General features: G+C 43.4%; 1 protein-coding gene across 1 annotated transcript; it reads right to left on the minus strand.

Moving 5' to 3' along the window:
- Positions 1 to 18921: 18921 nt before the first annotated feature.
- On the minus strand, positions 18922 to 65847 carry LOC128684123 (uncharacterized). Its single transcript, XM_070093555.1, has 7 exons — positions 65784 to 65847; positions 51284 to 51434; positions 46980 to 47182; positions 41626 to 41820; positions 35464 to 35562; positions 25314 to 25472; positions 18922 to 19267 (listed from the first exon to the last, which is right to left on the minus strand). Exons 2-7 carry the CDS (start codon positions 51429 to 51431, stop codon positions 19124 to 19126), a joined length of 948 nt encoding a protein of 315 aa, XP_069949656.1. The 5' UTR covers positions 51432 to 51434; positions 65784 to 65847; the 3' UTR covers positions 18922 to 19123.
- Between the last annotated feature and the right edge of the window lie 59561 nt (positions 65848 to 125408).

Raw genomic sequence — 125408 nt, forward strand, 5'->3', positions numbered from 1 at the left:
TAGACTACCTGTCAAGACTGTGTTACCTGTAGACTACCTGTCAAGACTGTGTTACCTGTAGACTACCTGTCAAGACTGTGTTACCTGTTGTGTCAAGACTGTGTTACCTGTAGACTACCTGTCAAGACTGTGTTACCTGTAGACTACCTGTCAAGACTGTGTTACCTGTAGACTATCTGTCAAGACTGTGTTACCTGTAGACTACCTGTCAAGAGTAGACTACCTGTCAAGACTGTGTTACCTGTAGACTACCTGTCAAGACTGTGTTACCTGTAGACTATCTGTCAAGACTGTGTTACCTGTAGACTACCTGTCAAGACTGTGTTACCTGTAGACTACCTGTCAAGACTGTGTTACCTGTAGACTACCAGTCAAGACTGTGTTACCTGTAGACCACCAGTCAAGACTGTGTGTTACCTGTAGACTACCAGTCAAGACTGTGTGTTACCTGTACACCACCAGTCAAGACTATGTGTTACCTGTAGACCACCAGTCAAGACTGTGTGTTACCTGTAGACCACCAGTCAAGACTATGTGTTACCTGTAGACCACCAGTCAAGACTGTGTGTTACCTGTAGACCACCAGTCAAGACTATGTGTTACCTGTAGACCACCAGTCAAGACTGTGTGTTACCTGTAGACCACCAGTCAAGACTGTGTGTATAGACAAGATACCTCAATAAATGTGGCGAAATTAAGAAGGAAGTTTTTTGCCAAGTGGTTGGAACTGGTGATATAAACAGTGGTTGGAACTAGTGATGTAAACAGTGGTTGGAGCTGGTGATATAAACAGTGGTTGGAACTAGTGATGTAAACAGTGGTTGGAACTAGTGATGTAAACAGTGGTTGGAGCTGGTGATATAAAGAGTGGTTGGAACTGGTGATATAAACAGTGGTTGGAGCTGGTGATGTAAAGAGTGTCTAGAACTGGTGATGTAAACAGTGGTTGGAATTGATGTAAACAGTGGTTGGAACTGGTGATATAAACAGTGATTGGAACTGGTGATATAAACAGTGGATGGAGCTGGTGATGTAAAGAGTGTCTAGAACTGGTGATGTAAACAGTGGTTGGAATTGATGTAAACAGTGGTTGGAACTGGTGATGTAAACAGTGGTTGGAACTGGTGATGTAAACAGTGGTTGGAGCTGGTGATGTAAACAGTGGTTGGAACTGGTGATGTAAACAGTGGTTGGAGCTGGTGATGTAAACAGTGGTTGGAACTGGTGATGTAAACAGTGGCTGGTGGTGATTTAAACAGTGGTTGGTGGTGGTGATGTAAACAGTGGTTGGAGCTGGTGATGTAAACAGTGGTTGGAACTGGTGATGTAAAGGGTGGTTGGAACTAGTAATGTAAACAGTGGTTGGAGCTGGTGACGTAAACAGTGATTGGAACTGGTGATGTAAACAGTGGCTGGAACTGGTGATGTAAAGGGTGGTTGGAACTAGTGATGTAAACAGTGGTTGGAGCTGGTGATGTAAACAGTGGTTGGAACTGGTGATGTAAACAGTGATTGGAACTGGTGATGTAAATAGTGGTTGGAACTGGTGATGTAAACAGTAGTTGGAACTGGTGATGTAAACGGTGATTGGAACTGGTGATGTAAACAGTGATTCATTGGTGGTGGTGATGTAAACAGTGATTGGAACTGGTGATGTAAACAGTGGTTAGAGCTGGTGCTGTAAACAATGGTTGGAACTGGTGATGTAAACAGTGATTGGAACTGGTGATGTAAACAGTAGTTAGAGTTGGTGATGTAAACAGTGGTTGGAACTGGTGATGTAAACAGTGATTGGAACTGGTGATGTAAACAGTGGTTAGAGCTGGTGCTGTAAACAATGGTTGGAACTGGTGATTTAAACAGTGGTTGGAACTGGTGATGTAAACAGTAGTTGGTGGTGGTGATGTAAACAGTGGCTGGAACTGGTGATGTAAACAAAACAGTGGTTGGAACTGATGTAAACAGTAGTTGGAACTGGTGATGTAAACAGTGGTTGGAACTTGTGATATAAACAGTGGCTGGTGGTGATGTAAACAGTGGTTGGAACTGGTGATGGAAACGGTGGTTGGAACTGGTGATGTAAACAGTGGTTGGATCTGGTGATGTAAACAGTGGTTGGAACTGGTGATGTAAACAGTGGTTGGAACCGATGATGTAAACAGTGGTTGGAACTGGTGATGTAAACAGTAGTTGGAACTGGTGATGTAAACAGTGGTTGGAACTGGTGATGTAAACAGTGGTTGGAACTGGTAATGTAAACAGTGGTTGGAGCTGGTGATGTAAACAGTGGTTGGAACTGGTGATGTAAACAGTGATTGGAACTGGTGATGTAAACAGTAGTTGGAACCGGTGATGTAAACAGTGGTTGGTGGTGGTGATGTAAACAGTAGTTGGAACTGGTGATGTAAACAGTAGTTGGAACTGGTGATGTAAACAGTGATTGGAACTGGTGATGTAAACAGTGATTGGTGGTGGTGATGTAAACAGTGGTTAGAGTTGGTGATGTAAACAGTAGTTGGAACTGGTGGTGTAAACAGTAGTTGGTGGTGGTGATGTAAACAGTGGTTGGTGGTGGTGATGTAAACAGTGGTTGGTGGTGGTGATGTAAACAGTAGTTGGAACTGGTGGTGTAAACAGTAGTTGGAACTGGTGATGTAAACGGTGGTTAGAGTTGGTGATGTAAACAGTGGTTGGGACTGGTGATGTAAACAGTGATTTTAACTGGTGATGTAAACAGTGATTGGAACTGGTGATGTAAACAGTGGTTAGAGCTGGTGCTGTAAACAGTGGTTGGAACTGGTGATGTAAACAGTGATTGGAACTGGTGATGTAAACAGTGGTTAGAGTTGGTGATGTAAACAGTGGTTGGAACTGGTGATGTAAACAGTGATTGGAACTGGTGATGTAAACAGTGGTTAGAGCTGGTGCTGTAAACAATGGTTGGAACTGGTGATGTAAACAGTGATTGGAACTGGTGATGTAAACAGTGGTTAGAGCTGGTAATGTAAACAGTGGTTGGAACTGGTGATGCAAACAGTGGTTGGAACTGGTGATGTAAACAGTGGTTAGAGTTGGTGATGTAAACAGTGGTTGGAACTGGTGAACTGGTGATCTGGTGATGTAAACTGTGGTTGGAACTGGTGAACTGGTGATGTAAACAGTGGCTGGATCTGGTGATGTAAACAGTGGTTGAAACTGGTGAATTGGTGATGTAAACAGTGGTTACAGCTGGTGATGTAAACAGTGATTGGAATTGGTGATGTAAACAGTGGCTGGAACTGGTGATGTAAACATTATTTGGAACTTGTGATGTAAACAGTGGCTTGAACTGATGATGTAAACAGTGGCTGGAACTGGTGATGTAAACATTGTTTGGAACTGGTGATGTAAACAGTAGCTGGAACTGATGATGTAAACATTGTTTGGAACTGGTGATGTAAACAGTGGTTGGAACTGGTGATGTAAACAGTAGCTGGAACTGGTGATGTAAACAGTAGCTGGAACTGGTGATGTAAACAGTAGCTGGAACTGGTGATGTAAACAGTAGCTGGAACTGGTGATGTAAACAGTTGCAAGATTCTGCTATACAGTCCAATACGTTACAAAAAAAAAATTCCTACAGTTTGCTAAATTATCCTACGTATTCTCTAGTGATACCATAGAGTACGAATTTATCTAAATACGAAAATCTAGGAGTTTAACAATAAGTAATCATGGGGTCGCCGGTGAAACTTGTGGAAATAAGAGGAGCGGAGTTACGTAACTCCGTAATATTGTAGAGCTGGCAGAGATCACAATATACTCAACAGAAAACCAATACTTCTCCAGTAAACTTTCTACCCCAGTCGCTATACCTAAGGTAATCAGTGATACCATAAAAATTAGTGTGGTGGAGTTAGAAACAAAGTGAGAAAAATTAATTAGACTGTTATAGGAAGGACCATCTCAGGCCCTTCGTCATCAGTAGGAGCTGCCAGAAGTCATTGCTTTCTCCAACATGCAAGTTATACTTTTTGTATCAAACTGAACACATATTAGGCGTTATATAATATTTCAGTAGTCCCAAATCACCGACCAGATTCGCTCAAAAAATATGTGATGCAATGACTGGATACAAAAGCTGAAAGAGTCTCGTTCATAAGCTGAAGGGGTTTTGGGCGCCCTTATGAAACACCCGAATAACAGTTACTGCTAGCAGCTGTAAGATTATTTCATACACATACAAATAGATACACATATAAATAGATAGATCTACACTTTAAGGAGGTTATTAGTAGAATGTACAGTAGAGCAACCAAAAACTACGTCATGAAACTCTGTGTATTCTGCACCCGCAGCAACAAGCGGATTTCTTCCTGGATTATGTGCAACTTCAATGAGAAATGGTCTCATGCATCATGTGGAGACATTCAGGAATCGTCCACTAGAGATATTAAACCAAGGAAGTGTTTTTGGGTATGCCCATATGAGAACCAACTGCAGAAAAAATCATATCTGTATTAAAAGACAGAAATATCAAAACGGCCTTCAAAGAAAACCTGATAGCATTATATAACAGATGGGGAAATAAAAGGACTGGGCCACATGGTGCAGGTGTTTCCTGGTAGACAGTACTTGTAAAAATACAGGAATGAAAGTTGGTAGCTCAGAGGAAGACAGGAGCTCTAGTGCTGGGAAAACAGGTGTAGACAATGACATGCAAACCCCAAAGTTACAAACTAGCAATACCACTGGATATAGTAAACAAGGAGATGCCCCAAGGAACAGTGAAGATAAAATACAAGAAAATACTGGTGAGGGAACCATTGCTAGTACAAGTGCTCAAGATAGTAAGGAGACAGAAAGAAACACACCAGTAGGGAATGCAGCCACGAAAAACCAAGGCAAACAGGAATCAAACCTATGCAAATTCTATGCCTTAGATATATGCAGGCATGGGATATCTGGAAAAATAGATGAGATGTACAACTTTGACCACCCCAGAATGCAACCTTTCTTCCTGTAAGTTTTTCCACCCTGAAATGTGTCGCTCTTCAGTTCAGGAAAGACAATACTGTAACTTATATTGTCAGACACACCAACTATAGGGATCAAGATGATACAGAACATCCAGACCAAGGGAAAACCTTTGTAGCCACAACCACTCCAGAGAAAGTTTTGTAGCACCAGGAAGGAAAAACAAACTGGCAGAAACTGACAAAAATCGTACACCAACTCAAATCACTTTAGGAATGGAGTCAGTCAGTGCCCTCCACTCCAAAAAAAAAAAGAAAAAAAAAACAGATATTAGTGCCAGGAAAAAAAAAGTCTCCCCACATACCATCAATATGACAACATTCATTTTTGCATATATACAGGGTCTAAAGCTAGCAATAAACAACAAAATACCTTTCATCCACGGACTGCTTACAAAGTCAAACGTAATGTTCGCGGTTTTTACAGAGACCCACATAAAGGATCACCTTGACAATGAAATATGGATCCCAGGTTATAACTTACACAGATGCGACAGAGTTAACAGGCAAAAGGAGAGTGGGGGTGGGTTGGCCTGTACGTCACAGAGTCACTAATATGCTCAGAACTACTAAAAACCTCAAATGATGTTGTTGATGTTTTGGCAGTAAAGATCGAGAACCAAAACCTTGTCATTGTGGTTGTATACAAGTGTGTGCATGCGACTTCTCAACAATTCCAGGAACAGCTTTTGAAAATCGACCATTGACTGGAAAATCTTCCAACTCCTGCTCCAAACTTCTTGGTACTGGGCGATTTCAACCTAAGGCACCTAAAATGGAGGAATGTAGCAAATAATGCTGTAGCAGAGATAACCCCAGGAGGTAACTCAGATGAAAATTCGCACACACACGAGCTTTTAAATCTCTGCGTCAAATTCACCTTAAACCAGTAAATAATAGAGCCAACAAGATTGGAGAATACACCGGACCTCACCTTCACTTTCAATGATGATCTGATACGAAATATTACTATATCATAAAGAATATTCTCAGATCACAGCATAACAGAGGTTCAGACTTGTAAGCGCAGGGCCCCAAACCAACAAAATGTCATTAGTCACGAGGGAGCCTTCACCAAATTCAGCTTCAATAACAAAAACATATGGTGTGACCAAGTCAACCAGGTCCTAAATGAAATAAGCTGGAATGATATCCTAAGTAATACGGATCCAAACCTATGTCTAGAAAAAAAAATGAACTCTGTTGCACTCGAGGTATACTCAAGGCATATTCCTTTAAGGAAAAGGAAGAGAAGATGCAAACTAAAAAAAGAGAGGTGTTCCCTATACAGGCAAAGGCGAAGAATAACAGAGTGGCTAAAAGAGGCCAATATATCTGTAATATGAAGGGAGGCACTGCTCAAAGAAATAGCAAACATCGAATTTAAGGTAAAGGAATCTTAGAAGAGACAAGACACGTAGGAAAAACTAAAAGCCATACATGAAATTGAAACACGAGACGGGTCCTACACAGATGACAGTAACGAAATGAGTGAGCTACTAAAGTCCCAGTATGACTCAGATTTTAGGGAGCCGCTAACCAGACTAAGAGTCGAAGACCTAAATGAATTTTTTATGACCACGACTCAGAATTTGGTAGATTCAAACTTATCTGATCTCATCCTAACACCACATGACTTCGAAAAGGCGATAAATGACAGGGCCATGCACTCTGCCCCAGGCCCAGACTCGTGGAACTCTGTGTTCATTAAGAACTCCAAGAAGCCCTTATCACGTGCTGTTAGCATTCTGTGGAGAGGAAGCATGGGCACAGGGGTCATCCCACAGTTGCTAAAAACAACAGACATAGCCCCACTCCATAAAGGGGGTACTAAAGCAATAGCAAAAACTACAAAATGATAGCACTAACATCTCAAATTATAAAAATCTTTGAAAGAGGTCTAAGAAGCAAGATCGCCACTCATCTAGATTCCCATCAGTTACACAACCCAGGGCAGCATGGGTTTAGAGCAGGTCGCTCCTGCCTGTCCCAACTACTGGACCATTAGGACAAGGTCCTGGATGCTCTAGAAGACAAGCAAAACACTGATGTAGTATACACAGACTTTACGAAAGCCTTTGACTAGTGTGACAATGGTGTAACAGCGCACAAAATGCGCGATAAAGGAATAACAGCAAAAGTTGGTAGATGGATTTATAATTTCCTAATAGAACACAAAGAGTAGTAGTAGTGGATAAATTAGACACATGTGCAACTCTTGGGTATCTTTATTGAGGAAACGTTTCGCCACACAGTGGCTTCATCAGTCCATACAAAGGAGAATCTTGAAGAACAGGAGTAGAATGAGGTAATCAGTCCCTCAACCTTGAGTCGATGTGGTCAGTCCATCAATCTTGAATAGAATACGGCATACGTGCGGAGAAGGAGCTTATAAACCGTTGGTAGGAGAGGTGCAGCAGTCATAGGCGGTGTCACATTTGTTCAATGTGGAAGTAGGTTGTGCCCAAGAATTAGGCAAGCGAAGAATTCCCAAGTATTAAGATCCCAAGAAGATGCAGTGTCTGACAGGTTTGTAGATGAATGGTTCAGAGAACCGACATGTTCGTAGATGAATGGTTCAGAGAACCGACATGTTGATAAATTAGACACATGTGGAACTCTTGGGTATCTTTATTGAGGAAACGTTTCGCCACACAGTGGCTTCATCAGTCCATACAAAGGAGAATCTTGAAGAACAGGAGTTCTTCAAGATTCTCCTTTGTATGGACTGATGAAGCCACTGTGTGGCGAAACGTTTCCTCAATAAAGATACCCAAGAGTTGCACATGTGTCTAATTTATCAACATGTCGGTTCTCTGAACCATTCATCTACAAAGCTCTTCTCCACAAGGCACAGTACTCGCCCCCATCCTGGTCCTCATCTTCATATCTGACATTGACAAGGATGTAAGCCACAGCACCGTGTCTTCCTTTGCAGATGATACAGGAATTTGCATGACAGTGTCCTTCATTAAAGACACTGCAAGACTCCAGGCGAACCTCAACTAAATCTTTAAATGGGCCGCAGAAAACAATGTGAACTTCAACGATGAGAAATTTCAATTATTCCGTATAGAAAACGTGAGGAAATTAAAACTATGTCGGAGTATAAACAAATTCCAACCATACAATAAAGCGAGAAACTAATGTAAAGGACCTGGGCATGATAATGTCAGAGGATCTCACTTTCAAAGACCATAACGTTGTATCAATTGCATCTGCTAGAAAAATGACAGGATGGATAATAAGAACCATCAAAGCTAGGGATTCTAAGCCAATGATGAAACTCTTGTCGCTTGTACTATTTAGGCTGGAACATTGCTGCATACCAACAGCGTCTCGCAAGGCAGGTGAAATTGCTGACCTTGAAAATAAACAGAGAACCTTCACGACACACATAAGTGCAATAAAACATAAACTACTGGGAACAGTTGAAGTTCCTCGACCTGTACTCCCTGAAAAGCAGGCGGGGTGGGTACTTAGGAGATATTGGAGTAAGGAATACACTCGTTGGATGGTGTGGTAACTTATACTGAGAGAATCTTGAGGGGAAACCCAGGAGCCTATGCCTTGTGCAGTCTATGTCTAGCCGGCAGCTGAGCACTCACGTGCCCGGGGCTCGTGACATCAGCTAGCCGCGGAGCCTATATGTCATCCGGACTGTAATTTGGTTTCGGTTCAGAATACAACTCATTAGGTAAATGCTTATCCACACCATACAATGCATAATGTGGAGAGTCACCCACAGAAGCACTGCAAGCAGAATTCATGGTACATTGCACACCAGGCACGACTTCATCCCAGGTTGCACTATTGGGATTAATAGTAGCTCTCAACACATCGAGTACTTTCTCATTAGTTCTTTGCGCTAACCTATTACTGGCAGGGTGGTGAGGAACAGCAGTCGACTTAGTGATCTTATACAAGGTGCACAACTTTCAAGTATCTCGTTACAGAATTCACCTCCATTATCTGTTACTAGGGACTTCGGAGTTTTATATCTGCAGATTATATGTTCCTTAAATGCTTTAGCTAATGTCTCGGCAGTCTTATCTGCAATAGGAACTAGCTCACAGTATCTGGTGAAATGGTCTACAATAGTGGTATTCACTCTGGGCCGAACACTGTGACCAGAGGTATTTATTTTATTTATTTATTTATTATTATTTGGACATGATACATAGTTGTACAAAAGAAATACAGTGGTCGAGTGTACATACCAAAAGCCCCTTGTATGCAAAGTATTATGGGCAGCTTAAAATTAACTTAAGATTAACTAAGCAATAATATATTCAGTGGTAAAAATACAGTAAACAAATTACAACATGAAGTACAAATGAGTATTTCAAATAAGAGGCTTTATAGTTGTACAAATTTGTAGCATAATTTATAATATAATCCGGCCAAATCAAATAAAATCAATGGTTTGTAGTGCAGAAACAGGTCATATGGTCATTTGATGAGCTACTGTGCATTCAAGAGAATGGAGTATTCTATTAGGTAATGTAATTACAAAAAAAAAAAAACCAGTTTGACAGGGTCACAGGTTATACATTTATGAGATACAGTTATTCAGCATTTATTTAGTTGTGGGTGAGTAAGTGGTTTTTAAGAAGAGTCTTGAATTGATAAACAGACAGTATTTCTTTTATATTCACAGGTAATGAATTCCAGATTTTGGGGTCTTTTATGTGCATTGCGTTTTTACATAGTGTGAGATAGACACGAGAAACATCAAAGAATGATCTACCTTACCTCTGCTCTCTAAAATCTTTGAAAAATTAATTCACAGGCAGATCTCTTCCTACCTCGTCTCATACAACATACTCAACCCCTGTCAATTTGGATTCAGGACTAATAAAAGCACAAATGATGTTATTATACACATGCTAGAACTAATATACACCGTTCTCAAGAAGAAAGAAGTCCCGCTGGGCACCTTCATTGATTTACGTAAAGCTTTTGATACAGTCGACCATGATTTGCTGCACATTAAATTAACACACTATGGTATAAGAGGGCACTTCCTCAACTACCTAAAGTTATACCTTAGTAACAGAAGCCAATATGTGTACACAAATGAAGTTAACTCTTCCACTCAACCAATTACAGTCGGGGTCCCACAAGGAAGTGTCTTTGGTCCACTCCTCTTTCTCATTTACATCAGTGACCTAACGAATGCACAACTACTCAAACCCATATTATTTGCAGATGACACTACATACGTCTTCTCTCACCCAAACTCAGTCATACTGGCCAACATTGTTAATGCTGAATTGCAGAAAATATCTACCTGGATGATGACAAATAAGCTTACCCTCAATACTAAGAAAACCTATTTCATTCAGTTTGGAAACAGAGCCACAAATGTGCCACCTAACATAACGCTAAACGGATCACCCATCACAAGACGCACAGAGGGAAAATTCCTAGGAATCCACCTTGACAGTAGCCTCAGATTTCCAGACCCATATACAACAAATTTCCAAGAAAATCTCTAAGACAGTATGTATACTATCAAAGATACGGTACTTTGTTCCACAATCAGCTCTCCTCGCACTGTAGTACTCACTTATATACCCTTATCTCACCTATGGAATTTTTGCATGGGGATCAACAACAATAAATCACCTAAGAGCACTAATAACCTAGCAAAAAGACTGCAGACAGAATGATAAATTCCCACTCCAGACAGCATACTCCACCAATACTCAAAATTCTAAAACTGCTCACCGTAAAGAACATCCATACTTATTCATGTGCCTACTACATACATAGAACACTACACTCAAACATAAACCCTCCACTCGAACTTCTCACCAACCTTAACGAGACACACGACCATAACACAAGACACAGATCACTTTTTGATGTACCCCGTGTCCATATCACACTGTGTAAGAACTCTATGCACATAAAGGGCCCCAAAATTTGGAATACATTACCGGTAAATACTAAAGTAACCCAGTCTGAACATCAAATTAAGACTCTTCTCAAAAGCCACCTACTCACCCTAAACTAAATACTCAGTACTTAACTTTACCAAAAAATCTCCCAGTTACCTAAATCTAAACACTTCAAAATTAGATACCCAAAGTTCATACATTACTTAATATACTACATTGTAGTATAAATACCTGCCCAAAACAATACTGCCTTACACCATATTGTAGCATTCTCATACTGTAAACTACTTTCAACAACGTTCAATATTATATTCCCATAGTATAATTTAAATATTTACTATTGATATACACAATCTACAAAATACTTTCAACTTATCCTAGTGTAATATCCCAAATTGTAATTTGAGTAAACTTACTGTCTGATATAAATAAAAACAGATGTACAACTTAAAACAACTATGATCAATTTCTCCAATCTGTAAGCCATTAATTTAGTCTGTCCATAATGCCGTGGCATGATAGTGGATCTTCGCACTGCAACTCATTATTGTAATTACATAATCTCAATGTAAACTTGAAAGGAAATAAAAAAAAGAATGTGTATTTGTATGGTGGTATATGGTGGGCCTGTGTGGTTACCTGGTAGCCCTGCCAGTGTGGTTACCTGGTAGCCCTGCCAGTGTGGTTACCTGGTAGCCCTGCCAGTGTGGTTACCTGGTAGCCCTGCCAGTGTGGTTACCTGGTAGCCCTGCCAGTGTGGTTACCTGGTAGCCCTGCCAGTGTGGTTACCTGGTAGCCCTGCCAGTGTGGTTACCTGGTAGCCCTGCCAGTGTGGTTACCTGGTAGCCCTGCCAGTGTGGTTACCTGGTAGCCCTGCCAGTGTGGTTACCTGGTAGCCCTGCCAGTGTGGTTACCTGGTAGCCCTGCCAGTGTGGTTACCTGGTAGCCCTGCCAGTGTGGTTACCTGGTAGCCCTGCCAGTGTGGTTACCTGGTAGCCCTGCCAGTGTGGTTACCTGGTAGCCCTGCCAGTGTGGTTACCTGGTAGCCCTGCCAGTGTGGTTACCTGGTAGCCCTGCCAGTGTGGTTACCTGGTAGCCCTGCCAGTGTGGTTACCTGGTAGCCCTGCCAGTGTGGTTACCTGGTAGCCCTGCCAGTGTGGTTACCTGGTAGCCCTGCCAGTGTGGTTACCTGGTAGCCCTGCCAGTGTGGTTACCTGGTAGCCCTGCCAGTGTGGTTACCTGGTAGCCCTGCCAGTGTGGTTACCTGGTAGCCCTGCCAGTGTGGTTACCTGGTAGCCCTGCCAGTGTGGTTACCTGGTAGCCCTGCCAGTGTGGTTACCTGGTAGCCCTGCCAGTGTGGTTACCTGGTAGCCCTGCCAGTGTGGTTACCTGGTAGCCCTGCCAGTGTGGTTACCTGGTAGCCCTGCCAGTGTGGTTACCTGGTAGCCCTGCCAGTGTGGTTACCTGGTAGCCCTGCCAGTGTGGTTACCTGGTAGCCCTGCCAGTGTGGTTACCTGGTAGCCCTGCCAGTGTGGTTACCTGGTAGCCCTGCCAGTGTGGTTACCTGGTAGCCCTGCCAGTGTGGTTACCTGGTAGCCCTGCCAGTGTGGTTACCTGGTAGCCCTGCCAGTGTGGTTACCTGGTAGCCCTGCCAGTGTGGTTACCTGGTAGCCCTGCCAGTGTGGTTACCTGGTAGCCCTGCCTGTGTGGTTACCTGGTAGCCCTGCCAGTGTGGTTACCTGGTAGCCCTGCCAGTGTGGTTACCTGGTAGCCCTGCCAGTGTGGTTACCTGGTAGCCCTGCCAGTGTGGTTACCTGGTAGCCCTGCCAGTGTGGTTACCTGGTAGCCCTGCCAGTGTGGTTACCTGGTAGCCCTGCCAGTGTGGTTACCTGGTAGCCCTGCCAGTGTGGTTACCTGGTAGCCCTGCCAGTGTGGTTACCTGGTAGCCCTGCCAGTGTGGTTACCTGGTAGCCCTGCCAGTGTGGTTACCTGGTAGCCCTGCCAGTGTGGTTACCTGGTAGCCCTGCCAGTGTGGTTACCTGGTAGCCCTGCCAGTGTGGTTACCTGGTAGCCCTGCCAGTGTGGTTACCTGGTAGCCCTGCCAGTGTGGTTACCTGGTAGCCCTGCCAGTGTGGTTACCTGGTAGCCCTGCCAGTGTGGTTACCTGGTAGCCCTGCCAGTGTGGTTACCTGGTAGCCCTGCCAGTGTGGTTACCTGGTAGCCCTGCCAGTGTGGTTACCTGGTAGCCCTGCCAGTGTGGTTACCTGGTAGCCCTGCCAGTGTGGTTACCTGGTAGCCCTGCCAGTATGGTTACCTGGTAGCCCTGCCTGTGTGGTTACCTAGTAGCCCTGCCAGTGTGGTTACCTGGTAGCCCTGCCAGTGTGGTTACCTGGTAGCCCTGCCAGTGTGGTTACCTGGTAGCCCTGCCAGTGTGGTTACCTGGTAGCCCTGCCAGTGTGGTTACCTGGTAGCCCTGCCAGTGTGGTTACCTGGTAGCCCTGCCAGTGTAGTTACCTGGTAGCCCTGCCAGTATGGTTACCTGGTAGCCCTGCCAGTATGGTTACCTGGTAGCCCTGCCAGTGTGGTTACCTGGTAGCCCTGCCAGTATGGTTACCTGGTAGCCCTGCCAGTGTGGTTACCTGGTAGCCCTGCCAGTGTGGTTACCTGGTAGCCCTGCCAGTGTGGTTACCTGGTAGCCCTGCCAGTATGGTTACCTGGTAGCCCTGCCAGTGTGGTTACCTGGTAGCCCTGCCAGTGTGGTTACCTGGTAGCCCTGCCAGTGTGGTTACCTGGTAGCCCTGCCAGTGTGGTTACCTGGTAGCCCTGCCAGTATGGTTACCTGGTAGCCCTGCCAGTGTGGTTACCTGGTAGCCCTGCCAGTGTGGTTACCTGGTAGCCCTGCCAGTGTGGTTACCTGGTAGCCCTGCCAGTGTGGTTACCTGGTAGCCCTGCCAGTGTGGTTACCTGGTAGCCCTGCCAGTGTGGTTACCTGGTAGCCCTGCCAGTGTGGTTACCTGGTAGCCCTGCCAGTATGGTTACCTGGTAGCCCTGCCAGTGTGGTTACCTGGTAGCCCTGCCAGTGTGGTTACCTGGTAGCCCTGCCAGTGTGGTTACCTGGTAGCCCTGCCAGTGTAGTTACCTGGTAGCCCTGCCAGTATGGTTACCTGGTAGCCCTGCCAGTATGGTTACCTGGTAGCCCTGCCAGTGTGGTTACCTGGTAGCCCTGCCAGTATGGTTACCTGGTAGCCCTGCCAGTGTGGTTACCTGGTAGCCCTGCCAGTGTGGTTACCTGGTAGCCCTGCCAGTGTGGTTACCTGGTAGCCCTGCCAGTGTGGTTACCTGGTAGCCCTGCCAGTATGGTTACCTGGTAGCCCTGCCAGTGTGGTTACCTGGTAGCCCTGCCAGTGTGGTTACCTGGTAGCCCTGCCAGTGTGGTTACCTGGTAGCCCTGCCAGTGTGGTTACCTGGTAGCCCTGCCAGTGTGGTTACCTGGTAGCCCTGCCAGTGTGGTTACCTGGTAGCCCTGCCAGTGTGGTTACCTGGTAGCCCTGCCAGTATGGTTACCTGGTAGCCCTGCCAGTGTGGTTACCTGGTAGCCCTGCCAGTGTGGTTACCTGGTAGCCCTGCCAGTGTGGTTACCTGGTAGCCCTGCCAGTGTAGTTACCTGGTAGCCCTGCCAGTATGGTTACCTGGTAGCCCTGCCAGTATGGTTACCTGGTAGCCCTGCCAGTGTGGTTACCTGGTAGCCCTGCCAGTATGGTTACCTGGTAGCCCTGCCAGTATGGTTACCTGGTAGCCCTGCCAGTGTGGTTACCTGGTAGCCCTGCCAGTATGGTTACCTGGTAGCCCTGCCAGTGTGGTTACCTGGTAGCCCTGCCAGTATGGTTACCTGGTAGCCCTGCCAGTGTGGTTACCTGGTAGCCCTGCCAGTGTGGTTACCTGGTAGCCCTGCCAGTATGGTTACCTGGTAGCCCTGCCAGTGTGGTTACCTGGTAGCCCTGCCAGTGTGGTTACCTGGTAGCCCTGCCAGTGTGGTTACCTGGTAGCCCTGCCAGTGTGGTTACCTGGTAGCCCTGCCAGTGTGGTTACCTGGTAGCCCTGCCAGTGTGGTTACCTGGTAGCCCTGCCAGTATGGTTACCTGGTAGCCCTGCCAGTGTGGTTACCTGGTAGCCCTGCCAGTGTGGTTACCTGGTAGCCCTGCCAGTGTGGTTACCTGGTAGCCCTGCCAGTGTAGCTACCTGGTAGCCCTGCCAGTGTGGTTACCTGGTAGCCCTGCCAGTATGGTTACCTGGTAGCCCTGCCAGTGTGGTTACCTGGTAGCCCTGCCAGTATGGTTACCTGGTAGCCCTGCCAGTATGGTTACCTGGTAGCCCTGCCAGTGTGGTTACCTGGTAGCCCTGCCAGTATGGTTACCTGGTAGCCCTGCCAGTGTGGTTACCTGGTAGCCCTGCCAGTATGGTTACCTGGTAGCCCTGCCAGTGTGGTTACCTGGTAGCCCTGCCAGTGTGGTTACCTGGTAGCCCTGCCAGTATGGTTACCTGGTAGCCCTGCCAGTGTGGTTACCTGGTAGCCCTGCCAGTGTGGTTACCTGGTAGCCCTGCCAGTGTGGTTACCTGGTAGCCCTGCCAGTGTGGTTACCTGGTAGCCCTGCCAGTGTGGTTACCTGGTAGCCCTGCCAATGTGGTTACCTGGTAGCCCTGCCAGTGTGGTTACCTGGTAGCCCTGCCAGTGTGGTTACCTGGTAGCCCTGCCAGTATGGTTACCTGGTAGCCCTGCCAGTGTGGTTACCTGGTAGCCCTGCCAGTGTGGTTACCTGGTAGCCCTGCCAGTGTGGTTACCTGGTAGCCCTGCCAGTGTGGTTACCTGGTAGCCCTGCCAGTGTAGATACCTGGTAGCCCTGCCAGTATGGTTACCTGGTAGCCCTGCCAGTATGGTTACCTGGTAGCCCTGCCAGTGTGGTTACCTGGTAGCCCTGCCAGTGTGGTTACCTGGTAGCCCTGCCAGTATGGTTACCTGGTAGCCCTGCCAATATGGTTACCTGGTAGCCCTGCCAGTGTGGTTACCTGGTAGCCCTGCCAGACGTCTAGCTGTAACACAACCCTCAAGGTACATGGCACTTGTCGCATGTGATGCCACATTTTAGTTGAAAAACACTTCCACTATGTTTACTCACTATCCTTGAGTCGTTCCACTGACAACTTAGGTTCACTAGGTCTTTCCTTTATGTACTGGTATCCTCGTCATGTTATTATAAGTGGTAACTAAAGCCATTGTGTGTATACTTGTCACATGTCAACACCAAGACTGGTAGACTGCCCCACACTGCCACACCAGGACGGGTAGACTGCCCCACACTGCCACACCAGGACGGGTAGACTGCCCCACACTGCCACACCAGGACGGGTAGACTGCCCCACACTGCCACACCAGGACAAGTAGACTGCCCCACACTGCCACACCAGGACGGGTAACCTGCCCCACACTGCCACACCAGGACGGGTAGACTGCCCCACACTGCCACACCAGGACGGGTAGACTGCCCCACACTGCCACACCAGGACAAGTAGACTGCCCCACACTGCCACACCAGGACGGGTAGACTGCCCCACACTGACACACCAGGACAAGTAGACTGCCCCACACTGCCACACCAGGACGGGTAACCTGCCCCACACTGCCACACCAGGACGGGTAGACTGCCCCACACTGCCACACCAGGACGGGTAGACTGCCCCACACTGCCACACCAGGACAAGTAGACTGCCCCACACTGCCACACCAGGACGGGTAGACTGCCCCACACTGCCACACCAGGACAAGTAGACTGCCCCACACTGCCACACCAGGACGGGTAACCTGCCCCACACTGCCACACCAGGACGGGTAGACTGCCCCACACTGCCACACCAGGACAAGTAGACTGCCCCACACTGCCACACCAGAACGGGTAACCTGCCCCACACTGCCACACCAGGACGGGTAGACTGCCCCACACTGCCACGCCAGGACGGGTAGACTGCCCCACACTGCCACACCAGGACAGGTAGACTGCCCCACACTGCCACACCAGGACGGGTAGACTGCCCCACACTGCACACAAGGACAGGTAGACTGCCCCACACTGCCACACCACGACGGGTAGACTGCCCCACACTGCCACACCAGGACGGGTAGACTGCCCCACACTGCCACACCAGGACGGGTAGACTACCCCACACTGCCACACCAGGACGAGTAGACTGCCCCACACTGCCACACCAGGACGGGTAGACTACCCCACACTGCCACACCAGGACGAGTAGACTGCTCCACACTGCCACACCAGGACGGGTAGACTACCCCACACTGCCACACCAGGACGGGTAAACTGCCCCACACTGCCACACCAGGACGAGTAGACTGCCCCACACTGCCACACCAGGACGGGTAGACTGCCCCACACTGCCACACCAGGACGGGTAAACTGCCCCACACTGCCACACTTCACTGAGAAATGTACCTCTCAATGTATATACACTCACAGACACCTCGTGCTCTATATACACTGAGATACAAATCTCTCGCTGTATATGCAGATACTTCCCCGGGTATATACACTGGAAAATACACACCACCCAGTTCACACTCTCCGAGGCATACACACCTCCTAGTGTATATACATTGAGCGATACTGTGTGATACATACCTTACTGTGTATATCCCGTGTGATATATACCTTACTGTGTATATCCCGTGTGATACATACCTTACAGTGTATATCCTGTGTGATACATACCTTACAGTGTATATCCTGTGTGACACATACCTTACAGTGTATATCCTGTGTGATACATACCTTACTGTGTATATCCTGTGTGACACATACCTTACTGTGTATATCCTGTGTGATACATACCTTACTGTGTATATCCTGTGTGATACATACCTTACTATGTATATCCCGTGTGATACATACCAGTGTTACTGTGTGATATTGTATATCCTGTGTGATACATACCTTACAGTGTATATCCTGTGTGATACATACCTTACAGTGTATATCCTGTGTGATACATACCTTACAGTGTATATCCTGTGTGATACATACGTTACAGTGTATAACCTGTGTGATACATACCTTACAGTGTATAACCTGTGTGATACATACCTTACAGTGTATATCCTGTGTGATACATACCTTACTGTGTATATCCCGTGTGATACATACCTTACAGTGTATATCCTGTGTGATACATACCTTACAGTGTATATCCTGTGTGATACATACCTTACAGTGTATATCCTGTGTGATACATACCTTACAGTGTATATCCTGTGTGATACATACCTTACAGTGTATATCCTGTGTGATACATACCTTACAGTGTATATCCTGTGTGATACATACCTTACAGTGTATATCCTGTGTGATACATACCTTACAGTGTATATCCTGTGTGATACATACGTTACAGTGTATAACCTGTGTGATACTGTGTATATCCTGTGTGATACATACCTTACTGTGTATATCCTGTGTGATACATACCTTACTATGTATATCCCGTGTGATACATACCTTACTGTGTATATCCCGTGTGATATATACCTTACTGTGTATATCCTGTGTGACACATACCTTACTGTGTATATCCTGTGTGACACATACCTTACTGTGTATATCCCGTGTGATACATACCTTACAGTGTATATCCTGTGTGATACATACCTTACCGTGTATATCCTGTGTGATACATACCTTACTGTGTATATTATTCTAGATACTAACAGCGAGGGTAAATACCAACCATCAGAAAAACCAGTGATAATATTCTACATTTTATTCGGCATCATAACAGATATAATAATAATAATAATAATAATAATAATAATAATAATAATAATAATAATAATAATAATAATAATAATAATAATAATAATAATAATTATTATTATTATTATTATTATTATTATTATTATTATTATTATTATGGAAACATAATAACAGTTATTAATATTAATGAACGTAGTAACACTGATAATAATAATATGAAAAATAGTTATTTTCTTATGAAAAACGTAATAATAATAATAATTAATTTGGAGCCTCGAAACTGAAAGATGTGCGAGGCGAATGTGGGAGGAGGAAGATGAAGGGCGGAAGAAGGAGAGGAGGGAAAAGACCAGGTGGAAGGCAAGAAGAAGGAATAATTCAAACTCTGCTAGACAAACTTGACTTCATTTTGAGGAAGCAGGATGTGGATGCTGTGTCGGTGGAAGACAGGAATCAAACCTCGACGCTTAGCAAGTGACTGTAGTTCGTCCACCTCCTCCTGGGTGGCCAGAGGCACCACCAGCACCACCATCTGTAGGTACACACCGCCCCCTTGTTAACAACACTCACACTTGTTATCAAGAAGCATAAAGACTGAGAATTTAAAGACTGTCTGGTTAACAATGCTCAAATATAATGAACAATGGCAAAGGTTTAGAATTTCAAGACCTCTGGGTCAACCCCATAACCTTTATTATCAACAAAGAGTAAATTCTGATACCTCTGTCTTAAATACAAAAGGCTTAGTTAGGCGTCACAAAAAGAGAACTTTTCAGTAGTTTTCTTGAACTGTTGTCTTCCCCCAACTTTTAGTTGTAATTTCGTTATGACACGAGAACGCCTCTTCCGGTCGACTTCGAATTTTGAACACTGGTGACAAAATTCTTGGAACAATTGACATGTATAGGCGCCCTATGACAAAAGTTGTAGAACCCATTCCCAGCATCCTGGAATAGCTCAGATAACTTCCAAAATCCTCTGCTGCTTAGCTTCAAATGTTGAAAAAAGTGTCTCCTAATTCGACGACGTAAGAGAGCAGAACTGAAGCGTGTAGACGCGCACCTGACAGTTTTATGTGTGAAATAATGTTAAAATTTTATTTCAGTTAAATGACGTTAAATAAATTTTGAGTCTACGTCTCGTGAAAGACTCCAGTGTTTATTGACTGGTGTATCTTACCCCCAGGATAATAGTTATTATAGTTCAGTACGTGTGCGGCCAAACTTGTCCATACACTTCATTCATTTATAAATTTTAATTGTTGGAATCCGTGTAGAGCTGGAGAATATCTCCTCTGACTGCCTTCATATTTTCCGCTCTTTTGCTCTTTCTTTTCTAGAAATTAATGACTCCGTTGTTACTGGGCTACATAAGTCCCGAGTTGCCTATTTTATTAAGTAAATAGTGACACTGATTGCCATTCAATAACTAAAGAATGCCTCATCTTATAGACTTCAAAATATTAATGGTGATGTATTCCATAAGAAGTATGACAGTACATAAGTTTAGACCAGGTAGCTGCAAATTAAAAAAAAATGTACGAAATTTTTAATAAACTTGGAGTAACTGGATTCACAACAATTACCAGAGAATGTCCCGGACCCTTCACACAGTGAGGGTCCGGGTACGATTCCCGGTGAACGGGTAGAAACATTTGACGTGTTTCCTACACCGGTTGTCCATGTTCACCCATCAGTAAAATGGGTACCTGGGTGTTAGTCGACTGGTGTGAGTCGCATCCTGGGACAAAAAACTGGCCTAATTTGCCCGAAATGCTAAGCATAACAAGCGCCTTTCTATATAGTAGTGTGTCATTGATGTCAGCTAGACCTGTATACCTTGTACATGTACTGGTAGAAATAAAGATATTATTATTATTATTATTATTATTATTATTATTATTATTATTATTATTATTATTATTATTATTATTACTACTACTACTACTACTACTACTATTATTATCAACATGTCTTTCGGATAGGTTTAAAACTTTCACTGTTGTTGAGATATGTAAATTTTAACTTGCACGCTTTGTTCAATAAAACTAAGAAGTGATATATTGAATCCGGGCGTTTTATGTGCCAATCTGTCAATTTTATAGATTTTTTAATAAAATCGGGCAGTGTTTAAAAACATAAAATCAAATATTTTTCTTAATGGATTGTGCAGAATATTAAGCAGAACACAACTATAAAATTCGCGTTTTTTATGTTTTTATTGTTCAGGAGACGATAAAAAAAATGGTTATATTTATGACCATAATTTTTAATGGGGTGGACCGGTAAGCCAGCGGAAGGCCTCGGTCAGACGACCAAAAGCTCCAACGGTGGGTCATAATCTGACTAAGACCGGTGTCAGGAAACACTTGTCCTGTTTCCTGACGAACCTCACCTAACTTACTCTTCAGGAGTTTAGTGAACTCTTAAATTTGTAGAAGTTATTAGAGAGCTGCCACAGTAGTATTATCTTCCAGTAACTGTCTCCAAGACTGTCTTTTATAACTTCAAAACAACTTATCCGATCAACTTCATAATTTAAACCAGGTTCCACTAAAACTGGAGAAAGATTCGGGGAACAATGAGTGAGTGTACTAGGTGTCCTCTGTTTAGTTTTATATAAACCATTTCCAGAACTAGTTTCCATGCAATAATTTGAGGACTCTTCTGATCGGCTTCAAAATTTCCACATTCGTGAATGCTACTTAGAAGGTTAATATTGTTAATGGATAATGTAGGCGCCATTTTACTATTTTTCATCTCAAAATGGCATAGTAATATTTTGTATTAAATAACTGGATTATGTTTCCTGAAGGAGGAAGGGGGGGGGGGGAGGGGGTGTCTTCATGCTAGTGAAGGGCTCTTAATCCAAGGAACTGAGCTTATCATCTTCTTTTATGGATTAAATCTGAATGACTCTCATTCCATAGGCCCAAGAAGACCCTTATGGGTTTAGAGCTTTCCCTCCTGTTTTAAAGTAAAACAATTCTTAACGTCATCAATCTTTAATGGCTGACGCTAAGAATGGAATGTATGAAGCCTTTCCTTGAGTACAGGTTGTGCAGGAGCAAATTATGTTAGATTCTATGCAGCAACTGGAGAATGTATCCTCAGGTCGGCTTCAAACTTTTAGTAATGATATATTTTCCTCACAACCTAAAAGCCAAACTTCGACTGGATTCTAGGTTAATGTAAGTTTAAATGTATCATTGTTATTAATCAAGTTGGCTTCTGCGAAATATCTGGAGAGTCTCTTCTGGTCAGAGAAAAAAAGTCACAGTATTTAATTTTGTAGGTTTATCCTTGGTGAAATCTACATAACGTTTTCTCATGTTCCCATAACATGTGTGTGTTCTCAAGACCATTGAATAAAAATGTTTGGTATCTGCTCAGAGCTTAATTAAACTTGAAAATTAAAATGGCGCTATATAAGGCTTCATTCTGTCCTTTCAACTCCATATTGTTTCAGACTTCGGAACAATGCTCTTCTCCAGACTGAGGGACTGACCACCTCAAATCTTTAAGGGTGATGGACTGATTACATCGTCTTCAAGTCTCTTCTGCTTCTATCAACTTTTCTGTACTCGACTGAAGAAGCCTACTGTGTAGGCGAAACGTTTCAAAATAAAGATACCTAACTGTTGCATATGTGTCTTACCTAACAACTTAATTAAACTTAAATGTTTAATCTTAGAGAGACTTTAGCAGGTATAAACTCCAGTTTCCTTTTTTTCGTGGAAGAAGAAAGAAAAAACTTTAAATAATGCTTTTCATGCAATAATTTTTGAGAGCCTCATCCGACTGATTTCACCAACTCGATAATGCATCTTCTTGCTGTAGGTGCTTCCCTGTCCTCGTGTATTGCATCCAGTGGACCTGTAGCAGCGATTCTCCCTGAATATCTTAGGGACAAGATTGGAGTCTATGACCAAAAGTCGTTGACGGAGCCATGATCTGTGATAATTTAACGGCCTCTGAAACCAGACCTGCGCCCCCCAGCAACTACAGTCACACTGGTATAGCCCAGTAGTGGAGAACATAACCTAAGCAATGTTTCAATGTGTGTCAGGTAAGGATAGAACCCGCCTCCTGGCAGTGAGAACTCCTCATGCAGGGGACTTTCTGTTGGCTGTTTCCAACTCCAGTTTTGGCATACGCCTCGACCCACAGACCATCGACTTGCCGCCCCTATTGTCTCCGAAAACAGGTAAATTTGTGGCAGTGAAGGAGCAGACCGATTCTGGTACCACGGTCATGTGTGCCGTAAATACGAGGGAAACATTGCAAGGTATGAAGAGGTTAATAACATTTTCAAGAAGGACCTCACAACAGCTGGATGCCCAGCAATTAGGAAGCTACCCCAACTATGCAGATCTGATGGCAACCAAAAGCTTTCAGATGGTATCACCCTTCAAGCCTGGACAGACGGCAAGCAGGTGGTGTGGTATTACACATGTGCATCTACCTTGGCTGATACCTATCTCCAATACACCAGGGAAGAAGGATGGGCAGCTGCCAGCTTCAGGAAGTCCCAAAAGTCTAGAAAATATGGAGAACTTGCCCATCATTATATGTTCGTTCCCATAGGCTCAGAGACCCTTGGCTCATGGAGAAAGAGTGCATCTAAGTTTCTTAAGGAGCTAGGCAAAAGATGAGATTTTCGCATTATAATCAGTGACAAACACTAGCAATATATACTAGAAATATCTCTCAAACCTCATGCACTGTATATGCCATCTTTAAACCAGCAATGTATCTCTTAAATCTTTTGTAACATATTATGTAATAAAATATACCTATTGGTAAAATATAATGAAAAGTTGGTGTGGTAAGGAAAGTAGAATATTCGAATGGCTTCAAGAAGAAATCCAAATATTCTTCCTCAAAGCCTTTTTATCCACTTCTCTGAGGCTATTGGTCCCACAATTTGCACCAGAGACGGATCCCATCATATATATATATATATATATATATATATATATATATATATATATATATATATATATATATATATATATATATATATATATATGTATGTATGTATGTATGTATTGTAAGACAAGCCACGGGGGGGGAAATCTTTAGCTCTTGTACTTTCACACTTCTCATTGCTTCATCAGGAGCTATGCAATGTTACAAGGAAGCAACTGAGGGACTGAGGGGAAGTATTTTCTCAGAGTAACACAGAGTAGGTTGACACCAGCCACAGTCTCTCTGAATGTGAGGCAGCGGTCTGTGTGCCAACCCTACTGCTGCCTCACATTCATGACCCCATGTAAAGACCGTACATGGGTGTTACAGTGCTATGCAGTGAAAGACTAAATCCACAAAATACATCGTGTAGGTATCACCAAGGCAATCATAGATAAAATCCATTTAATCCAACAATAAGCTTAGACCACAAAGCTGGGCTGATACTAAGTCCACTCAATGCTTAGTATGCAGAAGCAAGCATCTTCCTGAGACTGAGTTCACAAGACAGTACAGAATTAGAGTACAACACGTCAAACATAAGGCAAGATTAACAACAACCAACGTCAGTCCCAAGAAATATAATGTACTCCATTAAGCACATAATCTGTCTACACGGGAAGATGCGTCAAGAGACTAAGTTCTAAACTGCTCCTGGATAGTTACGTCCCAGAAGCAGTACTCAGTAGGTTAGGTAAGACATGTGCAACAGTTAGACAACTTTATTCCGAAACGTTTCGCCTACACAGTAGGCTTCTTCAGTCGAATACAGAAAGAAGGCAGGAACAGTAGAGATGTGAAGACGATGTAATCAGTCCATCACCCTTGAAGTCGTAGAATTTGAGGTTGTCAGTCCCTCGGCCTGGAGAAGTTCAGTTCCATAGTCAGGAACTATCTGAAGATCAAGCGACAGTGCGGAGACTTAAACACTGTCGGAAGGAGAGGTGCAGAGTAGTAGTAGTAGTGAGAATGTAGCCACTGAAAGGTCATGTCCCTCTCAGATCCAACACTTCTCACATGGCATCTTGGTACAGAAAACACATTGGACAAGCTTTTCAAGTGAGAAGTGTTGGATCTGAGAGTGACATGACCTTTCAGTAGCTACATTCTCACTACTACTACTACTCTGCACCTCTCCTTCCGACAGTATTTAAGTCTCCGCACTGTCGCTTGATCTTCAGATAGTTCCTGACTATGGAACTGAACTTCTCCAGGCCGAGGGACTGACAACCTCAAATTCTACGACTTCAAGGGTGATGGACTGATTACATCGTCTTCACATCTCTACTGTTCCTGCCTTCTTTCTGTATTCGACTGAAGAAGCCTACTGTGTAGGCGAAACGTTTCGGAATAAAGTTGTCTAACTGTTGCATATGTCTTACCTAACAACCTGTCGGTATTGTATACCATTTTGATGTTCAGTACTCAGTAAATTCATAAACAGTGTAGAGGTGATTCTACTCTATGACTATGTTCAAACATCACAAGGTGCATAATACAAACAACAACACCAACAACAGCAATAATAATAATAATAATAATAATAATAATAATAATAATAATAATAATAATAATAATAATAATAATAATAATAATAATGGTGCTCACTCTATAGTGGATGGTGGTGGGGATGCTGGAGAAGACGTTGAGTTCACCACCATGGGTGGATATGACCAGCAGGTCGACGAAGGCAGTTCGTAGCGCTCCCAGAGTTAGCGCCCCAGCATTGAAGCACTGCACCATCACAGTCTGACCCAGCTCCCGGTCCTGTAGTGTCATCAATGGTCATCAGTATACAGGGAACATTTAAGGTCAACACAGGGAGACCTGAGTATCTAGTAGGTTTATGTGAGTGTGTTAGACAGGAGTGAATGAAGACAAATGGTTTTTAATGACATGCTTTTGGAGTGTAAGCAAGGTAACCTTTATAAAAGGATTCAGAGTTGACGATTAACCAGACTTGAGTCCTGGAGGTGGGAAGGGCAGTGCCAGCACTCTGAGAGTGGAGATGCTGCAGTCGGAGGGTAATCTGACTGTGATGTTAGGACACTTCTGGAAAGAAGGCGATTGAGAAAATGATGGTGAGGGTGTTTTCTTCTTTGGGTCACACAGACACACACACATACACACACGCACTACACACACACACACACACTACACACACACACACACACACACACACACACACACACACACACACACACACACACACACACACACACACACACACACACATACAACAGGCCTAGTATCTAATCGACATGTGCCTAGGACAAAATAGTAACTAACAGCAGTAAGTGACTCAAGAAATCGTAATGACACGATTGCAAACAAACCATACTCCCGGCCGGGATTGAACCCGCGGTTCAGAGGGGATAAATGATGGGAGGAGGAGAGGGAGAGGCCCATCTTCATCCACGGATTTCAGGAGAGCGAAGGGAAGACGTATGATGAAATATGATGGAAAGAAGAACAAGAGATTGAAAATATCATCAAAGAGGAAGGAGGATATGTCTGAGCTAATAAATTTTTCAAAGAACAGGGGAGTATTCGAAGGAGAGAAATCCGCCAGTCAAACTGATTCTAAAGACAGAAACGGTGTGGAACAGGATCCAGCAGGAGAAACCATGGCAAAAGGAATCAACAACATACAGATGGATGTTCCTAGACCATGACAGAATGAGGACAGAATGACAAGAGCTGAGAGAGAGAACACAGAGATGAAAAGGGAAGGAAAGAGAGACAAGGCAAGAGGCAGTAAAGAACAACCAGAGTCGAGTGGAACAGAGTGCACAAACACCCACACAACCACCCACAGAATCCTGCAGCCAAACACACCCCACACTCACAACCCTCATCCCACAAATATGCAGCAGAATTCCATAGCACCCTCTCAGGACCCCCACCCCCACAAACCCCCCAGAATACAGTGTTGGAGAGAAAACTCAAGGAATGGTACACAAATGCTGATGGTATAATGAATAGGTGGGAGGAATGGCACAAAAGAATCACAGAGTGTCACCAGACATCATAGCCCTCACAGAAACCAAGCTCTCTGGAATGATAACAAATGCCATCTCTCCAACTGGATATCGGATCCTGAGGAAAGACTGGGGAAGAGGAATGGCACTGCTCATCAAAAACCAATGAGATCTTGAAGAGTTCGGGAGAGGAGACAGAGGAGAAGCAAGGGACTACATAATAGGAACACTACACTACAGACTGGAGGTCCTAAAGTGGCGATTGAAGTGGTGTATAACCCACCACATAACAGCAGGAGGCCAAGACAAAAATACAATGAAAGTAACAGAGAGATGGTTGATACATTGGCTGAAGTGGCCAGAAAGGCCCATATGGGTAGGGCAAAGCTACTGGTTGTGGGTGACTTCAATCACAAAGAAATCTACTGGGAAAACCTGGAGTCACATGGGGGGCCAGAAACATGGAGGGATAAGATGCTGGAAGTGGTACTGGAAAACCTCATGCATCAACACGTTAGGGACACTACCAGAGAGAGAGGAGAGAGGATGAACCAGCAAGACTGAACCTAGTATTCACCTTGAGCAGTGCAGATACTGAGGACATCATACATGAAAGGCCCCTTGGAGCTAGTGATCACGTGGTTCTAAGCCTCGGGTACATAGAAGAGGGAGGCAGGAAGAATGAAGCCAAGCTACAAGAGTGGGAACTACACAGGCATTAGGAATTTCCTGCACGAGGTCCAGTGGGACACAGAACTGGCAGGGAAAACAGTAAATGAGATTTGTAGATGAATGGTTCAGAGAACCGACATGTTGATAAATTAGACACATGTGCAACTCTTGGGTATCTTTATTGAGGAAACGTTTCGCCACACAGTGGCTTCATCAGTCCATACGTAGGAGAAACTTGAAGAACAGGAGGAGAATGAGGTAATCAGTCCCTCAACCTTGAGTCGATGTGTTCAGTCCATCAATCTTGAAAAGAATACGGCATATCAGCGGAGAAGCAGCTTATAAACCGTATGGCAGGAGAGGTGCAGCAGTCATAGGTCGTGTCACATTTGTTCAATGTGGAAGTAGGTCGTGCCCAACAATTAGGCAAGCGAAGAATTCCTAAGTATTAAGATCCCAAGAAGTTGCAGTGTCTGACAGATTTGTAGATGAATGGTTCAGAGAACCGACATGTTGATAAATTAGACACATGTGCAACTCTTGGGTATCTTTATTGAGGAAACGTTTCGCCACACAGTGGCTTCATCAGTCCATACGTAGGAGAAACTTGAAGAACAGGAGGAGAATGAGGTAATCAGTCCCTCAACCTTGAGTTGATGTGTTCAGTCCATCAATCTTGAATAGAATACGGCATATCAGCGGAGAAGCAGCTTATAAACCGTATGGCAGGAGAGGTGCAGCAGTCATAGGTCGTGCCACATCAAGATTGATGGACTGAACACATCGACTCAAGGTTGAGGGACTGATTACCTCATTCTCCTCCTATTCTTCAAGTTTCTCCTACGTATGGACTGATGAAGCCACTGTGTGGCGAAACGTTTCCTCAATAAAGATACCCAAGAGTTGCACATGTGTCTAATTTATCAACATGTCGGTTCTCTGAACCATTCATCTACAAATCTGTCAGACACTGCAACTTCTTGGGATCTTAATACTTAGGAATTCTTCGCTTGCCTAATTGTTGGGCACGACCTACTTCCACATTGAACAAATGTGACACGACCTATGACTGCTGCACCTCTCCTGCCATACGGTTTATAAGCTGCTTCTCCGCTGATATGCCGTATTCTATTCAAGATTGATGGACTGAACACATCGACTCAAGGTTGAGGGACTGATTACCTCATTCTCCTCCTGTTCTTCAAGTTTCTCCTACGTATGGACTGATGAAGCCACTGTGTGGCGAAACGTTTCCTCAGTAAAGATACCCAACAGTTGCACATGTGTCTAATTTATCAGTAAATGAGATGATGGAATAGGTGACAACAATATGCAAGGAAGTGGAGGAGAGGCTTGTACCAAAGAGCAACAAACATACTGAGAAGGCCAGGACGAGCCCTTGGTTCACCCAACGGTACAGAGAGGCTAAAACCAAGTGCAATATAGCATGGAAGGACCCAGGAGAACAAAGAGAGTAGTCGAAGAGCCAGAAATGAATATGTACAGGTAAAGAGGGAGGCCCAACGACAATATGAAAATGACAGCAGCAAAAGCCAAGTCTGACCCAAAGCTGCTATGCAATCAGATTAGGAAGAAAACAACGATCAAATACCAGGTAATCAAGCTGAAGAAGGAAGGAGGGGAGTTTACGAGAAAAAACCTTGAAATTTGTGAGGAGCTCAACATGAGATTCAAAAATGTATTCACAGTAGGGACAGAAAGGGCTCCAGAAAGACGGAGAGGTGTGATATACCAAGTGCTGGACATGATACATTCAACCAACGAGAGTTGAAGAGCTGCTAAGCAAACTAGATATCTCAAAGGCGATTGGGCCGGATAACATCTCTCTGTGGGTCCTCAGAGAGGGAGCAGAGGTGCTTTGTGCACCTCTAACAACAATCTTCCACACATCTATCGAAACAGAGCGATTACCAGAGGTATGGAAGACAGCAAATGTAGTCTCAGTTTTTAAAAAAGGGGACAAACATTCAGCATTAATCTACAGACCAGTGTCACTGACATATATGCAAAGTCATGGAGAACATTATCAGGAGAAGAGACGGGAAATCCTGTTACAAACCTACTAGAGCAGTAAGTGTGTGGAATTAAGGCAGTGTATGTGTGAGCACAAGTGGATAGGGTTATTGGTCCCTCATTCAGTCGCAGATTCAGTCTGAAGCCTGCCGCTCCACTCCAGGATACTTCGATTAATGTATACCAACCTTTATTTTCCACAGGAGGCAGTGTGATGATTGTCGAATCAGACAGTGGTTATGGTAGGTCTCTGGTCATGGTAGTGCCACCTCTGTGTAGGGGATACCTGAGAACTACCTATGTGTATCACATAACTACCTGCTCCAGCTAATGAGACCCTTGCTTGTGGCGATCGTATGGTGTACGAAAGTGTTCACTGTGCAAGGACACAGAGGGAAGGGTGCCCTTCTCACAGCTAAAAAGTGACTGCGGCTCCCAGCTGCAGCTCGGCCCTTACCAGGGTGCCTTTGGCGGGAAAGGAGGTGCCTAAGGCATTTATTGTTTATGGGAAATGTAACTACTGCCTTAAGCTAAACGACTATCTCTAACTTAGCTTACATATATGTAGTAGTAATGCAATATTTGTAGTGTATAATTAGCCCAGGAGCTATGAGGCTAATTTTTAGAATGAAGTATATACAGAATTGACATTTTTCTTAAGTATCTCCCTTAATCCCCCTCTCCCCTACATTCTCCCTACTGGGGGATGGGCATAACAGTTCTGGGGAATCACGAAATTTCTCACACTCGGAAGGTGGGGAGGGGGAGAGGAGTGTTTGACAGAGTCAAAGTCATGAGCTATCATTCCCCGCGGTGTCCCTGAGCTATTGAAGGCTCCGTCGCGATCGCCGGATGACTCATGGGGTCTAGATCTCACTGGGTAGTTTAGAGTATGTGGCCTGGGTCTGTTGGTAAGGGCCACACAGCGACGTTTCCCCCATTGTATACAGTAGTGAGGATGGGGAGCTTCAAAGGTGTCTTGTTAATGACGGCTTGCCCTGGGATTTGTCCCCTTGATTCAAATTGTCGCCATATTGGAATTGGACGTAACGGTTGTGGTACCAATTTAATTGACTGTATATTTGTTACTGGTAATGTAATATAGGATATATAATTCCCATAGTACAAGGTGCTCAGTTGAGTGTCTATATGTGTGTAGTGGTCAACAGCGAAGGATCAATCGCCAGGTGTAGATGTTAGTATAGTCGTAGGTGCTAACTGGACCTATTGGGTCTGTGTGAGCCTAGCTAAGTTGCCACTGGGTCTGTAGACCATAGCTAGGCTACATCCGGATTGAAGGACAAAAGGTGTGGAATTAAGGCAGTGTATGTGTGGGCAAGACTGAGTAGGGTTATTTGTCCGTGGATCAGTCGTGAATTCAGCCTGAAGCCTGCTGCTCCACTCCAGGGTACTTCAATGTATACTAACCTTTATTTTCCACAGTAGGCAGTGTGATGATTGTCATATCAGACAGTTTCTATGGTAGTGCCACCTCTATGCACGTGTGTACACCTGAATGCATTCACCAATACTCATGTGGTAGCCTTGGAGCAGGGGATACTTGAGAACTACCTGTGTGAGTCACACAACTGCCTGCTCCAGCTAACGAGAGTCTTGCTTGCGGTGATCGTATGGTGTACGAAAGTATTCACTGCGCAAGGACACGGAGGGGAGGGTGCCCTTCTCACAGCCGAAAAGTGACTGCAGCTCTCAGCCGCGGCTTGGTCCTCCCCATGGTTCCTTTGGCGGGAAAGAAGGTACCTAAGGCATTCGTTTATGGGAAGTGTAACTACTGCCTTAAGCTAAACGACTATCTTTAACTTAGCTTAAATATGTGTAGTAGTAATTGTAGTGCATTATTAGTCTACGAGTTACGAGGCTAATTCTTAGAAATAAGTATATATAATAAGTATATATAAGTATATATAAGTATATATACTCTATATACCCCCTACTGAGGGGGTGGGCATAACAGTTCTGGGGAATCATGAAATTCCCCACAGTAAGACAGGAGAGAAAGGGGGGGAGGGGGGGATTGCGTTTTCTTGAGCTGTAAGAAGGCTTTTGACACAGTTCCACACAAGAGACTAGTGCAAAAGCTGGAGGACCAGGCAGGTATAACAGGGAAGGCATGTGAATGAATCAGATAATATCCGACGGGAGGGCAGGGAGCAGCGAGTCATGGTAGGTGATGAGGGTCAGAGTGGGCACCTGTGACGAGCGGGGTTCCACAAGGGTCAGTCCTAGGATTGGTGTTGTTCCTGGTATATGTAAATGGCATGGCGAAATGGATAGACTCAGAAGTGTTCCTGTCTGATAACGATGTGAAGTTATGAGGAGAATTCAGTCGGAGGAGGATAAGGCAGGACTACGGAGGGATCTGGACAGGCTGCAGGCCTGGTCCAGAAACTGGCTCCTGGAGGTCAACCCCACTAAGTACCAAGTCACGAAGTTTGGGGAACGTCAAAGACGACTGCAAACAGAGTACAGTCTAGGGAGCCAAAGACTACAAACCTCACTCAAGGAAAACGATCTTCGAGTGAGCATAATAACGAGCACATCTCCTGAGGCACACATCAACCAAATAACTGCTGCAGCATATGGGAGACTCGCAAACCTAAAAATAGCATTCTGACATCTAAGTAAGGAGTCATTCCGGACTCTGTACAACGTGTACGTCAAACCCATATTGGAGTATGCAATTCCAGTTTGGAACCTTCACCTGACCAAGCACGCCAGGAAACTAGAGAAAGTGCAAAAGTTTGCAGCAAGACTAGTCCCGGAGTTAAGGGGCATGTCTTACGAGGAGAGGTTAGGAGAAATCGACCTAACGACACTGGAGGACAGGAAGGACAGGGAGGACATGAAAACGACGCAAAATACTGAGAGGAATGGACAAGGTGGACGGAGACAGGATGTTCCAGAGATGTGACACACCACAATTGGACGCTGAAAACTAAGATGAATCACAGGGATGTTAGGAAGTATTTCTTCAGCCATAGACCTGTCAGAAAGTGGAATAGTCTGGAAAGTGAGGCAGTGGAGGCAGGTACCATACATAGCTTTGAGAAGAGGTATGATAAAGCTCATTTAGCAGGGAGAGTGGACCTAGTGGCGACCAGTGAAGAGGCGGGTCCAGGAGCTATGAATCGACCCTGCAACCACAATTAGGTGAGTACACACACACACACACACATTATATATATATATATATATGTATATATATATATATATATATATATATATATATATATATATATATATATATATATATATATATATATATATATATATATATATATATATATATATATGTCGTGCCGAATAGGCAGAACTTGCGATCTTGGCTTAAATAGCAACGCTCATCTTGCCATAAAGGACAAGTGAAAATTTGTGTATGCAATAATTTCGTCAAAATCATTCTGAACCTAACGAAAAAAATACATTTCACTGTGTTTGTTTAGTATTAATTTATTGTAAACAAATCTAAAATATATTTAGGTGGGTTAGGCTAAAATAAATTGCTCTTGTTATAATAAGGTTAGGTAAGTTTTCTAAGTTCCTTTAGGTGCAAAATTATAAATTTTTACATTAACATTAATGAAAAAAAATATATCTTTAAACGTATAAGAGAAAATTTTAGAAAGGACTTAATTTTAAATGAGTTCTTGCTAATTGACCAGTTTTACATATTAAGCACGACATATATATATATATATATATATATATATATATATACATATATATATATATATATATATATATATATATATATATATATATATATATATATATATATATATATATCGCTAGTTTCAGGTTGTTTGTAGGATCACGACACATTGTCCTGAGGCAGGGCAATGTGTCGTGGGGTCGAATCCTGACCTGCCGCAATTTGGTAAATGTTTCAATACCACTTGTTTCGTGGTTATATTGCTACACACACACACACACACACACACACACACACACACACACACACACACACACACACACACACACACACACACACACACACACACACACATATATATATATATATATATATATATATATATATATATATATATATATATATATATATATATATATATATATATATATATATATATATATATATATATACATATATATATGTCGTGCCGAATATGTAAAACTGGTCAATTAGCAAGAACTCATTTAAAATTAAGTCCTTTCTAAAAAAAATTCTTATACATTTAAAGATATATTTTTTTCATTAATGTTAATGTAAAATTTTTAATTTTGCATCAAAAGAATCTTAGTGAACTTAACTAACCTTATTATAACAAGAACAATTTATTTTAGCCTAACCCAACTATATATTTTTTAGATTTGTTTACAGTAATTTAATACTAAACAAACACAGTGAAATATATTTTTTCGTTAGGTTCAGAATGATTTTGGCGAAATTATTGCATACACAAATTTTCACTTGTCCTATATGGCAAGATGAGCGTTGCTATTTAAGCAAAGATCGCAAGTTCTGCCTATTCGGCACGACATTCTCCTATTTTTAACTGACAAATCCATTTGTTCTCTAGGCTTTCTTAACTTGTTAATCTCACTCCAAAACTTTTTCTTATTTTCAACAAAATTTGTTGATAACATCTCACCCACTCTCTCATTTGCTCTCTTTTTACATTGCTTCACCACTCTCTTATATATACATATATATATATATATATATATATATATATATACATATATTTATATATACATATATATATATATATATATATATATATATATATATATATATATATATATATGCAAAATAACCACTGTGAAAGAGTAGTGAAATTCCAAGCGCTTTCGTGACTACTCACATTGTCAAGGAACTCTAGTTGGTTATAAATAGTTCCTTGACAATGTGAGTAGTCACGAAAGCGCTTGGAATTTCACTACTCTTTCACAGTGGTTTTTTGCATATATATATATATATATATATATATATATATATATATATATATATATATATATATATATATATATATATATATATATATATATATATATTTATATGTCGTGCCGAATAGACAGAACTTGCGATCTTGGCTTAAATATCAACGTTCATCTTGCCATATAGGACAAGCGAAAATTTGTGTATGCAATAATTTCGCCAAAATCATTCTGAACCTAACGAAAAAAATATATTTCACTGTGTTTGTTTAGTATTAAATTATTGTAAACAAATCTAAAATATATTTAGTTGGGTTAGGCTAAAATAAATTGTTCTTGTTATAATAAGGTTAGGTAAGTTTTCTACGATTCTTTTGGAGCAAAATTAAAAATTTTTACATTAACATTAATGAAAAAAATATATCTTTAATCGTATAAGAGAAGATTTTAGAAAGGACTTAATTTTAAATGAGTTATTGCCAGTTAACCAGTTTTACCTATTCAGCGGCACGACATATATATATATATATATATATATATATATATATATATATATATATATATATATATATATATATATATATATATATATATATATATATATATATATATATATATATATATATATATATATATATATATATATATATATATATATATATATATATATATATATATATATATATATATATATATATATATATATCTCAGGTGGCCCGGTGGTCTGGTGGCTAAAGCTCCCGCTTCACACACGGAGGGCCCGGGTTCGATTCCCGGCGGGTGAAAATTCCGACACGTTTCCTTACACCTATTGTCCTGTTCACCTAGCAGCAAATAGGTACCTGGGTGTTAGTCGACTGGTGTGGGTCGCATCCTGGGGGATAAGATTAAGGACCCCAATGGAAATAAGTTAGACAGTCCTCGATGACGAACTGACTTTCCTGGGTGGCTAACCCTCCGGGGTTAAAAATCCGAACGAAATCTTATCATATATATATATATTTATTGTTAGGTTCAGAATGATTTTTGCGAAATTATTGCATACACAAATTTTCGCTTGCCTTATTCGGAAAGAAGAGCGTTGCTATTTAAGCCAAAATTGCAAGTTTTACCTATTCGGCACGACATATATATAAACAAAGACTTCTCACCTCGACAGCGACATACTGTATGAGCCTGTTGCTTCCTTCCTGGACACGGTGTAGGAGAGGAGGTAAGTTGTCTGGTGTGTATCTCAGCCACAGACGGTCCTGTTTTTAAGGTCAGATTTTAATTGTTTATATATATATATATATATATATATATATATATATATATATATATATATATATATTATATATATATATATATATATATATATATATATATACATTATATATATATATATATATATATATATATATATATATATATATATATATATATATATATATATATATATATATATATATATATATATATATATATATATATATATATATATATATATATGCAGAACGTTATTATTAGAATCCTGGGGAAGCGTTAAACCTGTAGGATTACACAGAGCATGTGAGGGGGGGGATGGAAGGTTGTATGCTGAACAATCACTGTAAAAAGAATAGTGAACTTCCAAGCGCTTTCGTATTTCTTACATTATTAAGGAGGTTTAACAAAATCCTTGACAACAGAGCTAAGTGGTACAGATATGTTGATGATGATTTATGTCTAATGCCTAAGAATATAAACTATTTCCTTGTTAAATTAAATAGTCCAGCTCATTAAATAAATTTCACTGTTGAGTTTGAACAAAATAACTCAATGCCTTTTCAAGATGTTTTAATTATTAAGGAGAACCATGATTTAAATTTTACATCTATAGAAACCATCAAATAACTGTTCTTAAAAGCTCTATTATTCTTCACATCATGATAGAGTTGAAGTTTCTATTGTTTTTTCTATTGTTTTTGAGAATTTTAATATAATATAACTTTATTTCTACCAGTACATGTACAAGGTATACAGGTCTAGCTGACATCAATGACATACTACTATATAGAAATCCGCTTGTTATGCTGATCATTTCTGGCAAATTAGGTCAATTTTGTCCCAGGATGCGACTCACACCAGTCCACTAACATCCAGGTACCCATTTTACTGATGGGTGAACATGGACAACCGGTGTAAGGAAACACGTCCAATGTTTCCACCCCTTCGCCAGGAATCGAACCCAGACCCTCACCGTGTGAAGCGAGAGCTTTTGCCACCAGGCCACATAGTTTGTGTTAACCTGGGTCGTTAACTCTCTGGTGGTTATAAGTGTGTACTGAATGTTTAGTCTGTCTCACACTAAGCCCTCGGAGTATCAAGCCATCCGCCATTTATTTATTTATTTATTTATTTATTTTTAGCGCTGAATGACCCATACAGGTTATGTGCTTCAAATGAAAAGAAACGAGATATCTTTCTGTCAGTGAAGAATCCCAGAAAGGTATCACCGCGTCTCATAAGCCCGTCACCCCGTCCCCAATACTTCAGTGCAAGCAAAAACAATAGTACAGAGTGCGGTATAAGTTGCTACTGCAGCTAAATATCTGCATTAAAGAACTGAAGCCAGTCAGAAGTTATCACATGGAAACTGACATAAAAATGTCTTCAATAATAATGACAAACTGGCACCCACACAGCCACAGTTTGAATCTCTCAATAAGATATACCAATATACAAGCTTTAAAAATTTAAAGCCACTCGGGAGAAACATACCATAATTACTGCTAAGAAACTAATATCCCAAAATATACCGGCACTTCAAGTTTGAAGCAGATCGGAAGTTGCTTTCTTAACTTACCAGTATTTCAATTTGCATAATTTCTGAAAGAAAACTGTAAAATTGTGAGCGTCACTACGATGTTCTCCAGTTAATTGATATACACGATGTGCACTGTATGTTGGATCATATATTACAATGTATATTAGCACTGTGATGAATGATGTATATGGACACTATGATGAATGTACAAGTGCACTGAATGATAATGTACACTGAGTGTACACTGAGCACTATAATGCACACTATGTACACTATGTGCACTGTATAATGTACACTGAGTGTACACTATGTACACTATAATGTAGTGTACACTATGAGCACTGAATGTTAAGACACATGTGCAACATCTGGATATCTTTATTGTAGACGTTTCGCCATCCAGTGGCTTTATCAATACAGATTCTAGGACATAATAGGAAGACAGTAGAACTATATACAAAAGATGAGGTAATCAGTCCCTCGGCCTTGGAGTTAGTGTTCACAGCATCGTGGTGGAGGTGAGTCTGGAGCAAAGGCAGGAAGACTGGCGCTTTTTATAGGCGTCAGTGAAAGGGACGGGCAGCAGACGAGGGCAGTCACTGGTAGGCGGGATTCCCCAGTGGAAGTAGGTCCTTCCCAAAGAGATGGGTTAGTTGCAGCAGCCGTGAAGAAGGTCTTGTAGATGTCCTCTGAACCAAGATTCCATGATGTTGCACATGTGTCTTAACTTTCATATTGTCGGTATTTTATACCTTTCTTGCACAACTATGAGCACTGTATAATGTACACTGAGTGTACACTATGTACACTATAATGTAGTGTACACTATGAGCACTGTATAATGTACACTGAGTGTACACTATGTACACTATAATGTAGTGTACACTATGAGCACTGTATAATGTACACTGAGTGTACACTATAATATACAATGAGTGTACACTATGTGCACTGTATAATGTACACTGAGTGTATACTATGTGCACTTTATGATAATGTACAATGAGTGTTCACTATGATAATATACACTATGTGCACTGTATGATAGTGTACACTATGTGCACTGTATGATAGTGCATACTATGTGCACTGTATGATTGTACACTATGTGCACTGTATGATAGTGTACACTATGTGCACTGTATGATAGTGCATACTATGTGCACTGTATGATAGTATACACTATGTGCACTGTATGAGAGTGCATACTATGTGCACTGTATGATAGTGTACACTATGTGCACTGTATGATAGTGCATACTATGTGCACTGTATGATAGTGTACAATATGTGCACTGTATGATAGTGTACACTATGTGCGCTGCATGAGTGTACACTATGTGCACTGTATGATAGTGTACACATTGTGCACTGAATGATAGTGTATACTATGTGCACTGTATGATAATGCACACTATGTGCACTGTATGGTAATGTACACTATGTGCACTGTATGATAATGTACACAATGTGCACTGTATGATAATGTACACTATGTGCACTGTATGGTAATGTACACTATGTGCACTTTATGATAATGTACACAATTTGCACTGTATGAGTATACACTGTGCACTCTATGACAGTGTACACTATGTGCACTGTATGATAGTGTGCACTATGTACACCGTATGATAGTGTATACTATGTGCACTGAATGATAGTGTACACTATGTGTACTGGATGATAGTGTACCTTATGTGCAGTGTATGATAGTGTACACTATGTGCACTTTATGGTGGTGTACACTATGTGCACTGTATGAAAGTGTACACTATGTGCACTGTATGATAGTGTACACTATGTGAACTGGATGATAGTATATACTATGTGCACTGTATGATAGTGTACACTATGTGCACTGAATGATAGTGTACACTATGTGCACTGAATGATAGTGTACACTATGTGCGCTGCATGAGTGTATACTATGTGCACTGTATGATAGTGTACAGTATGTGCACCTTATGATAATGTACACTATGTGCACTGTATGATAGTGCACACTATGTACACCGTATGATAGTGTATACTATGTGCACTGAATGATAGTGTACACTGTGTACTGGATGATAGTTTATCTTATGTGCACTGTATGAGTATACACTGTGCACTGCATGATAGTGTACACTATGTGCACTGTATGAGTGTACACTATGTGCACTGTATGATAATGTACACTATATGCACTGTATGATAGTGTACACTATGTACACAGTATGATAGTGTATACTATGTGCACTGAATGATAGTGTACACTGTGCACTGTATGATAGTGTACACTATGTGCACTGTATGATAGTGTACACTATTTGCACTGTATGATAGTGTATACTATGTGTACTGTATGAGTGTACACTATGTGCACTGGATGATAGTATATACTATGTGCACTGTATGATAGTGTACACCATGTGCACTGGATGATAGTGTACACTATGTGCACTGTATGATAGTGTACACTATGTGCACTAGATGATAGTGTACACTATGTGCACTGAATGATAGTGTACACTATGTGCGCTGCATGAGTGCATACTATGTACACTGTATGATAGTGTACAGTATGTGCACCTTATGATAATGTACACTATGTGCACTGTATGATAGTTTACACTATGTACACCGTATGATAGTGTACACTATTTGCACTGAATGATAGTGTACACTGTGTACTGGATGATAGTTTATCCTATGTGCACTGTATGAGTATAGACTGTGCACTGCATGATAGTGTACACTATGTGCACTGTATGATAGTGTACACTATTTGCACTGTATGATAGTGTACACTATATGCACTGTATGATAGTGTACACTATGTACACCGTATGATAGTGTATACTATGTGCACTGAATGATAGTGTACACTGTGTACTGGATGATAGTTTATCCAATGTGCAGTGTATGAGTGTACACTGTGCACTGTATGATAGTGTACACTATGTCCACTGTATGATAGTGCACACTATTTGCACTGTATGATAGTGTATACTATGTGTACTGTATGAGTGTACACTGCGCACTGTATGATAGTTTATACTATATGCACTGTATGAGTGTACACTATGTGCACTGGATGATAATGTACACTATGTGCACTGTATGATAGTGTACACTATGTACTGTAGGATAATGCAGTGTACACTATGTGTACTGTACGATAATTACACTGAGTATACTACATGCCACCAGGCCCGGTGGCCTGGTGGCTAAAGCTCCCGCTTCACACACGGAGGGCCCGGGTTCGATTCCCGGCGGGTGGAAACATTTCGACACGTTTCCTTACACCTGTTGTCCTGTTCACCTAGCAGCAAATAGGTACCTGGGTGTTAGTCGACTGGTGTGGGTCGCATCCTGGGGGACAAGATTAAGGACCCCAATGGAAATAAGTTAGACAGTCCTCGATGACGCACTGACTTTCTTAGGTTATCCTGGGAGGCTAACCCTCCGGGGTTAAAAATCCGAACGAAATCTTATCTTATCATAATAGAGAACAGCTGCTGGCCTGAGTCTGGCGATAGTTATGAATGTATTAATAATAAGAAGAAGGAACTGTAATAATTTTATTTTGTGGAAGCTGACGAAAAAATATTATTGCATTTTTCATGTTAGGTTACTTTAGGTTAGTTTACGCTCGGAAACCTAACCTAACCCATCCCAACCAACTTGAACCTAACCCAACCCAACCAACCTGAACCTAACCCAACCCAACAAAACCCAAAGCAACCACCAAACTTTACCAAAACGTACCTAATCTTATTACCTAATAAATTAATACCTTATTTAACAGGGATATTCAAATCTGAAAATCCAACGTGATAGTACCAAGTTAAGTTTAATATCTTTATTATGCACCCCATACCCATCCTGTGGGCGGTAGTCAAAAGATTACAGAGGTACATAATGTGTCCAGGGACTGCCAAGGAACGAACGATTGCATGGTGGCCACTGTTTTGTTTTTGAAGCGAGTGTATTACTGGAACGCCAAGGATTGAATACTAGCCAGTGATTGGCCAGGTACTGGGCAGGCGTGCATTTTACCACATATACTCTTCCTCTCACAAAGGTATTTATGTGATTAATATCTCCTAAAATGTAAATTTCCACAAATTATATATGTGCCTGGGCTTGTATACATTACCTGTATGTTGAAAAAAATAACTAAATGACCGAGTTTACCCGAGAAGCTGTTCTCCATAATAACCAGTTGCACTGTGTATTGTATAACAATAAACGCTATTGCACCATATTATAATATACACTATGTGCACTACATGACATTATATTCTACATTAGTTGCACAAGATAAATGGCATCGCATAATAAAAGTAACATAAATAATGAAAAGTGAGAATACTGCCACTAGTATAAGTCACAAACCCACAAACTGTAAATAGAAACTGGACGATGTTTGGGTTAATGCTGGTCCAAGTCACGAGTGACTTGATAATGATTCAGGATTGACGAAAAGTCGTCCATCCTTCATTTCCTAGGTGTGAACATGCGGTAAGAATGGACCAACCTTCCTGTGGCCGCCCTCGGGAGTGGCGCAGGCGTTGATGGAGTAGGAGGACCTGCCTTTAGCTCGCAGCTTCTGGTAGTCGAAGGGATTGGGTTCCACCAGTAACCCTTGGAACCCCAGCTGCTGCTCCACGAAGAGTGTCAGGGACATAAACTCCCCGTCCTGGGCTCCGATCTCCACGAAGGTTCCTGGTGTCTGTGAGAACACCAACTAAATGAAGGCCTTCTCTGAATGATTCTGGTGTTATGTAAAAAAGAATAAACTGATTACCTATTTTTTTTCCATGAAAGTTTCTGGTGCCTGTAAGAACACCATCTGTTTCGCTTAAATGTATTATGAGCTGTGTAAGACGTTCAGATGATTCTCACGTTCTTATTGTTTGGGGGGAAAGATGTGATTGCTTTAAGAAATTGTAGCTACCCTCCCCTTCCTCGGATCAAACCTGATCACTTTAAATTCTTGAGTCACTGCTAAAGTTTTGCTGATTTAGCGACTACCATTATAATATTTTAAAGCGTAATGGGCAAGTTTTTTTTATGAGAATAGAATTAAAAAATTCTGACGCTGTTATGTTGGAAAAACTATTTATTCGAGGAGCATCGTATTGCAGTTAGTAGGAAGATAAAGTTGCGATGGATGTACTGTTCTTGAAAATACTTTGGTTCGCTATTTATTGACTAATAACTCATCTGGGTTTCTTCGTCAGATAACTATTTAATCCATTGCCCCATTTTAAGAAAAAATCAGTCGACATAAGAGAAGAAGAAGAAGAAGCGTGAATATAAAGAGCTCAATAGTTTTCAAGTTTATGTTAACTTCAACGTAACCCAAGTGAAAAGTAGGTCGCCATTAGTACACTAAAAGAAAACACAATAAGTGTCTGGGGCCCAAGATTGTTCAACAGCCTCCCACCAGCCATAAGGGGAATTACCAATAGACTCCTGTTTGTCTTTAAAAGGGAGCTGGACAGATACATAAAGTCAGTGCCGGATCAGCCGGGCTGTGGTTCGTACGTTGGACTACATGTGGCCAGCAGTAACAACCTCGTTGATCAGGTCCTGATCCACCAGGAGGCCTGGTCATGGACCGGGCCGCGGGGGCGTTGATCCCCAGAATACCCTCTAGGTAGACTGAATCAGATGGGAGTGAGTTATATGTATTTTTGTTTGCTGATATAAAGTTAATGGTAATGATAAAAAAATAAAAGGAGAGATAGGATCCAGGATGACCAGAAGTAGTTCAGTGCTCCTAAAAAATAAAAGGAAAAAGAAACTAATGAAGAAGGGACAAATATAATGATTCTTTATTTGTACAATGTTTCGCCCAGTCCTGGGATTTATCAAGTACATATCATATGACACTGACTTACATAATCAGGGAGTGACGTAGCATGTTTACGTGTGAGGAAAACTAGTGGAGTGCAGATGAAGCACTGCAGGAGGCCTACTGATCTATGCTAGGTTTAATGCGGTAAACATTGTCGAAGCGAACACTGTAAACATTGTCGAAGCGAACACTGTAAACATTGTCGAAGCGAACACTGTAAGGTTTAATGCGGTAAACATTGTCGAAGCGAACACTGTAAACATTGTCGAAGCGAACACTGTAAACATTCCGCTGTTTTGTTTGTTATTGTTGGTTAGTTTAATAACCGACACTTCCAGGTGCCTTCTTAGTTTGTCTTGTTCCTGGTAATTTCGTAGTTCAGCTTTTACTTATGTCATAAGGTGGAAATGTAAGTTATGATTCTGTACACAAGTGTTGTTGATGTTGTCATTCTAAGAGCATATCTGCGTTTCTGTAGATGGCCTCACCGATACACATCTGTACACAACCGCTACACGTAATTCTGCACAGCCCTTCATCTTGGGGCTCAGTATATAGTATCGAGGTTTATATGAAATCTCACGTAGCTTTTGTAGTGATTACCACCATGTCAATACTGAATTTCTGAAAGATGGGATATATAATGTCTGCGATGGTGCCAGTGGGTATTAGGTACTTCCGTGTGTTGTTTTATCTGTTCCTGGCGTTGTCGTTTATATCCTCTGCCCTGCACTTACTGATTAGAATCACATGTAGGGTAAACTTGAGGCTTGTGAAGGCATTCTTGATGTACGCAGCTATGTTCCTCTTCCAGGATTTCTTTATTGCACATTCTCAATATGTCCAGGAAGAATCCGATCAATACTCCTGTCCTGATTTTTAAACTATGATAATAAAAGAAATAGATAAGGTTGCCTTTGTTAGTAGGCGGACGGTATATTGGTCGTTTCAAGAGTCCATCTTGATTAATGAGTGATGCTGGGGCATGGAAAGGTATCATTTGCCTCCTCTTCCTGGGTCACTGGTACGGATGGTTAAACTTGGTCAAGATGCTCTTGGAGATGATACAAATTGAACCGCCTGGGCACGAAAACTAGAATGTCGTCTATGTACCTGAGTCAGGTTATGTCTCGTGGTACGATGTCTCAAAACTTGAGCTTTTCCAGATGTTCCAGGAAGAGGTTTGCCAGAACAGCACTTAGGAGTGATCCCATTGATAATTCATGCTTCTGCTTGTATTGACTGTTCTCGTAGGAAAAAAAAATAATAAATTGATAAAATCAGGGTTGGGCCTTGAAAAGTTCAAGATAAAGTCGTGTTTCCACGAGGACATGAATTGATCGATGGCCAACCTTGTAAATACAAAAGTCACATCCAAGCTGGCCATCTTGGAGGTGAGAGCCAGCTTGAAGGTGACTTCTCTGTTTACATTGACACCTAGTGACCAGGTCATTTAATGATTACAGAACCACAAAATATCCACTTTGAACTTCCCACTATACATCCCTAATTTTATTGATTTAATCGAAGCATGCTTCAGCTCTAATGTGTTTTCCTACGAGAACAGTCACTACAAGCACGTCTGGATTTGCAATGGAATCCCCCCCCCCTCTCTGTAAATCTCTACCTTGAGTATCTGGAGGAGGATATATTTTGTAGCATCGTACCAGGAGACATAACATGGTTGAGGTACGCAGATGACAGTTTAGCTGTATTGTGTCTAGACAGTTCAAAATTACTTCCTCTCGACGAACGTCTTCACAGAACGGAACCCCAGACAAGGAGGAAAATATCCTTCCAATCCTCAATATCAGACTCATTAATCAAGATGGACTCTTGAGATGAGCAATATACCGTCAACCTAACAACAAGGAAAACATCATCCATTGCATTTATTACAATAATTTAAAAACCAGACAAGAGTATTGATCTCACTCTTGTGGTCATTGAGAATTACTGAAAGCTAAACTTAAGCACATCATGAAAGCCTTCACAAACTTCATGTTTTTTTCAATACGTAATTCAATTCTGTAAGCACAAAGTAATATACGCAACATCGCCAGTAGCCGGGAACACAACACATAGATACTACTCACAGGTGCCATTGCAGATTGTATCCCCTATCCTTCAGTAATCCAGCATCGATATTATGGTAGTATACCTGGAGGGGGTTTCGGGGCTCAAAGTCCCCGCGGACCGGTCTGAGACCAGGCCTCGTGGTGGATCAGGGTCTGATCAACCAGGCTATTACTGTTGGCCGCACGCAAACTGACGTACGAACCACAGCCCGGTTGGGCAGGTACTGACTTCAGATGCCTGTCCAGTGCCTTCTTGAAGACAGCCGAGGGTCTATTGGTAATCCCCCTTATGTATGCTGGAAGGCAATTGAACAGTCTTGGGCCCCGGGCACTTACTGTGTTTTCTCTCAGTGTACTCGTGACACCCCTGCTTTTCATTCTGGGAATGTTGTATCTCCTGCCGAGTCTTTTGCTTTCATAGGGAATGATTTTCGTGTACAAGTTTGGTACTAATCCCTCTAGGATTTTCCAAGTGTATATTATCATGTATCTCTCTCGTCTGCGCTCCAGGAAATGCAGATCAAGGGCCTTCAACCGTTCCCCGCAATTTAGGTGCCTTAGCGTACTTATGTGTGCCGTGAAAGTTCTCTGTGCATTCTCCAGGTAAGCAATTTCTCTTGCCTTGAAGGGGACAGTTAGCGTACAGCAGTATTCCAGCCTAGAGAGAACAAGCGATTTGAAGAGAATCATCATGTGCTTGGCATCCCTAGTTTTGAAGGTTCTCATTATCCATCCTATCATTTTCCTAGCAGATGCGGTAGATACATTGTTGTGGTCTTGGAAGGCGAGATCCTCTGACATTATCACTTCCAGGTCCCCCACGTTACTTTTTCGCTCTATTGTATAGCTAGAATTTGTTGTATACCCTGATGCAATTTTAATTTCGTCAAGTTTTCCATATTTGAGTAGTTGAAATTTCTCTTCATTGAATTTCATATTATTTTAAGTGGCCCATTTGAAGATTTCGTTTATGTCCGCTTGGAGTCTTGCAGTGTCCTCGATGGAGGTCATTGTCATGGCAATCCGAGTGTCATCCGCAAAGGAAGACACGGAGCTATGAATTACATCTCTGTCTATGTCAGGTATGAGGATGAGAAATAGAATGGGAGCGAGTACTGTGCCTTGTGGAACACAGCTTTTCATCGTAGCTGCCTCAGACTTTACTCTGTTTACTATTACTCTTTGTGTTCTGTTTGTCAGGAAGTTTACCTGGAGTTTTCCTGTTATTCCTTTATCACGCATTTTGTGCGCTATTACACCATGGTCACACTTGTCGAAAGCTTTTGCAAAGTCTGTGTATACTACATCTATATTTTGTTTATCCTTTACAACATCCAAGAACTTGTCATAGTGATCCAGTAGCTGTGACAGGCAGGAGCGACCTGCTCTAAACCCGTGTTTAGTCAATACAAAAAAAAATGAAATTTGACACAGACCAGGACGCCATACAACAGACCCAAAGATGCAGGGCTGTACAGAATTACGTGTGGTAGTTGTGACAGGTGTATATCAACAAAGCACCTAGGAATGTATTAGTCCGTCTACAGGAACTGGTACATTCCCTTAGAACAAACATCAGTAATGCTTGCGTACAGCGTCACAACTCACATTCTCACCTCCTGGCATGAGGACAACTTTACCAGTAAGATGAAAAACAGAAAGGAAGATGCCCTGAAGCATCAGTTAATAAACTAATTAACTCTATCAAACAACAAAATGGGATGTTTACTTTGCTTCCTTAGCATATATTGTATTAAATCGAGCGTGGGCCAGTGGGTCTCCAGCAGTGCTTCATCTACACTATTAGCTGTACTTATACCTAAGCATGTGACGTCACTTCCTATGCACTACGACAGCTATTGTTTCTCATATCTGCTACATAACTGATTAAGCCCAGCTGTGGCCATTTAACCTTCGTCTCCAAAAATAAACTGAGACTGACTCCTTTACCTTGTATGTTTTAAAATAGTCATTGATGAATTTGTAGGCGTCTTTCCAATTGTTCATAGAGCCCCACGGGGGATTATCGAGGGAAAAGTCAGCCTTGTAGGACCCCCGGGGCGCTGGTTCATCCACCCAGTAGTCTCTAATGTGGAATATAGCGTCCCGGTCCAGCGACGTGACCGGCCCCTTCAACAACGTCGTCAGACATTCTGTAGGAACACTTACTGAAACATTCGTTTGTAAGGAAAAGTCACACACACACACACACACACACACACACACACACACACACACACACACACACACACACACACACACACACACACACACACACACACACACACACACACACACACACACACACACACACACACACACACACACACACGCACACACGCACACACGCACACGCACACACACACACACACACACACACAAAACTGGATCTTGTGTTCACCCTGAGCAGTTCAGACATTGAAGACATCACTTACGAGAGGCCCCTTGGAGCTAGCGATCACGTGGTTCTGAGTTTTGATTATATAGTAGAGTTACAAGTGGAGAAGGTAACAGGAACTGAAGGGGACAGGCCAAACTATAAAAGGGGGGACTACGCAGGTATGAGAAACTTCCTGCAGGAGGTTCAGTGGGACAGAGAAATGGTAGGAAAATCAGTAAACGAGATGATGGAATATGTGGCAACAAAGTGCAAGGAGGCAGAGGAAAGTTTTGTTCCCAAGGGAAACAGAAATAATAGGAAGACCAAAACGAGTCCTTGGTTTACCCGAAGGTGTAGGGAGGCAAAAACTAAGTGCAACAGAGAATGGAAAAGGTACAGGAGGCATAGGACCCAGGAAAACAAGGAGATTAGTAGAAGAGCCAGAAACGAGTATGCACAGATAAGGAGGGAGGCCCAGCGACAGTATGAAAACGACATAGCATCGAAAGTCAAATCTGACCCGAAACTGCTGTATAGCCACATTAGGAGGAAGACAACAGTCAAGGACCAGGTGATAAGGCTGAGGAAAGAAGGTGGAGAACTCACAAGAAACGATCAAGAGGTATGTGAGGAGCTCAACACGATATTTAAGGAAGTATTTACAGTAGAGACAGGAAGGACTCTGGGGGGACAGACCAGATGGGGACACCAGCAAGGAATACACCAACAAGTGTTGGACGACATACATACAGATGAGGAGGAGGTGAAGAAACTGCTAAGGGACATCGATACCTCAAAGGCAATGGGACCGGACAACATCTCCCCGTGGGTCCTTAGAGAGGGAGCAGATATGTTGTGCATGCCACTTACCACAATCTTCAACACGTCCCTGGAAACTGGGCAACTACCTGAGGTATGGAAGACGGCAAATGTAGTTCCCATTTTTAAAAAAGGAGACAGAAAAGAGGCACTAAACTATAGACCTGTGTCATTGACGTGTATAGTATGCAAAATTATGGAGAAGATTATCAGGAGGAGAGTGGTGGAGCACCTGGAACTGAACAAGAGTACAAATGCCAACCAGCACGGATTCACGGAAGGCAAATCCTGTGTCACAAACCTTCTGGAGTTTTATGATAAAATAACAGAAGTAAGACACGAGAGAGAGGGGTGGGTTGATTGCATCTTCTTGGACTGCAAGAAGGCCTTTGACACAGTTCCTCACAAGAGATTAGTGCAGAAGCTAGAGCATCAGGCGCATATAACAGGAAGGGCACTGCAATGGATCAGAGAATACCTGACAGGGAGGCAACAACGAGTCATGGTACGTAATGATGTATCACAGTGGGCACCTGTGACGAGCGGGGTCCCACAGGGGTCGGTCCTAGGACCAGTGCTATTTTTGGTATATGTGAACGACATGATGGAAGGGTTAGACTCAGAAGTGTCCCTGTTTGCAGATGATGTGAAGTTAATGAGGAGAATTAAATCTGATGAGGACCAGGCAGGACTTCAAAGAGACCTGGACAGACTGGACACCTGGTCCAGCAAATGGCTTCTCGAATTTAATCCTGCCAAATGCAAAGTCATGAAGATAGGGGAAGGGCACAGAAGACCACAGACAGAGTATAGGCTAGGTGGCCAAAGACTGCAAACCTCACTCAAGGAGAAAGATCTTGGGGTGAGTATAACACCGAGCATGTCTCCAGAAGCACACATCAATCAGATAACTGCTGCAGCATATGGGCGCCTGGCAAACCTGAGAACAGCATTCCGATACCTTAGTAAGGAATCGTTCAAGACACTGTACACCGTGTATGTCAGGCCCATACTGGAGTATGCAGCACCTGTTTGGAACCCGCACTTGATAAAGCACGTCAAGAAACTAGAGAAAGTACAAAGGTTTGCCACAAGGTTAGTTCCAGAGCTAAGGGGAATGTCCTATGAAGAAAGATTAAGGGAAATCGGCCTGACGACACTGGAGGACAGGAGGGTCAGGGGAGACATGATAACGACATATAAAATACTGCGTGGAATAGACAAGGTGGACAAAGACAGGATGTTCCAGGGAGGGGACACAGAAACAAGAGGCCACAATTGGAAGTTGAAGACACAAATGAGTCAGAGAGATATTAGGAAGTATTTCTTCAGTCATAGAGGTGTAAGGCAGTGGAATAGCCTAGAAAATGACGTAGTGGAGGCAGGAACCATACACAGTTTTAAGACGAGGTTTGATAAAGCTCATGGAGCGGGGAGAGAGAGGGCCCAGTAGCAACCGGTGAAGAGGCGGGGCCAGGAGCTAAGACTCGACCCCTGCAACCACAAATAGGTGAGTACAAATAGGTGAGTACACACACACACACACACACGTAAAGAAACTAGAGAAAGTGCAAAGGTTTGCAACAAGACTAGTTCTAGAGCTGAGGGGTATGTCCTACGAGGAGAGGTTAAGGGAAATCGACCTGACGACACTGGAGGACAGGAGAGATAGGGGGGACATGATAACGACATACAAAATACTGAGAGGAATTGACAAGGTGGATAAAGACAGGATGTTCCAAGATGGGACACAGCAACAAGGGGACACGGTTGGAAGTTGAAGACACAGATGAATCACAGGGATGTTAGGAAGTATTTCTTCAGCCACAGAGTTGTCAGGAAGTGGAATAGTTTGGGAAGCGATATAGTGGAGGCAGGATCCATACATAGCTTCAAGCAGATGTATAATAAAGCTCACGGTTCAGGAAGAGTGACCTAGTAGCAACCAGTGAAGAGGCGGGGCCAGGAGCTAGGACTCGACCCCTTGCAACCTCAACTAGGTGAGTACAACTAGGTGAGTACATTTAAGAACAGCATTCCGACACCCCAGAAAGGAACTGTTCAGGACTTTGCACACAGTTTACGTCAGGCCCATACCCGAGTATGCAACACCAGTTTGGAACCAACACCTGGACAAGCACGTCAAGAAATTAGAAAAGGTGCAAAGGTTTGCAACAAAACTAGTCCCAGAGCTAAGGAGCATGTCCTATGAGGAGAGGTTAAGGGAAATTGACCTGACGACACTGGAGGACAAGAGAGAAAGGGGAACATGATAAAGATATAAAATACTGAATGGAAGTGGAATAGTCTGGAGTGATGTAGTGGGGGCAGGATCCATACATAGCTTTAAGAAGAGATATGATGAAGCTCATGGAGCAGGGAGAGAGTGGACCTAGTGGCAACCAGTGAAGGGACGGAGCCAGGAGCTATGACTTGACCCCTGCAACTACAATTAGGTGAGTACAGTTAGGCGAGTACACTCACGCAACAAGACTAGTCCCGGACCTAAGGGGGAATATTCGTCCTATGAGGAGAGGTTAAGGGAAATCTACCTGACGACACTAAAAGTCAGGAGAGATAGGGTGGATATGATAACGACATATAAAATACTGAGAGGAATCGATAAGGTGGATAGAGACAGGATGTTCCAGAGGCGGAAAACAGTAACAAGGGGTCACAGTTGGAAGTTAAAGACTCAGATGAGTCACAGGGATGTTAGGAAGTATCTCTTCAGTCATGGAGTAGTCAGGAAATGGAATAGTCTGGAAAGTGATGTATTTGAGGTAGGATTCAAACAGAGGTTTAGAAGACGTATGATAAAGCTCATGGAGCAGGGTCGGAGTGACGTAGTGGCGACCAGTAAAGTGGCGGGACCAGGACCTATGAATCGACCACTGTAACCACAATTAGGTGAGTACAAATAGGTGAGTACACACATACACACAAACACACACACATGCATACATATACACAACAGGCCAAGTGTCTAATCGACAAGTGCCTGTGACATAATGGTAACTAACACTAGTAACTACTATCTCTCTGTATGACTGACCTTGACGACAGTAGTATTGTAGTCCAGTACCTGCGTGGAGAGCCAGGTTGAGGATGGTGCAGGTGGTGAGCGCTCCCACCACCAGGAACCTCACATACTTCCTCATAATCCACGACACTGTCTGCTCCACCTGCCTCACTGACCTCATCACCTGTGATGTACCAAGGTCAAGGTCATGAATACCTTTGTGTGACCTTTGTACGATGGAAATAAATGGTATAAAATACCGACACAATGGAAATATAAACACAAATGCAGTATAATGTGATCCTTTATTGACAACGTTTCACCCACACAGTGGGCTTTTTCAAGCCACACACGGATCTACCTGGGGTTGGAAGGTACGAGAGTATTTATAGTCATGTTCAGAATGTTGAGGTCAGGTGGAGAATGCTGCATCTGATGATCTACCGGGTAGGGTTATAGAGTCTTGGGTAGCTTGGCAGGGGTATTGGACAAGTTGTGAGTAGACCTTCTGCAGTGTTCTATGTTCTTATGTGGGATAGCGATGAAGAAGTTTCTTGGCGAGTGGTTCAGCTATGTTATAGAAGCCATTGTTCTGGTTGAAATTGTTGGTTGTAGAGATGACCGATGATTCCAGGATTCTTCTGTATTGAGTGTTGTCTTCAGTGGCTATAAGTCTTGAGTTTCTGTAGTTAATTAAATGGTTGTGTGAATTGCGATGTTGTACACAGGCATTCCTTGTATCGTCAGTCCTGCTTGCATATTGGTGTTCTGAAATACGTGTTTGGAGGTCTCTTGATGTTTCGCCCACATATAATTTGTTGCAGTCATTACAAGGGATTATGTATACCCCTGCAGAGGATGGAGGCTTGTCCCGTCTACTACTGGTGATGTCCTTGATGGTCGTGGTTGTGGAGGTAGATACTTGGAATGATGTTTTGGCAAAGATGTTGGAAACATGTTTGGCAATGGAGTTGGTTGGGAGGACTATGTATCTCTTCTCGGCAATGTCTTCTCTGGGTGTGTTGAAGATGTTTAATGCCCGCCGTCTGCAGTCTCTGATGAAGTGACGAGGATAGTGGAGTTTAGAAAATACTTGTTCAATTATAGTGCATTCTTCCTCTAGGAACTCATTGCTGCAGATTCTGAGTGCACGTAGGAAGAAGCCTATAATTACACCACGTTTGGTTTTGGTGTCGTGGTGAGAGTAGAAGTGGAGAAGATCGTTTTGGTTGGTGGGTTTTCGTGATTGCATCCAAGAAATGGTCTTACCAAGATCTACTCCTCCTCAAATTGCCAACATCAAACCACCTTTCTCCGCTACAGCTCGGACCTACCTTGAAGAGTGTGCAGATGACTTAAACAATGCTACAAAGGAAGGTTTTCTCTATGCCAGAACACTGGGCACAGTACTCCGGGGCAATATGAACGACGCACCGCCGAAATCATTCGCAACAGAGTTACCACAGCGAATGTTCAACAGAAGATCAGACTTGCTAGGAAACTACAAACACTCTGCGATAATAGTAATTGGAAAAGTTTAGGAAGACCTGAAATTATTCAAAATCTTTCATCTCGTCCACTGTCAACCACAGAAACTGAAGCCCTCAGCTTAGGCCTCAAATTCGCAACAGGAATTACGAAACCAAAACAAGACCTCAATTTCATCGCCAAAAACTACAGACACAATGACTCCGACTTCCAAAAAGGCTATCTTCAAGGCATCATCTCAGCAGCCATCTCAACACGCAGCTCCCCAGTCATACCTCGACGTTACATCAATGCACTCAAAGGTTTAGCAGAAGACACGACAATCAGGGTCACCACCGCTGATAAAGGAGGTGGTGTTGTTATCATGAACACTGACGATTACAGGAACAAAATGCTCAATCTACTTAATGACCCAGATACCTACAAACCTCTCACAACTAACCAAGTGGACAACCTTACTAAAACTTTTCTTCAAAGGACTCGCCGAATTCTGAGGGGCTCAGAACAAGGGAAGAAACTTCTGCACACCATCCCAAGCAACCCCAGACCTGCCAGAATGTACGGCCTACCAAAGACTCACAAGCCTGGTATCCCACTGAGGCCCATATCCTCGGGAATAGGCAGTGCTCCCCACCAGCTCTCAGGAATTCTCACAAAACACCTCTCTAAACTCTTGGGCACTATCAGTCCAGCACATCTCAAACACTCGGGTGATCTTCTCAATCGCATTCGCAACATCAACATCAGGAACAAGAAACTTTCCAGCCTTGACGTGACTTCCCTATTCACCAAAGTACCTACTACACAAGCCATCGATCTCTTGCGCAGGAAAATTGACGATTCACTTGATCTTCCCATTCCAGCCAGCGATTTCATCGACCTTGTTGAACTATGTGTTGGCTTTACGTGTTTCTCTTTCGAAAATCACCTCTTTCAGCAGACTTTTGGACTACCCATGAGTTCGCCACTCAGTGCAGTCCTGGCGAACCTATACATGGAACATCTAGAAGCCGAACGTTTCTCCACCATTATTCCTTCGTCTGTCACCTGGCTCCGTTATGTTGACGACATTCTCCTCATAACTCCTAAACGCTTCAACGTTCAAGCTCTCCAAGACAAGCTCAACCAGGTCGAGCCTTCAATCCAGTTCACACTTGAAGAAGAAGTCGACAACACTCTTCCTTTCCTTGATGTTCTGCTCTGCAAAGCTGACCACGAACTTCGTTTTAAAGTCTATCGAAAACCCACCAACCAAAACGATCTTCTCCACTTCTACTCTCACCACGACACCAAAACCAAACGTGGTGTAATTATAGGCTTCTTCCTACGGGCACTCAGAATCTGCAGCAATGAGTTCCTAGAGGAAGAATGCACTATAATTGAACAAGTATTTTCTAAACTCCACTATCCTCGTCACTTCATCAGAGACTGCAGACGGCGGGCATTAAACATCTTCAACACACCCAGAGAAGACATTGCCGAGAAGAGATACATAGTCCTCCCAACCAACTCCATTGCCAAACATGTTTCCAACATCTTTGCCAAAACATCATTCCAAGTATTGTTTAATTGTATTCGAAACAGCGATCAGTGCTGATTCAAGGCACTTGCGTGTGCGGAAATTAGTTTCTTTTATCACTAATTGGGCGTCTCTGAATTTCATAAGATGATTGGTGGAATTTCGGTGTTGTACACAGGCGTTGTTTAAGTTGTCGTTCCTACATGCGTATATGTGTTCATTGAGGCGGGTGTCGATCTACGTAGGTGAAACAGCAAGAAACCTCGACACCCGCCTCAATGAACACATATACGCATGTAGGAACGACAACTTAAACAACGCCTGTGTACAACACCGAAATTCCACCAATCATCTTATGAAATTCAGAGACGCCCAATTAGTGATAAAAGAAACTAATTTCCGCACACGCAAGTGCCTTGAATCAGCACTGATCGCTGTTTCGAATACAATTAAACAAAACAACGGCAGCTTCACCATCTCCGAAGTCTTAGCAAGAATCCTCCTGAAAACAGTAAACCCTGCCATCACATAGTCTCTCCTGTTATACTACACAAAGCACAGAGAGTGAACACTGAAACAAGCTGCCTCATTCCAGTTTATATTTGTCCAACCTATTTTTATGTTACCCAAGTAATAGCTTTTATATCCTTTTACTCATGTACGAATTAATTGCTCTACCATATTGTATTACTTTTGTCACTACCACTACTACTACTACTACTACTACTACCACTAGTGAACATCGAAATGGTACCTCACTAGTATTCACCTCACTCTGAGCCTTTATATACCCTCTGTGTCCATGTATTGTTTTGTAATGGCTTGATAAAGCTCCTGGAGAGCGAAACGTTGCCACAATAAATGTCACATTAGTTGCACTTGTGTCCTTTTACTTTACAATTATAATTATTACTTTATTATTATTATTGTTTTTTATTAATTATTATTATTGATATGCTTAACAGCTAAATCAGTAGGGGTCACAGAGCGCCTGGAGCAATCAAATTTGATCCAAGGCAGAAGAGAGCGGCTCCAGTTCACTGGAGTTGCTGACACTGTTGTGAACAACAGTTTTAGTGCTGTTGTTAATACTCAGCAGTGTCTCACTACACTGTCACTAGTTATCACTGTGTCACTGTCACTGGTTATCACTGTGTCACTGTCACTGGTTATCACTGTGTCACTGTCACTAGTTATCACTGTGTCACTGTCACTAGTTATGACTGTGTCACTGTCACTAGTTATCACTGTGTCACTGTCACTAGTTATCACTGTGTCACTGTCATTAGTTATGACTGTGTCACCGTCACTAGTTATGACTGTGTCACTGTCACTAGTTATCACTGTGTCACTGTCACTGGTTATGACTGTGTCACTGTCACTAGTTATGACTGTGTCACTGTCACTAGTTATGACTGTGTCACTGTCACTAGTTATCACTGTGTCACTGTCATTAGTTATGACTGTGTCACCGTCACTAGTTATGACTGTGTCACCGTCACTAGTTATGACTGTGTCACTGTCATTAGTTATGACTGTGTCACCGTCACTAGTTATGACTGTGTCACTGTCACTAGTTATCACTGTGTCACTGTCATTAGTTATGACTGTGTCACTGTCACTAGTTATGACTGTGTCACTGTCACTAGTTATCACTGTGTCACTGTCACTAGTTATCACTGTGTCACTGTCACTGGTTATCACTGTGTCGCTGTCATTAGTTATGACTGTGTCACTGTCACTAGTTATGACTGTGTCACTGTCACTAGTTATCACTCTGTCACTGTCACTAGTTATCACTGTGTCACTGTCACTGGTTATCACTGTGTCACTGTCATTAGTTATGGCTGTGTCACTGTCACTAGTTATGACTGTGTCACTGTCACTAGTTATCACTGTGTCACTGTCACTAGTTATCACTGTCTCTACAAGTGTACCACAACTCTGTCACTAGTTATCACTGTGTCACTGCCACTAGAGTTATCACTGTCACTGTTTGTACCACAACACTGTCACTAGTTATCACTGTGTCACTGTCACTAGTTATCACTCTGCTAGTGTACCACAACACTGCCACTAGTTATCACTGTCTCTGCTAGTGTACCACAACACTGTCACTAGTTATCACTGTCTTTGCTACTGTACCACGTTAGGCCCATATTGGAGTATGCTACACCAGTTTGGAACCCATATCTAGCCAAGCACGTAAAGAAACAGCAATACTAGTCCCAGAGCTGAGGGGTATGTCCTACGAGGAGAGGTTAATGTCCTACGAGGAGAGGTTAAGGGAAATCGACCTGACGACACTGGAGGACAGGAGAGATAGGGACGGCATGATAACGACATATAGAATACTGAGAGGAATTGACAAGGTGGACAGAGACAGAATGTTCCAGAGTTGGGACACAGCAACAAGGGGACACAGTTGGAAGTTGAATACACAGATGAGTCACGGGGATGTTAGGAAGTATTTCTTCAGTCACAGAGTAGTCAGGAAGTGGAATAGTTTGGAAAGCGTTGTAGCGGAGGCAGGATCCATTCATAGCTTTAAGCAGAGGTATGACAAAGCCCATGGTTCAGGGAGAGTGACCCAGTAGCGGCCAGTGAAGAGGAGGACCAGGAGCTATGACTCGACCGATGCAGCCACAATTAGGTGAGTACTGTCACTAGTTATCACTGTCTGTGCTAATGTATCACAACACTGTCACTGCTAGTGTACCACGAATTGTCACTAGTTTTCTGTCATTACTATTGTACCACAACACTGTCACTAGTTATCACTGTGTCACTGTCACTAGATATCACTGTCTCTGCTAATGTACCAAAACACTGTCATTAGATATCACTGTTAATAGCAAAAAAAGGCACAATACCGTGACTGGAACGATACACAAATAACCCGCACATAGAAGAGAGGAGCTTACAACGACGTTTCGGTCCGACTCGGACCATTCACAAAGTCACTTTGTAAATGATCCAAGTCGGACCGAAACGTCGTCGTAAGCTCCTCTCTTCTATGTGCGGGTTATTTGTGTATAGATATCACTGTCTGTGCTAATGTACCACAACACTGTCACTAGATATCACTGTCACTGCTAGTGTACCAAAGCACTGTCACTAGTTATCACTGCACTAGTTATCACTGTCACTAGTTATCACTGCACTAGTTATCACTGTCACTAGTTATCACTGCACTAGTTATCACTGCACTAGTTATCACTGCACTAGTTATCACTGTCACTAGTTATCACAACACTGCCACTAGTTATCACTGCCACAGTTCTTATTAACACTTCACAATGTCATCACAATACCATGATTGGACAATACACAAATATCCCGCACATAGGAGACAAACTTATGACGATGTTTCGGTCCGACTTGGACCATTATCTAGTCAGACTGAAACGTCGTCAAAGGTTTCAGTCTCCTATGTGCGAGTTATTTGTGTTTCATTATTTTGTGTATCATTATTTTAACTTTAGTAATATATACAGGAGAAGAGGTTACTAGCCCCTTGCTCCCGGCATTTTAGTCGCCTCTTACAACACACATGGCTTACGGAGGAAGAATTCTGTTCCACTTTCCCATGGAGATAAGTGTAAATAAACAAAACTAGTAAAAAAAAATAGAAGATAACCCAGAAGGGTGTGTATATGCTTGTACATGTAAGTGTATTGCGACGTAGAGGAAGCATCAAGACATACCTGTGTATGTGTGTGTTTGTGTGTGTGTGTATGTGTGTGTTTGTGTGTGTGTGTGTGTGTGTGTGTGTGTGTGTGTACTCACCTAATTGTACTCACCTAATTGTGGTTGCAGGGGTCGAGACTCAGCTCCTGGCCCCGCCTCTTCACTTATCGCTACTGGATCCTCTCTCTCTCTCTGCTTCCTGAGCTTTGTCATACCTCTTCTTAAAACTATGTATGGTTCCTGCCTCCACTACTTCACTTGCTAGGCTATTCCACTTCCTGACAACTCTATGACTGAAGAAATACTTCCTAACGTCCCTCTGACTCGTCTGAGTCTTCAGCTTCCAGTTGTGACCCCTTGTCCCTGTGTCCCCTCTCTGGAACATCCTATCTCTGTCCACCTTGTCTATTCCCCGCAGTATCTTGTATGTCGTTATCATGTCTCCCCTGACCCTTCTGTCCTCCAGTGTCGTCAGTCCGATTTCCCTTAACCTTTCCTCGTACGACATTCCCTTGAGCTCTGGGACTAGCCTTGTTGCAAACCTTTGTACTTTCTCTAACTTCTTGACGTGCTTGACCAGGTGTGTGTTCCAGACTGGTGCTGCATACTCCAGTATGGGCCTAACATACACAGTGTACAGTGTCTTGAACGATTCCTTATTAAGGTATCGGAACGCTATTCTCAGGTTTGCCAGGCGCCCGTATGCTGCAGCGGTTATTTGGTTGATGTGTGCCTCCGGTGATGTGCTCGGTGTTATGGTCACCCCAAGGTCTTTCTCCCTGAGTGAGGTCTGTAGTCTTTGTCCACCTAGCCTATACTCTGTCTGCGGTCTTCTTTGCCCCTCCCCAATCTTCATGACTTTGCATTTGGCTGGATTGAATTCGAGAAGCCAGTTACTGGACCACATGTCCAGCCTCTCCAGGTCTCTTTGCAGTCCTGCCTCATCCTCGTCCGATTTAATTCTTCTCATCAACTTCACGTCATCTGCAAACAGGGACACTTCAGAGTCTATTCCTTCCATCATGTCGTTCACATATATCAAAAATAGCACTGGTCCTAGAACTGACCCCTGTGGGACCCCGCTCGTAACAGGCGCCCACTGTGATACCTCTTCACGTACCATGACTCGTTGCTGCCTCCCTGTCAGGTATTCCCTTATCCATTGCAGTGCCCTTCCTTTTACGTGTGCCTGATCCTCCAGCTTCTGCACTAATCTCTTGTGGGGAACTGTGTCAAAGGCCTTCCTGCAATCTAGGAAAACGCAATCTACCCAACCCTCTCTCTCGTGTCTTACTTCTGTTACCTTGTCATAAAACTCCAGGAGGTTTGTGATACAAGATTTGCCTTCCATGAACCCATGCTGGTTTTCATTTATAATCTTGTTCCTTTCCAGGTGTTCGACCACTCTCCTCCTGATAATCTTCTCCATGACTTTGCACACAATACATGTCAGAGACACAGGTCTGTAGTTTAGTGCCTCGTTTCTGTTTCCTTTCTTAAATATGGGGACTACATTAGCTGTCTTCCATTTCTCAGGTAGTTGCCCAGTTTCAAGGGATGTGTTGAAGATTGTGGTTAGAGGCACACACAGCATCTCTGCTCCTTCTCTAAGGACCCATGGGGAGATGTTGTCCGGTCCCATCGCCTTTGAGGTGTCAAGGTCACTTAAAGAGCTTCTTCACCTCCTCCTCAGTTGTTCGTATGTCATCCAACACTTGTTGGTATATTCCCTCTTGATGTTCCCTTCTGTGCTGTCTTCCCACAGCCCTTCCTGTCTCTACTGTAAAAACTTCCTTAAATCTCCTGTTCAGCTCCTCACATACCTCCTGATCATTTCTTGTGAGTTCTCCACCTTCTGTCCTTAATCTGATCACCTGGTCTTTGACTGTTGTCTTCCTCCTGATGTGGCTATACAACAGTTTCGGGTCAGTCTTGATTCTCGATGCTATGTCATTTTCATACTGTCGCTGGGCCTCCCTCCTTACCTGTGCGTACTCATTCCTGGCTCTGCGACTGATCTCCCTATTTTCGTGTGTTCTCTGCCTTCTGTACTTTTTCCATTCTCTATTGCACTTTGTTTTTGCCTCCTTACACCGTCGGGTAAACCAGGGGCTTGTTCTGGTCTTCCCGTTGTTACTGTTGCCCTTAGGAATGAACCTTTCCACTGCCTCCTTGCATTTTGTTGCTACATATTCCATCATTTCATTTACTGGCTTTCCTGCCAGTTCTCTGTCCCACTGGACCTCCAGCAGGAAGTTCTTCAACCCTATGTAGTCCCCTCTTTTATAGTCAGGCTTTTCCCATTCTACTCCTGTTATTCTCTCCACTTGCAGCTCTACTGTGTATTCAAAGCACAGAACCACGTGGTCGCTAGCTCCTAGGGGACTCTCATACTTGATGTCCTCAATGTCTGAGCTGCCCAGGGTGAACACAAGGTCCAATCTTGCTGGTTCATCCTCCCCTCTCACTCTGGTAGTGTCCTTAACATGTTGGTGCATGAGGTTTTCCAGCACCACGTCCAACATCCTGGCTCTCCATGTTTCGGGACCCCCATGTGGCTCCAGGTTTTCCCAGTCAATCTCCCTGTGGTTGAAATCCCCCATAACCAGCAACTTTGCTCTGCTGGAGTGAGCTCTTCTTGCCACCTCAGCAAGTGTGTCCACCATTGCTCTGTTGCTCTCTTCATATTCCTCTCTTGGCCTCCTGCAGTTCTGTGGTGGATTATACATCACTGCAATGACCACTTTGTGTTCCCCAGACTGAAGTGTACCTGCTATGTAGTCTCTTTCTCCCGTCTCATCTATTCCTTCCATTTTCTCGAATTTCCATCTGTTTTTTACGAGCAGAGCAACCCCACCTCCCCCCCTGCCCCTTCTATCTTTCCTCATGATCTGGTATCCTGGTGGGAAGATTGCATCTGTTATTGTCTCCATGAGTTTTGTTTCTGTAACTGCTATGATGTCTGGGAAATTCTCATTGATTCTTTCTTGCCATTCATGTTTATTCGTTAATCCATCTGCATTTGTGCACCAAACCTTCAACTTCTGTTCTAATACTGTAACTGTGGTGCGGGGGGTGGAAACAGAGGGATCGGTGTGTGATGGTTGGTTTGGATTGTTCAGTTGCCTTGGGGGTGTCGTGGCTGGAGTCCTTCTGCAGGTGTTTCTGGGGGGTGCGCTTGTCCTTCCATTTGATCCTGGGTTATTCTGCTCTCCTTTTTCATTTCCTCCCATTTCTCCTTTCGTTTTTGAACTCTCTCTTTCATTGTCTTCCTTTCGTCCTGTGTTCTGTCTCGGTCGAGGTACACACTCCGGAACTCCTGCTTGCCTCTCAGCCGTGCTTTCTCCTGCAGGATCATGGTTCGGGTTGATTCTGCCTTGAAAATTACTTTGAGAGGCCGATTCCTTTTCTTTGTGAACCACCCAATTCTCCGAAAATTTGCCACCTGGGTCATGTCCCCCTCGCCTATCACCTTCATGATGTCTTCAATTGCTTTTTTCTCCTCCTGCTTTCTTTCATCATAAGTTTCCCCTTTAGCTTCGTCTAGCCCATAGACAAACACGGATCTCTCCCTTTCCACCTCCCACTGTGACTCCCATTGCATCCTCTGATGTGTTTTAGTTCCTTTCCGTGGAGTGTTCCTTCCTTCAGTCCCTTCCCTAGTTATGGCCCCTATGCTTCTTGGTTTATCCTTCCTGCTCACCTGCTCCTGGCCTCCACAGGTATCTGGTAAGGTCCTTGCACATTTCCTAGTTCCTTCAATGTCTTCCAACCTCTCTTTCTGTCCTAGAGTTCTCCCTGTCTTTGTTTTGGCCCCATGTGGGTTTGACAGGACCTCTGCATACAGTTTAGTTTCCATGCTTCCTTCGGACCTGTTGGCTGTGTTCGATGTAGCCATTGCCGATGCTACTTCTGTAATATCTTTGTCTCTGTGCTGTTTCAGATGTCTCAGCTCCTCTTCTAATCTCTCTATCTTGATTTCTGCTGCTGTGGCCTGTTGCTTCCACCTTCTGCATTCTGCTGCTAACCTCTCTTCCATCTTCCTTTCCAGCTCATCTAGTCTCCTTCCCCAGTCTTCCTCCCTTTTTTTGAGCTCTACCTCCCATTCCTCCCTCTCAGATTCGTCCTTGGAGCCCCTTGTCCTCATCCTGGTTAGGGGGAGGGGAATAGATGGTTAGGAGAGGGGATGGATGGTTGTGGGGGGGGGAGGATGGTTATTGGAGGGGTAGAGATAGTTGGGGGAGGGAGTTAGATGGTTTGGAGGAGAGAGGGGATGGATGGTTATGGGGGAGGGGGAGGATGTGTGTGTATGTGTGTGTACTCAATTGTGATTGCAGAGGTCGAGCCACAGCTCCTATGTGTGCTTGTGTGTGTATCAAAGTAAATATATGACATCACAGTATGCAAAACAACCACAGTGAGAAAATAGCGAGAGTCTGGCAGACACACAGATGATGACCAGCACTATGGTCACTGTCTTGAACACTATGTGTTTTATTGTCCACTTATTGAGGTATATAGACATAGACAGTATATTAACATATATGACATGTCAAGATCCCTTATTAACGAAAATAAGACACCAGACATATTAAACAAATTTCTTAAATTTGCTTATTATATTCAAGTGAACTGTAGATAGAGATCTAGATGTACTCCTGTTAACCCTTTTGGGGCCAAGTTCCTAGGAGTTTCGTGTATCCATATGCAGATGATACTAGGATCTACATGAGACTGCCATCTATTAAGAACACAGTTAACCCTCAAGAAGCTATAAACCAAGTTTTCTATTGTGCAACAGAAAACTTGAGGTGATGATAACTAGAACCGAGTATACTACAAACTCTAATCATGCAATAGAGCGGAAAAATAATGTGAAGGACCTGGGAGTAGTAATGTCTGAGGATGTCACTTTCAAGGATCTCAACAGTACCACGATCACAACTGCAAAAAAAAAAAAAATGATAGGATGGATAATGAGAACGTTCTAAACAAGAAATGTCAAGCCAGTGATGATCCTTTTCAAATCACTTGTTCTCTCTAGGCTGGAATATTGGTGTACATTAACATCTCTGTTCAAAGCATACAGAGAACCTTTGCTGCATATATATGTTTTATCAAGCACCTCTGTTACTTGGAAGCACTTGACTTGTACTCACTGGAATGCAGGCGAGATAGATATATCATAATCTACATTTGGAAAATCCTAGAAGGAATGGTCCCGAATCTGCACACAGAAATCACTCCCTACGAAAGTAAAAGACTGGGCAGGCGATGCAATTAAAAATTAAAAATTGGGACGCCATTGGTGCACTAAGAGAAAATACCAGAAGCGTCCGGGGCCCAAGACTGTTCAACAGCCTCCCACCATGCATATGAGAAATTACCAATAGACCCCTGGCTGCATTCAAGAGAGAGCTGGACAGATACTTAAAGTCAGTGCCGGATCAGCTGGGCTGTTGTTCGTATGTTGAATTACGTGTGGCTAGCAGTAACAGCCTCACTGATCAGGCCCTGATCCACCAGGAAACCTGGTCGTGGACCGGGCTGCAGGGGCCTTGATCCCAGGAATACCCTCCAGGTAGACACATGACCTCACACATGACCCAACATATGACCTCACACATGACCCAACACATGATCTCACACATGACTTCACACATGACCCAACACAGGACTTCACACATGACCTCACACATGACCTAACACATGACCAACCATAACCTCACACATGACCCAACACATAACCTCACACATGACCCAACACATAACCTCACACATGACCTCACACATGACCCAACACATGACCAACTATGACCTCACACATAACCCAACACATGACCTCACACATGACCCAACACATGACCTCACACATGACCCAACACATGACCAACTGTGACCTCACACATGACCCAACACATGACCCAACACATGACCCAACACATGACCTCACACATGACCCAACACATGACCTCACACATGACAACTATGACCTCACACATAACCCAACACATGACCCAACACATGACCCAACACATGACCTCACACATGACCCGACACATGACCTCACACATGACCCGACACATGACCTCACACATGACCCGACACATGACCTCACACATGACCCAACACATGACCCAACACATGACCCAACACATGACCTCACACATGACCCGACACATGACCTCACACATGACCCGACACATGACCTCACACATGACCCGACACATGACCTCACACATGACCCAACACATGACCCAACACATGACCTCACACATGACCCGACACATGACCTCACACATGACCCGACACATGACCTCACACATGACCCGACACATGACCTCACACATGACCCAACACATGACCTCACACATGACCCGACAAGTTCAGTGTGGGAATGTAATGAAGATTTGGTCATGTCACATGTCAAGTAAAATTTGATAAGTGACATGTCAGTCATAGTTTAAATTCCTCACAAATTCTAGACACAAATGTGACTGTAAGTTTAGTCTCAGTTTTGCAAATTTGATATTTTACTGATAATGTTAAAAACTTGGAATTGCTGGAAGAAGATCAATGAATGAAGAATGCCTCGTCCGCTCGGCTTCAAACTTCCCCCAGCAGTGAGCTTTATTGGTGCTCACTATCACCTGTGTTATGAAATATTTTTGTTCCCATGTAATAACTAGGGAATGCCTCTTCTGATCGACTTGAAACCACAAATCTTTGTGAATCATAATTCAAAATATAATGTTATAGCTCCTGGGCTGCAAGATGCAGTTTTTTAAAACAATCTTGATGATTTGCATTTTCTTAAAATAAATAAAAAAAAAATTTCTTATTGCTTTGTAGAGAATTTAAAATAGAATATTAAGGAGAAAATAAATAAATAAAAAAGGTTTTGAGGGCGTTTTTAAATTTAAGTGAAAAACTTTCCTGTTTTCAGGATTACGTTGAGTTAGGTTACGTTAAGTTAGGTTAAGTTAAGTTAAGTTAGGTTAAGTTAGGTTAAGTTAGGTTAGGTTAAGTTAGGTTCGTCAGGAAACAGGACAAATGTTTCCTGACGCGGGTCTTAGTCAGATGAGGACCCGCCATTGGAGCTTTTGGTCATCTGACCGAGGCCTTCCGCTGGCTTACCGGTCCACCCCTTTAAAAATTTAAGTCATGTAGAACCATTTTTGTAGTAATATTTTCAGGATTTTTTTTTTTATTCGCCGGTACTCCCCCGGCCCGGGTCTTTTCCAAGTAGTGGTGACCCGGCCTTGGCTCCCTATCTGGGGAGTGTCTCGAGACTTAAGTCTCCCATGGGAGGAGGTACAAGTACCCCCTCATCTTTGGGACCAAGTGTCCCCAGGCCTAGCCACAGTCCCCGCCCTCACGGAGCTCGTAGGGAGAAGCTAGGCCTCAGGTCTGCCATCTGCCCCGCCCCAAAGGGGCTCGTGGTACGTCCTAATTTTACGATATTATTGGAGGAATTGAGATATTAATTTCCATAAAGATAACTAGTAAATGTCTCTCCAGATTCGCTTCAAATCTTCACTGCTAATATCTAACTGCATAACAAATTTATGTGTGTGCACTGTGTGGGTTATGCAGTACGAGGAATAACTTTCCCGGATACAGCAGCGGCCACAGCACATATATTGATCATTGCTCCTCGCTCTCTTATTGACTGTAAACGCCGGATTTCAGGCTCTAGATGATGTTTTCCGAGATTGTTTCACTCTTCACTTTGCGTTTTCCACACGTAGGTTATACAGTGCTGAAACTCACTGGAGACTAGAGCCTCCGTCCGCTAATTCCAGGACAACATACACGCTACCTAGTGTCCCTCACCTTTATATAAATGACACGAGATATTCCTGAGATGAGGGAGAGTAAAGGGACGCACCTCACTGCCTCACACGCTGGCAACTAAGTGAGGTGACGTGAGCAGCTTGCTGCCCAAGGCAACATACCCTCAGACCTGGGTATCTCTATATATGTACTCTGAGAGCTGGTAGCTCTCAGTACATATACATGCTGAGAAATGTTTGAATGAAAAGATACAAGAGAGATCTTTATTAGAAACATTTCGGTTCTATGACCTCGGTCACTCTAAAAGGTCATTTAGAGTGACCGAAGTCCCAAGACCGAAGTGTATCCACTTTAGATATCCTAACTAAATGCACACGTTTCCTTTCATTCATATTATCAGTGTTATTATACCCGCTGCCTTCACTTGTGAGAGGTGTGTATGTCTGTATATACTTTAAGAGTTATGTTTCTCATTGTATATACGCTAAGAGCTGTGTGTCTCTTGGTGTATATATATTAAAAAGTGTGTATGTGATTGTATATATATCAGAGGTAAATATTGCTTAGTGTATATGCGCTGAGAAGTGAATATCTCTCAGTTTATATTCACCGAGAGGTATGTATCTCGGTATAAGCATACCAGAAGATGTATATATCTGTGTACATACGAAGGTAGTATACTTTCGTCCCTACTTTAGGGATTAAATTATTCTTGACTGGTGGTACAGAGGTCATACTCAGCCTTAATTTTTAAATCTAATAAACGATGAACATTGACCTCTAACATATGCACAACAATATACCCCGAAAAAAATAGTATATACTGCAGAAACTTAAAGCCAAATTAATAAAAACTTCTGTATATATAGATTAATAAAGAAATGCTCATGTAGGTAGCCATCTTTGCGAAATTATCAATGAATTTCATTAAATAAAAGTCGGCCACCAACACTTCATGAATGACAATACAAATTAATGATGAATCTCGTAATATATGGCAAGGACTAGTTGAATAGAGAAACACAACCTATGAGAATGTTGGAGCACAAATGTGGCAAGACTGCTTGTTCCACGTGGTAATGTACCCCCAGGTCTCTCTCTCTCTCTCTCTCTCTCTCTCTCTCTCTCTCTCTCTCTCTCTCTCTCTCTCTCTCTCTCTCTCTCTCTCTCTCTCTCTCTCTCTCTCTCTCTCTGAACCAGGATAAACAACACGAAATTATTAAAGATAACAACTCGTCATTACACATTGTATTCACTGTTAGTTAGTTAGTTTAATATGTTTATTATGCACCCCATACCCATCCTGTGGGCGGTAGTCAAAAGATTACAGAGGTACATTAATGGGTCCAGGGACTGGGCCTCAAAGTTTTGATAGCTGAGCAAGTTACAGAGGTAATGAATTCACAATTTACAAAGGTAATGAACTGTGTCAGGTAGTAGTTTGAGAACAATAATACGAAAAGAACTTCAGCTGAATTTTATGGACTTAAGGCTCAGGGAGATTGACACCAGTGAGTCCATCTATCATCATTCTATCATGCAGGAGGAGCCACATGTCTATGGTGTATTCACTGTAGAGAAGAAAATACAGTAAAAACTTGAAGTGATAAACGTTACTTACTGTATAAAAAATTATCTGCTTCTGATATAGACTAAAATTTTGACAAGACTTTTACAATGGTTTGCCAAATTGAATCGTGTTGTCTCCCTCGTTATTTCCTTCGTCTCCTCGTCTTCAGAGAGCGTCTCTGCTAGTGGCATCCTTTGTCCTTTTTGGATACTTCTTTACTTATTTTTTTTTCACAGGGTTTGACGTGGTTAGGCTTAGAGTTCCTAACTTTATTTACAAGCTAGGAGCTGTTACCTACATCAGCTCATTTGAAAGCTTTGTAATTGTTAAGAGACATAAACACGGAAGAGGAGGAGGTTGGAACTATCTGTGGGCCAGTGATTTCAAGTGATCAGATGACTTAAATTCCTTTTCCTTTATTATTTCTGCCCCTCATTCTTATCATGCTCTCCTTTTGTATCTTCACTTCATCCAGTTGTAGGGCTCCTTCTTCCTCCATATCAGCCGTATTTATCTGTTATGTACTTCTTCACATGGTTTGTTGCTGCATAACGGAAACAGATTTTATGACATAAAAAGGGATATGAAAAAGACGTGGAAAAACCCTGTCTGAAATTCTAGGACCTAGGAAACTGCCTTGGAAAAAAGTGATTAACCTAACTAAACCTAATGAACCTCTCATCCCGCCGACGGATACTGCAAACAAACTAAATGTCTTTTTCTCGACTGAAATAACAACACTAGCAATCAAAATCCCAAACTCAAACACAGAACTAAAAAAACTACCTCATAGACCTATATCAAACCTACCCCTTCTATCTAAAATATTCGAAAAAAATAATACACAAGCAAGTTTACACCTATTTGTATCACACAACATACTTAACCCCTGCCAGTTTGGATTTAGGTCAAGCAAAAGCGCAAACGATGCAATTATACATATGCTCCAGCTTCTATATACGGTGCTGGAAAAAAAAGGAAATTCCACTGGGCCTCTTCATAGACCTACGGAAAGCATTTGATACAGTGGACCACGATCTTTTGCACCTAAAACTTGAATATTACGGGGTCAGATGACATTCATTCGATTACCTATAATAATATCTTAGCAACAGACACCAGTATGTATACACAAATGGAGTTGCCTCCACACAACCTGTTCTTGTTGGAGTCCCCCAGGGCAGTGTACTTGGACCACTATTCTTTCTTATTTACATCAGTAACCTCCCTAATGCCTCCGAACTACCTGTTCCTTTGCAAATGACACTACCTATATCTTCTTTCACCCAAACCAAACCGTACTTAGCAACACTGTAAATGATGAGCTGCTAAAAATATCCACTTGCATGACGGCCAACAAACTTACTCTCAACATCAACAAAACCTACGTCATACTCTTTGGAAACAGAGCTGCAAATATTCAGCTAAACATATCGATAAATGGTTCCCCCATTTCAAGACACACTGACGGAAAATTTCTAGGGCTCCACATTAACAGCTGTCTTAAATTTCAGACCCACATACAGCATATTTCAAAAAAAAAAAAAATCTCCGAAAGAGTAGGCATCCTCTGTAAGATACGGTACTATGTACCCCAAACGGCACTTCCTGCTCTTTACCACTCTCTCATCTACCCTTACCTCACTTATGGTATTTGTGCATGGGGTTCAACTACAGCAAATCGCCTTAAACAATTAAATAACAGAAAGCTGCTGTGAGAATGGTTACAAACTCCTGCGCCAGGCAACACACCCCACCGCTATTTAAGAGCTTGAACGTGCTTAACATACAAAATATACACTTATATTATTGTGCTTACTACATACACAGAACATTATTCTCCAATACAAACCCTCCTCTCAAACTCCTTCTTGAGAACTACAACCGAACACACTTGCATAACACAAGACACAAAACACTCTTTGAAATCCCTTGTGACCATCTCTCCCTATGCAAAAATGCAATGCATATAAAGGACCCTAAGATCTGGAATTAATTGCCTGAAAATACAAAAGGGCCCCAGCTGCCTGCACACCAATTCAAGGCTCTAAGAAATCACCTCATCTCTCAAAATTAACAACACAAAAACTATAAAACACTACTCAAACATTACTCAAAAACTGCCATATTTTATAAGATTATTTCAAAACTAAAATGGTCTCAATATCATTATGTATAATGTGTTAAAATATTACACTGTAACTTGTTATTCAGCTACTTGTTAATTCATTTTCGTCTCTCAATCTGCGGGCTGAGAGGACGCACTTTGCGACTGCCCCTGTTGACACCTAGTGGCGGGTAGTGAACTGTGGCATATAAGATGGCGGATCAACATGGAAAGCACACAAACACAGTCTGTGTTGAACTTGTGCATGGGACTTTGAGTGGCTCTACAGTACATGTGTTGCTATCCAGCATTCTACGTGATGTATATGGCATAGCAAATGAAGAATTGTATGGCGTGTCATTGAATGGAACGTCGAGGATATTCGTCAATTCTAACAGTGCCGGCTTTTACTCCAAGATCGTTGACATTTTTCAACAGAGGCGCATATCTGTCAATTCTGCTGTTGAGGTGTGCCTTCATGACATGTCTAAATATATTACATAGGTGAAGATGAGGAATGTTCCCCTCAAAGCAACGGAGTATGATTTCCTGACTGTTTTTAACAAGTATGGGACTGTTCATGCTGCTACGATGGGTGTGTGAAGGGATGGACCTTATGAGGGGCTGCCTGAAGGCTCTTTCACCCTTAAAATGATGCTGCAACAGCCTATACCATCTTACGTCTATTTAGACAGTTACTGGACCCAGGTGTATGTTCATTATGCTGGTCAACGTCGAACGTGCCGTTTGTGCAATGCTTTTGATCATAAGGCAGCCCAGTGTCATCGGCGGCAGACTATACACAATAAGGAGTCATCTCACATGGTGTTGTCACCGCAGCCCCTCACACCTGAGCATGGTTCCTTGGACGTCCAGAGTGCTACGCTTTGGAGTGCTGAGGTAGATTGCGAGGAGATGGAGTCTGCGGTGTGTGTAACCCTCTCAACGGTGTGTGCGGAGATGCCTATGCCTCCTGTGGAGTCCCTGGTACCATCTGAGACGACACAGGACGGGTTGTTCACGGAAGTCTTACAAGACTTCCTGGAAGGGTCAGAGTCATGTACTGATGGCTTGTTAATATGAGGTACGTTATTGGGGGAGTCAGTGCCCCAATAGAGTGATGAGGTTTTGCGTAAGGGTGTACAGGTGTATGAGATGATTGTAGACGTTCACCAGGAGGATCTGTCTAGTGATGTTATGCACGTGGAAGGATGTTCTCGTAAACAGACTGCGGGAACATCTGACATGGAAGTTGTATTGACTCCCGGGCATTGCACCAGGAAGAAAACATGGGCAGATGTAACAGTGCCACCCAAATGTGGAGTTATTGGTTTGAATGTGCCACAAGGTAGTCGTGCACGGGGGGGAGGGGGGTCAGGAGGGGTCGAGTGCAAAAGAAGGACCAAATAATGTAAAAGATGGACTGGGTAAAACCCAGAGGCATAGGCGAAAGTCCCCCTTTTTGAAGCATTCAAGTGTGTAACTATTAATGTTAATGGACTTCGGGCAGAGGTGAAGTGTGCATGGGTGGAGTGTGTTTTAAGGTGTTTCAATGTGGATGTGTGTTTTATTCAGGAGCATAATTATAGGTTTGGATACGAGCTAAGGTTGAAGGGTTATCAGATGTTTGTAGGTAGTTTGGTGAGGCTCAAGGGTGGGGTGGCGGCGGCGGTGAAGGAGTCCAGCCCCTTTCGTGTCTTGGCCTGGGGGGAGGGGAGAGGGAGGGTGGTGAGGGTGGATGGGGTCTGGGGGGAGGTGCAGGCTTGTTTTATGGGCGTTTATATGCCGGTGGACGGCCATAACAGAGTCAAGGTGGATTTTGTGAATGAAGTTTTGTTATACTATTTACAGGGTTTGCTTATGATCACAGTTCTGGGAGGAGACTGGAATTGTGTTATTCACCACAGGATGTGGAGCCGCGAGGGGTGGGATGTGTGCTTGGAGTGTCACAGAATGTGCTGAGGGATGCAGGGGTCTTCGATGTGGTGGGAAGAGAGAGGTGGAAGGTGGAGCACACGTTTGTTAGAAGGGGTTATGCTGCAAGATTAGATAGAATATATGTGACTCAGGGGATTAGAGTAGAGTGGGTGCAGTCAATTGATATGGGGTTTTCGGACCATCGGGCAGTCATGTTGGACCTGGAGTGGAATGGTATGGTTAGATTTTACCCAGGTTATTAGAAATTGAATGTGAGGCTCCTTACTGGGGAGGGGGAGGGGCCGTTTCTTAGGGAATGGTGGAAACCTTTCTGGGAGACTCGGGATCAAGGTGTGAGCATGTTGGAATGGTGGGAGTCGAGAGCTAAGCCAGGGATTATGGCTTATTATAAGTCTAGGAGAAGAGAGGAGGCACGGTGGAGGTTTGGGTTGCAAAAGTACCTGGAGGGTCAGCTGAATGATTGTTATGAGGGGGGAGGGGGCAGTAGGTACAGGGACATTGTGGAACTTAGCGGTCGGCTTGCTGACTTCCAAAATGAGCGTTTTGATGCCATTCGTGTTAGGGGGGGTTTGAAGGAGGTGCTTTGGGGTGACAGGCCCTCCGGTTGTGTTTTGTGTAAGTTTAGGGTGCGGCAGCAGGTAACCACCCTTTTGTAGTGGGAGGCGTGTGCGAGTGTGGGAGGATATCGGAGGAGGCAGATGCTCTGCGAGACAGAAAGCATGAGCAACTATGTGGACCACTGGTTTTAGGAGATATTGCAGAAGGGGTTGGGAGGGGCCCATGAGGTAGGAGCATTGGGTGGGGAGATTAGAAATGTTTTAAGTGAGATGGAGCAAGCAGAGCTAGGGGGAAGGATTAGCGAGGAGGTGGAGGAGGCTGTGCTAAGGATGAGTAGAGGTAAGGCACCTGGGACTGATGAAATATCTAATAATTTTTATTTGGTGCATTGGGATTGTCTCAAGCATTGTCTAGTGATGGTGTTAAACTGTATGAAGACTGAGGGAGTGTTAGGTGTGTCGCAAAGTACGGGAGTAGTTGTGTTGGTGCCAAAAAGGGGAGGGGGGATGGCTCTGAGTGCATACTGGGCAATTTCTCTTATGTGCTCGGATTATAAAATTTTTGCGAAAGTCTTAAGTAATAGGATGAAGAAGGTAATTGGATTGGTTATACATTGGGGACAGTTTGGCATACCTGGATGGTGTATGCGGGAGGGACATGGACAAATCAGGGATTTTTTGGAGGACTGTCAAGGAAGGGGGGTGGTATCTTGGGACTTGATTGGGAAAATGCTTATGACTGTGTAGATAGGGAGATATTGAGAGTCATTTTGTTGAGACAGGGGTTTGGGGAGGAGGTTGTGAGGTGGATTGACACAATGTATTCCTCGGCCATAGTTCAGGTTCAGGCGAATGGCAGGTTGGGTTTGCCAGTATGGATGGAGAGGGGTTTGAGACAAGTATGTCTGCTGTCTCAAATTATTTTTGCATGTTTGCAGAGCCCCTTTTATGGGCTTGTGGACAGTGGAATGGGGAATAAAGATGAAGGGTGGGACCATAGCATGGGCATAGTGGGCTATGTGGATGACACTATGGTTTTGATTGAAGGGGAGGAGGGTTTGTGTAACGTGGGACTGGTGCTTGAGCTTTTTGGGGCGGCAACGGGAATGTGTGTTAATGCAAAGTCGAAGCTGCTGGAGGTAGGTACTTGGGTTGGGGGGAGTTTGGGCGAGGGGTATGGGTGGTCTGTTGTTGAAAGACTTAAGATCTGTGGGGTTGTATACTTGGCAGATGTGCAGGAGGCACGCAGGGTGAATTCAGAGATAGTTGTTGGTAGGGCTTTGAGTAGGCTCAGGGGTTTAAGGGCCAGGAATGTTACCTTGCAGCAGAGGGCCATGAATTCCCTTGTTTATAGCAAGGTGTGGGGTGTGGCAGAGGTGTACCCGCTAAGGACAGAAGATATTGAGGAACTACAGTGGAGGGTTTTAAGATATGTATGGGGTTTTGGGAGGTCGTGGTTAAGGAGAGAGGTTGTGATGTCTAATGTACGGCAAGGTGGATTGGGCCTTTTATCTTTAGGGCCATGAGCGAAGGCTATGTGAAACAGCGCTTCCTCAGGGCGGGAGGGGAGAGGGATGCAAGGGTGGGGGAGGTAATGGTTGATGTACAAAAAGGGTGGGGAGGGAAGGAGTTGTTGGTGTGTGAGGATATGTTGCATTTTTTTGTTAACGGTTAGGGATGCTAGGAAGGTAAAGGTGGGGCGCCTAGTAAGGGTAGGAAGCCATCTGGATATTTTACAGGGTGTATGCTCTTTTCTCATGTATAATTGGAGGAGTATTTGGGAGGATTTTCGTAAGCTTAAGTTGAAGTCGAGGGTTAGGGAATTGGTACAGGTTTGTTATGGGAACTTTATCGTCGAAGTCGGTGTTGAGTAGGATGGGTTTTGTGAGAGAGATGAATTGTCTGAGCTCTGAGGAAGAGGAAATGGCATTTCATGTGGTTTATTTTTGCGATTCTTTGGAAGTTGTACAGATGTGGTTAGGGAAGGTTTTCAGTATGGTGGGGGGGGGGACATTTCGACGCTTCGGGCTTTGACTTTTGATGTGGGCGAGGTTCCTAAGGATGTCAGGAGGGCTGTCATGTATGTGGTGGCAGATTTTTTGTATGTTTCTTGAGGTATGAGGGAGGTTGGGGGTGTTTTTAGAGTAAAGGTGCTTGCAGCATGTGTCTATAGAACAGTTTGTAGGAATAGGCTTATATATGGGGGGAAGTGGATGACCAACTTTCCTAAGGAATATCGCAGCCTAACAGTGAACAGTCTACTTTGATTGGGAGTGGGGTAGACCCGATGAGGGCTGTACTCCCCGGTTTAGGGTTTTATCTGGTGGGTTTGGTTTTCAGTAGTCTGTAGGGTTTGTTTGGATAGGGCGTATACATGTGTTTAGATGTGGGGCTGGGGTGTGTGTGATTGTGGGATGTGGAACAAAGGATGCATGTAGGAAGGGGGATTGGGCTTTGGTTTTCACAGGGGTCCTGCAGATATGCTGGGTCTGACTCCTGAGTTTCCTTGGAGCTGTTTTTGGTGGAGTGTGTGTAGGGTGCTTGGTGGATGGTTGGGTTCAGTGGCCTGGGGAATGGGGGGTTTTCTGCATGCCTCTGGGGTTTCTGTTTTCGTTAAAAAAAAGTTATGTGCTATAATATTTTATTTTTGATAGACCTCGGGGTTGTAGCTGTATAGGCCTGTAGGCATATTGTTAACTCACATGACATTGGGTTTAGTATCACATATCAGGTGTGATATTTTTCAGAGAGTGTGCACTGGTTGGCCTCTCATGTATTATTTTCTCTTTATGTTCATTTGGCAAGTATGTATTGTTTTATTGTCTTTATTTATGGTGTTGTTTCAACAAACACTGCATTACTCTGTATACTTTTTGTGTATTGCTATTTTATGATACTGTTCCGTGTTCCTGTTTTGAGACAGGCTTCTGCCTCACGACGTTGTTGCATGGTAAGGTATGGTAGGTGTGTGTGTGTATTAGGTCTTTCTTGTAGCTGCAATATTAGATGGACGCGGGTGTTAGGGGTGTGTATGGTTTGCACTTGTAGGTTGGTCCCCACCTTCATTCAGGTGCAGGCAGTGTATACACGTTAAGGGTAACGTGTGTAATACATATAACCTGTTATGTACCGGTTATATGTTGCGGCACTCGTATGGAATATTGTATGTACTTATGGATTATATATTTCTCAGTGCGTTATCATTAACTTTCGATGCCGTGGCTATAGCTTCTTTTATGTTAGGTTTGTGTTTTCTGTTTATATTTATGTTTCTGTTATGTTACTATTTTGTGACTGCTTGTTGGACACAGTTGTCATGTGTACAGTGTTAGTTACCATTTTGTCCTAGACACACGTCGATTAGACACTAGGCCTGTTGTATATGAGTACGTGTGTGTGTGTGTGTGTGTGAGGTAACAAGTGTTCATGGGGTTGTACATCATCTAAGGCTTTATGTAGTACTTGGTATGGTTTTTAAATGAAATAAAAAAAAATTGTTAATTTAATTACTGCTAAACCACTACTACCTCTGTTGATATATAAAAAGCAATGTTCAGTTCGAACCAACTATGATATATATGTCTAGTATTAAATAGTCTGTTAGGCATTATATTTAATCTCCCCGAAATGCCTCGGCATCATAGTGACTTTCTTTGTACTTAGCTAATCAATATTGTAATTACACATTGTAAACTATGCAAGGCAATAAACTCCTTAATCCTTAATCCTTATTGGCACAGTTTTCTCCTAAGGAACACCGAACTTTCCCTCGAATTCCTCCCTCATTTCACTCTTAATACTGTCTTATTGTACTCAGATAATGTACTCCTCCTCTCGGTTTTTAACATTCCCCTGGTTTACCCTTTTTTTGCTTGTATGAGAAAAGTGTGTGTGTGTGTTAGTTACCATTTGGTCCAAGGCACATGTCGATTAGACACTAGGCCTGTTGTATGTGCATGCGTATGTGTGTGTATGTGTGTGTATGTGTGTGTGTGTGTGTGGTGTGTATGTGTGTGTGTGTATGTGTGTGTGTGTGTGTGTGTGTGTGTGTGTGTGTGTGTGTGTATGTGTGTGTCTGTGTGTGTGTGTGTGTATGTGTATGTGTGTGTATGTGTGTGTGTGTGTGTGTGTGTGTGTGTGTGGTGTGTATGTGTGTGTGTGTATGTGTGTGTGTGTGTGTGTGTGTGTGTGTGTGTGTGTGTGTGTATGTGTGTGTCTGTGTGTGTGTGTGTATGTGTATGTGTGTGTATGTGTGTGTGTGTGTGTGTGTGTGTGTGTGTGTATGTGTGTGTGTGTGTGTGTGTGTTTGTTTGTGTGTGTGTGTGTGTGTGTGTACTCACCTATTATATATATGTGTGTGTGTGTGTGTGTGTGTGTGTGTGTGTGTGTGTACTCACCTAGTTGTGGTTGGAGGGGTCGATTCATAGCTCCTGGCCCTGCCTCTTCACTGGTCGCTGCTGGGTCACTCTTCCTGCTTCATGAACTATATCATACCTCTTCTTAAAGTTATGTATGGATCTTGCCTCCACTACATCACTTCCCAGACTATTCCACTTCCTGACAACTCTGTGACTGAAGATATACTTCCTAACGTCCCTGTGATTCATCTGAGTCTTCAACTTCCCTTGTTGCTGTGTCCCATCTCTGGAACATCCTACCTCTGTCCATCTTGTCAGTTCTCAGTATTTTATATGTCGTTATCATATCCCCACTATCTCTCCTGTCCTCCAGTTTCGTCAGGTTGACTTCCTTTAACCTCTCCTCGTCGGGCATGCCCCTTACCTCTGGGATTGGTCTTGTTGCAAACCTTTGCGCTTTCTCTAGTTTCCTTACGTGTTTGGCTAGGTGAGGGTTCCAGACTGGTGCTGCATACTCCAATATAGGCCTAACGTACACAATGTACAGGGTCCTGAACGATTCCTTATTGAGATGTCAGAATGCTGTTCTTAGGTTTGCTAGGCGCCCGTATACTGCAGCAGTTATTTGGTTGATGTGCGCTTCAGGAGATGTGCCTGGTGTTATACTCACCCCAAGATCTTTTTTCTTGAGTGAGGTTTGTAGTCTCTGGCCCCCTAGACTGTACTCCGTCTGCGGTCTTCTTTGCCCTTCATCAATCTTCATGACTTTGTACTTAGTGAGTTTGAAATCCAGGAGCCAGTTGCTGGACCAGGCCTCATACCTCGTCTTAAAACTATGTATGGTTCCTGCCTCCACTATGTCACTAGCCAGACTATTCCATTTCCTGACAACTTTATGACTATAGAAATACTTCCTAACATCCCTTTGGCTCATCTGAGTCTTCAACTGCCACTTGGGACCCCTTGATTCTGAGTCCCATCTCTGGAACATCCTGTCTCTGTCCGCCTTGTCAATTCCTCGCAGTATTTTGTATGTCGTTATCATGTCTCCCCTAGCCCTCCTGTCCTCTTGTGTCGGCAGGACGATTTCCCTTAACTAGGCTTTCTTCATAGGGCATTCCCCTTAGTTTTGGAACTAGTCTTTTTGCAAACGTTTGAACTTTCTCTAATTTCTTGATTTGCTTGACCAGGTGTGGGTTCCAAACTGGTACTGCATACTCCAGTATGGGCCTGACGTCCACGGTGTACAGTGTCTTGAACGAATCCTTACTGAGGTATCGGAATGCTATTCTCAGGTTTGCCAGGCACCCATATACTGCAGCAGTAATCTGGTTGATGTTCGCCTCAGGAGATGTGCTCGATATTATACTCGCCCCAAGATCCTTTTCCTTGAGTAAGGTTTGCAGTCTTTGGCCACCTAGCGGTCTGCGGTCTTCTTTGGCCTTCCCCGATCTTCACGACTTTGCATTTGGTTGGGTTAAATTCCAGTAGCCAGTTGCTGGACTAGGTTTCCACCCTGTTCAGGTCTCTTTGTAGTCCTGCCTGATCCTCGTCCGATTTAATTCTCCTCATTAACTTCATATCATCTGCAAACAGGGACACTTCTAAGTCTATCCCTTCCATCATGTCATTCACATTTACCAAAAATAGCACTGGTACTAGGACTGACCCCTGTGGGACCCCGCTCGTCACAGGCGCCCACTCTGACACCTCGTCATGTACTTTGACTCGTTGTTGCCTCCCTGTCAAGTATTCTCTGATCCATTGCAGTGCCCTTCCTGTTATGCATGCTTGATCCTATAGCTCTTGCACTAATCTCTTGTGAGGAACTAGGTCGAAGGCCTTCTTGCAGTCCCAAAAAAATGCCGTCTACCCACCCCGCTCTCTCTTGTGTCTTACTTCCGTTACCATGTCAAAAAAAACTCCAGTAGGTTTGTGACACAGGATTTTCCTTTCCTAAATCCGTGCTGGTTGTCGTTTATTAGCTTGTTCCGTTCTAGGTGCTCCACCACTCTCCTGATAATCTTCTTCATGACTTTGCATACTATACACGTCAGTGACACTGGTCTGTAGTTTAGTGCCTCGTATCTGTCTCCTTTCCTATAAATGGGGACTACATTTGCCATCTTCCATACCTCAGGTAGTTGCCCAGTTTCAATGGATGTGTTGAAAATTGTTGTGTGTGTGCGCGTGTGTGTACTCACCTAAGTGTAGTTACCTAATTGTGGTTGCAGGGGTCGATTCATAGTTCCTGGCCCCGCCTCTTCACTGGTCGCCACTTGGTCCACTTTCTCCCTGCTCCATGAGCTTTATCGCACCTCTTCTTGAAGTTACGTGTGGTACCTGCCTCCACTTTCCAGATTATTCCACTTCCTGACTACTCTGTGACTGAAGAAATACTTCCTAACATCCGTGTGACTCATCTGAGTCTTCAACTTCTAAGTGTGACTCCTTGTTGCTGTGTCCCATCTTTGGAATATGCTGTCTCTGTCCACCCTGCCGATTCTTCTTAGTATTTTGCATGTCGTTATCATATCCCCCCTATCTCTCCTGACCTCCAGTGTCGTCAGGCCGAGTTCCCTTAATCTCTCCTCGTAGGACATAACCTTTAGCTCCTGGACTAGACTTCTTGCAAACCTTTGCACTTTCTCTAGTTTCGTGTAGTGTCTCCTTTTTTAAAAATTGGGACTACATTTGTTGTCTTCCATACTTTAGGTAGCCGTCATGTTTCTATAGATGTGTTGAAGATTATTGTTAGTAGTACAAAGAGCGCCTCTGCTCCCTCCCTCATGACCCATAGAGAGATGTTATCTAGCCTCATCTCCTTGGAGGTATCTAGTTCGCTTAGCAGCCTCTTCACCTCCTCCTCAGCTGTTTGTATCGTGTCCAGCACTTGGTGGTGACTCCCGCTTCTCCATCTTTCTGGAGTCCTTTCTATCTTCACTGTGAATACTTCTTTGAATCTCATGTTGAGCTCCTCACAGACTTCAAGGTCGTTTATTGTAAACTCCCCTCCTTCCGTCCTCAGCCTGATTACCTTGTCATGGACAGTTATTTTCTTCCTGATGTGACTGTGCAACAGCTTCGGGTCAGACTTGGCTTCCGCTGCTATGTCATTTTCTTATTGTTTTGGGCCTCCCTTCTTACCCGTGCATATTCATTTCTTGCTCTTCGACTACTCTCCTTACTCTGCTGGGTCCTTTGCCTTCTGTACTTCTTCCATTCTTAGTGTGTACTCACCTAGTTCTCACCTAGTTGAGGTTGCAGGGGCCGAATCCAAGCTCCTGGCCCCGCCTCTTCACTGGTCGCTACTAGGTCACTCCAAACCATACCCCCGGCCGGGATTGAACCCGCGGTCATAGAGTCTCAAAACTCCAGCCCGTCGCGTTAGCCACTAGACCAGCTAGCCACAATAAGATTCATCCAACTAGGTATATTTCTACACCATAGGAAGGTTAGCACAGGCACCACTGTGACCACAAATGCAAGTTTTTACAGACGAATCTCCAGCTAGCGTGGCCGTGACGAACTCTAGCTCAAGTCCCTTCACTGCCGTCAACATGACTCAAGAAATCGTAACGACACGATTGCAAACAAACCATACCCCCGGCCGGGATTGAACCCGCGGTCATAGTCTCTCAAAACTCCAGCCCGTTGACGGCAGTGAAGGGACTTGAGCTAGAGTTCGTCACGGCCATGCTAGCTGGAGATTCGTCTGTAAAAGCTTGCATTTGTGGTCACAGAGGTGCCTGTGCTAACCTTCCTATGGTGTAGAAATATACCTAGTTGGATGAATCTTATTGTGGCTAGCTGGTCTAGTGGCTAACGCGACGGGCTGGAGTTTTGAGACTCTATGACCGCGGGTTCAATCCCGGCTGGGGGTATGGTTTGTTTGCAATCATGTCATTACGATTTCTTGAGTCGAGTTAGGTCACTCCCCCTGAACCGTGAGCTTTATCATACCTCTGCTTAAAGCTATGTATGGATCCTGCCTCCACTACATCGCTTCCCAAACTATTCCACTTCCTGACTACTCTGTGGCTGAAGAAATAGTTCCTAACATCCCTGTGATTCATCTGTGTCTTCAACTTCCAACTGTGTCCCCTTGTTGCTGTGTCCCATCTCTGGAACATCCTGTCTTTGTTCACCTTGTCAATTCCTCTCAGTATTTTGTATGTCGTTATCATGTTCCCCCTATCTATCCTGTCCTCCAGTGTCGTCAGGTTGATTTCCCTTAACCTCTCCTCATAGGACATACCTCTTAGCTCTGGAACTAGTCTTGTTGCAAACCTTTGCACTTTCTCTAGTTTACGTGCTTGGCTAGGTGTGGGTTCCAAACTGGTGCCGCATATTCCAATATGGGCCTAACGTACACGGTGTACAGGGTCCTGAATGATTCCTTATTAAGATATCGGAATGCTGTTCTGAGGTTTGCTAGTCACCCGTATGCTGCAGCAGTTATTTGGTTGATGTGCACTTCAGGAGATCTGCCTGGTGTTATACTCACCCCAAGATCTTTTTCCTTGAGTGAGGTTTGTAGTCTCTGGCCCCCTAGACTGTACTCCGTCTGTGGTCTTCTTTACCCTTCCCCGATCTTCATGACTGTGCACTTGGTGGGGTTGAACTCCAGGAGCCAATTGCTGGACCAGGTCTGCAGCCTGTCCAGATCCCTTTGTAGTTCTGCCTGGTCTTCGAACAAATGAATTCTTCTCATCAATTTCACGTCATCTGCAAACAGGAACACTTCGGAGTCTATTCCTTCCACCATGTCGCTCACATATACCAGAAACAGCACTGGTCCTAGGATTGACCCCTGTGGGACCCCGCTGGTCACAGGTGCCTACTCTGACACCTCGCCACGTACCATGACTAGCTGCTGTCTTCCTGACAAGTATTCCCTGATCCATTGTAGTGCCTTCCCTGTTATCCCTGCTTGGTCCTCCAGTTTTTGCACTAATCTCTTGTGTGGAACTGTGTTAAACGCCTTCTTGCAGTCCAAGAAAATGCAATCCACCCACCCCTCTCTTGTCTTACTGCTGTCACCATGTCATAGAATTTCAGTAGGTTTGTCCCACAGGATTTCCCGTCCCTGAAACCATGTTGGCTGCTGTTGATGAGATCATTCCTTTCTAGGTGTTCCACCACTCTTCTCCTGCTAATCTTCTCCATGACTTTGCATACTATACATGTCAGTGACACTGGTCTGTAGTTTAGTGTTTCATGTCTCTCTCCTTTTTTAAAGATTGGGACTACATTTGCTGTCTTCCATGCCTCAGGCAATCTCCCTGCAATCATATCCTCTGTTTCGATAGATGTTATTGGCCCTATTGCCTTTGAGGTATTAGTTGCCTCTTAGTGGTGTACACACAGCGCCTCTGCTCTGTGTGTGTGTGTGTGTGTGTGTGTGTGTGTGTGTGTGTGTGTGTGTGTGTGTGTGTGTGTGTGTGTGTGTGTGTTTGAGGGTATTCTTTTAAAAAGATTACCAAACGAATAAAATAAATGAAAGACTTGAGACAAATGACACAAACATTATGAAAGAGAAGGAAGAGGAGAAGCTCAGTGTTAATTATCATTCGTTGTATCGTGTAATGTGTTGAGCTGCGTACTAGTGCTGACACACAACCAGTGCTGACACACAACCAGTGCTGACACACAACCAGTGCTGACACACAACCAGTGCTGACACACAACCAGTGCTGACACACAACCAGTGCTGACACACAACCACTCTCTCATATACTAGTTACCGAGACACACTTATGATAAACACTGGTCTTAGAGGAAATGAAAAAGACAAAAGTACTACTTTAAAAGTTTAATTAACTAAGTCACTGAAACATATGTGTTAGAGGAACCACTAACACTGGTGTTAGAGGAACCACTAACACTGGTGTTAGAGGAACCACTAACACTGGTGTTAGAGGAACCACTAACACTGGTGTTAGAGGAACCACTAAAACCAGTGTTAGAGGAACCACTAACACCAGTGTTAGAGGAACCACTAACACCAGTGTTAGAGGAACCACTAACACCAGTGTTAGAGGAACCACTAACACCAGTGTTAGAGGAACCACTAACACCGGTGTTAGAGGAACCACTAACACCAGTGTTAGAGGAACCACTAACACCAGTGTTAGAGGAACCACTAACACCAGTGTTAGAGGAACCACTAACACCAGTGTTAGAGGAACCACTAACACCAGTGTTAGAGGAACCACTAACACCAGTGTTAGAGGAACCACTAACACTGGTGTTAGAGGAACCACTAACACCAGTGTTAGAGGAACCACTAACACTGGTGTTAGAGTAACCACTAACACCAGTGTTAGAGGAACCACTAACACCAGTGTTAGAGGAACCACTAACACCAGTGTTAGAGGAACCAATAACACAGGTGTTAGAGGAACCACTAACACTGGTGTTAGAGGAACCACTAACACCAGTGTTAGAGGAACCACTAACACCAGTGTTAGAGGAACCACTAACACCGGTGTTAGAGGAACCACTAACACCAGTGTTAGAGGAACCACTAACACCAGTGTTAGAGGAACCACTAACACCAGTGTTAGAGGAACCACTAACACCAGTGTTAGAGGAACCACTAACACCAGTGTTAGAGGAACCACTAACACCAGTGTTAGAGGAACCACTAACACCAGTGTTAGAGGAACCACTAACACCAGTGTTAGAGGAACCACTAACACCAGTGTTAGAGGAACCACTAACACCAGTGTTAGAGGAACCACTAACACCAGTGTTAGAGGAACCACTAACACCAGTGTTAGAGGAACCACTAACACCAGTGTTAGAGGAACCACTAACACCAGTGTTAGAGGAACCACTAACACCAGTGTTAGAGGAACCACTAATACCAGTGTTAGAGGAACCACTAACACTGGTGTTAGAGGAACCACTAACACTGGTGTTAGAGAAACCACTAATACCAGTGTTAGAGGAACCACTAACACACTAACACCAGTGTTAGAGGAACCACTAACACTGGTGTTAGAGGAACCACTAGCACCAGTGTTAGAGGAACCACTAACACCAGTGTTAGAGGAACCACTAACACCAGTGTTAGAGGAACCACTAACACCAGTGTTAGAGGAACCACTAACACCAGTGTTAGAGGAACCACTAATACCAGTGTTAGAGGAACCACTAACACCAGTGTTAGAGGAACCACTAACACTGGTGTTAGAGGAACCACTAACACCAGTGTTAGAGGAACCACTAACACCAGTGTTAGAGGAACCACTAACACCGGTGTTAGAGGAACCACTAACACCAGTGTTAGAGGAACCACTAACACCAGTATTAGAGGAACCACTAACACCAGTGTTAGAGGAACCACTAATACCAGTGTTAGAGGAACCACTAACACTGGTGTTAGAGGAACCACTAACACCAGTGTTAGAGGAACCACTAATACCAGTGTTAGAGGAACCACTAACACTGGTGTTAGAGGAACCACTAGCACCAGTGTTAGAGGAACCACTAACACCAGTGTTAGAGGAACCACTAATACCAGTGTTAGAGGAACCACTAACACCAGTGTTAGAGGAACCACTAACACTGGTGTTAGAGGAACCACTAACACCGGTGTTAGAGGAACCACTAACACCAGTGTTAGAGGAACCACTAACACCAGTGTTAGAGGAACCACTAACACCAGTGTTAGAGGAACCACTAACACCAGTGTTAGAGGAACCACTAACACCAGTGTTAGAGGAACCACTAACACTGGTGTTAGAGGAACCACTAACACCGGTGTTAGAGGAACCACTAACACCAGTGTTAGAGGAACCACTAACACCAGTGTTAGAGGAACCACTAACACCAATGTTAGAGGAACCACTAACACCAGTGTTAGAGGAACCACTAACACCAGTGTTAGAGAAACCACTAACACCAGTGTTAGAGGAATCACTAACACCAGTGTTAGAGGAACCACTAACACCAGTGTTAGAGGAACCACTAACACTAGTGTTAGAGGAACCACTAACACCAGTGTTAGAGGAATCACTAACACCAGTGTTAGAGGAACCACTAACACCAGTGTTAGAGGAACCACTAACACCAGTGTTAGAGGAACCACTAACACCAGTGTTAGAGGAACCACTAACACCAGTGTTAGAGGAACCACTAACACCAGTGTTAGAGGAACCACTAACACCAGTGTTAGAGGAACCACTAACACCAGTGTTAGAGGAACCACTGACACCAGTGTTAGAGGAACCACTAACACCAGTGTTAGAGGAACTACTAATACCAGTGTTAGAGGAACCACTAACACCAGTGTTAGAGGAACCACTAACACCAGTGTTAGAGGAACCACTAACACCAGTGTTGGAGGAACCACTAACACCAGTGTTAGAGGAACCACTAACACCAGTGTTAGAGGAACCACTAACTCCAGTGTTAGAGGAACCACTAACACCAGTGTTAGAGGAACCACTCACACCAGTGTTAGAGGAACCACTAACTCCAGTGTTCGAGGAATCCCTCAAGCATCCGATATCACACAAATGGTAAGGCTACAGGAATTTGCTTAAATATTAGTCTAATAAAAGTCACTTAAATATTAGTGTCAGAAAAGTCACTTAAGTATTAGTGTCAGAAAAGTCACTTAAATATTAGTGCAACTGAAATTACTTGAATGTCAGAGTTACATAAGTTACTTAAACATCAGTCTTCAGAAGCCAAATATTACTGCCGCAGAAGTTACTTAAGTTTTAGTGTTGCAGAAGTTGCTGACGTAAATAAGAGAGATGTTGTGGAGCACACTAGTCATGGAGGTGGAGGGATGACTGGAGAGATGGTCAATGGTCGAGCAGTTTAGCACATGACCATAGCATAATGACCAACCTTGTCGACACAGTCGATGAGTAGAACTGTGACCCTATTCTCTAACTTAAACAACTTATGTGGAGATACAAACTTAAGGAACATGTGTGGGGATAATAACTTTAAACAACGTGCATTGGGATACCAACATAAACGCGTGCATTGAGATGCCAGGTTAAACAACATGTGTTAAGATACCAACTTCAACAACATCCATGAGGATACTAACTTACTGTATACAATGTTCTTAGGGATAACAGCCTAAATATGTGTTGGAATACCAATTTAAACAGCTTCACATAAATATTATAATAATCCCGAGAGTGGCTTATTTGTAAGTAGTTACTTAATGGTACAGTATCTGCCGGATGTGTAGGACGACAGTGAACATCCCGATAGAGATGTATGGTTGTGTAGGACGACTGAGCATCCCATGAGAAACTTATGGTTGTACAGGACGACAGTCAGAAGGACGACAGAGACGTATGGTTGTTGAGCGACCATCATGTCGTGGTGGTCTTTACATCAGAGGTGACATCATCTGAGGTAGTAAACGCAGGCAAGGATCTGCGCCACAGCTGCAAGGAGGACGAGGATGGCAGAGCGTCGCATCCTGCGGGAGAGCTTGTAGGAGTAGAGACCGGGCAGGATGACCTAGTGGTAGATGACGTAAGTAGTAGCAGGGTGGTCAGCAGGCCACCCCCACACGCTACCCACTCACTCAGGCTGCATCCACTAACCAGGAAGAAGACAATATTTAGTTTCCATTCCAGAAAGGACATTCATAGGGTAATCTATCCTCTTCTAAGAGGTAGCGGCCCAGTCTGATAAGCATCAATAGCCTGACTGGTCAGTCCGGGCAGACAGGATAAAGCCGACCTTTCTACTTCTGTTATTTTAGGCTAGGTCAACGCATATTAACCAGTTCTAACAGAATGAACCCAAAAAAAATAAATAAAAAGAAACAGTGTGCTGGGCACTACGGTGTTTGCATGTAACATCGACCTGATAAACACAGAAGACTCAGTTCACTGCGCAAGTGTTGCACAACTTAACATTAAGATCGACAACACTCTAATTGCCAGACATAATGAGGGCAAATTCCTTGGCCTATACCTCGACAATAACCTAAATTTCAGCACCCATATCCAACACATAACAAAAAAAGTATCCAAAACGGTGGGGATCCTCTCCAAGATACGATACTACGTGCCGCAAACTGCCCTTCTCACACTATACCATTCACTTATATATCCATACCTCACCTATGCTATCTGTGCTTGGGGTTCAACTGCAGCAACACACCTAAAGCCAATAATAACCCAACAAAAAGCCGCAGTAAGAATAATCACTAAATCCCATCCCTGGCAACACCCCCCCCCCCCACTCTTCATAGATCTAAACTTACTCCCTGTTCAGTACATCCACACTTACTACTGTGTACAGGACCTTAAATTCCAATATTAACCTTGACCTAAAACGCTTTCTTGATAGTTGTGACAGGACCCACAGGCATAACACCAGATACAAACATCTCTATGACATTCCCCGTGTTCGACTAAACCTTTACAAAAATTCAATGTATTTCAAAGGACCTAAAATCTGGAACACCCTACCTGAAAACTCTAGAACTGCAGACACATTCATCACTTTCAAAACTACAGTTAGAAAACATCTTATCTCCCTAATCCACCCCGACAACTAACTATATGATAACCACCTGGTGGTTCACAATTACACTCACTCACCCACTGAGTATAAACCCAGAAATACTAATCTTAATCTTCAAATAATAAATCCTAACTAGTCATAAGTTTGCCTATGATACTCCAATATAGACACTTTGTATTATGCCAAAACAAAAGCATTCACATTGCTAAACTCACAAATTATGATGTAGTCACTTAGCCTTAATACCATAATCTGTAAGGATTTAATGTTAAGAATTAATCTCAGTCTGCTTGAAATGCCTAGCCATGCTAGGTGTCCTAGTGGCCCCCTCTGTAATTAGTATTTTATAACATGTAAACCACACAATACCCAAAACCTGTAAACCCCACATTGTAACCCTCATAGAGAATAAACTTGAATTGAATTGAATTGAGTGTTAACAACAGGCAACGTTCTGGCTTAGTGATAATGATTCTTTTTTACGACGATATTAAAATACATGCGCAACGTTCTCCTGGTTTGTTTAACGGTGTACATTCTACATGAATGGTGACGAGCATAACAGTGGCACAATCTCAGTTATAAAACCACTAACAATGTTTATGTTATGGTTGCTACACTAATCAACATGACGAAATTATGAAGGCCTAAATGTTAATTTAATTAATTGTAAGTAACCTACTTATTAATGTGTAAAAATGAATGCATTAGTTTGTGTTTTTATCAAGCATAGTAAGGAGAGGATAAACTGAGATCGCAGGAGCTCATGCCAGATAATTCCATCTATTGCTTCTACATACATTTAAACTGACAAATTAGGACATTCAGAAAGCAAAAATAATTAAATTTTCCACTAAGAAACATCAGCTTTGCAGCCAAACAGAAGAGGTATACTCTGGTTATCTCAAAAACTAGTTTCCTAAAATACACAAGCACATTAAGTTTAAAGTCGCAGAAATTATCGCATGAAAAACAGTATTTTTTCAGATTTCTTCCATAAAAAGACAAACTGAGATCTACAGAGGCAAACCTCAATCAAAACTATTGAGTAAGCGTTCAAGGAATAAGTAATCAAGCAAGTAAACAAGCAAGTAAACAAGCAAGTGATTCAATAAACAGATAAGCAATTGTTACACAAGCTTTGGCTACCTAACATTCATATTTCTTACAATGGTTTTGAGGGCAGACGGGTGTTATAGGAACATAAAATTAACTTAGGCTAACCCAGTGAAGTTAAATACTAGGTTAGGCAAAGTTTGTCAGGAAATATGACAAGTGTTTCCTGACGTGGGTCTTAGTCATACCATTACCCGCCGCTGGAGAGTTTGGTCATCTGACCGAGACCTTCCGCTGGTTTACTGGTCCACCCCCTTAAAAATTATAGTTATGATTATAACCGTTAGGAAGTAAGTTAAATACTGATTTATTTGTGATCAAAGGAAACAGTTGTATCACAGAGACTAATCTGATTAATAATTAATAATTAATAATTTCAAATCAAGTAGAAGCTTCTCTTGAGGAAACAACATCAGAAATAAATACTAGAATTCAACCAAATGATGAATTCTACAGATAATGCACAGATTTTTTAAAAATGTAGCTACTCAGCCTGTACTCACCTGTATGTGAGTACATGTGATCATGGGAAAACCAAGTGTTCTCCTGAGTAGTACATGTGATCATGGGACAACCAAGTGTTCTCCTGAGTAGTACATGTGATCATGGGACAACCAAGTGTTCTCCTGAGTAGTACATGTGATCATGGGACAACCAAGTGTTCTCCTGAGTAGTACATGTGATCATGGGACAACCAAGTGTTCTCCTGAGTAGTACATGTGATCATGGGACAACCAAGTGTTCTCCTGAGTGGTACATGTGATCATAGGACCAGCAAGTGCTGTCCCGAAGATTACATGTGATCATGGAAGACAGTGCTCCAGAGGGTGCTAGAGTTGTTCCTAGAAGACAGTGCTCCAGAGGGCGCTAGAGTTGTCCTGGAAGACAGTGCTCCAGAGGGCGCTAGAGTTGTCCTGGAAGACAGTGCTCCAGAGGGCGCTAGAGTTATCCTGGAAGACAGTGCACCAAATGGAAATAGCGATACTGCTGGAGATGGAACAAAAAGTGATGATGCCTCAGGGAATAGTTTTAACACATTACCAACAAAAACTGGTGGAAGCACTGATGTCCATGCAGGGGCGGTAGGCAGAGGGGAAACAAAAAAATGCACCAGCAGCGAACGCAGCCACAAAAAATCCTAGCAAACAAAATTCCGATCTATGCAAATTATATGTCTCGGGTATCTGCAGGTATGGTATATCTGGTAAAACAGGTGGGACATGCACCTTCGACCATCCCAAAAGATACCGCACCCACATGACAACAGGAGGGTGTAACTCCCCTTCCCGTAACCTATTCCTGTAACCTATTCAGATGCGACAGACTGAACAGGTAACAGGGGGAGGGGGGAAGGTTGGCTTGTACGTCAGAGTCGCTCATTTGCTCGGAACTACTAAACACCTCAAATGATGTAGTTGAAGTTTTGGCGGTAAAGATTGAAAACTAAAACCTTGTCATTGTGGTTGTATACAAGCCTCCAGATGCAACTTCAAAGCAATTGCAGGAACAGCTTTCGAAAATTGACCACTGTCTGGAAAATCTCCCAACTCCTGCCCCAAACATTTTGTTACTGGAAGATTTCAACTTGAGACACCTAAAATGGAGGAGTGCAGCGAATAATATTTCGGCAGAGATCATCCCAGGAGGCAGCTCAGATGAAAATTCATACACACTCATGAGCTATTAAATCTCTGCACCAAATTCACTTTAAATCAGCAAATATTAGAGCCTACAAGACTAGAAAATACGTTGGGTCTCATCTTCATTAACATCGACAATCTGATATATAATATAACAATATCAAAGACAATACACTCTGATCAAAACATAATGGAGGTACAGACATGTATGCACAGGGCTCCTGACCAGAAAAAAGTGATCAGTCATGAAGGTATTTTCACAAAATTCAACTTCAATAACAAAAACATACAGTGAGAACAAGTCAACCATGTTCTAAATGAAACAAGCTGGGAAGATATCATAAACAACACGGATACGAATTTTTGCCTAGAAAAAATAAACTCTGTGGTTCTTGAGATCTGCTCAAGGAACATTCCATTAAGAAAAATAAAGAGAAGATGCAAACTAAAAAGAGACGCTCCCTATACAGATGAAGGCGAAGAATCACAGAGCTCCTGAAAGGGGCTAATATATCTAAAATATGAAGGGAGGCACTGGTCAAGGAAATAGCAAATATCGAACTATAGGTGAAGGAATCTTACAGGAGACAAGAATCACAGGAAAAACTAAAATCCATAAAGGATGTTGAAAAAAAAATCCCAAAATATATCTTCTCTTACACCAAATCTAAGGGAAAAACAACATCCAGTATTGGGCCCCTGCCTAGGCGGGATGGGACATATACAGATGACAGCCAAGAAAGGAGTGAGATAATAAAGTCTCAGTACGACTCAGTGTTCGGTGAGCAGTTACCCAGACTAAGGGTCGACAATCCAAATGAATTCTTTATAAACGAATCCCAAAATTTGATCATCTCAAAAATCTCCGATATTATCCTAACACCACAAGACTATGAAAAGGTATTAAATGACATGCTCATGCACTCTGCCCCAGGCCCAGACTCATGGAACTCCGTGTTCATCAAGAAATTCAAGAAGCCCCTGTCACGTGCCTTCAGCATTCTATGGATAGGGAGCATGGACACAGGGGTCATCCCACACTCTCTAAAAACAACAGATAGCCCCACTCTACAAAGGGGGCAGTAAAGCAATTGCAAAGAACTACAGGCCGATAGCACTAACATCCCATATCATAAAAATCATTGAAAGGGTTGTAAGAAGCAAGATCGCCAACCAAACCTAGATACCTATCAGTTACACAACCCAGGGTAACACAGGTTTAGAGCAGGTCGCTCCTGCCTGTCCCAGCTACTGGACCACTATGACAAGGTCCTAGATGCTGTAGAGGATAAACAAAATGCAGATGTAGTATACACAAAGTTTGCAAGTCTTCGACAAGTGTGACCATGGTGTAATAGCACACAAAATGCATGATAAAGGAATAACAGGAAAAGTTGGAAGATGGATCTATAACTTCCTGACAAATGGAACACAAAGAATAATAGTAAACAGAGTAAAGCCCGAGGCAGCTACAGTGAAAAGCTCTGGTCCTCAAGGCACAGTACTCTCTCCTGTCCTATTCCTCATCCTATCTGACATCAACAAAGATGTAAGCCATAGCTCTGTGTCTCCCTTTGCAGATGACACTCGAATTGCCATGACAATGACCTCCATCGAAGCCACTGCGAGACTCCAAGCGGACATCAACCAAATCTTCAAAAGTGCCACTCAAAACAATATGAAGTTCAATGAAGAGAAATTTCAACTACTCAGATAGGGAAAACTTTAGGAAATTAAAACTGTATCAGGATATACAACAAATTCTAACCATACAATAGAACGAAAAAGTAATGTTAAGGACCTGGGAGTGATAATGTCAGAGGATCTCGCCTGCAATGACCACAATAATGTATCTGCCGTGTAGACAGCCTGTACTGTCAGAACACACAGCCTAGCTGTCTGCTCTGACTAGTTCATATTTTGCGGCATTTAGGTGCTGCCCTCTGTAGGCTCACCCAGGTCAGTGGGAGGCTCAGCCCATCCGCCCTCACTCCTAGGCCGACCGACTTGAAAGAGACAAGTGCTCCCCCTCCACGGACTGGCTTGTGGTCACTCCCTCACACTGCCCGTTGTGTACTCACTCCTACCCAATTAAAGCCAAACTAGTCCACGGCAGTATCACTGCTACCTACGCTACCTTCATCGGCACTAAACCGCTGTTCAGCAGTAAGAACAGCAATAACAGTGGTGACAGTGGAGTCAACGGCATTGTGAGCCTCTTCAGGGTGGAGGGGTCAACACCATCGGTAGACACCAGTCAACATCATCCGTCGTCATCCAACGCACCTGCTGGCCTAAAGAGTTATCTGTTACTCCCAGCATCTTGACAGGGCCTGAGACAGATCTTCGTCCTAGATTTTTCCCACAAAATCTGGACATAGGCGTCACGGCGTCATCTCCAGCCTTAGCAGTCACGTGTTCACCTCATCACCCTCTCTACAGCCCTTCAACACTCTCTAGCACCATTCTCCTGCCTCCTACAGCGTCCCTACGCCCTTCTCAGCTACAAGAAGTAGAGGTGAGGTCGTTTAGTGTGTTGGCTTTATGTGGCTCCACACGTGACCACGAGGCAGCTCTGGGGCTGGTTGATACCCTAGGCAGCGTGTAAATGCACCAGCCTACTCTACAGCCTTCTCTGCTACGCAACGACGTCCATCTCGCCGTCCATGTGTGTTGTGCTCTTCCCAGTTTCCTCCAAGAAGTTCTACCTGGCTTAACCACGTGGGAACCCAGTTGGCTTAGCCCCTAAGCCAGCTCAGTTCAGCCCCCACGCCGTCTACAGCAGCTCGTGACTCATCATTGTGTCTACAACTACTCAGTGTCTACGTATCTCCAGCCAGTGCAGTTTTTTTTGTGTTGCCCAGTTAATTTTTTTTTTCTTTTCCTTGCTGTTACATTCCCAGTTCATCACCAGTTCTCTTTTCCCCAGTGATTTGTTACAGTAAAATTTACTCATCCCAGTTCAAAGTTTCACTTAAGCTTGTTTTTAGCACGTTCGAGTAGTGCAGTAAATGTTTTGTTCTCCGTGTGCTGAAGCCGCAGTCAGTCAGCACGCCCAGACACGCTTACCAGTGTAAACAAACCATGCACAGCTGTGGATCATGCTGAGTTAGCCATGTTTTTCTCATATCTTATACCTCCACAGAGTAACCCCGGTCTTTCCTGTTCTTCCCAAGTCCATCCTGATAATTTTTCCTACGACATTGAAGCCCCATAGCAGTATACAAATGCTACGAGGCGTGTAGTGTTACTAGAGCATCACTGAAAGTTTCAGGACCTGCAGCGCCCAGTACCTTCGTCCATCTCCTGCACTCAAAGTTAAGTAAACAGTGACTTACCTAGCATTTCCTAATATTTTGTGACATTATTTAACTGTCCTGCACCAATACAGTTACAGTTACTGAAGCCATACTTCAGTAAATTGTTCAGTTTGTCATCAGTGCACATTTTGCCACTTACAGTTTCTTAAATTTTGTACATTTATTTTTGCACTCCTACATTTTAATTTCCAGTATTTTATTCTGCATCTTGCACCTCAGTTATTGATTTAAATTGCTCAGTGTTAACCATTTATACAATTTACCTCTCACACACAGTTTGCAAGTAATTCCTGTGTGCTGTTAATTTTGTTAGTTGCACCTGCAAGTTAGTCACAGATTGTTGACAACCCTGCACTGTTTTGTTTGTTAGTGTGTTTTTTTTTCTTTAATAAGTGTAATCTTCAAGTACTTAAGTATTAGTTTATTCTACCTGCAGTGATACAATCTGTGCCTAGCCCATTACACTTTTCTCCTGTTTCCCCATTTATTTGCTTTACATATATTCTATGTTTTATCTGTGAATATTCACCAATGTGCATTGCATTTTGCTATTTTGTATACCCAAGTCATTGAGTGCATTTTTGGGAACCTGCTTATTTACCATTAATTACCAAAATTACTTGTGAAGTTCATTAATTTTGATCTTGAGCTTGTGAAATTTTTGTTTTTGCCAGTGTACACCCTGCTAACACCAGTTAACTTTTGCCCTATTCTTGAATTTAATAATTTGCATTTTTAATAATTTTATTTTGTGTGCAATATAGCATTTCTTGATACAGTGTATTTTTTTTTCTGTGATTTTTGGCACTATCCCATACTCTGATATCTTTGCTGTGCCAACTTCCCTTTGTGCAAGTGAATTACTTTTTTTTTTGCATTCCAATTTGCAACTGCCAGCACCTGCAATATTTTTAACACTGTGCTTGCAGCACAGTTTAGTGTTGTGTAGTACCTGATTTATTTTAAATTTTGTGCAATTTTTGCTACCAGTGTTTACAGTTCAACTCCTTTTCATAAATTTTGTTGCCAGTCTCCTGGTGAAATTATTGACCACCCTTAGCTTCATTTTGCGCACTTCCCTGTAGTTCATTCTCTTGCATACATCTCTTATTTTGTGTTTCAGAGTGTACCACTTTTTTTTTTGTTGTTTTGCTCAAATTATTTCCATCACTAAGCAGTTTACCTAGTACAGTGCTGCCGTGTTCTCTCTGACTCTGTGTTGAATTGTAGCCAGTGCATACCATTTCTTGCTCTGACCTGTTTACCCTCTTCGTGACCTGCTTGCATTTGAACAATTGACGTCATGACTAAGGCACGCAGTGGCCGTACCATTAGTCCAGATTCTGCTGATGCTAGCAATGGTGCCTCAGCTAGCGTGAACACGCGGCAGGGCATCGAAGCCCCCGTGACATTTGGTCAACTTGTGGCTCAAGTCTCGACCACCAGTGGGCCGGCTACTCGTCCATACCCGACCCTTCTTTTTGACGGTCGTTCAAATAGGTTAGAGCCATGGCTGCAGTCAGTCGAGACGACTGTTAAGGCCCTATTTGATAGTCCCATGGATACACAGTACATTTGTGCTGCTGTTGCAGCAGTGGATCTCACCCAGGATGATATAGGTGCCTTTGTGCAGCTCAATCACGTTTGTAAGATTCAGTCTTGGGACGAACTTAAGGAGGAATTTAGGCGTTATTTTCGGCGTAGTCGCCAACGCCATTACATTGACATCGTTACCAGCGTCTTGGCCGAATGTCAATACCGGCACGAAAGCCCCCTGGCTTGCATTTGCCGGTTTGAGCAAGCCGCCAAAGACTTTACTGATGCCATCAGCTCCACTAAGTGGGTGAATGGTGACAACTGTATTAAAGCTGAAGACATCATCCCCATGCTGGCTGTAGGCATCATGCGGAGGGATCCCCCCCTAACCTCTGAGGTGCCATTGATGCGCTAGGACTCGGCCCTCAGCACGACGTCCTGGGTGCATATGATGCCATTGACGCGATCAAGCCGCCTGCCCAGCAAGGCAAGGTTTGTCGCTTTGCGGATGATCCTATACCCATCCTTCCGGCGCCGTCCACAGTGACCCCACGGTCGCAGCCGGAAGTCATTTTTGCCGCTGCTGTCAGACAGCCAGCCCACAAAGTTTCTAACCCCAGTCCCACTAACACGCATCCAAGTAAGAATATTGACCACAGTAACAACAGTCAGTCTCATACAAAAAAGCAGTCATCGACCTCCTGGACCAAGGCACAACGTCGCCAGCAAACACCACCTCCAACCTCACCTGCTAAGTGCGTAGTGACTTGTTTCAACTGTGGCAAACGCAGGCACTACTGATCAGAGTGTTACAAACCTAAGTCCCCGCAAAGTAACTGTCACCGTCCTCACGCTCAGTATCAAAGTAACCATCACCGTCCTCACGCTCAGTATCAAAGTAACCATAACCGTCCCCACGCTCAGTATCAAAGTAACCGTCACCGTCCCCATGCTCAGTCTCGCGAGGGAGTCTGTATGTACCATAATACTTCCAGTCATACCTCCCATGAGTGTCGCAAGCTGCGAAGTATGCTGTCAGCTGAGTGGAGCAAGCAGTCGTCGCGCAATGCACGTGTTTGTAGAAGCCCTTCCACTAGTTCGGGGGAAGAGGCGCATCCGCAAAACCAGCGAAAGACATAGTAACCCTGTTGGAGTCGCTGTATTCCATCCCTGTCCGCAATGCATTCGCCGCCCTGGGCAGTGATATGCTTGCCGACAGTGAGGAAACAGAGTGTCTTGATGTTGCCGAGACTCGTACCGTACCTTCCAGGTCGAGCCTCATCAACAAGCATCGCGCCTCAAGCAGCTGTGACTCCGGGGATTTCGTCGGCCTGTCATGCCTTCATGTTCGGTATGACAACCCGTGTGGACCGCTCATCGAGTTCACTGTCCACCATAAGCCTGTCCAGCTTTTCCTAGATACAGGTTCGGTGGTTAACATTGTCCGCTCCACTCTTTTCCGAGACATTGGCCTTCACGCTGCCATGTTGACAGAACCGTCTGTCATTCAGACCTTGAGAGGAGTCTCAGGTAATCCGCTGACGGTTCGTGGTTGTACAACGTTAGAATTTGCAGTCCAGGGTCACAAGCTGTCCGCAAAATTCTTGGTCGTAGATAGTATTGTTTTCCATGGTGACCTGCTCATAGGGTTCAAAACCATGGCAGACCTTAGGATCTGCTTAGATCCAGCTGAGTGGAAAGCAGAATTCAACGGAGTGGATGTGCCCTTCTGGGGCGTGCGCTTAGGATCCACTATGTGCTACTCTGTCTCAGAGTATGCACAGTGCCTGGAATCGTTGGAAACCGGTGGTTTCCATAGCACATTCTCCCCGGGGTCGGTCTCTTGTCCTGATCGACCTGGTAGTAGAGCTCGTTGCCCATCACCTCCTGGCCATCAGCGCTTAGTTACCAGTGAAACCCAGTCTGGGGATGCCCAGTCTAACCTTCGCTCTAACTCTGACACTGTTGTAGAGAACAGCAGTTGTCAAGACGCAGTATCCCTGTCGGCAGGCGACTGTCTGACTCGTGTCATGGCATCAGCGAGCAGAGTTACTGCTTGTACAAAGCAGTAACTCGCTCACTCCTGTTACGGTGTACGTGAGCAGAGCTTTTGAAGGAGACCATGTGCTGGTTGACAACGACACGTGCCGAGTCAAGGGCCTCTCCCTTGAACCATCCTTGCACACAGTGCAACGTGGTAAGTTGCAAGTCCTTGTTGTCAACATGCACAGTCAAGAATTTCCCCTGCGGAAGAATACCTCACTTGTCGACCTTGTCAGATTCCCTCTCCCAGTGAGAGTGGAGGGTGAAGCCCCAGCTGACTTCCTTGTGAGTGCAGTTCTCCCAGGCGAGTCTGCTGCTGACTCTTCCAACACCCGGCCAGTGCAGGAAGATGATCTAGCTTTGACAGACTATCCTGAAGAGGTCCCAAAACTTCTCCAGGTTCTCAATCGTGCACGTTCTGCAGTCGCACTAGATGGTGAGTCAATGGGTTTGACCCCACTGATCTCTCACCATATTCCACTTGACAAAGGTACTAAACCCATTTATGTACCTGCGTATCGCCTGCCACATGCGCAAAGAGTCTTCGCCGAAGAACTCATTACACGGATGCTCCGTGATGGAGTTATTGAGGAGTCCACTTCCCCGTGGAATGCTCCCCTTATTCTGGTCCCCAAGAAAGATGGAACCTGGCGCCCTGTTATCGATTACAGGAAACTGAATGCATGTACGATCCCAGACCGCTTTCCGTTGCCAGTTCTGAACGACCTGTTGCAGAACATCGGCGATAATAAGGTCTTTTCAACTCTTGATCTTCTTCAAGGGTTCTGGCAGATCCCCCTCGATGATGAGAGCAAAGAGTTGACAGCTTTCTCTACTCCAACTGGTCATTACCAGTTCAGGAGGATGCCCTTCGGCTTGCGTGGAAGCCCAATCACGTTTAGTCGTTTGATGACGACAATTTTCCGTAGCCTCCTAGGTGGCACGCTCATGGTCTACCTAGACGATCTCATAGTCATGTCGCAAGATGTCCCGTCACATCTCGAGAAACTTGACAGGGTATTGGACAGGCTAGCTCAGGCAAACCTTAAGGTAAAGCTCTCCAAATGTCATTTCCTCCGGAAGGAAATAAAATTTCTGGGTCACGTAGTTACTCAGAATGGCATAAAGACGGATGAGTCTAAAATCTCGGCCTTGCAGAAATTCCCCAGACCCATGACGGCGGATGCAGTCCGGTCCTTCATAGGCCTGGCGGGTTTCTACCGCACCTTTATCACAGGTTTCTCCACCATTGCTGCACCCCTGACACGCTTACTCAAGAAGGATGCCCCTTTTGAGTGGACATGTGATCAGGAACAAGCTTTTGTCATTCTTAAGAACAAGTTAACATCAGCCCCAACCCTTAGATTCCCTGATTTCACCAAGGCATTTACCTTGACGACTGATGCCAGCAAAGTTGGCATCGGTGCAGTCTTGTCACAGGACTCTAATGGTAAGCAACAGCCTATTGCCTATGCTAGCCGTGTCCTTACTAAAGCGGAAGTCAATTATTCAGTGACAGAGCTAGAAGCTTTAGCCATTCTATGGGCCCTGAGTCATTTTCGGGATATCATCTATCATTATCCTATCAAGATTTACACAGATCATTTACCCTTATTGGCCCTTTTTGCGAATAAGAACCTCTCGGGAAAGCATGCTCGGTGGTCGCTCACGTTCAATGACTACAACCCTGAAATTTGCTATGTCCCAGGCAAGCAAAATGTTGTAGCTGATGCCTTGTCGAGGCATATAGCATTCGTGAGTGTCGGCAACTCGTTCTCTGTTGAGGATCTCGAGAGAGCCCAACGACAGGACCCTGTGTGGTCTCCAGTCCTTTGTTTCCTGACCAAGGAGGACGTGACTTACAGATCAAGTCTCCCGTTCCACTAAAGGATTTAGTGGTCAACCAAGGAGTACTGTGCCGTGTTGCACAGCTGGTGGACCCCGGCAGAACCATATATCAACTGGTGATACCAGAGTCCATGATACCAGCTACTCTTAGGTTGATCCACAATGTCCCAGGTGTAGTGCACCCCGGGAAGGACCGCAGTATCAAACAGGCACGAATGAAATATTTCTGGCCTAAGATGGCAGCGGACATTGCCAAGCATGTACACCAGTGTGTTGTTTGCCTACAGCACAAGGGTACCATTACAGGTCCTAATCCCATTCTAAAGTATCCCATTACAAAGGAGCCCTGGGAGAGAACTTCTGTCGACCTATTGACGAACTTCTCGACCTCGGAGAAGGGAAATAAGCACCTGCTTGTAATGGTAGATAACTTGACGCGGTACAGTGAATTAGTACTCATTCCTGATAAAACCGCTGAAACGGTCGCTAGTGCTTTCCGTGAGCATGTTCTTCGTCATACTTGCCCACGTGCCCTTCTGTCAGACAATGGGTCTGAGTTTATAAATGGCATAATGCAGGATCTTTGCTCCAGATTCAACATTCACCAAGCGCCAGTAGCTCCACGCCACCCTGCGAGTAATGGTCTTGCTGAACGTACAAATCGCAAAGTCCTGGAGGTGCTCAGAGTAACTGTTAACCCAAGTTGTACTACATGGGATGAGGCTATCCCAGATGTTCAGTGTACATTAAATTCCTCCCTCAACAGCTTGATCGGTGAGACACCTCATTTTGCTTTGTATGGCTATGACAAGCGCTTACCATATGAAATTCTGTTTGCTCCACCTAGACCTACTTACGATACTGATAACCCCAGTGTAGTAAAGATGAGGACAACGCAGCTTCTCTTCCAGCGGGTACGAGAGAACCTTACGAAAGCTACTGATAGGTTCATGTCTGAGCACAATGCCCGCGCCAAGGAAAGCAAAGTGGAACCAGGTTGCAAAGTTATGTTGCTCAACCCAGTGCAGACCCCAGGTATGCACAAACTTGTCCCAAAATTTGTGGGTCCTTACCGTGTCCTACGACAGCTCCGTGGCAATAAGTTCAAGGTGAGGGAGATTGCTACGGGAACTATCAAGGAAGCCCACCTTGATCACATGAAGTATGTGGACCATGTGCAGGCTGAAGCAGAGCTGGAGTCGCATGCATTGCAACGCCACAATCAGACTAATGCTAGGGACAACCCATCTATCCCATCTCCCACTACTACTGGTACGGAAGACGGCCCAGTAAGGCTCCATACTTATGGCCTGCGACCCAGGACAACAGTACATTTCTGTGACATTGACATACCTACTGACTTGTCTGACTCCTACGCTAGTTATGCTAATTGTTTGCTTGCAGAAATGGGTATAAATGCACACACATTGTATAGCTAGTCGATAATGGAGTCAGGGTGGACAACATCATGTAATTATGTAAATACTTTTAGAAGGGTACCCAGAGTGTAATGAATTCCATGGATATAGTATTGTTGTAGGTATGTGCACCCAGTGTTTTTATATATATAAAAAAAAGAGCCTGTATTATGGTCAGGGCAGTGCTGCCCTCTGAGTCACATGTCACACCTTAGGAAATGCTACTGTCAGTCATTGTTTGCAGATGTGAGGGTGCAACAACGTTTGTAGACGAGTGGTCAACTGATGTTCAGCCCTGCGGACAACCTGTATATAGAAGATTTTAGTTCCAGTGCTGACGTCTCTGGACTCTCTCCTCGATGAAACAGCGCGGGCAAACCAGTTTTCTCTTCCCCTGGATGGAAGAGTTTTTTTTTTTTTGCCTGTTGCATTTTTATGTCCGTTTTTTGATTTACTAGTGAGCGAAAGCCAGTCCCTCTCTGGGGTAGCTAGTGTAAGTAATTCCTTTATACCTACAGGCCCACCAGTATTGTCGCATCGGGACGACGCGAGGTGCGTGGCCGAGCAAATGTAGACAGCCTGTACTGTCAGAACACACAGCCTAGCCGTCTGCTCTGACTAGTTCATATTTCGCGGCATTTAGGTGCTGCCCTCTGTAGGCTCACCCAGGTCAGTGGGAGGCTCAGCCCATCCGCCCTCACTCTTAGGCCGACCGACTTGAAAGAGACAAGTGCTCCCCCTCCACGGACTGGCTTGCGGTCACTCCCTCACACTGCCCGTTGAGTACTCACTCCTACCCAATTAAAGCCAAACTAGTCCACGGCCGTATCATTGCTACCTACGCTACCTTCATCGGCACTAAACCACTGTTCAGCAGTAAGAACAGCAATAACAGCCGCATCTGGTAGGAAAATGATAGGATGGATAATGAGAACCTTCAAAACTAGGGATGCCAAGCCCATGATGATTCTCTTCAAATCACTTGTTCTCTCTAGGCTGGAATACTGCTGTACACTAACTGTCCCCTTCAAGGCATGCAAAATTGTTAACCTGGAGAGTGTACAAAGAACTTTCACGGCACACATAAGTACGCTAAGGCACCTAAATTACTGGGAACGGTTGAAGTCCCTTTATTTGTATTCTCTGGAATGCAGGTGAGAGAGATACATGATAATATACACTTGGAAAATCCTAGAGGGATAAGTGCCAAACTTGCACACGAAAATCACTCTCTTTGAAAGCAAAAGAGTCGGCAGGAGATGCAGCATTCCCCCAATGAAAAGAAAGGGCACCACGAGTACACTGAAAGACAGCACATTAAGTGTCAGAGGACCAAGACTGTTCAACTGCCTCCCAGCATACATAAGGGGGATTATCAATAGACCCCTGGCTGTTTTGAAGAAGGCACTGGGCAGGCACCTAAAGTCAGTGACTGACCAGCCGTGGTGTGGTTTGCACGTCAGTTTGCGTGTAGTCAGCAGTAACAGCCTGGTTAATCAGACCCCGATCCACCATGAGGCCTGGTCTCAGACCGAGCCGCAGGAGCGTTGACCCCCGAAACCCTCTCTAAGTATACCAGCAAGGGCTCTCCCGAGGAGTACATGTGATCATGGGACCAGCAAGTGCTCTCTCGAGGAGTACATGTGATCATGGGACCAGCAAGTGCTCTCCCGTGGAGTACATGTGATCATGGGACCAGCAAGTGCTCTCTCGAGGAGTACATGTGATCATGGGACCAGCAAGTGCTCTCCCGTGGAGTACATGTGATCATGGGACCAGCAAGTGCTCTCCCGTGGAGTACATGTGATCATGGGACCAGCAAGTGCTCTCTCCAGGAGTACATGTGATCATGGGACCAGCAAGTGCTCTCCCGAGGAGTACATGTGATCATGGGACCAGCAAGTGCTCTCCCGTGGAGTACATGTGATCATGGGACCAGCAAGTGCTCTCTCCAGGAGTACATGTGATCATGGGACCAGCAAGTGCTCTCTCGAGGAGTACATGTGATCATGGGACCAGCAAGTGCTCTCCCGTGGAGTACATGTGATCATGGGACCAGCAAGTGCTCTCCCGTGGAGTACATGTGATCATGGGACCAGCAAGTGCTCTCTCCAGGAGTACATGTGATCATGGGACCAGCAAGTGCTCTCCCGAGGAGTACATGTGATCATGGGACCAGCAAGTGCTCTCCCGTGGAGTACATGTGATCATGGGACCAGCAAGTGCTCTCTCCAGGAGTACATGTGATCATGGGACCAGCAAGTGCTCTCTCGAGGAGTACATGTGATCATGGGACCAGCAAGTGCTCTCCCGTGGAGTACATGTGATCATGGGACCAGAAAGTGCTCTCCCGTGGAGTACATGTGATCATGGGACCAGCAAGTGCTCTTCCGTGGAGTACATGTGATCATGGGACCAGCAAGTGCTCTCCCGTGGAGTACATGTGATCATGGGACCAGCAAGTGCTCTCCCGAGGAGTACATATGATCAATAGAAATACAAATAGCTAGAGCTTCATTTAAGGAAGTTATTAATAGAGTATTCAAGAGGTTGCTAGTAGAATTACAGTAAATCAACCATTCAAATCATTATGAAGCTCTGTCTAGTCTGCAGTCAATCAAACAAACGGGCTTCCACATGGATAAATTGTCATTTTTGTGGAAATTGGTGTCATGCCCCTTGTGCAGATATCCAAGAACTATCTACAAGCAGTATTAAAACACGGAAGTGTTTTTGGGTATGCCCAAATGAGATAAATCTGTGGACTAAAATCACAAGGGTATTAAAAGAGGATAACATCAAAGCTGCTTTCATAGAAAACCTGGAAGCTTTCTACAACAGATGGGAACATAAAAAGTCTGGGCTGAATGGTACTGCCCTTGATACTGGCTATGTAGTCAGAAACTGTAAGGCTGGAGGTGATGTCCTGGTAGTCAGTAAATGTGGGGCTGATAGTGCTGTCCTCGGAGACAGTAATGGTGAAGCTGGAGGTGTTGTCCTGGTAGACAGTAATGGTGAAGCTGGAGGTGCTGTCCTGGGAGACAGTAATGGTGAAGCTGGAGGTGCTGTCCTGGGAGACAGTAATGGTGAAGCTGGAGGTGCTGTCCTGGGAGACAGTAATGGTGAAGCTGGAGATTTTGTCCAGGTAGTCGGGAATTATACGCAGGAAGGAATACATATAAATGACCTCATAGGGGACAGGAGCCGTAGTGGGGAAACAAGTGTAGTCAAAGATAAGATAAAACCAATATTGCAAACTAGAAATACCACAGGAAATTGCAAACAAGTGGACTCCACTAGCAATAATGAGGATATATTACCAAAAACAACTGGTGGGAGCTCCATTGTTGGTGCTAGGGAGGATAGGAATAAGTCAGGGAAACATGCACCAACAGGGAATACAGTCACAGAAACCCAAGGCAAACGGAAACCAAACCAGTGCACATACTATGCACTTGGTATCTGCAGACATGGGAAATCTGGAAAAACAGACGGGACGTGCAACTATGACCACCCTAGAAAATGCCGTGCCCATATGACAACAGGAAAATGCAAACTCCCTTCCTGTAAGCTTTTTCACCCTGAAATGTGTACCTCTTCAGTACAGGAAAGACTGTGCTATAACTTAAATTGCCAGGCACACCATCTAAAGGGGACAAAAAGATACAAAACATCCAGGCCATGGGAAAACCTGGGTAGCCACAGCCACACAAGAGGGAGAGGTTTTTTAGTGCCAGGAAGGAAATAAAACTGGCAGGAAATGGCAGAAATCGTACACCAAATCCAGTCATTCCTAGAGTGGAACCACAGTCGATGGCCTCCACTCCAAACCAACAGATACAGATACTAATGCCGGAAAAAAATACCCCCCCCAGTACCAACAATACCACCAGTCCGATGACATTCTTCTTTGCAAATATACAGGGTCTAAAGCCAGCAACAAACAACAAAATGCCTTTCATCCGTGGACTGCTTGCAGAGGCAAAGGCAATGTTTGCGGCTTTCACTGAGACCCACATAAAGGATCACTTGGACAACGAAATATGGATCCCAGGTTACAACCTATACAGATGTGACAGAGTGAACAGGCAAAATGGGGTGGTTGGCCTGTACATTGTTTGCACAGAACTGCTTAATGCCTCAAATGATGTAGTGGAAGTTTTAGCAGTAAAGGTCGAGAACCAAAACCTAGTCATTTTGGTAGTCTACAAGCCTCCGGATGCAACATCCCAGCAATTCCAGGAACAGCTGTTAAAAATTGACCACTGTCTGGAAAATCTTCCAGCTCCTGCACTCAACATCTTGCTCCTGGGGGATTTCAACTTAAGGCACCTAAAATGGAGGAATATAGCAAATAATATTGTTGCAGTAATAACACCAGGAGGCAGCTCTGATGAAAACTCACACTCACACGAGCTTTTAAATCTCTGCACAAAATTCAATTTAAACCAGCAAATAATAGAGCCTACTAGACTGGAGAATACACTAGACCTCATCTTCACTAACAATGATGATCTGATAAGAAATGTCACTATATCAAAAACAATATACTCAGATCACAACATAATTGAGGTTTAGACATGTATGCGTGGACCCCCAGACCGACATAATGAGATTAGTCACGAGGGAGCATTCACCAAATTCAACTTCAATAACAAAAACATAAAGTGGGACCAAGTAAACCAAGTCCTAACCGATATAAGCTGGGAAGATTTACTAAGCAACACAGACCCCAACTTATGCCTAGAACAGATTAACTCGGTGGCACTCGATGTATGCACAAGGCTTATTCCTCTAAGAAAAAGGAGGAGTAGATGTAAAATAGAAAGAGACAGGCGCACCCTTTACAGGCGACGGAAAAGAATAACAGAGCGGCTAAAAGAGGTCAATATATCTGAAATGCATAGGGAGACACTGGTCAGAGAAATAGCAAGCATCGAACTTTAGCTAAAGGAATCTTATAGGAGTCAGGAATCGCGGGAAGAACTAAAAGCCATAAATGAAATCGAAAGAAACCCAAAGTATTTCTTCTCCTATGCCAAATCAAAGTCGAGAACAACGTCCAGTATTGGGCCCCTACTTAAACAAGATGGGTCCTACACAGATGACAGCAAGGAAATGAGTGAGCTACTCAAGTCCCAATATGACTCAGTTTTTAGCAAGCCGCTAACCAGACTGAGAGTCGAAGATCAAAATGAATGTTTTATGAGAGAGCCACATAATTTGGTTAACACAAGCCTATCCGATGTTATCCTGACGCCAAATGACTTCGAACAGGCGATAAATGACATGCCCATGCAATCTGCCCCAGGGCCAGACTCATGGAACTCCGTGTTCATCAAGAACTGCAAAAAGCCCTATCACGAGCCTTTTCCATCCTATGGAGAGGGAGCATGGACACGGGGGTCGTCCCACAGTTACTAAAAACAACAGACATAGCCCCACTCCACAAAGGGGGCAGTAAAGCAACAACAAAGAACTACAGACCAATAGCACTAACATCCCATATCATAAAAATCTTTGAAAGGGTCCTAAGAAGCAAGATTACCACCCATCTAGAAACCCATCAGTTACACAACCCAGGGCAACATGGGTTTAGAACAGGTCGCTCCTGTCTGTCTCAACTATTGGATCACTACGACAAGGCCCTAAATGCACTAGAAGACAAAAAGAATGCAGATGTAATATATACAGACTTTGCAAAAGCCTTCGACAAGTGTGACCATGGCGCAATAGCACACAAAATGCGTGCTAAAGGAATAACAGGAAAAGTCGGTCGATGGATCTATAATTTCCTCACTAACAGAACACAGAGAGTAGTCGTCAACCGAGTAAAGTCCGAGGCAGCTACGGTGAAAAGCTCTGTTCCACAAGGCACAGTACTCGCTCCCATCTTGTTCCTCATCCTCATATCCGACATAGACAAGGATGTCAGCCACAGCACCGTGTCTTCCTTTGCAGATGACACCCGAATCTGCATGACAGTGTCTTCCATTGCAGACACTGCAAGGCTCCAGGCGGACATCAACCAAATCTTTCAGTGGGCTGCAGAAAACAATATGAAGTTCAACGATGAGAAATTTCAATTACTCAGATATGGTAAACATGAGGAAATTAAATCTTCATCAGAGTACAAAACAAATTCTGGCCACAAAATAGAGCGAAACACCAACGTCAAAGACCTGGGAGTGATTATGTCGGAGGATCTCACCTTCAAGGACCATAACATTGTATCAATCGCATCTGCTAGAAAAATGACAGGATGGATAATGAGAACCTTCAAAACTAGGGAGGCCAAGCCCATGATGACACTCTTCAGGTCACTTGTTCTATCTAGGCTGGAATATTGCTGCACACTAACAGCACCTTTCAAGGCAGGTGAAATTGCCGACCTAGAAAATGTACAGAGAACTTTCACGGCGCGCATAACGGAGATAAAACACCTCAATTACTGGGAGCGCTTGAGGTTCCTAAACCTGTATTCCCTGGAACGCAGGAGGGAGAGATACATGATTATATACACCTGGAAAATCCTAGAGGGACTAGTACCGAACTTGCACACGAAAATCACTCACTACGAAAGCAAAAGACTTGGCAGACGATGCACCATCCCCCCAATGAAAAGTAGGGGTGTCACTAGCACGTTAAGAGACCATACAATAAGTGTCAGGGGCCCGAGACTGTTCAACTGCCTCCCAGCACACATAAGGGGGATTACCAACAGACCCCTGGCAGTCTTCAAGCTGGCACTGGACAAGCACCTAAAGTCAGTTCCTGATCAGCCGGGCTGTGGCTCGTACGTTGGTTTGCGTGCAGCCAGCAGCAACAGCCTGGTTGATCAGGCGCTGATCCACCAGGAGGCCTGGTCACAGACCGGGCCGCGGGGGCGTTGACCCCCGAAACTCTCTCCAGGTAAACTCCAGGTAAACAGCACCGTGTCTTCCTTTGCAGATGACACCCGAATCTGTATGACAGTGTCTTCCATTGCAGACACTGCAAGGCTCCAGGCGGACATCATCCAAATCTTTCAGTGGGCTGCAGAAAACAATATGAAGTTTAACGATGAGAAATTTCAATTACTCAGATATGGCAAACACGAGGAAATTAAATCGTCATCAGAGTACAAAACAAATTCTGGCCACAAAATAGAGCGAAACACCAACGTCAAAGACCTGAGAGTGATCGGTATAGATTCTGTAGACTGGTTTAAGTCCTACCTTAGCAACAGGAGACAAATAGTCAAAATCAACAAAACAGAATCAGAACCCCTGCCGATAACTTGTGGAGTTCCCCAAGGTAGTATGCTGGGTCCCTTATTATTCTTATGTTATGTCAATGATATGCCTATCAGTGTCAAGTGCAAACTCCTACTGTATGCAGATGACAGTGCTCTGTTAGTGTCAGGTAAAGACCCACAAGGTATTGCTAATGTTTTAACACTGGAACTGGAGTCCTACAGCAAATGGTTAGTAGACAACAAACTATCATTACACCTAGGGAAAACTGAAGCCATTCTCTTTAGCACGAAACATAAACTGAGAAGGGTAAATAATTTTAATGTTCAATGTAATGGGGAGCCCATCACTTTGGTTTCATCAGTAAAATATTTGGGAATCCCCTTTGACCCATGCATGTCAGGAGAATTGATAGAGAACAGTGTAGTAAAGAAAGCGAATGCCAGACTGAAGTTCCTGTATAGACAAGCACAGTGTCTACCTACTGAGGCTCGCAAAACCCTATGTCTAGCCCTTATACAATGCCATATGGATTACGCTTGCTCTTCTTGGTACTCTGCCTTGACAAAAAAACTGAAAGATAGACTGTAAATCACCCAGAACAAAATCGTAAGATTCATCCTGGGGCTGGGACCAAGAGAACATGTAGGCCAGGATGAATTACAGCAGTTGGATATGCTGAATGTTGAATACAGAGTAAAACAACTGAAGCTAAATCATGTTTATAAAATTGCTCACAAACAATGTCCAGAATATCTTGCTGTCAATTTTGTCAAGGTTGGGAACCAAAGCAATCATAGTACAAGGGGGAGAGAGCACAACTTTGTAGTACCCACAGTCATTGGCCAGGCTTCAAACACCTTTTATTGTACGGCAATAAAGGAATGGAACAGACTGCCCGCACATGTCAAAGCCAGTCATAGCATGAACCAGTTCAAGAAGAGTGCCAAAAGGTGTCTGATGAATGTAGCTACAGAAAGGGAGGGGAATGATTTTCTATTTTTTAGCTAACATACGTGTAAATTTTACCTTATTCCTAGTAATGACCCTCGTATGGTAGATAGTCTTAATGACCTTGGTGTAGTAGATAGTCTTTTTAGTATGATAATAAGATGTTATCTTCATTGTAGAATAATAAGAAAATATTATAACCTTTATATTATAATAAGGTAAAAGGACCCCAATGGAAATAAGTCACTCTGTCTGACTTTTTTGGGTTATCCCAGGTTCTCTACACATATGCTGCTATGTATGATAATTCTATGTAACTGTATTTGTGTATACCTGAATAAACTTACTTACTTACTTACTAATCATGTCGGAGGATCTCACCTTCAAGGACCATAACATTGTATCAATCGCATCTGCTAGAAAAATGACAGGATGGATAATGAGAACCTTCAAAACTAGGGAGGACAAGCCCATGATGACACTCTTCAGATCACTTGTTCTATCTAGGCTGGAATATTGCTGCACACTAACAGCACCTTTCAAGGCAGGTGAAATTGCTGACCTAGAAAATGTACAGAGAACCTTCACGGCGCGCATAACGGAGATAAAACACCTCAATTACTGGGAACGCTTGAGGTTCCTAAACCTGTATTCCCTGGAACGCAGGCGGGAGAGATACATGATTATATACACCTGGAAAATCCTAGAGGGACTAGTACCGAACTTGCACACGAAAATCACTCACTACGAAAGCAAACGACTTGGCAGACGATGCAACATCCCCCCAATGAAAAGCAGGGGTGTCAGTAGCACGTTAAGAGACCATACAATAAGTGTCAGGGGCCCGAGACTGTTCAACTGCCTCTCAGCATACATAAGGGGGATTACCAACAGACCCCTGGCAGTCTTCAAGCTGGCACTGGACAAGCACCTAAAGTCGGTTCCTGATCAGCCGGGCTGTGGGTCGTAGGTTGGTTTGCGTGCAGCCAGCAGTAACAGCCTGGTTGATCAGGCTCTGATCCACCAGGAGGCCTGGTCACAGACCGGGCCACGGGGGAGTTGACCCCCGGAACTCTCTCCAGGTAAACTCCAGGTAATGGGACCAGCAAGTGCTCTCCCGAGGAGTACATGTGATCATGGGACTAGCAAGTACTTACGTCCTCTACCAACACGGTGATTCCAGGAGTGCTGCAGATGCGTGATCCAGCATTGTCACAATATACAGTGCTCATTCCTCTATCTATGCGATCAAATGTTTCATAGAAAACTGTGGTAACCACTACAATGTCCTGTAGAAGGTATTATAGACATGTGACCACAGATGACACCTACTGAGCCACAGGTCAGTAGGTGGCAAACATCAACTAGGTTAAGCAAAGTTCAGGGTTAGAGATTTAGTTAGTGTTGATGTCCTAGTTGATAATGTGGTGAGTTACATGGCATCATCTTCAAAAAAGAAGTGACGTTAGTGACTTGATTATCATGTTTTACTGTGAACTCACCACACCAGGCTAAAACTCCTGTTTCACCCGGCCGGGTAGAAACACCGGGCGTATTTCTTTACACCGGTGATCTATGTTCACCCATCAGTAAAATGGGTACCTGGATGTTAGTGGACTGGTGTGGGTCGCATCCTGGGACAAAACTGACGTAATTTGCCCGAAATGCTCAGCATAACAAGCGACTTTCTATATAGTAGTATGTCACTGATGTCAGCTAGACCTGTATATCTTGTACATGTACTGGTAGAAATAAAGATATTATTATTATTATTATTATTATTATTATTATTATTATTATTATTGTTATTATTATTATTATTATTATTATTATTATTATTATTATTATTATTATTATTATTATTATTAAAGTGGAAACCGGTTGCCCGCTCTGGGAAGGGGAGTCTAGTCAAGGACCTGGAGAGTCCTGTGCAAGACAAATACCTTACTAAGCTAATGTGTAAGTGAAATGTTGATAGACTAACCCTTAAGTAGGCTGCAGATTAGTTATATAACTCACAGGAGCAAGTGTGTGTTGATGTCTCGTGATGTTTCTCCAAAGTAAATTGTATCGCAGTCATTATTACCCATGACAGAGTAAGTCTTAACTAACACCTTAATGGATGTGTTTGGTCTTGGTGACCTTGACGGTGGTATATGTAATGACAGTGATATTGCTCTTGCTCTTAGTCAACAATCTAGAAACATCAACTAAAGCACTGCACGTTGGGAAACTAATGCAACTGTTGGTGATCTTAGGTTCTCTAGTTCTTCAGTCTTGAATGAAACTTGCGGTGATATACATTCTAGATAAACCTCTTAAATAATCTGGCATTCTTCCTCAAAAAATTCAGTTACATATCCTGTAAACTCTGGGGGAACGGGAGGGAAACTTTGAGTACTCCTCCGTTGGACTGCGTGTCATAGTGTAACCAACAATGGGTAAGGTTGTGCTGGTTGGTCAGTTACCTGTAGGGTGTTCAGCATACCTGTAGGGTGTTCAGTATACCTGTAGGGTGTTCAGTATACCTGTAGGGTGTTCAGTATACCTGTAGGGTGTTCAGTATACCTGTAGAGTGTTCAGTATACTTGTAGGTTGTTCAGTATACCTGTAGGATATTCAGTATACCTACAGGGTGTTCAGTATACCTGTAGGGTGTTCAGTATACTTGTAAGATATTCAGTATACCTGTAGGGTGTTCAGTATACCTGTAGGATATTCAGTATACCTACAGGGTGTTCAGTATACCTGTAGGGTGTTCAGTATACCTGTAGGGTGTTCCATATACCTGTAGGGTGTTCAGCATACCTGTAGGGTGTTCAGTATACCTGTAGGGTGTTCAGTATACCTGTAGGTTGTTCAGTATACTTGTAGGATATTCAATATACCTACAGGGTGTTCAGTATACCTGTAGGGTGTTCAATATACTTGTAAGATATTCAGTATACCTGTAGGGTGTTCAGTATACCTGTAGGATATTCAGTATACCTACAGGGTGTTCAGTATACCTGTAGGGTGTTCAGTATACCTGTAGGGTGTTCAGTATACCTGCAGGGTGCTCAGTATACCTGTAGGGTGTTCAGTATACCTGTAGAGTGTTCAGTATACCTGTAGGATATTCAGTATACCTGTAGGGTATTCAGTATACCTGTCAGCATAATTGCTGATCTTCTGTATAGTATATCTGTGTATCATAGTACCATCCATATGTATTATACAGTCGATCTCTTGCTACACTTAGCAGCTAACATGTGACGTCACACCATGCCACTTGTGGTCGGGAGTCACCCTGTCCCTTCCTCAGTTCCTGGATAGACCTACAGGCATTAACAGGCTAGGATGGGCTCCCCTCTCACACTCTGCTATTTTTTTTTTTTTTGTCCTTTTCGCCGTGTTGTTGTTTACAGGGCTAAAATGTTATACCTGCCGGACGGCTTGCCGCTTGGTCTCCTCTCACTCCATAGTCTCTTTAAGAAGTCCTTACTCGATGTTGTAACACGTATAACCCAGATCTAGGGCACCCTAAGGCCACCCCACTGGTTATGCATTCTCCACTGCGCAATGGAACCTTCCAGGGCCTTAACTACGTACAACTCAATCTTCGAGACTGGTAGATGAAGGTCTTTGAGTATTTTGTACGTTTTTGGGGACATAACTTCCCTCCAGGTAATTATCACTGCTCCGAGGACAACCTCTTGTGGGTCAATAGGCTGTATGTTGATTGTAGATGGCTCCACAGCGTTGTCTCGAAGTTCGTTGTATAGATGAAGCTGCTGGGTCGCCCACCGGGCTGTCCAGGATCTAATCTGCCCGGTGTCATAGTACTCAGCCTTCTGTCGATACTGATCTGCCATAGTTGAAATGCCAAAATCACTTGCTAATTTAACGTCGAGCACGTAAGCCTTTTTGTTTTCCACATCACAGATTAAGAGATCAGGCTTACGCATGCCAAGGGTTGTTGGAATATGCGGTTCCTTGGCTACTGCATGATTCTTCTGCATGCAGTCTGAAGAAATAGCATCCACGATGTTATCATGCCGTCGGACCCGTTTTCCATGAAGTTGTGGGCAAACCTGGAGAAGGTGTCCCAAGGACTCTCGTTGTTCACAGCCCTCACAGGTTGTGTTATTCTGTCTTCGTCCTCTTGCTCGTCTAGTCTTAGTTGGCATTAAGTTATGCTTGATTTTTAATGCATCCACGTAAGAGGCCCCCTTTAATAAACTAGTTCCATTCGTCATCCAATGATGTACTTGGGGGACTAAATGATGTTCTTTTAGCCCTGCCCCATCCAGCAAACCCAACAAGGCTTTTGTCCATTCCTTAAGCTCCTAATTCCTAGTTGTTACAACCACATTCCTCACTCTACTCTTGCCTACAAACCTTAATGCCTTCAGGGTGTTCGGGTGCAACGCCAAATTCCGTATAGTGCTATCCTCAGAGTTGTGAAATGCATCCAACCTGTTTCTTCGCAATATAGGAACTCTTGTTGATAAATACATCCCAAACCCCCCACAGCTGCTGGAGCGTAAAACACACCTACTGATGTGTCTTTGGGAAATTTCAGCCACTTTCTTACATTTTGCCTGATTAATTTGTCCGACGTCTTCAAGGTATTCTGACATACGCCAACGAGCACCATAATATGTATGATGCCAGGAATCAGGTGCTTATTTAATATATATAACCGCTGTTGAGGTTTCAGGGGTGCCTCATCTAGTGCTCGAAGTTTCTCACGCAACTTTTGTTTATCTGACTTTCCCCTACCAGCTGAAGAAAAATGCATTCCCAAGTATTTATACACAGCTGTTGGTTGCAAGGATCGAACTTGAGCTCCATAAATCTCTGTTTTATACGTCGTATCTACGTACCACTTTTTAACTTTTGGAACTGTTTGGATCTTCAATGTGGCACATTTTTGCGGATTTATCTCTAAACCTGACGCTTCTAAGTATTTTAAGAACAGCTGCAATTGTGCATTAAGGTCTTGCTCGGACTCGGCCACTAACACGACATCATCTGCAAAAGCTAAGGCAGACACCTTATGCTCAGCACCACTCATTGGCCGTCCAATTTGTTTATTTAAGGCCAACAGCGCTTCATTCATTACTATATTTAAGAGGATACAAGACAGAGGGTCCCCCTGCTTTACACCTCTACACACCTTTCCCTCTTTACCTATAACCTCAGTTGACGCATCATAGTACGTCGACATGATATAATTAATCACCAAGGGAGGCACATATGGATCTGAAGTGCTCTCCTCACCGAAGAATGGTTTACCGAATCATAGGCTTTCTTGACATCTGAGAATATTGCATATAGAGGTTTACATCTATCCTTACTTTCGCTAATCACCGCATCCAACAGCATCACATTCTGAGCCAGGCCATCTGTGGGCAGAAAAGCTCTTTGCGCCATGTGGAGAGGAACCCACTGGACGCATCTTGCTGCTAAAATCTTATAGAATACCCTAACAATAATGCTTGAAATAGTTATCGGTCTATACTCTCCAGGATTTTCAGGTTGATCAACCTTCGGCAGCAACACAGTTCTAGCCTTCCTGAATACCTTAGGCAGGTATCCAGTGTATAACCAGATGTTAAACAAATCAACCCTGAACTGCTCCGGAAACATTTTCAAATCTTTAAGCATCCATCTATCAGGACCTGGTGCAGAACTACCGTTAGACGCGGCTACTGCTCTTTTAAATTCTTCCACTTCAATAGGTAACTGTAATTGCCATAGCTGATCTTCCACCACTGTCTCTACCGATCTTATATCTTCTTCAGATGGTCTAGCAAACAAATTCAACCAAAACTCCTGTAGTTGTTCGTTACTTACGTTTTGCTGTTCTGGGGCGCCTAAGCTCCGCCATCTTCCATCAAGTACCATCTTCGCACACTTAGTTCTATCCTTATGATATAGCTTCTGGACGTCCCTATACAGCTGTCTTCTTTGAGTTCTTCTGCCACCCCTATTGTTGTTATACTGGGGGGCATTTCCTCCGCGAGCAGCATACCTCAACATACCTCAACATAGCTTGTGCCATCTCATCTAATATACTCTGCACAGCTAAATGACACTCTCCACTAAATAAATCCTCCTCATTAAAAACATTTAAAACATTTAAAACATTAATACCAATATCCCCTAGACCCTCCCGCATTTTCTCCACACAACGTGTAACAAAGTGTATCATGTTCTGTAGTTTCTGACATGTGTTCGCGTATGCACTTGGGTTAATTGCACCAAGTAGGTGCTGTGTTAGTGCTTGTACTGTTGGAACACTCACATTGTGGGAGATTTCAATTCCATAACACCCTTCCCTACCCCCAATTTGGTTGCTTCGCGCCTCTTGGCGGTCAACATCTTGAATCCTTAAACTACCAACATCACCAGTATCAGACATAAGTCTTTCAACTAAAGCTTTATAGGAAGCCATCCTCCTGTGGCCCTTAATTGCTTCAACCGACCTCCCAGTGTGGACATCCGCCAACAACAAATTCATCCTCGCAGGGACACCATGACTAACTCTTATTTCTTCTTTCAGGATCTTTACCTCGGCCATAGCCAACACCAATTCCTCTTCTTTAGTCCATCTGGTCTTCACATGAACCGTTGCCTCCTCCACACCCCTATGATAGTCGTCAGGGTGCTTCTTTCTTGTATGAATAGACAATCCACTCTTACTCCTACACACCAGACCACACACAAGACACCGAAATTTAGCTCCATTTTCATCAGCCATTACACTTAAGGACTTCTCAAACAACACACAAGAGAAAGGGTTTTGCCACGCACAGAACTCGAGTGGGTCACGCCCACTCTTATTACAACCCGTTAAACTAAATTTAGAAAAGGCTCTGTACGTGGCGATTTGTGCAGCTTTAGCCACAGGCGGCCTCGTTGCCGAAGCCCCCATGCCTAACCTGCGTTACCGACTCCCACCTGGATTATATCCGGAGGTACTGCACGAGGATCTTAATCGCTCGGTCCGAGAAAATAGTAAGTGGTGCACCAAATGCTATCCTCAAAGAACAAGTGACTTCAGTGTTACAATCCAACAAGTATGTTTATCTTCAACCATCTTATCTCCACCAACAGTCTCAACATACCTGTAGGGTGTTCAGTATACCTGTAAGGTGTTCAGTATTCCTGTAGGGTGTTCAGTATACCTGAAGGGTGTTCAGTATACCTGTAGGATGTTCAGTGTATCTGTATTGTGTTCAGTATACCTGTAGGGTTTTCAATGTACCTGTAGGGTTTTCAATGTACCTGTAGGGTGTTCAGTGTACCTGTAGGGTGTTCAGTATACCTGTATGGTGTTCAGTATACCTGTAGGGTGTTCAGTGTACTTGTAGGGTGTTCAGTGTACCTGTAAGGTGTTCAGTATACCTGTAGGGTGTTCAGTATACCTGTAGGGTGTTCAGTGTACTTGTAGGGTGTTCAGTATACCTGTAGTGTGTTCAGTATACCTGTAGGGTGTTCAGTGTACCTGTAGGGTGTTCAGTGTACCTGTAGGGTGTTCAGTGTACTTGTAGGGTGTTCAGTCTACTTGTAGGGTGTTCAGTATAGCTGGAAGGTGTTCCGGGGATCAATGCCCCCGCTGCCCGGTCCATAACCAGGCAGATCGTAAATTTTAAAAGAGTGAATTAATGATCTTCCTGGAAACATTCCAGGAAAGGAAGTGTTATCAACTTCTGTTTAAGTAAATTATACTGTAACATCTGCGCCATTAAGTTTTCTCTGAAAGCAATTGAGATTAGACCTTCTGGGAGCAATAATTGAAATATCAGTGTTTTCCATCCTTCTTCTCTCTGTTATGATTAGTGGACGGGGATCGAACCTGCACAACAACTTCTTGAGCTGAACATCTCTCGTGGATTTACTGTTTCACATAACGTAAAATAATAATAATAGTTTTCTTGATCCATTCATGTTCTTACTCTCATTACCTTCTTTCCATTCTTCCTTCTCATATTCCTTATGAGTCTTTCTCTTCTTCTTCCTCCTTCGCCTCCGTCACCTCCTCTTTGCTCCTGGCTGGTGTACAAGTGTCTTGGTACCTGTTGCAAACACCTTAATTACCTTTTCGAATATAGTTTTACATTCAAGGGGAAGCACTAAGCCCGTAGGGGTCATACAGAACTTGAAAGGTAATCAGATTTGATCCGAGGAAGATAAGGGAACCTCCAGTTTTTAGGATCATGAGCCTTTCATCAACATTCTCTCCCTTGGTAAGGATCACTGTCAGTGAGGAACACAGATGAACACTGTAATGTATGAAGAACAGTGTAACAACCAGTACCACTAGTGTAACAACCAGTACCACTAGTGTAACAACCAGTACCACTAGTGTAACAACCAGTACCACTAGTATAACAACCAGTACCACTAGTGTAACAACCAGTACCACTAGTGTAACAACCAGTACCACTAGTGTAACAACCAGTACCACTAGTGTAACAACCAGTACCACTAGTATAACAACCAGTACCACTAGTGTAACAACCAGTACCACTAGTGTAACAACCAGTACCACTAGTGTAACAACCAGTACCACTAGTGTAACAACCAGTACCACTAGTGTAACAACCAGTACCACTAGTGTAACAACCAGTACCACTAGTGTAACAACCAGTACCACTAGTGTAACAACCAGTACCACTAGTGTAACAACCAGTACCACTAGTGTAACAACCAGTACCACTAGTGTAACAACCAGTACCACTAGTGTAACAACCAGTACCACTAGTGTAACAACCAGTACCACTAGTGTAACAACCAGTACCACTAGTGTAACAACCAGTACCACTAGTGTAACAACCAGTACCACTAGTGTAACAACCAGTACCACTAGTGTAACAACCAGTACCACTAGTGTAACAACCAGTACCACTAGTGTAACAACCAGTACCACTAGTGTAACAACCAGTACCACTAGTATAACAACCAGTACCACTAGAGTAACAACTAGTACCACTAGTGTAACAACCGGTACCACTAGTGTAACAATCATTACTACTAGTGTAACAACCAGTACCACTAATGTAACAACCAGTACCACTAGTGTAACAACCAGTACCACTAGTATAACAACCAGTACCACTAGTGTAACAACCAGTACCACTAGTGTAACAACCAGTACCACTAGTGTAACAACCAGTACCACTAGTGTAACAACCAGTACCACTAGTGTAACAACCAGTACCACTAGTGTAACAGCCAGTACCACTAGTGTAACAACCAGTACCACTAGTGTAACAACCAGTACCACTAGTGTAACAACCAGTACCACTAGTGTAATAACCAGTACCACTAGTGTAACAACCAGTACCACTAGTGTAACAACCAGTACCACTAGTGTAACAACCAGTACCACTAGTGCAACAGCCAGTACCACTAGTGTAACAACCAGTACCACTAGTGTAACAACCAGTACCACTAGTGTAACAACCAGTACCACTAGTGTAACAGCCAGTACCACTAGTGTAACAACCAGTACCACTAGTGTAACAACCAGTACCACTAGTGTAACAAACAGTACCACTAGTGTAACAACCAGTACCACTAGTGTAACAACCAGTGCCACTAGTGTAACAACCAGTACCACTAGTGCAACAACCAGTACCACTAGTGTAACAACCAGTACCACTAGTGTAACAACCAGTACCACTAGTGTAACAGCCAGTACCACTAGTGTAACAACCAGTACCACTAGTGCAACAACCAGTACCACTAGTGTAACAACCAGTACCACTAGTGTAACAACCAGTACCACTAGTGCAACAACCAGTACCACTAGTGTAACAACCAGTACCACTAGTGCAACAACCAATACCACTAGTGTAACAACCAGTACCACTAGTGTAACAACCAGTACCACTAGTATAACAACCAGTACCACTAGTATAACAACCAGTACCACTAGTGTAACAACCAGTACCACTAGTGTAACAACCAGTACCACTAGTGTAACAACCAGTACCACTCAAATTCAAATTCAAATTCAAAGTTTATTCTCTATAAGGATTACAATGCTGAGTTTACAGAATTTGGCTATTGTGTGGTTTAAATGTAGTATAATAATGGTTACAGAGTGTACCACTAGAACACCTAGCATGGCTAGGCATTTCGGGCAGACTTAGATTAAATCTTAAGTTTAAAATATTACAAAATTATGAGGTAAGTTGGTATTATGGCTAAGTGACTAAATACTAGTTTGTGAGTTTAGCAATGTGAATGCTTTTGTTTTGGCACAATACATAGTTTCAGTATTGGAGTATCACAGGCCAACTTATGACTAGTTAGGATTCACTATTTTAAGATTGAGATTGATATTTCTGTTTATGGTCAAATGGGTGAGTGAGTGTAAGTGTTAACCACCAGGTGGTATTCGTGTAATTAGTTGACAGGGTGTATCAGGGAGATAAGATGTTTTCTGATGGTAGTTTTGAAGGTGATGAATGTGTCTGCAGTTCTAGATTTTTCAGGTAGGGTGTTCCAGATTTTAGGGCCTTTGACATACATTGAATTTTTGTAAAGGTTTAGTCGGACACGGGGAATGTCATAGAGATGTTTGTGTCTGGTGTTATGCCTGTGGGTTCTGTCACAACTATCAAGAAAGAGTTTTAGGTCAAGGTTAATATTGGAATTTAAGGTCCTGTAGATGTAGATTGCACAGTAGTAAGGGTGGATGTACTGAACAGGGAGTAAGTTTAGATCTATGAAGAGTGAGGGGGGTGTGTTGCCAGGGATGGGATTTAGTGATTATTCTTACTGCGGTTTTTGTTGGGTTATTATTGGCTTTAGGTGTGTTGCTGCAGTTGATCCCCAAGCACAAATAGTATAGGTGAGGTATGGATAAATAAGTGAGTGGTATAGTGTGAGAAGGGCATTTTGCGGCACGTAGTATCGTATCTTGGAGAGGATCCCAACCGTTTTGGATACTTTTTTGGTTATGTGTTGGATATGGGTGCTGAAATTCAGGTTGTTGTCGAGGTATAGGCCTAGGAATTTGCCCTTATTATGTATGGCAATTAGAGTGTTGTCGATCTTAATGTTAATTTGCGCAACTCCTGCTCTGCTACCAAACATAGTATGGTAGGTTTTGTCAGTGTTAAGCGTACGTTTATTGGCTGTCATCCAAGTCGATATTTTGATCAGCTCCTCGTTAACAATGGTGTTGAGGGTGGCAAGATTAGGGTGAGAGATGACATAAGTCGTGTCGTCAGCAAAGAGAATGGGGTTCAGGTGTTGAGATACGTTTGGACGATCATTGATGTGTATGAGGAAGAGCAGGGGACCAAGGACATTTCCCTGCAAGTGCATAGTACCACTACCAGTACCACTAGTACCAGGACCACTAGTGTAACACCCAGTACCACTAGTGTAACAATCAGTACTACTAGTGTAACAACCAGTACCACTAATGTAACAACCAGTACCACTAGTGTAACAACCAGTACCACTAGTATAACAACCAGTACGACAAGTGTAACAACCAGTACCACTAGTGTAACAACCAGTACCACTAGTGTAACAACCAGTACCACTAGTGTAACAACCAGTACCACTAGTATAACCAGTACCACTAGTGTAACAACCAGTACCACTAGTGTAACAACCAGTACAACTAGTGTAACAACCAGTACCACTAGTGTAACAACCAGTACCACTAGTGTAACAACCAGTACCACTAGTGTAACAACCAGTACCACTAGTGTAACAACCAGTATCACTAGAGTAACAACAAGTACTACTAGTGTAACAACCAGTACCACTAGTGTAGCAACCAGTACCACTAGTATAACCAGTACCACTAGTGTAACAACCAGTACCACTAGTGTAACAACCAGTACCACTAGTGTAACAACCAGTACCACTAGTGTAACAACCAGTACCACTAGTGTAACAACCAGTACCACTAGTGTAACAACCAGTACCACTAGTGTAACAACCAGTACCACTAGTGTAACAACCAGTACCACTAGTGTAACTGTCAGCATAGTTGCTGATCCCTGTATTCCCTGTATTATATAGCATAGCATATTAGTATCCTCCATGTGCTTTAGACACGAGATCCCTCGTAGGCCTTTGGCTTGGAGTGACGTCATGGGCATAGACATGGGCAGTGATCCCTTTGTCCCGCCCTCACTCAGCGGCAGACCGTCTAGGCGTAAACAGGCTAGGTAACTGTGGCTCCATCTCCCATCTCAGTCTGACAATATATCAACCATCCTACAAGTGTGTCTACTTTCAACCTGTGATATCTCCATTCAAGAACCCTTACGATAAATGGTGACAGCGGTGAGCCTGTAATTCTGACGATTACAGCGATTTCTGGAGATAAAGTTGTCGACCAGCAAGACGGCCATTTCGTGTTACCAGTAGGCCTACCGAGGTTCACCCCATCCAGCTACCTCAAGCCAGCTACTCTACCAGCTTCTACATTATTCACTGGTCAGTCTCTTTGTATTAGTGTTTCCTGCTTTTTTGCATTACTCCCGAGGGGTTGACCCGAGTTTGCAAAATAAGCCAGTTTCCAGTCTGTGGTGGGGGAGTCAGAACAACCGAGTCCAGTCCAGCCTAGCCTACTCCATCCAATTATTTTGCCTGCCAAGCCAGCTTCCACCCCTGCTGTGCTCATCGTGTGAAGTTATCAAGCTATTCTGTGTGAAGGGTTAAGATAAGCCAGCTAGCAACTAACCCAGGTGTCTTACCCCAGTACTCAAGCAAGCCACATGAGTAGCCTTCATCGCTTGTGATTCAAGTTCCAAGCATTCTGAGTGCTCCTTGTCATCCTTGTGGTGTTGTAGTATTTCGTGGGTTTCTCCTAAGCCAGCCGGCTTAGAATTATCTTCGCGGCAGTGTGGGTTTTCTCAGTGAGGCTTACGACGTTCAACCCATAAGCCCAGCCACTCACGATCACGTGTGTCGCACCATTGCCGGTCTCAGACGCCTCGCTCAGCCTTTACCCACAAACCCAACTACAGTCGGCCATTACAACTCACCTACCTCATCAGTGTTTTGGTGCACTGCTAAGGGTTGTAGCACCATATTTTAAGGACCACATAGGGGGTCAAGAGCTAGAGAGTGGCGCGCCATCTTTAAAAGCCTCCTGTGTGTTGTCTCTCGCCGATTTAAGCGCAATTCTACGATCATCTGTGCAGAGGACAGCAGCAAGACGATATAAACAATCCATCAATCTCATTTTTTTCAAGTGTTACAGCTATAATATTTTTTTTTAGAGACATTTGCGAGTGTTGAGACATTTCTTTTGTGTTCCCAGTGAATTTTTCTCTTAGTGACATTCAGTGACTCTTGATCAGACTCAGTGTTTATCATGTACTGATTGCATTAATTTCTTTTAATCTCCTTAATTCAGTGTTAATTTTCGTGCATTATTTTATATCTGTTGTGTTGTGTTTCTTTTTATACACACTTGAAGTAAGTACTTAGTGTTTCCTTTGTTGTGTGTGCAACATATGAGCAGTATAGAACTTGTGTTTAAACTTCAGAATTCCAGTGAATTAACTCAGTAAATTTTTCACCTCATATTCTGCATCACAACTCAGTGTTGTCTGTTATTTTTTTTTCTTCCTAGCAATTGTGTATTTTTGTTTGTTCCCTGTGTGTTGAACATTCTTGTGTTCATATTTTTCCATTCAGCCAGTGTTTAATTTGTCTTATTTCCACAGACAATAGTGCCATTTTTAAAGCTCCAGCAAGAAATCTGTTTACAAAATTTTTTTTAAAAAACATCAAGTTTCATTGCAAGAAAATTCTAGTACTGAGTTTATGTTGATGTTTTGTGCTCTGCATCACTGTAAGTGTTGTATTTCTTTTTGTTGTGTGTTTTAGCACCTATTATTTTTCATATTTTATTGAACAAATTCACTCTTAGTGCAATTTTTAAGTTCTCCTTTTAAAGTAAATTGTTCTTTTGCTTGTTGTTTAAGTGCAGTTAAGAGTTAAAGTGTTCATTCCTTGATATATTTCTTTTCTTGTGTGTTATAATTTTAATTATTGCACACAGACTCATTTTGCAATAATTCTTGTGCAAATATTGTGTTGCTATTAAAGTTTTTCTTGCAGAAAATTTTATGCAGTGTTGTGCAATACAGTTTCTTACAGTGCAGTTTCTTATGCTCTGTTCTGTGCATAGTATTTTATTCTGTCTGTCATTTTAATTTTAATTTCAGTGAATTGTGTGTTTGTTTTAATTTTTGCACAAGTTTATTGAGTCCATTTTATTATTTTATTGTGTATTTTCCTTGTTGCATTGAAAGTAAAGACAACTCACTGTGCCATTTATTCAATTTAAAGTAAAAGTTGAGCATATTAGATTTGAGCAAAGTACAAGTTCTCTTGATTTTCAGTGTTTGTTAAGTTGCATATTATTCTTGTGTGAGTTCTTTGCTTACTGTGTAACTTGTCAATTTTTAATTACTTATGCAGAATAGTTAAGCATTTTCTTCCATTTAAGCTTATTGTGTCATTCTCTCCATTTTTCTTGACTTATGCCCTTCAGTATTTTCACTGAGAAGATGTCCCAGTCATTTTTGAATGTTCACTTAGTGTATCATTCCAGTCAAAGTCAATATGAATCAGTCCACAGTACCAACATTCCCTTACTGACTGAAAGACAATACCTAGCCCTTGAGCAATGTGTTTGTTCTCACAGCTTGTATCTGAGATTTGTTAAAGTGCTGCGAAATGTGAAGTTCAGATTAAGTTCCTATAGATCCGTGAATTACTTATTAACGTAGCCGAGCGGTCAGGCACTAGTAATTCTGTCACTCCCATCTGTGTTCCACCTATACCTTCAGACTTGCAGGATAGTGTTCCGTTGCCTCAAGTGTCCGGGGACACTCAGACTGCCTTGAGTGCACAGCCTATCCCTGCAATGACTGCTAGTTCGAGTAGTAGTTTCTCCACAGGGGATGCCTTGTCAGATAACGATTACTTGCAACTAGTAATGCCATCTCTTGTTGATGTGACATGCTGTCTGCAGAAAGACGTCTCTGTTACAGCTAGTGTTCTCACTAGAGTGTCTGTTGTTGTATGTTCCAGATGGTGATCCCATCCTAGTTGACAGTAATCAGTGCATTGTAAGAAGTTATTTCTCGAGTAACTTTCACATGTTAACGTTTGTAAGTGTAGTTTCTTTATAGCTGATACCTCGTGTCACTGTGTGCGACTCAGATTGAATATCAGCATTGTTCACCGTGTTCATTTCTTTTCTCCTGTGCTTGCAGTTGAGATAGTAGATTCGTTCTCCCTTGCTCATATTGCGTGTTATAGCGTTAATTTTTTTCTACCGGGGGGAGTCACCGAGTTTGTTCATTCCTCCAGTAAGGAAGAACTGTTACCTTTATTCCAGAACAAACAGCCTACTGGAAGGTTAGCCAGATGGACCTTGACTATCCAAGAGTTCAATCCCACTTTTGAAAATTTACCTGGCAAGTCAAATGTAGTCGCAGATGCTTTATCGCGACACGTTAGTGTAGTTACTGCAGATCCTCCATTTGCTGTTGAGGATGTCAAAAATGCCCAAAGAACCGATCCCTTGTGTTCTGGTGTGATTCGATTCCTGCTCCAGGAAGATCTTATTCTTACTGTGAAGCCACCAGCATCCATTAGTGACTTTGTAATGAGCCAAGAATTACTGTATCGAATAGTCGAGTTGAGTACTCCTAGCAGACGAGTTAGTAATTCCACAGTCACTAGTGATTGTAGTTGTATCTTTTGTAGATACTCGTTCAGATCTCTCTCAGTCAAGGCATGTGTTAGCCATTGCAGAGGAATTCAATCCTCCCAGAGATGATAACCATTCTGCATACGTAAACCTTACCCTCGCAGAATTGGGTTTAAGTGTAAACAGCCTGTATAATTAGATGTCCGAGATGAATGAAAGTGTCAACTGTGTGTTTATTATTAGCTGATCAGTTTGTCAGAAATTTTCGTGTTCACGTTCCCTCCGTATTCTGAGAATTAACAGTCTAGATTTGTGTGCACCGAATCTGCCTTTCTGTTAAACACTTCTTTGTATATATTTATTCTTCCTCAGAATCCGTAGAGTGCATGAATACAGATCGATCGATCAATTCCATCCATATTGTATAATGAATTGTTCTTATAGTTTGTAATGCATTATGTTAACACCCTCTATGTAATGTCCATTATGATACCATCCATTAGTTCTAAGATATATATGAATTTGTTATTGTATAGAATCAGCCCAGATCCGCCTGCCTGTTCAGCCTATAGATAGTAGTGTATGTCGGGACGACATACGTAACATGACCGAGCTGTCAGCATAGTTGCTGATCCCTGTATTCCCTGTATTATATAGCATAGCATATTAGTATCCTCCATGTGCTTTAGACACGAGATCCCTCGTAGGCCTTTGGCTTGGAGTGACGTCATGGGCATAGACATGGGCAGTGATCCCTTTGTCCCGCCCTCACTCAGCGGCAGACCGTCTAGGCGTAAACAGGCTAGGTAACTGTGGCTCCATCTCCCATCTCAGTCTGACAATATATCAACCATCCTACAAGTGTGTCTACTTTCAACCTGTGATATCTCCATTCAAGAACCCTTACGATATAACAACCAGTACCAATAGTGTAACAACCAGTATCACTAGAGTAACAACAAGTACTACTAGTGTAACAACCAGTACCACTAGTGTAGCAACCAGTACCACTAGTATAACCAGTACCACTAGTGTAACAACCAGTACCACTAGTGTAACAACCAGTACAACTAGTGCAACAACCAGTACCACTAGTGTAACAACCAGTACCACTAGTGTAACAACCAGTACCACTAGTGTAACAACCAGTACCACTAGTGTAACAACCAGTACCACTAGTGTAACAACCAGTACCACTAGTGTAACAACCAGTACCACTAGTATAACAACCAGTACCACTAGTGTAACAACCAGTACCACTAGTATAACAACCAGTACCACTAGTGTAAAACATCATTAGATTGTAGTATTGAGATAAGTAGCAACCAGACACCTGCGGAACAACCATACCAAGTGGCCAATGTTGTTATCAGTGTCTTTAATGTGCCACTAGTATAACGAACCAGTAACCACCTGTATAACAGATCCAACTAGGTGTGAACAAGCAGTACTATATGCAAGTAACGCACCTGGTACCTACAGTACCACTAGTACCAGCACCACTAGTGTAACAACCAGTACCACTAGTGTAACAACCAGTACCACTAGTGTAACAATCAATACTACTAGTGTAACAACCAGTACCACTAGTGTAACAACCAGTACCACTAGTGTAACAACCAATACCACTAGTATAACAACCAGTACCACTAGTGTAACAACCAATCCACATTGTAACAACTTGCATTGTACCACTAGTGTAACAACCAGTACCACTAGTGTGTAACAATAACCAGTACCACTAGTGTAACAACCAATGCCACTAGGTGTAACAACCAGTACCACTAGTGTAACAACCAGTACCACTAG

Source organism: Cherax quadricarinatus, chromosome 3 (genome assembly GCF_038502225.1).
Source record: "Cherax quadricarinatus isolate ZL_2023a chromosome 3, ASM3850222v1, whole genome shotgun sequence".
Taxonomy (NCBI): domain Eukaryota; kingdom Metazoa; phylum Arthropoda; class Malacostraca; order Decapoda; family Parastacidae; genus Cherax; species Cherax quadricarinatus.

Coding starts and splice junctions, on each gene's coding strand:
- LOC128684123 (XM_070093555.1), bottom strand. CDS start 51,431: ATGAGGTCAGTGAGGCAGGTGGAGCAGACAGTGTCGTGGATTATGAGG. Junction 35,563..41,625: donor CCGAGGGCGGCCACAGGAAG/GTTGGTCCATTC, acceptor CCTTAAAAACAG/GACCGTCTGTGGCTGAGATA. Junction 25,473..35,463: donor TACAGTATGTCGCTGTCGAG/GTGAGAAGTCTT, acceptor ATGACACTACAG/GACCGGGAGCTGGGTCAGAC.